General features: G+C 46.0%; 2 protein-coding genes across 2 annotated transcripts; one reads left to right on the top strand and one right to left on the bottom strand.

Moving 5' to 3' along the window:
- The first annotated feature begins 32,976 nt into the window (after positions 1-32,976).
- On the top strand, positions 32,977-107,245 carry KIAA0319 (KIAA0319 ortholog). Its single transcript, XM_047103064.1, is given in 29 exon segments — positions 32,977-33,031; positions 37,334-37,381; positions 37,384-37,416; positions 37,419-37,513; positions 37,515-37,750; positions 37,864-37,963; positions 53,900-54,036; positions 54,038-54,087; positions 56,906-56,998; positions 58,464-58,565; positions 59,673-59,753; positions 60,832-60,928; positions 62,386-62,471; positions 62,474-62,510; positions 82,144-82,178; positions 82,181-82,371; positions 85,090-85,213; positions 87,528-87,660; positions 88,318-88,466; positions 92,111-92,195; positions 92,197-92,246; positions 93,859-93,996; positions 94,566-94,704; positions 97,879-98,021; positions 99,689-99,811; positions 99,926-99,936; positions 102,187-102,272; positions 104,548-104,642; positions 107,017-107,245. Coding segments are annotated over 29 exon segments (2,928 nt in total). The 3' UTR covers positions 107,193-107,245.
- A 6,812-nt stretch (positions 107,246-114,057) lies between these two features.
- On the bottom strand, positions 114,058-140,975 carry ALDH5A1 (aldehyde dehydrogenase 5 family member A1). Its single transcript, XM_047102558.1, has 10 exons — positions 140,664-140,975; positions 137,206-137,289; positions 135,670-135,840; positions 133,938-134,054; positions 128,732-128,875; positions 126,699-126,842; positions 124,504-124,662; positions 119,965-120,134; positions 118,344-118,402; positions 114,058-117,374 (listed from the first exon to the last, which is right to left on the bottom strand). Exons 1-10 carry the CDS (start codon positions 140,973-140,975, stop codon positions 117,169-117,171), a joined length of 1,566 nt encoding a protein of 521 aa, XP_046958514.1. The 3' UTR covers positions 114,058-117,168.
- Between the last annotated feature and the right edge of the window lie 2,394 nt (positions 140,976-143,369).

The following is a 143,369-nucleotide window of genomic DNA, read 5'->3' as shown; positions in this document are numbered from 1 at the left end:
TGGCTCAGGTCATGATCTCAGGGTTCATGAGTTCGAGCCCCACATCAGGCTCTCTGCTGTCGGCGCAGAGATCCTTTGTCCCCCTCTCTCTCTGCCCCTCCTTCCCTCTCTCTCTCTCTCACTCTCTCTCAAAAATAAACATTAAAAAAAAAGTAATCTCTACACACAACATGGGGCTCAAACTTACAGCCTTGAGATCTGTCTCATCCTCCACCAACTGAGCTAGCCAGTCTCCCCCAGAAAGTTAAGTTCTAAAGGAAAACTTTTTGTCTAACTGATCATAGGCGTGCTGACAAGTAGAATTTAAAGGTTGGGCAATCTCAGAATTGATGAATGGTTTGCCAGATTCAGAAGTTCGGTAACGAAGGGAAGGAAAAGATTCTCTACCCTTCAAGGTCTTCCAGCTGGACTAAGAATTAAACTGACAAGAGTCAGATTAACAGGTGAAAAAAATCCAAGTTTTATTACATGTGTACATGGAGGCCCAATAATGAAATTGAGCCCTAAAGAAATGACCAAAGTAGACGGGTTTTATGCTTTTTAGACAACGAGACAATAAATCTTTGAGAAATTGATGGGACAAAGAAAATTGAACTCTGGGAGCTTTGATTATAAGGAATCCTAAACAGAATTTGGGCTGGGGTAATAAATGAGTAGAAAGTAACAAGGAGTGTTTATACAGGCTTCTGGGTTCTAAATTCCCCGTCTCTGATGATAAGGCTGTCTCTCTCCCTCCTGGTCCAGAGAGGGGACCTTTCACGTGGGACATTTATTTCCTGCTTTCGGGTGGATGGAGAAAGGTCTGAGGGTCTTGGTTGTGTAGGCTGTCTCTTGAGTAACTTACACTGAAAATAAATGGCCAGGTCACCTGGGTGGCTCAGTCAGCTGAACGTCTGACTCTTGGTACCGGCTCAGGTCATGATCTCCAGTGTGGAGCCTGCTTGAGATTCTCTCTTTCCCTCTGCCCCTTGCCCCTGCTCGTGCCCTCTCTCTCAATCTCTAGAATAGAATAGAGCAGAACAGAATAGAATTTTTTTAAAAATTCAAAAATAAAAAAATAAGTGGCACATTTTGGGGCAGCTTGCCCTCGGACGACAGTCATCACCAGCTGTGTTCAGAATTTGGCACGACGCAGATTCGCTTTCATCGACACGCCAAGCACTGAGCCGCTGGACCTGGCTGTCACCTAGCACTGATGAGGCTTCCCTGTACAGTCACTGGCCTGCCCTTGCCGGGTGTTCTAAAGGTGCTAATTTAATCGTTACAGCACAGGACAAAGCACTTAGGTAGCAGTGGTGACCCCGTTAGGAAGAAATTGAATTCAGAGAGAAATAGAATGCTGAGTCAATTGAGAACTAAGCTATTCCCATAATTAGGGAGATGATTTAAAGCCCCATGATACATACTCAAGGCTTTACCTGATGGAATTTTTCTTCTTAATGTAGAAAGAGTGTCTCCAGGAGGAGAAAACGGAGGTTATTTGCAGTGTAGAGGCTGTGAGGCAGTGTCTTAATTTTGCAGCAGTTTAGAAAAGATGGGAAAATATTTACTCTAGCATTTGGCCAGTAGGTACGTAAGTAAATATACCTTAAATATGCATAAATAAATATTACCTTTTCTTCCTCCCAGCTTATCCCCTGTCACTGAATGTTTCTACATGTCCTTGAATTGTTCATTTATCTGTTTCATCCAGTCACCCCCAGCGTGAGCAGGAAATCACCGTGTTCCTTGAATGCAGGTGGCTCAAGGCACACCCCTGGAACTGCAGTCCTCCCTGGGGTTGAAGGCAGGCCGCCTCGGCAGAGACGGGTTTTGTCACCGTGACTGACTGGAGGGTAAGGGAGAGGACCGAAACAAAGAAGCCACCGCCCCTGGCAGCCTCAGGCGAAACAGAAACTGCTGGGACTTGGCTTGAGCTCACCGGGGTGACAGGAGTTTGCCGACTCCATTTTGTTAGCCCGTAAACCACAGAAGGGCCGGCCTGTGGGTACCGCCTGTAGGAAAATGCTGCCCAGAAATGCATTTGACCCCTTTGGGCAGTTTTCTTTTCCCTCAGACGGAAACACTGCAACCGAGCCTGCAGAAGCGTCTCACTCCGGCCTTATTGATAGAAGTCAAAAATCAGAAACAGTCTTAATTGTTTAGCAATAAGGAAATGGTGAAGTAAATTATAATAAATCACCTGATGGAATATTGCAAAATAACGAGAATAATTACGCGGAGATCGAATGTTAAGTGAAAATAAGAACTATGTTAAGATTAATTTCACTCTGCTAAAGTAGGTGTATACACATTGAATACATTGAAGGAGAACCTGAAAGAAAAAATGGTCGTGCGTCACTGTGATTCGATTATAATTTTTTTAGTGTACATTTTTGTTACGATGTTTAAAGAATTATTTATTCCGCCCATTCAACCTCCATCCAGGCATTATGCTGGAACTCAGGGACACACATACAACCCATACAAGACAGTGTTTCTAGCGTATTCCTCCTCAGGGTTTTGCAATATCATTTTTAAAAGTCATACTTACTCCCTTGATCAAAAATGTTAGCTCAGATATGATGCAGCAGCCACAGGACAGCCAAGTTTCAATGCCAAGCGTGCCTTTCATAGCTTATCTCAGCTTTGTATTTCGGAACTGGTCGCAGCCATGCTAAAGCATCGCAGTTCAACACCTACGGCCTCTGGCGACAAAGGACCGTGTTCTGGAATGGATGTCTCACGTGCTCAGGTCCTTTGTTGTCGATCCACCTTGGTCTGACTTGGCCTGAGGAGATGAAAGAAAACCCCCAGTATTCTTTCTTCCCCCCGTTAGATATTTGGGTTTTTTCACCTTTACACTTAGAAAATGCTCTCTGCTGTAGGGACTCCAGGGGTTAGTAACGGGACAAGGTGGCAAGTTTTAGAAAGCCCATCTTTTGAAAAGTACAAAGCATGGTGTTACAGGTTGGACCGGTGTCTTCCCAGAAAGATGTGGTGGTTACCTGTCTACCAGTGGAATGTGACCTTATTTGGAAATAGGACCCTTGCAGATGGAATCAAGTTAAGATGCGGTCAGGAGGATGGGCCCTTAATCCAGTGTGACCGATGTCCTCATAAACGAGGGAAATTTGGACTCGGAGGCCCCCAGGCAGAATGCCATGTGACATCAGAGGCAGAGATGGGAGTGTCCTAGCTGTAAGTCTAGGGGTGGGAGGGACTTTGCCAGCCAGCACCGGGAGCTGGGAAGGGACAGGGGAGGGTTCTGCCCCATCTCCGAGGGAGCACGGCCCTGCTGTCACCTTGATTTTGGACTCCTGGTCTCCAGAACTCTGACAGGATGGATTTCTCCTGTCTTAAGACCCTCAGTTGGTTATACTTTGTTACAGCAGCCACAGGAAACAGGTGGTAAAATGCAAGGATTGTATTAAGTAAATAAGTACTTTGATGAGTACCTGATGGGGATGTAGAAATAGACATTCTGGACCTGGCCAGTCTTTCAAGAACCTGCAGAATGCTTTTGTTTGATTTTTTTTTTTTTTAATTTTTTTTTTCAACGTTTATTTATTTTTGGGACAGAGAGAGACAGAGCATGAACGGGCGAGGGGCAGAGAGAGAGGGAGACACAGACACAGAATCGGAAACAGGCTCCAGGCTCTGAGCCATCAGCCCAGAGCCCGTCGTGGGGCTCGAACTCACGGACCGCGAGATCGTGACCTAGCTGAAGTCGGACGCTTAACCGACTGCGCCACCCAGGCGCCCCTTTTGTTTCATATTTTTTATATGAATCAAATATGATGTATTAAAATGAAAGCATATTAAGGACGCCTGGGTGGCTCAGTCAGTTGAGCGTCTGACCTTTGATTTTGGTTCAGGTCATGATCCCCAGGTCATGGGGTCAGGCCCTGCGTCAGACACGGAGCCTGCTTGGGATTCTCTCCCTCCCTCCCTCTCTCTCTCTCTCTCTCTCTCCCTCTCTCTCTCTCCCTCTCTCTCTCTCCCTCTCTCTCTCTCCCTCTCCCTCCCCCCTCCCACCTGCCCCTCTGCCCATCTCCCCTGCTCATGCTCTGTCTCCAAACTAAAATTAAAAACAAAACAAAAAAAAATTAAAGCAATTTATTTATTTATTTACGTTTATTTATTATTGAGAGACAGAGAGAGACAGAGCATGAGCATGGGAGGGGCAGAGAGAGAGGGAGACACAGAATCGGAAGCAGGCTCCAGGCTCTGAGCCATCAGCACAGAGCTCGATATGGGGCTCGAACTCACAAACCGTGAGATGATGACCTGAGCTGGTCAGACGCCTAACCAACTGAGCCACCCAGGCACCCCTTAAATTAAAGCAATTTAAAGAAGAGAACTTTGAGGCTAGGAAACAGGAAAACAGGGTTACTTAGAAAAATTATTGCATTGAAAGCAAAAAAATAAAAAGTGAAAATTAAAATGCAGACATTTGCGACCAGTACTTACTCTAAAACAAGTTAGATTTCGTAAAAGCAAAAATTCACTAATTTATTTACATAGGAAGTTTAGATTTTTACAAATAATTGCTTTTTAGGAGGAAGCTGGATGCCACCGTGTGATGTTTTCATTGCTTATTTCTACAGTTGTTATTAATGCCTTCCAGCTACCTGTGCTAGAATTGGTACAAAACCTGGAAACAGTGGTGAACATCTCACTTTTAGATAAGACAATTACTCAGTTCATGTAGTATGAGCTGTATTTGGAACGCTCTTAGATAAGGGTTTTTTTTTTTTTTTCATTACTTCTGGTGAACTTTGATGCTGTTATCTGTGGTCTTTAATATTTTTGAATAGTCAATATACATGACCTACACAATTAAACGTTGCTCTTCCAGATCATCTATGGGAATTAACCAGTGGTTTGTCAGATAATTATATGTAGTTTTAAGACCATGATGTTTGTCCCTGAACTGGAACTAGCAGATAGATTGCTGGAGTCGTGGCCTCTTTTTCCAGTTACTGAGTCACCAGAATTACCATGGTCCTGGATGTAAACCCCAGTTTTTAGGCCATATATCCTGTTGATTACTTAATTCTGCCAGGGCCACACCTCATGACTTAGGTAGGCCCTTTGCTGTGGTTCCCTCACTGCATCATTTATTCCTTCATCCTGATCTGTTCTCAGACAGTGATCATGTCTCATGGAAGGAAGGAAGGAAGAAGGACAGACAGACGGAAGGACAGACGTAGCTTCACCCAGACCTAACCACCCTCCCTCCCAGTTTATTCTCACTGTGGTTCCCTCCGTGGCCAGGACTGAGCTCTAAGTCATCAGCAGAAAGTTTGGACAGGAAATCACCACCTCCAGTTGACAGCTGTCTCTCACTGTTACCTCACCCATGGTGCATTTCTCCATTGCGTACGTGGGGTATCTTGTTATAGCCTGTCATCCTATCATGCTTATAGCATTCTTTTGATCTAACAGCATCTTAACAATAGCCAAGTAAAAAGAAGATAAAGGGGGTGCCCGGGTGGCTCAGTCATTTTAAGCCCCTGACTCTTGATTTCAGCTCAGGTCATGTTCTCACAGTTGTGGGATCAATCTCCACGTGGGGCTCTGTGCTGACAGCGCAGAACTTGCTTGGGGTTCTCTCTCTCAAAATAAATAAATAAACATAAAAAAAAAGACCACACTTACGAGTTTGTCATTGCCTCCTTTTTGAAGTGATCATGAATTATTTGTTCAGTGTCTCACTGGACAGTGTTGCTAGAGTTTGGCATCTGGATCTCAATCTGCAATTTCCAGAAATTCCCTTCATTGCCTTCCTGAAAATCAGAAGTTTTATGTTAGAAGCCTCCAAGAACCTCCTGTTTTCCTCCTAGAAACTCTCTTTTTCTATATAATTCTGCATAATTTACCAAGATTGATTGCACAGTCAAACCTGTAAATTCTTTGTGTATCTTGGGACACACTTTATCTGGACCTTCCACTGGAATATAAGCTCCTCAAGGGATCTTTTTGTTCCTTGCTATAGCATATGGAGGTGCTCAATATACTTTCTTTTAAATAACAGCCATATTGAAATATAACTTACATACCACGAATTCAGTGGTTTTTGGTATATTCACAGATATACACACATCACCCTAATTTCAGAAATCTTCATCACCTCATTAAAGAAAACCTCATGCTCACTACCCACAAAGCAGTCCTTCCTGTCGGTTCCTGGCACCACTAATTTACTGTCTATTTTTATGGATTTGCCTATTCTGACACTTCGTATAAATGGGATCATACAATATGTATGAGGCCTTTTGTGATTGGCTTTTTTTTCACTTGACACAGTGTTGTTAAGATTCATCCATGTCTCATAGCAGGTAACATATTTCTTCTCTATTGCCGAGTAACATTCCATTATATGGATATACCACATGTTTATCTGTTCTTATGTTGTGTACATTTGGGTTATTTCTACTTTCTGGCTACTGGGAATGCTACTATGAGCATTTGTGAACAGGTATGTGTGTGGATACATATTTCCAGTTGTATATATCTAGGAATGGAATTAGTAACTATGCTTGACCATTTGAGAAATGGCCCAAACTGTCTTCCAAAGTGCCTGTACCATTTTACATCCTCACTAGCAATGTGCAAGGGTTCCAATCTTTTCTCATCTTACACACTTGTTATAGTGCCTTTTTTATTTTAGATGTCTGATGATAGCCATCTGGGCGGGTGTGAAATGGTATCTCATTGTAGCTGGGTTTACATTTTTCACCTGATCTTAGCCAAAAGGCCGAGAAGCGATGGGTTTGCATTTTTCTAATGACTAATAATGCTGAGCATCTTTTCATAGGCTCATTGGTCAGTTGTATATCTTTGGAGGAATGTTTCTTCAAATCCTGTGCCCATTTTTTTTAACTTAGCTTTTGTCTTTTTATTGTTGAGTTGTAATTCTGGGTAGAAGTCCTTTATCAGATATATGGTCTGTAAATATTTCCTCCCATTTGTCATTTGCGTTTTCATGTTCTCAATACTATGGTTTGAAACATGAGTATTTAACATTTTGGTGATGTCTATTTTATCTGGTTTTCCTTTTGTTACATTTGCTCTTGGTCCCATACCTGAGAAACCGTTGCTTAATTCAAGGTCACATACACACACACACACACACACACACACACACACACACACACACATATATATGTTTTCTTCCAAGAGTTTTATAGGTTTAGTTTTTCTATTTTGGTCTTTGACTCATTTCATGTTAATTTTTGTATATGGTGTGAGGTAGGGGTCCAACTTCATTCTTTTATGTGTGAATATCCAGAGTTCCCAGAACCCTTTCTTGAAAAAGCTGTTCTTTCCCTATTGAATTGTTCTGGCACCTTTGTTGAACATTAGTTGGTCATAAATCTAAGGGTTTATTTCTAGATTCTCAGTTCTATCCCGTTGATCTATCTGTCTGTCTTTATGACAGGGCCACACTGTCCTGATTACTATAGCTTTGTAGTAAGTTTTGAATTTGGGATGTGTGAATCCCTCAACTTTGTTCCTTTTTTTGCCAGATTTTTTTGGTCTTCTGGGTACCTTGCATTTCTGTATGAATGTTAGAATCAATTTCTGGGGGGGAAAAAAAAAGTCATGATTTTGACAGGAATTGTGTTGAATCTGTAGACCCATTTGGGGAATATTGCTATCTTAATCATATTCAGTACTCTGATTTATAAAATAGCATATCTTTCCATTCACTCAGATCTTCTTTAATTTCTTTCAAATATTTTGTAGTTTTCACTGTACAGATTTTATACCTTGCTAAATTTCTTACTAAGTATTCATTATAATGCTATTGGAAATAGAATTGTTTTCTTAATTTTATTTTTGCTTGTTCATTGCTATAGAAACATAATTGACTTTCATATATTGATCTTCTATCTTGCAACCTTGGTGAACTTTAATAGTAGTTCTCCAGTAGATGCCTTAGGATTTTCTATATACCAGATTGTGTTATCTGCAAGTAGAGACAGTGTTACTTCTTTCTTTCCAATCTGGGTGCTTTTATTTTACTTTCTCACTAATGTCCCACCTGGAACCTCCAGTACAGTGTTGAATAGAAGTAGGGAGAGCAGACATCCTTATCTTGTTTCTGACCTTCAGTCTTTCACCATTGAATATGGTGTTAGTGATGAGTCCTCACAGATTCTGTTTATCAAGTTGAGGAATCAATAAATATTTGAGGATGAATACATTTTTCTATAGTCATTTATATATTCTTTACACTTTTTACTTTTTGGGTCTTGTTAATAAAACTATTTGCAACTAGAAATTATAAAGATATTTCTGTTAGAATTTCTTTTAATAATCTTAAAACTTTGTGTTTCACAGTTAGGTCTTTAACTCATCTAAAATTTATTTTGCATATGGTATGAGGTTCATCATTTCTCTGGAAAGCCAATTTTCCTCAAAGGAACCTAGCATCCCCAGAAACAAGGCCATAAGGCTTAAACAGTAATCATATGGGGCGCCTGTGTGGCTCAGTCGGTTAAGCGTTTGACTTCGGCTCAGGTCATGATCTCACAGTCCATGAGTTCGAGCCCCGCGTCAGGCTCTGTGCTGACAGCTCGGAGCCTGGAGCCTGTTTCGGATTCTGTGTCTCCCTCTCTCTCTGCCCCTCCCCTGCTCATGCTCTGTCTCTCTTTGTCTCAAAAATAAATAAAAACATTAAAAAACAATTAAAACAACAACAGTAATCATAGCCAACACCTTTCCTAGAAGCTTGGATTTAGAGAAACCCAAAGGAATTGCTGGAGGGGCTGAGGAGGACCCTAGTGAGAGCCCCTGTGGGAGAGAGAAGCATAACTCTATTCTTCTCAAGATCATGTGTGAGATCTGGCGGGTGTCATATTGTGTCTGTCTCTTGCTGTGAGATAAAATACCAGAGAGAGGTGGCAGTGGGACGTGAGTCCTTTGCGTGGACAGGCGTAAGGCTGGGAGTTCCGCAGGGATAGGTTGAGGATAGGAAAAGCAAAACACCATTCTGCATTGTCAGCCTTTCCTTCAGGGTCAAACTGAACAGGCCGTCATATTTGGAATCTAAGTAGCTAAGATTCAAACCAAGCTCTGGAACACTGGAGCCCTGGTTGCACAAATGATTTGTTTTTTTTTTTTAGTCTCGTGTAGAATTGTGGATCTTTGCATGTCCGAATGTGGAGTTCAAGAAGTTCGACTCTGCTACTCCCCACCACAATGTGGAAAAAACAGACTGAAAATAAATTGCTACCCCCCCCCCCCCACACACAGTGGTATGTTATTAATCAGGGGAAACACAGAACAGGGTTTTAAACCACTTAATCTGGCAGTGTTTGAATCAGCAGCATTTGGGGGCACCTGGGTGGCTCAGTCGGTTGAGCATCTGACTCTTGACTTCAGCTCGGTGATGATCTCATGGTGCATGAGTTCAAACTCTGCATAGGGCTCTGAGCTGGCAACACAGAGCCTGCTTAGGATTCTCTCTCTCTCTCTCTCTCTCTCTCTCTCTCTCTCTCTCTCACTCGCTCTCTGCATCCCTCCCTCAAAATAAATAAATAAACTTAAAAAAAAAAAGTAGCAGTGACTGGAATCCACTTAATGGTCTTTTCAGTCAGTTGGTACTTTTACTCAGGCCGGAGCTATGTTGGGTTTGCCCGGCTGAAGCGGCTGCTGTGTGAACTGCACTGTGCTGACAGCACCGTGTGGCATTAGTTTAAGTCCCCCCCCCACCACTACCGCACATTAAGGTGTTCCCGCAGGTCCATCCGACAGTGTAGAAATGTTGTTTGTGGCATTGTTTGAGGCCCTGGCGTCCCTCTGCTCGCACACATCCCTTCTCTGGCGTTCAAGTTCATCGCTGGGGCAGTTCTCCCCTCTCTTTTCTTCCTGCTGCGGTTCCCACCCCACCCTTCGCAGTTGCACTGTCTGTGGTTTCAGTCCTCCTGTTCCAGAGGCAAGCGCCCCTCCTTGTGACCTCAGAAGGCCGGGAGTGGCCGAACGGCATGTCACAATGCCAGCGCCATTCACCAGGCCTCATCCCACCGTGTGGGCATGTTATCGTCTCACGCCATCACAAGGAGAAGGTGAAGGTGAGGACTGCACAGAAGATGTTTTGCGGGAGAGATCGCATTCACCCAACTTTCATTACAGTGTATTGTTATAATTGTCCTGTTTTACTAGTTAGTTGTCGTTAATCTCTTAATGTGCCCGATTTGTAAATTAAACTTTATAATGTGCATGCGTAGGAGAAAACAGTGTTTGTAGGGTTTGGCACTGTCTGAGGTTTCAGGCATCCAAGGAGGGGGGTCTTGGAATGTACCCACCGCGAATAACGGGGGGACTACTGTAGTGACATGCCCTCGGTGCTGTTAACGAGGCTTGTGGCTTTGAGCATCAGCTCTACGGTCGTGACCGTCCAGCTTCCTTGTCCTCTGAGCTCCGGATGGATCTGTCCCGTGCCCTGCTCCCTCCGGCAACCCCACTCGGATTGGATGTCTTGCATTATTTGGGGTCATGGCAACGTCATTCTCCCAGTTGCTCGGTCATCGTGGCCTCTGGCCTCCACCTCCTACCCTCCCCCCTATCCAGTAGCTAATGCTGTGGGCCCTGAGTCCTCAGGACCTGCACTGCCACCACCTTGCCTCAAGACCCCATCCACCTGGATCACCGCAGGCCCTCTCACCTTGTCCCTCTGCTTATGCCCTCGACCCTGTCACACTCTTCGACATGGCAGCTGCGGGAGCCGATCCTGCAGCACTTGCTGGCTCAGAGGAAAAGCCAGGGACCCCTTACATTGATCTACAAACTACAGTGTGGCCTCCCCTGCCTCCCTAACCTCTTGTTCCTGCTCTTCCCCTCCCTCCAGGCTGGCCTCCTTGCGGTCCCTGGAATGCAGGGGCGTTCCCTCCTCAAAGTGTTCCCATTCATTTCCTCTTCTTTCAGATGCCGCTCAAGATTCATTCTCTTGAAGTCTTTGCTGGAGCCTGACCTTCTAAGTTCCTTAATTCTTCAGCAATGTCTAATCTTCGAGTTAACCAGTCCATTGAGTTTTTTTGTAAACTCTACCTCCAGTGTGGGGCTGGAACTCATGACCCCAAGACCAAGAGTCACCTGCTGCTTTACCAACAGAGCCAGCCAGGCACCCCCCCACACCCCGTCTGTTGAATTGTTGATAGCAAAAGCGATGTTTTCTTATTTTTAGAATTTGTGCTTCGCTATTTTTCAAATTTGTCTGGGGCTTCTTGTTGTTGTACAAACCTTATACCTTATTATTGATTTAGTTTCCTTAAACACTTTATTTATTTTATTTTATTTTTTCAATTTTTTAAAATATGTATTTATTCTCGAGAGAGAGACAGAGACAGAGCATGAACAGGGGAGAGGCAGAGAGAGAGGGAGGCACAGAATCCGAAGCGGGCTCCAGGCTCTGAGCTGTCAGCACAGAGCCCGACGTGGGGCTCGAACTCACAAACTGTGAGGTCATGACCTGAGCCGAAGTTGGACGCTCAACCGCCTGAGCCCCCCAGGCGCCCCTCCTTAAACATTTTAAACATCTTATTTTACATTTTTTGTATCCCAGAATTCCGTTATCTGAAAATCTTAGGAACCTAATTCTCTGGTCTTTTCTGTTGCCTCTCTTGAGGGTGCCTGTGTGTTTTGTGATGAACTTGACTTCTAAGTTCAGGTTTGTGTGGCTTCTCTCTGGGAGTTAAGGAGAGCTCTTCCAGAAAAGATTTATAATTGCCTCTGCCAGTACCCATGGTCAGCACCAAGCCAGGACCACTTTAAGTTAATTTCTCCCCTTCAGGGACCCGACTTGGCAATGAAAAGTTGAGCCCAAACCTGCATTTGCTAATTCTTGGGGGAGAATTTTTTTCTTCGCAGAGCCCCTTGGCCAGATTTTTTTTTTCTTTCTCACTCACCTCTCCAACCCCCCCACGTCAGGGATCTCTCTCAAAGGTTCCTGGTTCCATGAGGCACTTTGTTTCCAACCCCCAGACTTGAACGGGCCCACGGCTCTGACCTGTGCCTTCTTTGCATTATTAAACTCAGGTCTCCCGCTGGGTTCTAGAAATCTGCGATATCTCTGACAGCTGCTGCAAAAGCATTGGCTTCCCACTCTGCTTTGCAGCTGCCTGTTTGGTTTAGGGCTCATTCTCTGTGAGTGCAGCTATGTATTCAAAAGGGTGTTGGGCCTGGGTGGGTCAGTTGGTTAAGCGTCCAGCTCTTGATCTCAGCTCAGGTCATGATCTCACAGTGCGTGAGATCCAGCCCCGTGGACGTGTGGAGTCTGCTTGGGATTCTCTCTCCGCCCCTCCCCTGCTCAGTCTTGTTCTCTCAAATTAGATCAATAAACTTAAAAATAAATAAAAATGTGTCATATTGTATTATATTTTCCCCAGCAACCTCAATAGTTTACTGTGCTGCCTTTTGGCTAGGCACAGAGATCCAGACTTTTTCCATACATATATTTTCTGTTCACAGTCTGCATCTTTCATGTAATATTGTGTCGTTAACTACATGGTAATACATGAATATTATAATAATAATCATACCTTAATATGGGACATTTGGGATTTCAATTGATTAATAATGTAGTTTTAACTAATAACAACACTAAATTTATTCACTTTGAAAGGTTGTTCTTTGTTATGAGATTATATCTCTCCTACTTTATGCTATTAAAATATCAATTTTTTAGATGAAATGATAGGAAACTTTTTTTTAATTTAACTTTTTATTTTTTTAAATTTACATCCAAATAAGTTAGCATTTAGTGAAACAATGATTTCAGGAGTAGATTCCTTAATGCCCCTTACCCATTTAGCCTATCCCCCCTCCCACAACCCCTCCAATAACCCTGTTTGTTCTCCATATTTATGAATCTCTTCTGTTTTGTTCCCTCCCTGTTTTTATATTATTTTTGTTTCCCTTCCCTTATGTTCATCTGTTTTGCCTCTAAAAGTCCTCATATGAGTGAAGTCATATGATATTTGTCTTTCTCTGACTCATTTCTCTTAGCATAATACCCTCCAGTTCCATCCACGTAGCTGCAAATGGCAAGATTTCATTCTTTTTGATTGCCGAGTAAGACTCCATTGTATACCACATCTTCTTTATCCATTCATCTATCGATGGACATTTGGGCTCTTTCCATACTTTGGCTATTGTCAGTAGTGCTGCTATAAACATGGGGGTGCATGTGTCCCTTCGAAACAGCACACCTGTAGCCCATGGATAAATACCTAGTAGTGCAATTGCTGGGTTGTAGGGTAGTTCTGTTTTTAGTTTTTTGAGGAACCTCCATACTGTTTTCCAGAGTGGCTGCACCAGCTTGCATTCCCACCAACAATTCAAAAGAGATCCTCTCTCTCTGCATCCTCGCCAACATCTGTTATTGCCTGAGTTGTTAATGTTAGTCATTCTGACAGGTGAAAGGTCGTATCTCATTGTGGTTTTTATTTGTATTTCCCTGATGATGGGTGATGTTGAGCATTTTTTCATGTGTCGGTTGGCTATCTGGATGTCTTCTTTGGAGAAGTGTCTATTCATGTCTTTTGCCCATTTCTTCACTGGATTATTTGTTTTTTGGGTGTTGAGTTTGATAAGTTCTTTATAGATTTTGGATACTAACCCTTTATCTGATATGTCGTTTGCAAATCTCTTCTCCCATTCTGTTGGTGGCCTTTTAGTTTTGCTGACATCTTAATATTTCTGAGCCTCAGTTTCATCATCTGTGAAATGGAGATGATAATAATGTAACGGGGGGTCAGAGCACTAAAAATAATGCAGGTACGATGTTGGGAACATCATGAAATAAATGGTACTTTCTACAGTGTTAACTGAATTTTTCATACAGTGTTATACTTGTGGTAATGTAGTTCTGGGACATCTCCCAATGACTTCAGCTTGGAGGCTGTGTTTGGGAAGCTGAGGAACGCATCTTACGACAGGCTTCTGAGGCAGATATTGGCAGGGTAGGGGAGGCAGCGTGGGGAGCTTGGTGGGTGTCAGAAAGAGGACAGGCAGGAGGAGGCCAAGGAGAATTTGCTGTCCTGTCCAGGGATGACTTGTTGTCACCTGAGCCAACCTGTGTGTCATGTACATGACCCATCCCAGTCCTGGGGGTCCTGCCGCTGGGCCAGTGGGGCTGCTCTTACTTGACCCGAGTTCTTCGGTGACGGCTAATGCGGTGACATTTCCCAGGATCGAAAGTGGACTACGGCAGGGAAGAGGAAGGAGAACTATATGAACAATAGATACCTCCTGTTCTTCACAGGGTATCTCTGGGCAAACCTTAAGCGAAACCCAACACACTCAAGAAATAGCCATCAGACATGCTGGGTTCTGGCTGTCACACACAGGATTTGACTTTTTTCAGACCTGCAGCTCCAGCTGAGATGAGAGCTGTCAGCTGCCTTTGAGAACCGTGGTCATTGTATCTCTTCGAAATTGGGATTGAGTTGAAAATTAAAATACAAAAACGTTCCCTTTTCTCACAGACTTGTTTCCTAAGTCTTTCCCTCCCTTTGGTTCTTTCATTCACTTGAATGATGAAGAATGATGGTAACTCCTCGTGTCCTTTCTTCATAAACGAAGTGATTTCACACATCGGTAGGGATTCAGCATAATGACTAGGTCAGGCTGTCACTTCCATGACCGAAGAATAAATGTCCACCCCTTTTCTCTAGCGTTGGTGTGTGTAGACCTCCTTCTGGGGAGAGACATACACTAGTTGTGTTGCTAATTAGCTTCCCAGGGCAGCCTGGGCATTTATTTCCTCCTAGTTAGGGTTGCCTGATAAAGTACAGTGTGAATATGTGCCAAATATCGTACAGTAAAAAAAATAGTGATTTGTCTGAAATTCACATTTAATCGGGAGTGTTGTTTGCGTCTTTGCTAAGTCTGGCTGCCTTGTTCATCCCTGTCCCTCTGTGTTACATGCATTTCCTGAATGTCTATCGCTGTTGTGATTTACTGAGGCTCTTGGTGCTGAGTGGATCTCAGCCTCCAGTGACCGAGCATCCCATTAAATTTATTTATTTATAAAATATTGAAGACGTTCACATGACTCAATAGGTACAAAAGGCTATTTGCTTAAAAAAAAAAAAAAAGATCTCTGTTCCTGCCCTCTCCCTAGTCATAAAAAATATTAATGACTTCTTGTATATTCTTCCAGAGGTAATTCATTCTCAAGCAAGTTCATATTTATATTCCTCCCCCACCCTATTCCATTTTTGAACAAATAGTAAATACCAAAATCACTATTTTGCGTTTTCTTTCTTCACCTAACAATAGGTCTTGCTATATAGCAGCGTGCAACGAGCTTTCTCTTTCTTCTTCACAAATGTGGGGTATTTCAAGATAGGGCAAGATTGGAATTTATTGAACCAGTTCCCTGCTCACAGAAGTTTGCTGATAACCAGTATTGTGCCCAGGAGCAACCTAGTGTGCTCATGATTTCGTAAGTGCCCAGGCATGTCTGCCAAGTAAATTCCCTGCAGTGGGGTCACTGGAAGTGGATAGTGCCACCTGCCCTCCACAGAGACCGTACCAACTTAGACTCATGGCATTAGAAGGACTGAGAATGCCCACGTAGCCATATTCTCAACACAGGAGAGTAGGACGTTTTTTCCGTATATGACCATCTCGTAGGTGAAAACATGCTATGTTAGTTTTAATTTGTGTTCCCCTTTTTATTACTGACTTTGAGCATCTTTTGGGGTCTTTAAAATGCATTTATATTTTCCGTGTTCTGTCTATTGATAGACTTTTTCTATTGGATGGCTATTGATTTGAAGGCATTCTTGTTTATTAGGGAAATTATTTCTTTGTGATGAGAGTTGTAACTATTTTTTCCACTTTGTTGTTGACACTTTGACTTTATGGTGATGCTTCTATGAAAATTTTTATTTATCCGTATCTTTTATTAATGAATACAGTTCCTATTTTTTTTTCTGTTGTGAGTTCTGAATTCACATGCCTAGGTCTTCCTCACTCAGAGATTATATTCTCCCATAGTTTCTTTTCTTTCAAAAATTTTTTTATGTTTGTTTATTTTTGAGAGAGAGAGACAGAGTGTGAGCGGGCGAGGGGCAGAGAGAGAGGGAGACACAGAATCCGAAGCAGGTTCCAGGCTCTGAGCTGTCAGCACAGAGCCCAACGCAGGGCTCAAACCCACGAACTGCGAGATCATGACCTGAGCTGAAGTCAGACGCTGAACCGACTGAGCCACCCAGGCGCCCCTGTTTCTTTTCTTTAAAAAAACAAAACAAAACAGATTTGGGGCACCTGGGTGGCTCAGTCGGTTCAGCATTCGACTTCTGGTCAGGTCATGATCTCACGGTTCATTCGTGAGTTCAAGCTCTGTGTCGGGCTCTCTGCTGTCAGCACAGAGCCTGCTTCAGATCCTCTGTTCCCTTCTCTCAAAGGCCCTCCCCCATTTGGGCTCTCTCTCTCTCAAAAATAAACAGCTTTATTGGGATATAGTTCATATAAGCATACAATTCGCCAATTTAGACTGTACAATTCAGTGACTGTGTAGTCACACAGGTGTGCAACCTTCAGCATAGTCTAATTTATTTATTTATTTAAATTTATTTTTAACATTTATTTAGTTTTGAGAGACAGAGACAGAGACAGAGCACGAGTGGGGAGGGGCAGAGAGAGAGGGAGACACAGAATCCAAAGCAGGCTCCAGGCTCCCAGCTGTCAGCACAGAGCCCGACACAGGGCTCGAACCCACGAACTGTGAGATCATGACCTGAGCTGAAGTTGGACGCTCAACCGACTGAGCCACCCAGGCGCCCCACAGCATAGTCTATTTTAGAACTTCTTCATTACCTCAGAGGAAATCCTGTGCACATCCAAATTCACTCACCATTTTATTCCACTCTTCCCCAGTCTAAGCCACCGGTGATTTGCTTTCTGTCTGTGTTCCATATAAATGGAATTGCATCATTTGTGGTCATTTCTGATTGGCTCTTTCATGTAGCATAATATTTTCATTTTTTAGCATAATGTTATCAAGATTCATCTACCTTATAGTATGGGTCAGTACTTCATTTCTTTTTATTGATGAATAATATTCCACTAACTGCTATGTCACATTATGTTATCCATTTTTCAGTTGGTGGTCATTTGGGTTGTTTCTACTTTTTGACTATTGTGAATAATGCTTCTGTGGACACGCATGTACAGATTTTTAAGTGGACATAGGTTTTCATTTCTCTTGGATATATACATAGGAGTAGAAATGCTGGCTTATATGCTAAGTGTGTTTAACTGTTTGAGGAACTGACCAACTGTTTTCTAGAGTGGCTGCGTCATTTTACATTTCTACCAGCAGTGTATGTAGGTTTCACTCTCTCCATATCCTCAGCAACATTTTTCATTGTTTGCCTTTTGGATATTAGCTGTGCTAGTGGGTGTGAAGTAGTATCTTCTTGTCCTTTGGATTTGCATTTCCCTGATAGCTAATGATGCTAAGCATGTTTCATGTGCTTATTGGCCGCTTGTATATTTTCTTTGGACAACTGTCTGTTCAGACCCTTGCCTATTTGAAAAATTATTTGTCTTTTTATTATTGAGCTGTAACAGTTCTTTATGTATTCTAGATATAGATATCTAATAATAAGATAATATATTATGTGATTTACAAAAATTTTCATTCCATAAAATGGGTTGTCTTTTCACTTTTTTGTTGGTGTCTTTTCAATCCCAGATTTTAAATTATGATGTCCATTTTATCTATTTTTTTCTTTTGTTGTTTTTATTTTGCTGTCATAATAAGAAACCTTTGTTTAACCCAAGGTCACAAAGATTTACCCCTGTGTTTCCTTCTAGTGAGTTTATAATTTTAGCTCTGACATTTCAGTTTTTGATCCATTTTGATTTAATTTTTGTATATGGTGTGAGGTAGAAGTCCAATTTCACTCTTTTGCATGTTGATACCTGGTCATTGTGGTACCATTTGTTGGAAAGACTGTTCTTTCCACAGTGGACTGTCCTGGTACCTTTGTCAAAAATCAATCCCATGGTTTGTTATAGTGCTTTTATGATTTTGGTCTTGTTTTTTTTTTTTAAGTTTCTTTATTTTGAGAGAGCATGTGTGTGTGTGGGGAGGGGGAGGGGCAGAAAGAGAGGGAGAGAGAGAGAATCTCAAGTAGGCTCCGCACCAGCAGCACAGAACACAGCGGCTTGAACTAACCAGCCATGAGCTCGTGACCTGAGCTGAAATCGAAAGTCATATGCTTAACTGTCTGAGCCACCCAGACACCCCAGTTTTGTTTTTTACATTAGGAACCTAGAGTAGGGTAAGGTATGAGGTAGGGATACAACTTTTTTTTCCCCCCTCCAAATGGCTACCCATTTTTCCAGTATCATTTATTTAATAATTAATTTCTCTTCGCACCTATACCATTCTCTTTTAATGACTGTCACTTCACAATATGTTTCACTGTCTGGTAGGACTAATTTCCCCTTAATTCTCTTCTCTTTCAGATGAGATTGGACATGGTCAGGGTTTATGGCCATAGAAGGCCTGACCCTGCTTAGCTTCTGAGATCAGAGTTCTCTTTCCAAAAAATTCTGGCCTCCCCTTCTTGTTATTTGTCCACGTGAATTTTATAATCAGTTTTGTCTAGTTTCCTATTCCCTCGATTGAAATTTCTGCCGGCATCATTTTTATTGGGAAGATAGAAATGTATAGATTAATTTAGGAAAAAGTGACCTATTTCTGATGTTGAGCCTATCTATCCATTCATGTTCATTCATGAATGGACATTCATTCATGTTTTTCTCCATTTATTTCTTGTGTTCCCCACAACTTCCCATTTTAAAGTTTTAAAAAGGGCAAATATCGTAGTGAATTCATTCCTACGTCTTCTGTTTTTTATTATTTTTGTTTGCTGTTGTTGCTATTTTATGGTATGTCATTTACGTTCTTTTCTTGTTGCCATATTCTCCCATTATTTCTTCTGATTAAGGTGAATGGTAAAAATTCTAAGAAAAAGTAGACACAACTTAATCTTATGTTTAGTTTTTAAAATTAATCGTTTGCTCCTTGAGGTTTAACAATAGACAGGTATCTTCTTTGTTTACCGTGAGGGATTGCAAAGTTATTTGTCATACATACCAGCAACCCTGTTTAATCCTATTTAATGTCACTTTAATGTTTTTAACTAAAATACCGTGTCTTTATTTAAAATGGATGCTTACAATAAACTTTAACTTTTTTAAAACCTTAACTCATTAATGTTAGTAGGTGAGAAATTTGTAGGCTAGAAGTCAAAATACATCAACTTATGTTTTAAGATTGATCTCTTTCCTCAAGGTTATTCATTTAGTTAGAGGGAAAATATGCATATACCTGAAAAAGTTCGTTGCCCCCATAAGAAAGCATATGCTAGCCGGCATGTAAGTGGTTTCAGAATTGATGGGCATATCAGCCACTTAAAACAATTACTAAGTTACCATAAAGTTTTGGTCTTATATAGCATTTGAAATCTCCTGATAAAGGTAATTCATATACTGGGACCCAGGAAATGGAGGCTGCCCCTGGACCAGCCCACATCACAAATCTAATTGTAAATTACAGGAAATATCTGTCCAGGAGTTCTCACACAAATCACAATCCTCCAACTCAGCCTTGGCTAACTTACCTTACCCTAGAAAACAAGACCTGCTAGCCTTAGAAGGGGATGCCCAGCCTCCCAGCTCACCTCCCACCCCCTCGTGCCCTTTTACACATTGCTGCTTCCGATGCTCAATAAAACTCACTCTCGCTCAAAGTCTCTCAGGAAGAATGCTCCATTGCTTGTGAGGCACTGTATTCCTCCAATCCGTGGATTGTTTTCTCTTGACCTAAGGACCTCAAACTTACTGCTAAATTGCATTATTATTATTTTTAAGTTTATTTATTTATTTTGAGAGAGAGTGGGGGAGGGGCAGAGAGAGAGGAAGACAGAGAATCCCAAGCACGCTCCGTACTGTCAGCTTAGAGCTGGACTTGGGCTCGATCTCATGAACCGTGAAATCGTGACCTGAGTTGAAATCAAGAGTCGAATGCCCAACCAACTGAGTCACCCATGTGCCCCCAAACTGCATTATTTTTGTCATTTGAAATTCCACTGTGTGACTCACTATGTCTCTGCTGTGAGCTTATCTGAACTTAAGCATTTTATAGCTTATAAGCTGAAAAACAAAAGTGACTGATGTCACTTATCAACTGAAAGGACATCTGGCTCCTTATGATGGAAAGTTCAAGATAGGAGGCAGCGGCTTAAATGAGATAAAAGTTTTATTTCCTCCTCAGAAAAACTCAAAAGGTTGGCAGCCCAGGGCGGCCCTCGTGCTCCGTGTCTATGCTTGTTAGCGCTGGTTTGCATTCTCAAAGCTTCTTCATAGCTACAGATGGCTGCTGGGGCGCCAACCCTCGTGCTCTTTCTAGGCAGCAGGAAGAGGGAAAGAGGAGGAAGGCAAAAAAGAGCTTTCCCTGGAAGTCCTATCCAATGGGACTTTATACCTGAGCCAGAAGAACTGAATCACATGACCTCATTAAGCTACAGGTTGGTGGGGGCCGGGGGGGGGGGTGGTTTGCAAATGGAGTCTTCTGGCTGGGTACCCTGGTGCTCCAAATAACAACCTGAGTCTCATTACTAAGGAATAAGGGAATCATTTTCACTGCGTACACATGAGCCGTCTTGACCATAGTCACATTCACCTTATCTTGAGCCTCTCTTTCTGCACCCTTGGCCCTCATCATCCCTTCCTTGTCCAGATCCTGGCACAAGAAGTGCTCCATTGGTGCTTATTGGATACATTTTTGTACTTGGCCCAGCTCTGGGCTCACCCCACTCCTGCATCTCATCCATTCTCCTATCTTGTCCCTGAGCCTTACTTATTCCATCTCTGAACTATCCAAAGAGAAAGATTGCGGGTGGGGTGAGGCTTCCAGGATGGTCTAGCGGTCACGGACAATAAGATACTCAGAGAAGGAATGAGGTTTAAGAACAAGATCAAGTCAGCAGTGTCGGGGTCAGAAATATCCATTCTAGGGGCACCTGGCTGGTTCAGTCAGTAGAGCATGGGACTCTTGATCTCAGGGCTGTGAGTTCAGGCCCCACATTGGGTGTAGAGATTACTTAGAAATAAAATCTTAAAAAAAAAAAAAAAAGCAAGAAATATCCATTCTATACACCTGTTTGTAATTTTTAAAAAAGCTTCTGTGTTAGAATGACCTTGTCAAGATACCGAAGTCTTCTTTAAAAATGAAGATTATAATTGTATCTTATTAATGCAAAGGTAAGATGTGTTCCGTTTAGAAAAAAGAAAATACAGGTAGGGCAGGAAGAGGAAAAAATCATGAAATATTATTTTTAAGAGAAGTTTGAACTTGTGAAGCCTTACTTTAAAAGTCCTATTTTATCATTCAAAAGCAACTCCACCTTTAATGGAAAAAGTTTTTGGAAGATAGACAGGCTTTGTATGTGAATTCTTAATCGTTTTCTTCCCCTTCCGTGAAGACCTAAAACAACGAGAAGGTGGGCATAAGGCAAACAGCAGGAGAGGGCCTGGCTCCAGCCAGGAACTGAGGGTTCAGAGACTGACTGGGGAAGGTCTTGTTAAGGAGCCCGGACTGGAATGTGCTTACTTCGTAGAGCCGTAGGGGTGGATCGGGGCTGCGACAGAGAGAGCTTGAGATCTGACTCTGAAACTTGGTTTCCTTTCATTAAAATAGGAATAAGAGGAACTATTTCAGAGAGAGTTGTTACGGGCATCAAATAGAAAAATGTGTCAAAACGTGAATTAACCCACAAAGTACTACTTATGTATTTAAAAAAGCAAAACTGGGGCGCCTGGGTGGCGCAGTCGGTTAAGCATCCGACTTCAGCCAGGTCACGATCTCGCGGTCCGTGAGTTCGAGCCCCGCGTCGGGCTCTGGGCTGATGGCTCAGAGCCTGGAGCCTGTTTCCGATTCTGTGTCTCCCTCTCTCTCTGCCCCTCCCCCGTTCATGCTCTGTCTCTCTCTGTCCCAAAAATAAATAAAAACGTTGAAAAAAATTAAAAAAAAAATAAATAAAAAAGCAAAACTTACAAACTGTTAGAGCCCAAACGACTTTTGATAACATCTGATCCACATGCCTGTTAATGTTGAAGAAGAGGAGATCCGTTGTTTGCTCATATAAATGTACTGAATAAAGAGAACCTTAAGAGGCACCTGGGGGGTGCAGTCACTTAGGTGTCTGACTCGTGATGTCGGCTCAGGTCATGATCTCTCGGTTCCTGAGTTGGAGCCCCACATCAGACCCCACACTGACAGCGTGGAACCTGCTTGGGAGTCTCTCTCTCCCCGTCTCTCTGCCCCTTTGCTGCTTGTGCACACACACCGTCTCTCAAAATAAATGAATAAACTTAAAAGAGAGAGAATCTTAACTATGATCTTAAGAATAGGAAACACTCTTGTTGCTGAGCACTGTAAGTTTGCACGGAGAAAATGACAATGAATTGCCGTCCAGCTACAGTATTGTTGTGGAAGCACGTTGTACAAGGGTAGCTGTCGCAGCGCCAAGGGGTTGGGACTTTGGTACACGGTCCATTTGCCAAGCTGTGTGCCTTTGGAGTGGTGTCTGCCCAGATAGGTGCCTTTTCTTAATTTGGCCAGAGGTACCCAGCATTATGGTAGGGGACTGGTCTTTATCCATGGGATTCTTGACCAACTGTCCCTGGCCGCCAGCAGCATTGCTGTTCTGGGGCAGCATCTTGGGCAGCTGACTGAATGCTATCACCGGAGACGCAGCTGTTCTCTTGCCTTTTGAGTAGAGAGTGGTCAGTTCCTGCAGATGGAAGATGGCCAGTCTACCCTTCTGTCCACTTGCCTCTCAAGTGGTGAGATGGCAAATTGTTTGTAGTACCAGGTGTTCTTCTGGGGTCTTAGGCAAGAAGCTTATGGGACTCTTAACTAAATGTTGACATTCTTTTTTTTTTTTTTTTTTTGTCCCTAATGTTTTATTTTTGAGGCAGAGAGAGACAGAGCATGAATGGGGGAGGGGCAGAGAGAGGAGGAGACACAGAATCTGAAGCAGGCTCCAGGCTCCGAGCTGTCAGCACAGAGCCTGATGTGGGGCTCGAACCCACATGCCATGGGATCATGACCTGAGCCAAAGTCGGACGCTGAACCAACTGAGCGAGCCAGGCACCCCTAAATGTTGACATTCTTCACTTTGTCTTAGGGAAGTTAGTGTTCTGATGACCTGTTATTGTGACATCCAGAAGTGTTATAGCCACCTCCTGACTTTACCTTAGGTCACCTTCACTCCTTTCCAGTCTCTTAGTCCACAACAGCTCAATAACACTAGTCCCTTTGAGGCCCCCTTCCACCACCTCCCCCCCCCCCCCCCGCGACTGGCCCGTGATGGTTGTAGGGTGGGCAGCAGCCTTGTTCCAAGTCGTCAAGGACAGCTGTCAGTGAAGTTGAACAGGAGGCCTTCTTGTGATTTGTTTCCTGACGAAAACTCAAAAGCAAGGTCTGGTAGTTCCAAAACTCCCCTTCCACAGAATGCTGTGTTCAATATTGTTTACAGGCTCCTTGTTCTTTCCAGTTGCCTCTGATAAAGTTAATTTGTTTATGAGGACCCACAAAATGGAGGCTGCCTCAGTGGCCCAGCCCATCACAAATCTAAACCTAAGTCACCCTGCACTTAGGGAAACATCTGTTCAAGAACACCTAATATACCAAGCACAATCTTCAAACAGCTTTAGCAAGCTTACCTTATGCTAGAAAATAGTTCCTGCTAGCCTTAGGAGGAGTCTTCCCATCTCTTAGCCAATCATGCCCTCTTCTCTTGTTGCCCATTCTAATGCCTATAGGGGCAGAGAAAGTTTATTTCTACCCTTCTAGTTTCTTTGGATGGTCTAATAATCAAATTGATATAAGGCAGATCAATAGGAGAAAACCTTATTTCATATGTGTGGGAGCCCCATAAAAATATGAGACTCCAAAAGCAAGCCAGGTAGTTAAAACTTATATAACATCCTGAGGTAAGGAAAGGGGTAGGGGTTTAGGGACACAATGGGGGAGAAAGGCCATTTACAGGAAAGGAGAAGGGGCTATCTGGAAAACAAAGGTTGCCCTCTCATACAGATACGTTTCTTAGGTAAAAAGCTATCTCTGGTAATAGCTCTCTTCCTCATAGAGGCTCCTTTTCCAAAGTAAATATAGGCGGCTGAGGAGGAAGTAAAGAGCTTTTCGTGAATCTGCTAGGTATTGATCACCTTTAGCTCAAAATAATCCGCATGCCAAAGTGGCATGCTTTGGGGTGACAGGTTCTGCTCCCCTTAATTCTCTTTTTTTTTCAATATATGAAATTTATTGTCAGATTGGTTTCCATACAACACCCAGTGCTCATCCCAAAAGGTGCCTCCTCAATACCCATCACCCACCCTCCCCTCCCTCTCACCCCCCATCAACCCTCAGTTCTCAGTTTTTAAGAGTCTCTTATGCTTTGGTTCTCTCCCACTCTAACCTCTTTTTTTTTTTTAACCTGTTTTTTTTTTTTTCCTTCCCCCATGGGTTTCTGTTAAGTTTCTCAGGATCCACATAAGAGTGAAACCATATGGTATCTGTCTTTCTCTGTATGGCTTATTTCACTTAGCATCACACTCTCCAGTTCCATCCACGTTGCTACATAGGGCCATATTTCATTCTTTCTCATTGCCACGTAGTATTCCATTGTGTATATATATACCACAATTTCTTTATCCATTCATCAGTTGATGGACATTTAGGCTCTTTCCATAATTTGGCTATTGTTGAGAGTGCTGCTATGAACATTGGGGTACAAGTGCCCCTATGCATCAGTACTCCTGTATCCCTTGGATAAATTCCTAGCAGTGCTATTGCTGGGTCATAGGGTAGGTCTATTTTTAATTTTTTGAGGAACCTCCACACTGTTTTCCAAAGTGGCTGCACCAATTTGCATTCCCACCAACCGTGCAAGAGGGTTCCCGTTTCTCCACATCCTCTCCAGCATCTATAGTCTCCTGATTTGTTCATTTTGGCTACTCTGACTGGCGTGAGGTGATATCTGAGTGTGGTTTTGATTTGTATTTCCCTGATGAGGAGCGACGTTGAGCATCTTTTCATGTGCCTGTTGGCCATCCGGATGTCTTCTTTAGAGAAGTGTCTATTCATGTTTTCTGCCCATTTCTTCACTGGGTTATTTGTTTTTCGGGTGTGGAGTTTGGTGAGCTCTTTATAGATTTTGGATACTAGCCCTTTGTCCGATATGTCATCTGCAAATATCTTTTCCCATTCCATTGGTTGCCTTTTAGTTTTGTTGGTTGTTTCCTTTGCTGTGCAGAAGCTTTTTATCTTCATAAGGTCTCAGTAGTTCATTTTTGCTTTTAATTCCCTTGCCTTTGGGGATGTGTCAAGTAAGAAATTGCTACAACTGAGGTCAGAGAGGTCTCTTCCTGCTTTCTCCTCTAGGGTTTTGATGGTTTCCTGTCTCACATTCAGGTCCTTTATCCATTTTGAGTTTATTTTTGTAAATGGTGTGAGAAAGTGGTCTAGTTTCAACTTTCTGCATGTTGCTGTCCAGTTCTCCCAGCACCATTTGTTAAAGAGGCTGTCTTTTTTCCATTGGATGTTCTTTCCTGCTCTGTCAAAGATGAGCTGGCCATACATTTGTGGGTCTAGTTGTGGGGGTTTCTATTCTATTCCATTGGTCTATGAGTCTGTTTTTGTGCCAATACCATGCTGTCTTGATGATTACAGCTTTGTAGTAGAGGCTAAAGTCTGGGATTGTGATGCCTCCTGCTTTGTCTTCTTCTTCAAAATTACTTTGGCTATTCAGGGCCTTTTTTGGTTCCATATGAATTTTAGGATTGCTTGTTCTAGCTTCGAAAAGAATGCTGGTGCAATTTTGATTGGGATTGCATTGAATGTGTAGATAGCTTTGGGTAGTATTGACATTTTGACAATATTTATTCTTCCAATCCATGAGCACAGAATGTTTTTCCATTTCTTTATATCTTCTTCAATTTCCTTCATAAGCTTTCTATAGTTTTCAGCATACAGATCTTTTACATCTTTGGTTAGATTTATTCCTAGGTATTTTATGCTTCTTGGTGCAACTGTGAATGTCAGTTTCTTTATTTGTCTTTCTGTTGCTTCATTATTAGTGTATAAGAATGCAACTGATTTCTGTACATTGATTTTGTATCCTGCGACTTTGCTGAATTCATGTATCAGTTCTAGCAGACTTTTGGTGGAGTCTGTCGGGTTTTCCATGTATAATATCATGTCATCTGCAAAAAGTGAAAGCTTAACTTCCTATTTGCCAATTTTGATGCCTTTGATTTCTTTTTGTTGTCTGATTGCTGATGCTAGCACTTCCAACACTGTGTTAAATAACAGCAGTGAGAGTGGACATCCCTGTCGTGTTCCTGATCTCAGGGAAAAAGCTCTCAGTTTTTCCCCATTGAGGATGATGTTAGCTGTGGGCTTTTCATAAATGGCTTTTATGATGTTTAAGTATGTTCCTTCTATCCCGACTTTTTCAAGGGTTTTTATTAAGAAACGTTGCTGAATTTTGTCAGATGCCTTTTCTGCATCGATTGACAGGATCATATGGTTCTTATATTTTCTTTTATTAATGTGATGTATCACATTGATTGATTTGCGAATGTTGAACCAGCCCTGCATCCCAGGAATGAATCCCACTCGATGATGGTGTATAATTCTTTTTATATGCTGTTGAATTCGATTTGCTAGTATCTTCTTGAGAATTTTTGCATCCATATTCATCAGGGATATTGGCCTGTAGTTCTCTTTTTTTACTGGGTCTCTGTCTGGTTTAGGAATCAAAGTAATACTGCCTTCATAGAATGAGTCTGGAAGTTTTCCTTCCCTTTCTATTTTTTGGAATAGCTTGAAGGATGGGTATTATGTCTGCTTTAAACATCTGGTAGAACTTCCCTGGGAAGCCATCTGGTCCTGGACTCTTATTTGCTGGGAGATTTTTGATAACTGATTCAATTTCTTTGCTGGTTATGGGTCTGTTCAAGCTTTCTATTTCCTCCTGATTGAGTTTTGGAAGCGTGTGTGTGTTTAGGAATTTGTCCATTTCTTCCAGGTTGTCCAGTTTGTTGGCATATAATTTTTCATAGTATTCCCTGATAATTGTTTGTATCTCTGAGGGATTGGTTGTAATAATTCCATTTTCACTTATGATTTTATCTATTTGGGTCATCTCCCTTTTCTTTTTGAGAAGCCTGGCTAGAGGTTTATCAATTGTGTTTATTTTTTCAAAAAACCAATTCTTGGTTTCGTTGATCTGCTCTACAGTTTTTTTTTAGATTCTATATTGTTTATTTCTGCTCTGATCTTTATTATTTCTCTTTTTCTGCTGGGTTTAGGCTGTCTTTGCTGTTCTGCTTCTATTTCTTTTAGGTGTGCTGTTAGATCTTGTATTTGGGATTTTTCTTGTTTCTGGAGGTAGGCCTGGATTGCAATGTATTTTCCTCTCAGGACTGCCTTCGCTGCATCGCAAAGCGTTTGGATTGTTGTATTTTCATTCTCGTTTGTTTCCATATATTTTTTAATTTCTTCTCTAATTGCCTGGTTGACCCACTCATTCGTTAGTAGGGTGTTCTTTAACCTCCATGCTCTTGGAGGTTTTCCAGACTTTTTCCTTTGGCTGATTTCAAGCTTCATCACATTGTGGTCTGAAAGTATGCATGGTATGATCTCAATTCTTGTATACTTATGAAGGGCTGTTTTGTGACCCAGTATGTGATCTATCTTGGAGAATGTTCCATGTGCACTCGAGAAGAAAGTATATTCTGTTGCTTTGGGATGCAGAGTTCTAAATATATCTGTCAAGTCCATCTGATCCAATGTATCATTCAGGTCCCTTGTTTCTTTATTGACCGTGTGTCTAGATGATCTATCCATTTCTGTAAGTGGAGTGTTAAAGTCCCCTGCAATTACCACATTCTTATCAATAAGGTTGCTTATGTTTATGAGTAATTGTTTTATATATTTGGGGGCTCCGGTATTCGGCGCATAGACATTTATAATTGTTAGCTCTTCCTGATGGATAGACCCTGTAATTATTATATAATGCCCTTCTTCATCTCTTGTTACAGCCTTTAATTTAAAGTCTAGTTTGTCTGATATAAGTATGGCTACTCCAGCTTTCTTTTGACTTCCAGTGGCATGATAAATAGTTCTCCATCCCCTCACTCTCAATCTGAAGGTGTCCTCAGGTCTAAAATGAGTCTCTTGTAGACAGAAAATAGATGGGTCTTGTTTTTTTATCCATTCTGATACCCTATGTCTTTTGGTTGGCGCATTTAGTCCATTTACATTCAGTGTTATTATAGAAAGATATGGGTTTAGAGTCATTGTGATGTCTGTAGTTTTCATGCTTGTAGTGATGTCTCTGGTACTTTGTCTCACAGGCCCCCCTTAGGATCTCTTGTAGGGCTGGTTTAGTGGTGACGAATTCCTTCAGTTTTTGTTTGTTTGGGAAGACCTTTATCTCTCCTTCTATTCTAAATGACAGACTTGCTGGATAAAGGATTCTCGGCTGCATATTTTTTCTGTTCATCACATGGAAGATCTCCTGCCATTCCTTTCTGGCCTGCCAAGTTTCAATAGAGAGATGGGTCACGAGTCTTATCGGTCTCCCTTTATATGTTAGAGCACGTTTATCCCTAGCTGCTTTCAGAATTTTCTCTTTATCCTTGTATTTTGCCAGTTTCACTGTGATATGTCGTGCAGAAGATCGATTCAAGTTACGTCTGAAGGGAGTTTTCTGTGCCTCTTGGATTTCAATGCCTTTTTCCTTCCCCAGATCAGGGAAGTTCTCAGCTATTATTTCTTCAAGTACACCTTCAGCACCTGTCCCTCTCTCTTCCTCCTCTGGGATACCAATTATGCGTAGATTATTTCTCTTTAGTGCATCACTTAGTTCTCTAATTTTCCCCTCATACTCCTGGATTTTTTTATCTCTCTTTTTCTCAGCTTCCTCTTTTTCCATAATTTTATCTTCTAGTTCACCTATTCTCTCCTCTGCCTCTTCAATCTGAGCCGTGGTCGTTTCCATTTTATTTTGCAGCTCGGTTATAGCATTTTTTAGCTCCTCCTGACTGTCCCTTAGTCCCTTGGTCTCTGTAGCAATAGATTCTCTGCTGTCCTCTATACTGTTTTCAAGCCCAGCGATTAATTTTATGACTATTATTCTAAATGGACTTTCTGTTATATTGTTTAAATCCTTTTTGATCAGTTCGTTAGCTGTCGTTATTTCCTGGAGATTCTTTTGAGGGGAATTCTTCCCGTTTCGTCATTTTGGATAGTCCCTGGAGTGGTGCCCAACTGAGGGGCACTTCCCCTGTGCTGTCTTGAATACCTTGCACTGCCAGCCTTGTGGTGCTGGGGATCTGGCGTATTAGCTGGGGTGGATCGGCAAGGTGCACGGGGGCGGGAGGGGCAGGTTCAGCTCGCTTCTCCTTCGGTGATCTGCTTCGGGAGGGAGTCAGCTTCGGGAGGGAGTCAGACCCGCCGCCGCAGGGAGGGATCCGCAGAAGCACAGCGTTCGTTGTTTGCATCATGCAAGCCAGTTCCCTGGCAGGAACCGGTTCCCTTTGGGATTTTGGCTGGGGGATGGGCGAGGGAGATGGCGCTGGCGAGCGCCTTTGTTCCCCGCCAAGCGGAGCTCTGTCGTCCAGGGCTCAACAACTCTCCCTCCCGTTGTCCTCCAGCTCTCCCGTTCTCCGAGCAAAGCTGTTAGCTTATAACCTTCCAGATGTCAAGTCCCGCTGGTTGTCGGAACACACTCCGTCCGGCCCCTCGGCTTTTGCCAGCCAGACTCGGGGGCTCTGCTTGTCCGGTGGGCCGCCCCTCCGCCCCGGCTCCCTCCCGCCAGTCCGTGGAGCGCGCACCGCCTCGCCGCCCTTCCTACCGTCTTCCGTGGGCCTCTCGTCTGCGCTTGGCTCCGGAGACTCCGTTCTGCTGGTCTTCTGGCGATTTTCTGGGTTATTTAGGCAGATGTGGGTGGAATCTAAGTGACCAGCAGGATGCGGCGAGCCCAGCGTCCTCCTACGCCGCCATCTTCCCGAAAGCCCCCCTTCATTCTCTGCTAAACTTGCTCTTGCCCCAAATCCCTCGGGAAGAGTGCTCCAGGGCCTGTGAGGCACTAAATGGCCCCCAGTCCATGGATTGTTTTCCCTTGAATAAAGGACATCAAGTTTATTTTGAAATTGTTGTAGTTTCGTCATTCGTATCTCTCACCTTCCTTAGATTACCACATCGTTGAATGACTGGCTGCAGAGGCCAGTGTCCAGGTGTGACCCATTCTTTGTTATCCCTCCTCCTACGCTCATGAATTTCTAAAGGTACTGAGTTGCTTCTAGAAAAAGTGGTGGGAGGAGGGAAGACGAAGAGTCTTGTGTTCTCACAAAAGGCTGAGTGTATTTGTGAATAGTGAGGAAAGGAAGGTGTGGGTGGGGAAAGAGTGGTGTAGACTGGAAGTCCAATGTAGTTCACAGGAACACAGCAACTTGCAACCCACAGCAGGGTTCTGACACTCTCATTAGGAAGCCCTTATCCACGTGTGCTTACCCGCGGGGGATTTGTTACGTACTTGAAATAACAAATACTTGGGAGTCTAGACCTCCTAGTCAGCTAGTCCTCTTGTTCAACCATAGACCCCAACAGTTAAAACCAGGAATAGACAAGACCCCTTAACTTGTGCTCTGCCTGAAACCCATTCTTATTTCTGAGGCATTGACGATGTTTTGCAATGACCAGAACGTTCCACCTGCCAGGCCAGAAAAGCCCTGGTAGTGGTGGGAGGATGCCTAGAAGACCATACCCCACAGGTCCCCTTCCCTGCCCATGGTCGTGTGCTGAGTATCTACTGACTCCCAGCCATGATCACGTGCTCTCTGCCTGCTCTCTTGCGTGTACCCCCTGAACCTCTCCCTATAAAACTCCTGGTGTCCATCTTGCCAGCAGAGAGGTCAGTTGTTAAGGCTTGAGCCTGCCACCTCCCCCAAAGTAAACCTCTCCCGTTCTCTTTTCCAGACCCTCCTCTCTTGGGTTATTGGCTCCTCTTACAACGAGTTTATCTGACTTTGTTCTGCAGTGGTGCTTTCCATTTGTCCAGCCCCCTCGGGATTCCCGGTGGGGGAACAGTTGGCTGACGCATCACACCAGGGCTCACCCGTTTGTTTCCTGAGTTACTGATAACCGGTAACACTAGAACTGGTTTTTCAGTCTTGGGCAAGTCAGTGAACTTTCCTGAGCTTCAATTTCATCATTTTTAAAGCAGAGATAATAATATTGCCTGGGTTGTTATGAAGATCACACTGAAGAAAGTGCCAGACAAAGATAAAGTTTCAATGTTCGTTGACTCTAAGACAGCAGTGATTATAAGATGCATCATTTTTTAAAATAACACTAAGGAAGAAGAAGCTCCTGTCTGTTACACACAGCACAGCAGTTTCTTGTCATTTAGAAAATTTCTGCACATTGAAATAGATTTATTTAGGCAGATTGTTTTGTATCATAAATCATTCTTGCGCATTTATAAAAAGGAACTGTAAGCGAGTAGAAATTAAGGCATTCTTAACTTTCCTCACCATCTTGACCCACTTCTGCGGTATCACTTGTCAAGCTAGTTAGTGCCAAATTTCCCCCATACAGTATTGCCTGTGTACCATCATGAGCGTTTGGGGATGCAATATTTCTTTTTTTGTTTTTAATTTTTTTTTAATGTTTATTTATTTTGGAGAGAGAGAGACAGAGTGCGAGTGGGAGAGGGACAGAGAGAGAGGGAGACACAGAATCCGAAGCAGGCTCCAGGCTCTGAGCTGTCAGCACAGAGCCTGACGGGGGCTTGAACTCCCGGACCTCAAGATCATGACTTGAGCCGAAGTTGGACGCTTAGCCGACTGAGCACCCAGGCACCCCAGGGATGCAATATTTCTTAAAAGAATGCTTCATATTATCTTTCTTCCAAGCCTTTGAGACCAGTTCTGCATTATCAATACACACACACAAGCAGTGGCATCTGTCTCCTGTCCAGTGCTTGGCTCTCTTAAGACATCTTGATTTCAGGGATGGTACACGTATGGAAATGCTTACCTGTTAGAACTGATGAAATATAGTAGTATGATTTCATATTATTTCATAGGTTTGGGCTTGTAAGGGGAGAAAGTGTTGTGGAGGAAGAATCCTCTGTCCTTTAAGGTCCTTCTAGCTAGACCAAGAATCAAATTGACATGAGACAGAGTAACAGGAAGAAGTCAAACTGAATAGTGTATGTACATGTGGGGAATCCACACAGAAGTGGAAATTCCAAAGACAGTCAGGCAATAATATTCAGCTTATATGAGCTGAGGGGAGGAGGGTGGGGGTCTGAGGATACCACGGGGAGCAAGACCATTAGCAGGAGGGTGAAGGAAGGTGTTTGGAAAACACAGGTGCCCTGTTACATAGAGAAGTTTCTTAGGCAAAGAGGAATCTTTGTTAATAGCTCTCGTCCTGGTACAAGCAGGCAGTTGAGGGGAGATAAAGAGCTTTTCCGGGATCTGCTGGGTTTGGATTGCTTTTAACTCAAAATAATGTTCATGACACAGTGGCCCATTTGGGGGCTGCCTGCCGTTGGCCCCTATCAGAGCATGAAACCCTCTGCCTCTTCTTAGGAACTGTTCTTGCTGTTTGAACAGAATTGGGGTGGATCGTTTGCCTGGGATAGGGCCCTATGGTGTTAACAGGGCAGGCTTCCCACTGACATGAATAAACGATAGAAGTAATTTTGTATGTTTCCTCATCTGCCTATTCTTTTTCTTCCTTCTTGTCTGCTTTCTGATTTTCCTTTGAGGTTCCTGAGGCCGAATCTGGTTCCTAGGAAACATCAAAGGGAGACTGCACCAGAGGCCTCTCAGGATGTGCCCGGAAGCCTGCGTCCATCCACTGTGTGGGACGGAATGACACCCCCCACGAGTGTGCTGTCTCCGTTGCTGTTTCTGGTGACCGTCGCAGGTAGGAAGCCATTCCCTTGGAGCCACTAGCATCACACAGGAGCTTCCTGTCTTTGGCTTAAACAGCTCAGATCAGCACGGAATGCAGGGGCTCTGTGTTTGCTTTGCAACAGAATCATTTGGCCAAAGGCAGGAAGGCAGCCCTCACGCACGCGTGGTTTTCTGGAAACAGGAATTTAAATAGTTTTTTATTGTCATGACTATTTTTGAAAAAATAAAGTTCCATTTCATGTACACTAGGAAAACTTTATATATTTATTTAAAATAATCACAATAGGTGATGTTTTTGGAGAGCAAATGACCACACTCTCTTTTATCCTAAATCTTTATTTTCATGTATTCTGCTTGCCTACTGTGGACTCACTCATGATATGAAGTCACTGTTGAGCAGCAATTCTGTTAACCCACATTCTGGCTAGGCCAGCTAGGGCCCCTTTGAATTTACCAAGGACTGAGGGCAGAGCTATGGCCAGGGAAACCGATTTTATGTCCGGAGTTTATCAAAGTGTGGTGAAGCCATAATAAGGCTTACCTGGGTTAAAAAAAAAGTAATTTTTTTTTTTCAATTGAGTAAATGTAAAGATCTAATTAGCCTTGTTCGAGGCTTCACGAATTGGGCAGAAGGCTTCTAGCAGACCGAAGGGAGCTCTAAGGGGCTGTACAGAATGGAAGGATTTTATAGGCAGAAGGAGGTGAGATCACCTTCCCTTGGGGGAAGTCAGGGAATCTTATCATGCAGATGACCTCACTAGTGGGATCAGGACGTTCCAGACCGATTGGTTTAAAATTACACTCAATGGAAGAGGCTGAATCTGCAGTTAAATTAGGTAGTTAGTCTCAGTGGGTCTTAACATAAGTGACTCCATTTGGGGCCTGTTTCTTTTCAACACCAAGAGTGACCCTTGTTAAAATACAGCTTTGGGGCACCTGTTAGGCTCAGTTGGTTAATGATTTTGGCCAAATCATTGATTTCGGCTCAGGTCACCATCTCATGGTTTGTGGGATTGAGCCCCGTGGGCTCTGTGCTGACAGGGCAGGGCCTGCTTGGGATGCTCTCTTTCCCTCTCTGTCTCTTTCCTTCCCCCTCTTGCGTGCACTCTCAAGATAAATAAACTTAAATAAAAAAAAAAATAAAATGTTTTATCTGCATCCAGACCTATTGAACTAGAATGCCTAGAGGGTGTGGCTCAAGGGTTTGAAGCAGCTTGCTTGCTTGCTTATTTAAAAGTTTATTTATTTTGAGAGAGAAAGAGCACAAGCAGGAGAGGGAGAGAGAGAGGGAGAGAGAGAGAGAGAGAGAGAGAGAGAGGGAGGGAGGGAGAGAGAGAGAGAGAGAGAGAGAGAGAGAGAGAGAATCCCAAGCAGGCTCTGCACTGTCAGCACAGAGCTTGACATGAGGCTCAAACTCACGAGCCGTGAGATCATGATCTGAGCTGAAGTTGGACGCTTACCAGACTGAGCCACCGAGGTGCCCCATGAAGCAGCTGACTTATTACGAGCACTGTTGTAGAGTATGTAGGGCCTACTGCAGGAAGTGCTACCACTGGAAGAGCCCTGTCATTCCTCATAGATTACTAATGTTTAGGCACTCTTTTTTTTTCTCACATATCCCCACTTTTGCATTCCTCTTTGTCTTTTTCTTGTGATTCTTCCATTAATTTAAAATTCCTGCGTTCCTGAGCCCCCATAATGTTATTTGCAGTTTGCCTGTCTTCCCTCTCTATCCTCTGTACCTTTGACAAAATGCTGATGATGATTTCATTGATTTGTCAACCATCATGGGGTTCCTACTTCCGTCACAGATCGGGCTGGGACTGTGGAGAACATAGGAACATGGGAGAGTGTTCTCTGGTCTCTTCGCGAGCTGTGTTGAGTGAGTCTTCTAGAGTCTGAAGTAATTATGGCAACTTGGCCTCACGGAAGAATGGTTAGTTGCTGGGAACCTTTTCAAACTTCTTTATTTAGCATTAAGATCTCTGCAGAAGGTATGTCTGTCTATACAGACCATTCAGGTGGTTTTTGCAGAGCAAACAGGTGATCTACCCGAGGAGTGTATGGAAGTCTGTACCTGATTGAAAACTGCTTCAAGCTTTGTCAAGGCTTCTGCCTTGGAAAGTTCTTCTCAGACACTTGCTCCAGGATTACAGCCTTCTTTCTGTACAGTGGTTTCCTTGACACAGTTTTACAAGTTGGCATTTGAGCTACCTGGTGGCCCACGCCAGAAAGGAAACATGGCAGCTTCTAGGGATCACTCTGTTCAAAAGATGACCTAACAGTTTTTCAAGGGAAATAAAGTCTATCCTACCATATGTGTCTGAAAGAAATTTCTAGGCTGGGTCTTCATTTAAAGGCCATTCAGGGACATAATGGTATCTTTACAAATAAAGGCAATATTTTTCAGAGTAGATGTGGGAGTCCAAGATTATCTGTCTGTTCTACACCCTTCATCATCTCTTGATTTTAATTAGAGATGCTAGTTTTTGTTTTATGTTCAACTGGAGGTTTTTTCCCTCTCTATATCTGAGGTGAAGCTTTTTTTTAGAAAATAAAAGGCTAAAACTATTAAGGTAATTTTTAAAAAGTAGATTTACATTGGAGAAAATGTCATTTCAGTTGAATTAGTTTGGTGCTAGCTTACTCATGGGGAAAGATGCATATCTATTATACCTAATTCCTATTAAATTGGACCAATTAGACTTTCCTCTAGAGTCACTGAACAACTTTTTTAATGTTTATTTACTTAGAGAGAGTGCATGCGTGCGAGTGCAGAGGAAAGGGGCACAGGGAGAGAGAGAGAATCCCAGGCAGGCTCCATGCTCTGCACAGAGCCCAACGTGAGGCTCCCATCTCACAACTGTGAGATCATGACCTGAGCTGAAATCAAGAGTTGGGTGCCTAACCGACTAAGCCACCCAGGTGCCCCGGCATTGAATGATTCATTCATTCATTCATTCATTCATTTTTTAATGTTTATCTTGAGAGAGAGAGCATGAGCAGGGGAGGAGCAGAGAGAGAGGGAGACACAGAATCCGAAGCAGGCTCCAGGCTGAGCTGTCAGCATAGAGCCCGACATGGGGCTCAAACCCACCAACCGCCAAGTCGGGACCTGAGCCGAAGTCAGACATGTAACCAACAGAGCCGCCCTAGGCGCCCCGAACAATTGTCAAAAACTTGATGATGTGTGTACAGGTAAAAGTAGAGATGACTCTTACACTGTATTTAACCATTTCTCTTACCTCCAGTTAGAAGTACTATCACCAGGAGGAAAGTAACAGTTTCCCGACAGAGCCCTCACTAGGAAAGAGATCTCTAGCAATACATAAAAAGAATAAAAAAGTGACTTTGCCCTTGGATTTCAGGGAATGACAAACTGCTGCCGAAGGTTCTGAAAGTGTCAGTTTCTGTCATTCTGTCGTGGACGGGTCACCACACTTGTGGCCCTGCACGACCGTGTCTGCAGGCCACACGGGGGGGTGGCACGGCCCTGATACCGGTCGTCTTTGCCGACTGAAAGCATTTGTAGCTCATTATTTAGAGTCTGATTGAAGCTCGTTGTTACATACCCAATGTATTGAGGACAAGTTTTTCTCTCCTTTGAGATTTCCCTGTCAATTGATCAATCATCAGAATCACCCGTGAGACAAAAAATAAAATCAGTTTAGGGACAGCTGGGTGGGTCAGTCCATTGAGGGTCCGACTCTTGATTTCGGCTCAGGTCATGATCTCACGGTTTATGAGTCCAAGCCCCGCATCAGGCTGTGTGCTGACTGCATGGAGCCTGCTTGGGATTCTGGCTGCCTCTTTCTGCCCCTCCCCTGCTTCTCTCACGTGTGCATGCTCTCCCTCCCTCTCTCTCTCTTTCTCAAAAATAAATAAAATAAACTTTAAATAAATTAAAAAAAAAAAAGAGCTAGTTGTTACAGACCTAGACTGAGGACAGGTTTTTCTCTCCTTTGAGACTTCCCTGGCAAGTGATCTATCATCAGAATCACCTGTGAGACTAAAAAAATCAATTTAACAACAGGAATATGGTGCTGGTCCTTAGGTAAACCTTTAATACGTGAATTTTGGGTGAGGAGCACGGCGCCACAAATAGTGTAAAAGCCATACACAGCTGGGAAAGAATGCTTAGTAATTTCACGTAGTGAAATGACACGAGGAGGGCCTGGAAGGTACGATGGGCGAGGGGGGAGAATCCGGGGCGGGGCGGCCGGCGGTGGCGCGGCTGGGCTGTCGAAGGGGGTGCTTTCTGTAGGGGATGCTGGCTGCCGCCATATTCCTCACTGGAGACCTCTGTTTGCAGGTGGGGCCCGCGGCCAGTGCGCTGACGGGAGGAAGCACGCCAAGGCTGTCCTTCGCCCGACGTGGAAACTACTAGAATCCTGCGGGGGACCGCACGGGCGTTTGCTGTCGCCGGCCCGCCTGTGACCTGGCCTGGTGGGCGGCGGGGGGGGGGTGCCGCTGCTACCTGGTGAGCTGCCCACCCTCGCTCGGAGAGCTGTGAGCCCCGCAGGGAGGGCCCTGTCGGGTCCCCGCTCACCTTTGTCCGGAGGCCCGGGTGGCGGCTGCACGGCAGGGAGACACTGCTGACGCGGCGTCGGGACTCTGGGGGGAGGGACCCCCCCCGAAGATCTCGGAAAGGACCCCCCTTCCTGGGCAGAGAGCGGGACACGATGACTACGGGGAGCCCGGGCCTGACCCCCTTCGTGTCCCCCAGGAGGCAGGAGCCCCTGGGGGGGGTCGCCCAGGCGGGCCTCGACTCCTCTCGGCTGGGGGCCCGCCGCTGAGGGAGCCCACAGGGACCCCGGCCCCCAGACACTCTTCCCGGAGCAGGCTGTTTCCCGCCTTCGTGAGGACTCCACCTGCAGGAGAGGAGTTGGGAAAGGAGACTTCTCCCACCCAGGAACCACCGAGCAAGAGCTCTGGAGACCAGGTGGGTGGGGGTGCTTGGGGGGGGGGCGGGTCGTTGAGGGACGGGGTGCTGAGGTCGCCAGGCGCCACTACAGGCTGTACCGTCACAAGTAGGTGCCTCCTGGGGCGCCTGGGTGGCTCAGTGGATTAAGCATCCGACTTGGACTCAGGTCATGATCTCACGGTTTGTGATCTCACTCTTTGCGGGCAGCCTGGAGCCTGCTTCTGATTCAGTGTCTCTTCCCCGCCCCCAGTCACACGCTGTCTCTCTCTCTCAAAAAATAGAAAAAAAAAGAAAAGACAAAAAGGTGCCTCCTAAGGGCACCCGCCTCCAGCAGCAGCAAGGGAGGTGGCTCCCAGCGCCTTCCCGGTTAACAAAACATCCCCTTCCTCTGCTGTCCTGTCAGGACCAGACACCTATAAGAATAGATGGTGTTTCTGCCTTCACCAGTCAGCCACCTAATGATGACTTTAGTGCTTCTCCCTCTGGGTGCCTCTGCCAGTGTCTAAGGGGAACGATGATTTAGCAGACGTCCCTGGAGCCGGCCCACAAGCACAGCCCGTGGTTACCACAGATGGAGTCACCTGGGCTAGGCCCACTTTGCCAAACTGGGACCTAGTGTCTAACCCAGTTGCAGTTCACCCTTCCCCAGGACTGATCTTAAGAGGTCATTCTGGAATTCCCCCGTCTGCACCAGTGAGGTCATCCATTTGAGACCCTTTTGTTCCCCAAAGGGAGGCCATCTTGCCTGAAATAGTCCTGTTTTTGTTCTTTATAATTTCTTTGTCCTGCATTTAAAACCTTTTTCTTTCTGTAGCCCTTTGGAGCTCCTTTCTATTGCCGGATAGGGTGCTGCCCGATTCATGAATCGTTCGATAAGGTCAGTTAGATCTCAGAAACTTCCTCAGTTGAATTGTTGTAATTTAGCAGATTTGGCCCAGGAACGGAGGGCTCTGAACTGCACTTCTGAAGGCGTTCAGGGACGACGAGAAACACAGGCGTGGCACCCGTGAACCCCTTTCTGAGTTGTCTTTCTTGCCTTTCCCGAGGGCCCTGCCTAAGTTCCTCCCGGTTCTGGGCTCTGCCCTCCTCGCCCTGAGCTCCCGATCTCACTTGCTTTCCAAAGTTCCCCGTTTGTCTGAAATCACTCGCTCCACATGGGGGAACTGCCAGCAGTGTGGACACAATCCCCCAGGTGACTGGAAACCCCGGTCCTCGGCTCTGTCCCCACAGTCCACGTCGGGCGCTGCCGCTGGCAGCTGGAGCCCCCGTTTGTTGGGGTCCTGCTGAGTCAACCCCTTCCCCGGCCCAGACTCCACGCTGGGAAACGTTGGAGGTGCGCACAGGACTTCTCTCGGCCAGGACACGGTAACAGCACTCGGTGACTGCACGTTATTCGGGGGCACAGGCTTGCTTGTCGTGTCAGATGAAGGCTGGCGGAAAGACAAGGGCTCTCTGCATTCTGAAGAGTTAGGCACGTGCCCTCTGGCGCACCTGCTTATTTTGCGTCTAAAGGATGGCAGTCCCGGGAGCTAAAGCCGTCTCTACAAACGGCAACATCTTACTGAAACCACCTAGAATCGCAGTGGCTGTTACGAGGAACGTTCCAGTTAGAGAAGATCGCTTAAGAAGTGCACTTGGCAGCAAGGATTCCCAAATGCAGCAAACAGGCTGGGATACGTTTTTTAATCGGCAGGCAGAAGCCTCCACAAAGCTTCAAAGTTCCCAAATAGCTTCATTCAAAGATTCACTGTGAAAGCTTATTACAAAATTAAGTAAGTAATTGTTACTGCTTCCCTCTACCCTCCTTTAAATCCTCTTGCTAGTAGTCTTATGTCTGCATTGCCTTTACAGGATTGTAAACAAAAGTCAGCCAAGTTAATGACCTTACAGACACCTTGATCGGCCAAACTGCCAAAGGTGAATACAAAAATCAGGGACATAAAAGGTACCTACAACAAAGACTGTAAGACTGACGGATGTGACCGCCCACAGCTCCCCTCCACCCTCCTTGGTCCGATACCCATTCCGGGGACCCTCTGTCCGGACTGCCTTTCCATTTGAAGAGACAGTCAACTTTCAAACTAACACCACCAATGTCACAGCATCCTCTCCCGGTATCTTCCTCTCCTAGTTCAAAGGCTGATCTAGACATCATAGTTAAGGAATTTCCTAAATCCAAGGAAGATCCTCAGAAGTTTTTAATACACAGATAACCTCCTGAGATTAACGGATTAATAAAAAGGCAGAAAACAGGATAGGAGGCCACCATTCATGATCATAGCTGAGGACTCGGAAAAGACTTAGAACCAAGCCTGTAAATGGTCGGCCAACTTGATGGCCTTACAGACACCCCCATATTTACCTCCCAAGGAAGGCCTCTGCTTGGGTCCTTCCCAGTGTTGACAAGACTATGAAGGATTTTCGGGTGAACTGCTATGAGTCCCTTAAAACAGCCAAAGGGAAACTAAAATTAAAATTAATTTTTAAAAAACCTTGCCAAATTTTGGTAAATCCCCCAGCTACACTCTCCACTTTAAACTCCACTCAGGACCTACAGGTGGGATCCTAGAAAAACAAGGACCCGGCTAACGGTAAGATTTGTACCACAGTCAGCTCCCCCAGATCTCTGCCTGTGGTGCCCCATAGAAAAATCAAAATAAACTATCTTTTGCACTGTCTCTGGGAATGCCTCTTCAGTCCAAGGGGTCATCCAATACTCCCAGAAATATTTGTTTGTCCTGACCAAAAACTTCCTGGAGGAACTAACATTCCTTCCCTGTCCCTCTGAGAATCAAATGTTCTATAAACTTCAGTGAGGGAATTATAGAAAAACAAAAAGGGTAATGAAAAATCAAATATTGGTAGAAAAAGTTTTAGCTGTCTGAGCAGATAAACTTAACTTATTCCAACAGATTTTTCATTGGCCTAAATTTTAAATAGCCTTTCCCCCTTCTGATCTTTTACGGTAAATGAGTTTACATTATGATATGTCTCAGGACTATTTTTAATTTACTTATTTACTTATTTACATACTTACTGATTTATTTATAGGCTCCCTACCCAGTGTGGGGCTTGAACTCACTACCCTGAGATCAGGAGTCATCTGCTCTATTGACTGAGCCAGCAGGTGCCCCATCATGGCTAAAGTTTTAAAACAAACATATGAAGTCTCTGTTTGCATCTGTCTCAGTGTTCATGTAGTGTCATAGATGTGTGTTATTTTCTACCTCTGGATGGCAATATCAAAATTTATTTGTAATAGAGTTCTATTTAATTGGCTTAAACATATAAACAGTTATATAAACTAAATTCTCAAAATGTAATAGAAAATAACCCAAATGCTTTTCAGGTTCATGTGATCTAAGTATTATATGATATAAAAGCTAGTTTACGTTTGCCGGTTGATTGAAAATAGGCATGTCTCCAGAGTTAACAGCATTGTAATTCCTTCTGGGTTTAGTAATCAGCTAAGTCTGTGATGTCTTTGTTACAAACTCTGTCACCTAGAAAAATAACCCAGGATGATGACCGAAGTTGCCTAACATCTAATGAAGTGTTTGTAGTTAATCTAAACATAGTTGTTAACAATAAGTAAATTAAATGGATGTAAGTAAGATACAAAGGTTTTAGGTACATTTCTGAAACAGTGTCTCCAAATTTTTTTGTAACCTAAAACCTTAAAGTTTCACTAAGTTAAATTTGACTATACAGATCATTTCCTAATAAGATAAAAACACTGAAACATTAATTATTACATACAGGTTTATGCACTTTTTCTTCCTTTGGTGGAGGATTAAAGCTATTTTAGTCTAGTACTAAACACGTTTTATCCCACACTGAGAAATTTTCCGTGAAAAACCACGTTTCTAGAAATTATAAAGCAAAGATGCTAATGTAAAAGATAGTTCATTATTGCATATTTCTTAATTTTCATGAAAAATTAAAAGAGGTTAAGGGTTAAAAATCTAATATATGTGATTAAAACTACCGGAAATAATAGGGAAAGGAGTTTTAGGTGTGATCAGGACTAAGATTGGAATGAATTTAATTAATGAGTTTTACTTTCATAACTAAAATTAGTACAAAACTAGAATTCGGTTTTCTCTTTGTTAAAAGGACCAAGTTTTCGTGGACAACTGGCCTGCTCTTGTTAAGAGATTATGGAAGGTTTTTCTTTACCTTTTTCAGTCATCTGCCCAGAAGAAAGAAAGATTTTGTGTCTTGTCAAAGCAATTTCCTGTGGTTCATGATCAGGTCTTTTGTTACCTAAGAAAGCTATATCTTCTCTATTAAAAGAGCTAAGTTTAGGGGCTCCTGGGTGGGTCAGTCCGTTAAGCGCCAACTTCGGCTCAGGTCCTATCTCACAATTCCGTGGGTCCGAGCCCTGCATCCGGCTCTGTGCTGACAGCTTGGAGCCTGGAGCCTGAAGCCTGCTTTGGATTCTGTGTCTCCCGCTGTCTCTGCCCCTCCCCCGCTCACACTCTGTGTGTGTCTCTTTCAAAAACAAATAAACCTTAAAATAATTTTTTTTTAAAGGCTAAGTTTTTTTTTTAAGTTTCTATATTTGCCTATGAAACCTTTAGTTGTTACTATGGTAATTGGATAACTAAGTATTACTTCATTTAGTATTTGACTAAGTGTTCTAAAACCTTTTGATATTTTTTGACAACCTTCCAAAAATCAAATTCTAAATGAAGTCCTTTTGACCTCAAATTAACATTGGGATTTTTCCTGAGCATCCTTGGAAAAATCACCCCAAAAAGTATTCTCCCTCCTTATACAAGAGAGCTGTTAAACTAATTAGGCTTATTTGATATATTAAATTACAAGTAGTGTCAAATAGTAAGTAATACTAAGCTTTCTTTATTATATTTATACAAGTGTTCTGGAAATTTTATGAAATCCCAAAGTCTGATATATTTTTTTTTGGTTTTGCTGTTTTAGAGAAAGAGAGAGTGAGCAGAGTACAGGGGCAGAGGGAGAGAAAGAGAGAGATCCTAAGCAGACTCCACACTCAGTGCAGAGTCCAACTCGGGGCTCGATCCCACAACCCTGGGATCAAGAATCAGACGCTCATCCAACTGAGCCACCCAGGTACCCCCAGTCTGATGTATCTTGGTATAATGTTACCAGTCATAAATTAGCTATTACCTTAAAATGTATGTCACAGAAGAAAACAAATTTCCTTGTCAATTCCATTATAAGGAACTCAATCAGATCTCTTAACAATTACTATTTAAAAAGCCTTTTCTAAGTTATTTATGACAACTATCGTTCTATTCTGATACTTTTGTTTTTCTAGTTAGACAATGATTTTATTGCTTGAGTACAAAGACAGATTTATACAACCAGGGCAGAGGCTGAGGCTAACTCGTATTTCTAACTAGGGGACGTTGAGCCATGAGGTGTCTCAGTCTGTTTGTGAATAGTCAGGGGCAACGGGAGATATCCTAAGGGGTGTTGTTTGCCAACCAACCAAGCATTCATGGGCCTAAGGAGAGTGAAAACCACTCCAACAAAGACAAACTGTGAGGGCACAGACCATTCCTGCTGAGGCAGTTCTGTGAACAGACTCATTCACCGGGATTGTTACCTTTCCCTGTTCAAGCCAGCGGTCAGCCTGGGTTTCAGTGCCTTCAGCCTGAAAGAAAACGTTCTAAGGGTGAGGTTACCCCCGTTAGCAGTGGCCGGGGACACACACATGATGGCGTTATTTTCTGGACCAGGGTCAGAGTACGGGACAGAAAGACAGGAAGAGAGGGTTTCGTTTTGAAGTATGAAATATCGATCTGGCCTCTTGGGAGGAAGCAGTCTACCTCGCGTCCACCGCTTCTCTTCCTCGTCAAGTCGGTTCAGAGGCTTCAGAGTCTGTACAAAACCAGATGTCAGGCGCGGCCTTCTTCAGCTGTGACACACGTATCCAAAGCGCAAGACCCTGAACTTCAGTGAGGACGACCTGGTACAGGACCTTTACAGGAGATTCAAGGGTGGTCTTTGTTCTCAGTGGTCCCAAATCAAGGTGGGAGAAAACTGGAAATGGCAGTTTGGTGAGTCCTAGCCAGATATTTGAGGAAACTAGAAGAATTCAGGATCAAATCAGATTTACAGGTACATAACAAAACCTCAGAGACAATTAACAGGACTACAGTCTAATGTCTACACAAGTGCAAACATAATTTTTCTCTCTACAATCACCCCCATTTCTTTATCAAAGATAATAGAAAAACTAATTTGTTTGCATTAAACATGACCTAATTATCTACCTAAGTGCAGCACGAGCAGTAACTGGACATAAAAGTTCTTTTAAAAATTGTTTTGTTGAGGGGCTCCTACGTGGCTCAGTCGGTTAAGCGTCCGACTTCAGCTAAAGTTATGATGTCACGGTTCGTGAGTTCAAGCCCTGCGTCGGGCTCTGTGCTGACAGCTCGGAGCCTGGAGCCTGCTTCGGATTCTGTGCCCCCTCTCTCTCTGTGCCCCTCCCCCATTCACACTGTGTGTGTGTGTGTGTGTGTGTGTGTGTGTGTGTGTGCGCGCGCGCGCCTCAAAAATAAACGTTAAAAAAAATTTTTTTTAAGTATTGTTTTGTTGATACCTTTGAAACAAGGTGCCAGATGGATGTTCTTTTCACCAAGGGGCTTTACTGGATCCATAAAGTCAATTCTAGTTCTCTAAACCTATCTCGTCCTGAGTCTGTGCACATCTCTTTCAAATATGATAATGCAGTCAAAGCCTTGGGAACATAACCAGTGTTGTCAATTGTGTCCTGTTACAAGGAGAACAGACCTTATGCAAATTTCGTCCTTTTAACAGAGAGAAAACCAAATTCTAAGTTTGCACCAAGTTAGTTTTGATATTAAAATTTATTTAACTTGTTTAAACGTATTCCAATCTTAACCAGCCAGCCCTGTTCATGCATAAAATCCCTCTCAGAAATTCCTTTTCTACAAACCTTCGACAACTTTTTTCTCAACAAAAATGCATCTCCATTTCTCATACTGTCTTTTACTGAAAAGATACATCCTACTTTCTTTTCACACAGAGATGTTTCCTTTATTATTTCTAGTAGGTTTAAAAATATAGTAGCATGTTTAACCATAAGTACCCTAGTTTTTAGTAAAAATAAAGAATTAAACAATTATGAACTATTATGTTAACATTCTGTGGCTTAGCAAAATTTTTTAAATACTTTTTATTATTTCTAGAAATACATGCTTTCTCGTAGTAAAGTTTTCAGTGTGACAAAGGACGTTTACTAAGGGACCCATTTATCCTCCGCTCTTTTGCAGAAGGAAGCCTGGGTTTAGTAAATAGTGTGTTAGTATTTTATCTTATTTGGAAATGATCTGGATAATTAATGACTACCCATTACGTAATTTAACACAGCAAAACTTTAAAGTTTCAGGTTACCAAAAAGATCTGGGGAAACTTTCTAAAAATTTCACCTGCACACTTTTGTATCCTATTTACATCTATTTACTTGTTCTTAATTATGTTTAGACCACCAGCAGAAACTTCCTGAGACATTAGACAAAGTCAGACATTGGGGCGCCTGGGTGGCGCAGTCGGTTAAGCGTCCGACTTCAGCCAGGTCACGATCTCGCGGTCCGGGAGTTCGAGCCCCGCGTCAGGCTCTGGGCTGATGGCTCGGAGCCTGGAGCCTGTTTCCGATTCTGTGTCTCCCTCTCTCTCTGCCCCTCCCCCGTTCATGCTCTGTCTCTCTCTGTCCCAAAAATAAATAAAAAACGTTGAAAAAAAAAATTTAAAAAAAAACAAAACAAAACAAAAAAAAAAAAGACAAAGTCAGACATCATCCCAAGCTATGTGTCTTTTTTCCTTTTTTGAGAGAGAAAGGAAGCGTGCAAGTGGCAGAGAGGGGCAGAGGGAGGTGGGGGGGGGGAGACAGGGAGAGGGAGAAAGGGAGAGAGAGAAGGAGAGAGGGAGAGACAGAAGGAGAGAGGGAGAGACAGAAGGAGAGAGGGAGAGAGAGAAAGAGGTGGAGAGAGAGGGAGAGAGAGAAAAAGAGGGAGAGAGAGAGAGGGAGGGAGGGGGAGGAGAGAGAGAGAGGGAGGGAGAGAGAATCTTAAGCAGGCTCCATGCTCAGCACAGAGCCTGATGAGGGCTTTGATCTCACAACCCTGAGATCATGAGTAGAGCTGAAATCAAGAGTTAGATGCTTAACCAACTGAGCCACCCAGGTGCCCTCCCCAACTATGTTTCTTGATGACAAATTCTATAAGCAATAACAAGGACTTATTTGATAATAAAACCAGGTAGAGTAAAAGTTGCATGTATCATATTCAATGCTGTTGGTAACTCCAAAGACACGACCATTTTAATTAAGCCAACAAACTTCAAATGGCTTTAATACTGAATATTAAATTTATATGAACACTTACTTGTTTAAGCCAATTAAGTGGAGTTCTTTCACGAATTAGTTTTGGCAACAGCATCGGGAGATAGAAAAATCCCACACATCTGTAACGTATACGTACGGATACGTGTAAACGTACAGAGAGGGGCATCTGGGTGGCTCAGCAGGTGGAGCGTCCAGCTCTTGATTTTGGCTCGGGTCACGATCTACCGGTTTGTGGGACTGGGCCCCTCATCGGCCTCTGTGATGAGCCTGCTTAGCATTCTCTCTCTCTCTCTCTCTCTCTCTCTCTCTCTCTCTGCCCCTCTGCTTGCACATGCACTCGCGCACTCTCTCTCTCAAAATAAATATACATTTAAAAAACACAAAAAGCAACAAACGACAAAACCACACAGGCAGACATAAACAAAGACTTTATAGCTTCATTTTGAATTTACTTCCATGAATCAGGTACAACAATACAAAACTTACCAGTTATGAAAGAACAGTTAGAATAAATTACAGTTACCCTGCTCTAATGGTTAAACCTTTTTCGACTAATATTTGTGGAGAAGACACTTAAGATTTGTATTTTTCTTTGACAAGTAACCTATGGAAGCCATGGAGAAGTCTTTTTTTTTAAAGTCTCTCCCTCCCCTCTTTTGCTTCCTTCAGGTAAAAAATACCTCTCTGAAGTTTGATTTCATGATCCCAGGGTCGTGGGATCAAGCCCTGAGCCGGGCTCCACACTGACACGGAGCCTGCTTGATATTCTCTGTCTCTCTCTCTGTCTGCCCCTCCCCTGCTCGCACAAACACACTCTCTCTTTCTAAAATAAAATTTAGAAGGGAGAGAGAGAGATGATTAAGAGTTCACCTTTATATCTCACAGGCACAGGGAAAGAATCTAAGTTCCTCCAAGAGGAACGTGGGTTCCTAAGGACAATACTTACAAGCCTTTTGAGATAAATACGGGAGGATTTGGGATTGGTAAAAAGGACAGGTTGCCTATGAATTGTGTCTGGGCTGTGTGTCTGGATTTGCAAAGATCTGTGAGATAAGGCGAATGGTTCGCTCTTCCTCAAAGACTTGGGTCTCCTCGAAGCCTAAATGAAAGCCATTGCAGCTTGAACCACCCATCCAACCACGTTATCCTTAGTTTGCTTTTTGTATCAGGGAGATTTCCAACAGGGAATCAAAAGATTTCTATGTTCTAGAGTTTTTTTTTTAATTTTTTTTTCTTAACATTTATTTTTGAAAGAGAGAGACAGAGAGAGACAGAGTGCGAGCATGGGCAGGGGAGAGAGAGAGAGAGAGGGAGACACAGAATCCAAAGCAGGTTCTAGGCTCTGAGCTGAAAGCACAGAGCTCGGGATGTGGGGCTTGAACTCATGAACCATGAGATCATGACCTGAGCCAAAGTTGGAAGCTTAATCGACTGAGCCACCCAGGTGTCCCTATGTTCTAGATTTAAGAGTTGTCTGCCTTTGGAATGTTTCTAGTCAATTTTCCACAAAGGCTTCAGAATGTTTTCTTTCCCTTTGCCTACATTTAGCTTAAGGAAAAGACCTAAAAAAAATATCTATCAGGCTCTGAATATCAGTTTCCAATATGGCCCCCCCCAATTTTTTTTTAACGCTTATTTATTTTGAGACAGCAAGAGAGAGCTCCTGCTCTCAAACAGGTGGGGAAGGGGCACAGAGAGAGGGAGACAGAGAGAATCCAGCGCAGGCTCCAAGCTCAGCATGGAGCCCAACAAAGGGCTTGATCCTAGGACCTCGAGATCATGACCTGAGCTGAAATTAGGAGTTGGATACTTAACCAACTGAGCCACCCAGATGCCCCTCCAATCTGGCCAACTTTCTAATCACAGAGTCATTAAATCCTTTCAAATATCTTGTCAGGTTTCAGACAGGACAAACGGTAAATATTTCTGGCAATACTAAACAACCCCATGGGCCTCAGAGGGTGTAAAAAAAAATACTATCTTCAAAAACTCTAGAGTCACTCCCAAAGATCAATGCCCAATGGCCTGGATTTAGAAAGAAAGGGACACTGTGAAGTTTATTCTCTTTCTCCACCAGGCACTACACTCAGAGATCCAGGAGAGCTGACTCTGGGAAGGATCGTCACCCTTAGCCGGTTTGTCCAGTTTTCCGGGGTCCCATCTGTAGATGTGGTACTTAGCACAATTTGGCAAGATTTGTCACTAATTTTTAATTTCCCTTGGTCATTTAAGGGAATAAGTTAGCACTTTACCAGAATGTAAGAGTTTTGTCAACTCTGGGAGAGTGTCCCCTATGGGGCCCTCCTTTAACAGGTGATATCAAGGTGTCTGTAAGGTCATTAACTTGGCTGACTTTTGTTTACAATCCTGTAAAGGCAATGCAGACATAAGACTACTAGCAAGAGGATTTAAAGGAGGGTAGAGGGAAGCAGTAACAATTACTTACTTAATTTTGTAATAAGCTTTCACAGTGAATCTTTGAATGAAGCTATTTGGGAACTTTGAAGCTTTGTGGAGGCTTCTGCCTGCCGATTAAAAAACGTATCCCAGCCTGTTTGCTGCATTTGGGAATCCTTGCTGCCAAGTGCACTTCTTAAGCGATCTTCTCTAACTGGAACGTTCCTCGTAACAGCCACTGCGATTCTAGGTGGTTTCAGTAAGATGTTGCCGTTTGTAGAGACGGCTTTAGCTCCCGGGACTGCCATCCTTTAGACGCAAAATAAGCAGGTGCGCCAGAGGGCACGTGCCTAACTCTTCAGAATGCAGAGAGCCCTTGTCTTTCCGCCAGCCTTCATCTGACACGACAAGCAAGCCTGTGCCCCCGAATAACGTGCAGTCACCGAGTGCTGTTACCGTGTCCTGGCCGAGAGAAGTCCTGTGCGCACCTCCAACGTTTCCCAGCGTGGAGTCTGGGCCGGGGAAGGGGTTGACTCAGCAGGACCCCAACAAACGGGGGCTCCAGCTGCCAGCGGCAGCGCCCGACGTGGACTGTGGGGACAGAGCCGAGGACCGGGGTTTCCAGTCACCTGGGGGATTGTGTCCACACTGCTGGCAGTTCCCCCATGTGGAGCGAGTGATTTCAGACAAACGGGGAACTTTGGAAAGCAAGTGAGATCGGGAGCTCAGGGCGAGGAGGGCAGAGCCCAGAACCGGGAGGAACTTAGGCAGGGCCCTCGGGAAAGGCAAGAAAGACAACTCAGAAAGGGGTTCACGGGTGCCACGCCTGTGTTTCTCGTCGTCCCTGAACGCCTTCAGAAGTGCAGTTCAGAGCCCTCCGTTCCTGGGCCAAATCTGCTAAATTACAACAATTCAACTGAGGAAGTTTCTGAGATCTAACTGACCTTATCGAACGATTCATGAATCGGGCAGCACCCTATCCGGCAATAGAAAGGAGCTCTGAGGAGCTGTACAAGAAGGAAGGCTTTGGGGCGCCTGGGTGGCGCAGTAGGTTAAGCGTCTGATTTCAGCCAGGTCATGATCTCGCGGTCCGTGAGTTCGAGCCCCACGTTGGGCTCTGGGCTGATGGCTCAGAGCTTGGAGCCTGTTTCCGATTCTGTGTCTCCCTCTCTCTCTGCCCCTCCCCCGTTCATGCTCTGTCTCTCTCTGTCCCAAAAATAAATAAACGTTCAAAAAAAAAAAAAAAAAAAGAAGGAAGGCTTTTGGAGGTAGAAGGGGGAAAAGAATGGGTTGTTACACGCTAAGGTAACTTACCAGTGGTGGACAGGCAGCTTACCTATTGGTGTTGACCAGAACATTCCAGACTGATGGGTTAAGACTACATTCCTGGGAGGGTTGTAACTGCAGTTAGGTTAGGTATTAAGTCTTGTTTTGCTGATGTGGGGCTTAGTGCAAGTGACTGCATTGCCTGCTATTACTTTTCAAAGTTTCTAGATTTTTCTAAACTTGTAATTGTCTTAAAATGTTAAAAGCTTCCAATTGAAAAATAATCTGAAATTACCAAAGATTAACCATGTTCTTCTATCACTAAATATTAACACAGTTTACTTTCTTTTATGTTGCTAAGTCTTTGATTTTATAGCTTCTATGGATGGAAGTGTGTATTAAACGTGGCTCATTAGTTCTTTGAAGTTGGTTATGTTAAAAGATAATTATGAAAGAAAGGTACAGTCATGAATTATACAGATATAAAATGAACATGCATTAGCTTTTATCCTAGTCATTAATCAATGTTGTATTGTTTTACAAGAGAATCTGAAGAACACACGTGAAGAACATTGAAATAAATGTGCAGGAGGCCAGAGTGGTTCCTATAGGGGAACATCTGTCTATAAATAAGTTATTTTGCATTGTTATAAGTCACCTCCAACTGATAGAGTTGTCAAATAGCTGAAATACAAGAAAGACTAGAATTAGATAACCAAGAGATCCTTTAGACAGTGTTTTATTTTCCACTGAAATACAGATTTTGCCCTACTGTCACATTATGTGTTTTTGAACTGAACTGAGTCATAGATAATCCTTGAATTAGTGTTGATAAACATTATTTCTGCAGCATAAGACATAAATAATTTTATTCTGCCGAAGTACAAAGTTTGGAATTAATGACAAAACCAAAGATTTCTTCCCTCACCAAGAATGTATTATAAATAGTACAATTGTATTTAATACAGGCGCCAAGAAAAGAATTCTTTTTCCATGGGGAAAAGAATAGTCTTGTCAACAAATGGTACTGGGACAACAGGATACTCCCATATGAAAACGAAATTTAGACCCCTACCTTAAGCTACATAAATTAACTCAAAATAGATTGAAGGGTATCAGACTATGTGACCCCAAATATGTCTCTTTGGTATAAGGATTATTTGAACTGATTATTTTTGAGAGAAAGCACTAAGGAGAGAAGCTCTAAAAACAGTAGAATTTATCTGTAGTCCCTTTTGTAAGGGAAATTTACATTTATAAGGGAAATCTCCATTTGTTAAGTGTCTCTTCCTCTGAACCAGGAAGAGAATGATTCCAAGTCAGTAGAAACTCTTACCCTTGGAGAAGGAGGGGACTGAAATCTGTGTAACAACCTTACCTTTGTTTTCGGTGTTTTTCAAGGTAACCTGTCATAACTGGCCCCCCACCTCCAACATCTCTATCTTCAGTCAAAAGGTCTCCTCGTTTAAATAATTTAGGACCATTGATCTTTAGGGAAATGCAAATGAAAGCCACACTGGGATACCACTTACCCAGTGTGGCTAGAATAAGACAAAAAGGGAACAAGTGTCAGTGAGGACACACAGAGATGAGAACCCTCAGGCATTGCTGGTAGGAACGTAAAATGGCACAGGCACTCTAAAACATTCCAGCAGTTCCTCAGAAAGATAAACAGAGCCTTACAAACCTTAGGACCCAAACCCCCTTTGAACTGCTAAGTAATTACCCAAGAGAAGCAAAACACTTGTACATGCAAAGACTTGTGCACAAATGTATATAGAAGCATTATTCACCAAGTAGTGCGACCGAATAGGACAAATTCAAGAAATTCGAAACAAGTCAAGATTAAATTCGTAGAGGATAAATGACATTTTCTGCAGTTTTGTTTTCAAGTGGGCAAGACCAGACAGATGCACCTAAAAGAAGTTGTTTCAAAGTAGTTAAGGGTAGAAAAAAAGAAACAAGAGCCATTCAAGGGTCCCGTTGTCCAGGCTAGGCTGTGATGGGGGCGTGGGGGTGTCCGTTGTTTCCCTGGAGGATCCATTTTCTTTGGGTGGGGTGTGTCAGAGAGAACCTGAGTACCAGTAACTTAGCCAGGAGTTCTCTGTGAAGGTCATGGAGAGGGAGCCAGGGAGTGAAAGCAAAAAACCGGCTTGCTCCAACAGCCCAGAGAGGCAGCATGGAGGGAAAGCTGATTGTGTAGACAGGAGGGAGGGGAGGAGTTGTAATCCCCCTCAGCCAGCCCCTGGTTACTGGGAAGCCTTTGACAGGTGCCTTAATGTTTCCAACCACTGTCTGTAGACTCCATTCTTTATTTCAACTTGGTAGTGACTTTGTAGGAGGCCCCACTGCCATGTGCTGGCGCTCTGGTCGCAGGGATTCTGAACTTCGTACTACTGTCAGCACAGATGTGAGGACCAGCCTCCTCTATCAGCACTCCCTTCCACACCTCAATGCCTGAAACTTCAAGCTGAGCATCTCAGAATTAGACCCTGTAGGGATTCAGAGTATCCAACATGGCACTTTGGCATATTGATTATTTTGAATTGATGGTCCCTGGGAAAGTGCCGTGCAAGAAGAACACCGCCCCCACTGTGGTCCCCTGAAAGCAGGCCGGAAGTCTGCCATGGGCAAGGTAGCCTCCCCGTGCCAGGAGGGGAGAGGGCACCCTTAGCCCCAAAGACGGGGATTTAGAGAGAGAAGACTGTGCTGGAGAAGCCTGTACAAACATACCTTGTTATTACTTCTTCACCATTAACTACCCCAAGTTCAAATCCCTTTGTCCTTTCAGTTCACAAATCTATTGTTTCTTTGCCTAAAATGTATTAAACCTCCTGTTTTGTTCCCTTCTTTGCACCTCCTTTCTTTCTTGGGCACCTGGGCGTACGTCTGGCACACAGACTTCAATTTGTTTTTCCTCCGTTAATCAGCCTTTTTGTTATGGGGAGTGGAGGTATCAGGCAGAAAGGTTGGAGAGTAGGAGGGAGAACTTTTTCCTTCCCTGTAACCCACTACCTAGTTTTTAAATGTTGGTCAGTTGATTTTGTCTTGGTCTGATCAATATGTTTAAAATTTTACGCTTCATCTTCTTTCAGCCTTGGTTCCTGAAATTTGTTGTTGAAGGGGTTTACCAGTTGCCTCATAATATCTGAACTGATTGAACTAAAGTATCTAGTAGTTAGTTAATATCAGCAGTGAAGTCAGTTATCTGGTGCCCGGTCACAAAATGTCTCTGTCCTTACTTTCCTCAACTGCAGAATAGACACCAGTTTGTGATTTCAGTAAATACCTGAGGCCCCCTCCCTGGTTTATATTGGTCTTACAGCTTTTCTTTCTGTGGATTTCTCCCTGCACCTACCCCCTTGGGTCTCCTGTGTTCTTAGCCTGACTTTTACTTACCTGGACCCTATAGTCACTGGCAGTTTAAGCTCAGAAGATAATTTTGATATCATTTTATGAGACTTTCCCCTGTGGCACATAATGTTTAATTTAAAAACTTTAGGTTGGCTAACTTTAACTGTAACTTTAAGTTACAGTTTATGCACATAGATGGTATGACTAGAGATCATTTACTCTAGAAGCCTGGTCTTTGAATGTTCTGATTGTCTTCATTTACTGCCTTGTTGAATAGTTCGGGGGCTGTGGAGGGTTTTTTTGTAGTTTTTTCTCTTTTCATCTTGAGTGATTTTGGATGTGCATGTTCACTTACAATAATTGTCCAACCCACAGTTTTCTTTTTTATTTCATTTTTAATAGATATCAGAGCATATTTGAAAGAGATGGTGTAGAATTCTGTTGTGTGATATCAGACATGGTTTTTCCAATGCCACTGAATCCAATTTATGAGAAAGGTCAGTGATGTTGTATTGCTTGACGAGGGCAGCCATTTTTGTTTTTTCTTTCATAGCAATTTGTCTTTGTAATTGATCTCCTAGGTTCTAATGCCTTCCCGTGATCCTCCTCCAGCCAGACCGGAGTTGAGCCCAGCCTCCACAGAGAAGAGGCCGGTTCTGGCCCCCCCATGGAGCGCAGAGCATAGCAGCCCGAGCCTTCCCACTAGCGTCGTCCCCGGCGTCCACCCCATCTGAGCCCCCTGTGTCTCCCACCGCTGCTCCCAGGACAGGTAACAGTACTGCTCCTAGTACAGCCGGAAGAAAAGTACAAAAACGTGCTGTAGGAGTGTCGTGACAGCTTTCAAGTTTACTCGTTCCCCCCCAGGCGCATCGTTGAGTGTGTCCTAGAAACGGTGCTTACACACCAGGTGTGAAAAGACGAACACACGCTGTCTTTTGCCTCTGTGATCTACAGTGCAGGAAGTGAGACTGACAGACAGGGAGGTGGACGGTTTTCCTATCACCTGGTAAGTGCTGTGACAGGCAGCTGAGGGAGCAGGGGAGGCACCCGGCCTGCCCTCTCAGAAGGGCCGGGAAGCCTCTCCAGAGGTGGTAGCGCCAGGGTACAGCCAGCCGGCTAAAATGGGGTCGCTGCGTTGTTCGGGTCAAGGTGGCGACATGTGTAATAATAGCGATGACTGTTCAGTGAGCACTTAACCGAGCGCTGGGAACCATGCTTGGCATTTCCTGCCCATCACCTCATTCGTTGCCTGTGGAAGAGAGCAGAAGTTCAGGGGGGCTCAGGCGACACTTTGGGAGAGCTGTAAGGAGACCGTTCTGGCGGGAACTGATTTATGTGAATGAGAGGGAACCAAGGCGTGAGTCTACAGTGGTGAGCAGGGCAAGATTTTGAAAGATCTGTAATCTGTGCCGAGGAATTTATGCTTCATTGGGTAAGTAGGGAGAATCTCTGAATGACTTTAGGCAGGAAAATGAAATGATCGGGTTTGTTTCAAGAAAGTAGTTGACTGGAGGCAAGAAGATCCCTGAGGACCGGAGGGAGTGATTGCAGGGCTGAAGAGAAGAAACCAGATTCGAGCGCTATCAGCTGGAGTCAGTGGGATTTGATGAGTGGTTGACCGGCAGGATGAAAGAAGCAGGACCCTGAGACCGATGGGCGGCTGAAGACGAGGCACCAGCAGCCATTGGCATAGAGGTGACTACTGCAGGCTTAGGGCCCAGATCTGACCTTCCAGGGCGGCTGGTGGGTGAGCTAGGGAGAGGCCTGCGAGGAACTTGGGAGACCTCCCTTCTTTAGGAGTTGGAAGAACAGAAGGAGCCTACAGAGAAGCAGGACGTCAAGAGAAGGGCATGGACATCAGGAAGGAAAGAGAGACTACCAAGTAGGAAGAGGTCATGAAAGAGCCAGAGGCCGCAGGGATCAGGGCGAGTGCTGAAAAGCTCCCATGAGATTCCCTAATAAGGAAGGTGTTAGAGACCTTGTTTCCTAGGCCATTCAGTGGGCACTGTACCCTGGGGTGACCCTCTCTGCCTGTTCACTTACTTTGATCCTCAGCATCAGTAGACAGAAAAGTAATGGCAGAAGAGAAGCTGTGTGGTATATTGGAAAGGACACCAGCTGGGAATTAGGATCCGTGGGTTCTTTTTTTCTTTTCTTTTTTTTTTTTTAATGTTTATTTATTTTTGAAAGAGAGAGAGACAGAGCACAAGCCGGGGGGGAGGGGCAGAGAGAGAGGGAGACACAGAATCTGAAGCAGGCTTCAGGCTCTGAGCTGTCAGCACAGAGCCCTACGCAGGCTCAAACTCACGAAATGTGAGATCATGACCTGAGCTGAAGTCGGGTGCTTAACTGACTGAGCCACCCAGGCGCCCCGGATCTGTGGGTTCTAATAGCACTATTGCATGGAACTGCTGGAAGGTTAGACGAATTGATCATTTTAAAGCCCTTGGGACCGTGCCTGGTACAGTGTGATCTGCTTTGTGTGTTTGTTGAAATAAATACATTTAAAATAATTAAGTTTTGGTGGCTCTATTTTTACTAATTATTCGTACAACCTTGAGCAGTGTAATTACTTTGCCTTTCTAGGGCTCAGTTCCCGCTTCTGTAACATGATAGGTTTAGACCAGTGTCCCCTCTGGGTCCACAGTTGCTTGACTTTCAGGGCAAAGAATCAGTAGAAATGATGGGTAAGAGGAGATCCGCAGAGAAGCTCGGGAGGCACCTGCAGCTGGTGTAGGAAGGTACTGGAAGGACTGGGTACTGACAGACAGAAGAGGAGCAGATTTAGTGAGCCACCCATCCGACGCCTCCACGTACCTAAGATCTCTAAAGAGCACTCAGCTTTAAAAAAAAAAAAAAATCTTCGCTTTTTTCCCTGTGACATCCTGACATCTCTCAGTTGTATTTTACAGGTGAGACTAACGTCCAGTGGCGTCTCACCAATTGAATACATCAGTGTTTTGCTGGTTATGGAGACGGTAAATGAACAGTGTTCTGAGTGCTGATCTAGTGGGTAAGTGCTTTTGATGAGAGTGAATGTTCCTGCTGCCTGAGTTAAAATAGCTCTTTCATATGGAGGTTGACCGGGTTTACTCTTAGAAAGGTTCCAAGAGCAAGGCCATTAGCGACAATTCATGAGGCTGCTATCAGAAGAACTGAGCAGTGTGTGACTAATGATACAGAAACACTCATGATTACACTCCATTTTTTAATAAAAACAGCAAATACCAGGGAGGTAAGAGGAGCTTGATGGTGGGAAGGAAAATAGATTCCACCCACAGTACCCGACCTGTTCCGTACGACCTTGTTATCCAACACTGCTCACTCAATCCAAATCATTATTTTCTTCACCTTGTCAACTCACATAGATGGCTTAAAATGTATGAAGTCTGTTCTGCAACAGAATGTGAGTCATGGCTCAGTTCCTAGCCAGAGGAAAAAAGTGTCTTCGATAAATCACAGGAGGAACTATTAGAAAAATATATGTTATTTTATCTTGTGGCTACTAAGAAATAATCTGTTGCAGGGAAGTAATATAACATCACTATCATATATAAAGGAATGTACTATTTCTAACCAACTTTTAGTGAAACAACTGGTGTCCACTGGAGATAATCTAATAACTTTACCCGAAAACGAAGCTGAACTGAAGGCTTTTGTTATGCCGGCGCCTCCTGCAGGTGAGAGTTTGACTTTCCTGTGTGACCCCAGGGGCCCCTTAGCTGGGTTGCTCTTAACTGGTCTTTACAGGTACTTTACAGCAGGGATTCATTTTCACAACACTGTGTGAGGTCACAACTGAAGGTTTGGGAGTCATGGCGAGGCTTTGGTGGTCATAAGCACTGAATCTTAACTGAAGTAGTTTAGGGGCGCCTGGGTAGCTCAGTCGGTCAAGCGTCTGACTTCAGCTCGGTTCATGATCTTGTGGTCCATGAGTTCAGTCCCCGCGTCGGGCCCTGTGCTGACAGCTCAGAGCCTAGAGCCTGCTTCTGATTCTGTGTCTCCCACTCTCTCTGCCCCCCTGCCGCTTATGCTCTGTCTCTCTCTCTCTCTCTTTCTCTCTCAAAAATGAATAAATGTTAAAAAAATAAAAAACACCATACTGAAGTAGTTTAAAATGGAGAAAGAGTATGGGAAACTCATATAGGACACGCCCCTTAATTGGTCCAGACGGAAAGCCATGCATTACTGAAGAGGCAAAGCAAGAGACGTGTTAGAGCAGGAGAGGTTTCCACATCCCAGAGTCCGACCTGTGGTAACCCCCTGCGGAGAGCGGGCAGGAGGGGGCACAAAGCTGTTTTCAGCTACTACGGTGTGGGCAATGGGGCTCTGAGGTACTCAGGATGCCTCACACCAGCTCTTCCAAAAATGTTTCTCAAAATGCCCTTTCTTCTGCTTGTCCTATGCCCTACTATTCAGCAAACATGGGAGCCATCCCTCTGACCTGTCAAAGGCATTCTTTCTTAAGGTATATTCGTTCGTAGGGTGTTGGATGTTCTCATTCAGGTTAGTCCCTTCATCTGTCCCCTGCCCCCGTCACATATGGGTCAAAATTTAAACAGAGATGATAATATTTGGCATTTCCTTTAATCCTGTTACTGAGATACTTCGTACTTGAACTAGCATCTCACTGTGGGAGACAACTTCATCTTTATACAGAAGAGTTTAATCTGTTTCTACGTCCTTCAGTACACCCCCGTGACGGATGAAACAAATGGAAATCTCCTTGCCTTTTATTAAAAGGAGAAAAAGTACAGTGGTTTATAATACTGTGTTGAAATCTATCTCTCTATGTATCTATTTATCTTTCTATATATCTGCAGTCACCCTGAAAGGAAAGTCATCAAATGCTAACTGTGGGATCAGGGAGATTTTTTTTTCCTTTTTCTTTTTTTCGACTATCTACATTTCATGAATTTTCCGTAAGCTGTGTGTTTCCCTACTAAAACAGAAATTTTCCATTAGAAAGATAGAGAAACTTGCTATTTCTTACTTGCTATTTCTTAGTTGAAACCTGATTTCAGGATATGTTTGGCATCTCTTCTGCTGGAATTAGGGCCGTCCTCTCCTTTCCTCTGCCCAGATTGTATATAGTAACTTTTCAGAATTTATGACTACTCACTCGTATTCCTTTTTTGCTCTCAGAGACCACGTACAGCTATGAATGGAGCTTGCTAAGTCACCCGGTAGACTACCGAGATGAAATAAACGAAAGACACATGCAAATGCTTAGTCTCTCTCAAATAAGTAACTGGAGACTGGCCGGATATGACAGCACGCCACAGAATTCAGTTCACACTTGAGCTGCTGAACCCTGAAGTGTGTTTTACGATTGAGATCAGAAGGAGGATACAAATGAGTCAAGTCACAACCATGTAGATGGGCAGTTGGTGAAATGTCAGAATCTCTGTTGAGGTTAAAAAGCCTGTGTTCTAAGTCTCCCTCTCTTGGTAGAGGTAGAGGCATTCTGGTCATCTCTGCTCCGCGAGCAGCCACGTTTCTAGAACTGCCAGCGGTTTGATTCCCGCACACGGATGCTTTGGCCATCACGTACTGCTCCAAGATGTCAGCACCTCACGAGAGGAAACGCGCCCCGTTCCTGGCCCGGAAGGATGAATGAACTGCCTCAGCTGCTAGAGGATCTGGCTTCCCACCTGTGATTATCTCGTCCTTGTTCGTGAGACCACACGGCCGTGGGTGCTATGCAAGCTCACGTCGGCCTCGAGTCACTGGGCATGGTTCCTCCGAGTGTGGCCCCCAGGCTGCTGATGGCCGACTCCCCAGAGCGAGTAAAAAGGCGTGATTCCCTTGCACACGAGTTTAAGAACTGCCCCCCTCGGCCAGCCCCCCTCACTTACACCCCTCACTTACAGCCCGGGAACACCTGTAGCTCAGCTGCAGGCCTTTCTGGGGGGCAGATGGCCTCTTCAGTGTGACGGGGCACAGGCTTCACACCTGTGGCCATGTCTGCAGGGCTCCGATGAGGCTGTGTCCTGAGCCCCTGTGCTGTGCTCACTTCAGGAGGAATGGCTTCTCGGATAGTTTGGGATTTTTTTTTTTAAGTATATTTATTTTGACGGAGAGAGAGAGAGAGAGAGAAGACATGAGTGGGGGGAGGGGCAGAGAGAGAAGGAGAGAGAATCTCATGCAGTGTCTGAGCTGTCAGCATGGGGCACACCGTGAGGCTTGAACTCACGAACCATGAGATCATGACTTGAGCCGAAGTCAAGAGCCGGACATTTAACCGACTGAGCCACCCATGCGCTCCAGTATCTTAGGACTTTTGAGGCAACGGTCCCATTATGTCTTTTGAGCGTTTACCCGTGTAGCTTTTATTTCTGTTGCAGTTGTCAGCAGGACTTGACGCGTTCAAAGTAGCAGTTTCCGGTGAAAATGCCTTTGGAGAAGGATACGTCAGTGTCACTGTTCGGCCAGGTAGGCCCTGTAGGAGAATGGCCTCGTGTCGTACAGGTGTATCTCTGTTTTTGGTGCCCGAATAAAACGGTAATGGATTTTTTATTTTTACATTTGGCTCTACTATAGAGAAAATAAGCGACAACGATGTGGTGTGTTTTTTGGTTTCCTTTCTCCATTCTGTGTGATTCTCAGTACTTGCTCAACTCTGCTATTTAAGGCCACCCTTAGGTTTCTCTGTCCGGCATTTGCTCCTGTCACCCCTCCACCCCCTTCCTTGTGACTCCGCCTTACCTGCCGCGGAAGGCTTTTTCAGATAGAGTCGGCTGAGCCCCTGAGGGGCCAGGGGAGGCACGCAGTGGGCTTTCGGGCTGCCACCAGCCCCCGGGTCAGTGCATCTGTGTGAATTAGAGACAGGTGTACCCTCGTCCGGGTGGGCCACCTGTGTGCCGTCTCTGCCTCCCAGCCGTTCCCCCAGGGGCTCAAAACTCCCCTCTGTCGGAGGAGCTGGAACCGTACTCCGTTGCTCCCTTTCGGCACCTACTGTCCACGTTCCGCGATGAAGCCTGGGGTTGTTATTACCCAGGTTATTATTACCTGGTTCTCACCATGTCCCCTGAGCCGGGACTCAGCCTGCAAAAATGTAAACCTGCAGACAAGCTCCTAAATTGACCGGAAGATTGCAAAACTTGAGGAAGTACTCTCCACAGCTGAGGCCTGTGGGATAGACACCTTCTTGACAGGACATTTTATAACCAACTTTTAAAAAAAACTTTTTTTTTTTTAATGTTTATTGACTTTTGAGAGAGAGACAGAGTGTGAGTGGGGGAGGAGCAGAGAGAGAGAGAGAGAGAGAGAGAGAGAGAGAGAGAGACAGAATCGGAAGCAGGCTCCAGGCTCCAAGCTGCCAGCACACAGCCCGACACGGGGCTCGAACTCACGAACCCTGAGATCATGACCTGAGCTGAAGTCGGACGCTTAACCGACAGAGCCACCCTGGTGCCCCTATAACCAACTTTTAAAAAGCAGATGCTATACTGGGGTTATGATATACACACACATAGCAGGCTCAGCCAGTGTCCCTTTCTGTGTCATACAGCCAGAAGAGTCAACCTGCCCCCCACGGCAGTGATTTCTCCCCAGATGCAAGCGCTCACCCTGCCTTTGACGTCAGCCTTCATCGACGGCAGCCATGGGTATCTGGGACAAGTCAGGGTCTCTCCGCCCCGTGGGCCGCGAGGTTTATCGGTGCTCCTTGTGGAGGCCGGGAGACCTCGCACGCCAGTGTGGATGCGTGAGCGTCTTCCTCACGGGGCATGTAGCTCCCAGCCCTTCAGGTGCCTCGTCACGGCCTTTGTCTCATGTGTGTCTCACTTGTCTGTGGAAACTTCTTCGGGGCCCAGCCATTGGATTTGGAATTAAAGCCATTGTTAGCACATCTCCTTTTGACGTAGCGAATGAGATGAGCAACAGGAAAATCACTTTAATGCACACAAGAGGGGTTGCCTTCGTCCAGGGTGGGTTGTGTTGTGTTAATTCAGTCAGAGTTCGTTCCTTCTCTTACACGTGGAAGGGGCCCCTGTGTGACTACAGGCATTCGTGCAAATGACAGTGGATGGAAAACATCCCCTACGTTTGACAGTACGTTCGTATAGATAGATCGAGATATAGGACAGTGTATGACAAAGTATGATCAGTCTCAGCGTGACCGGTATTTGCATATGTGTGCAGTTAATCACAAAGCTAATACCAGATCCTGTAAAGAATAGATCCTTGGTTGTTGGAAGGAGAGTACTTGTCAACCGCTAATGCTGTTCCATTTTGCAAATATGCAGAATTCCCACTGACGTGATCATTTGTGTCTATTCAGATATCACTATCCACATTTCCCTCTTCACAACCTGAAAAAAAAGCATATTTCAGATGAAACTATTTACATGAGGACATGTACTGCATTTTGATTTCTCTAATTCAGGACGACTCAGGTGCAGGAAACTGTTTGGGATTATTCATGTGTCGCACCAACTAGTTCTTTCTTTAACTGAATTAAATGCAGCTGACTCCCTTCCGGGTCTAAACGTCTGTGATTCTGTGTGGCCCGTTTTGTTTTGTTCTCTTTCGAAGCAGAAATGGGCAGTTTTCGTATAAGGTACTACCTTTCTTTGGATTTACACCTCAATGATCAGGGTTGTAAAAGGTGTCGCATAAAATACGTGTAAGTGTCTCTTAGTTCTTTATGAATCTGTCAGTTCAGATACCTATGTCAGATCATCAGAAGGGTATCACGTTCTAGGGTGGGGTGAGTAGAAAAAGCATTTCAGTGTGCTGCATCTGTTTGACTCCTGTTTTGTTGTTGTTGTTGTTGTTGTTGTTTTAAAAAGCAAAGCACCTGTCAGTGTGTTTCTTTTAAGATTCACAACCGAGCGCAAACAGCCGTCTCAAATCTGGTGGAAATTCGGGAGAACAACAGTGATGATAGTCTAGGGAGAAGAAGAAATCCCCCTGGTAGCACATGATACGCGGCCATTGATATCTGTGTAATTATGCGATTTCATACACAAACAAATTGAAGCATGAGGACTGTAAACTACAAAACTGTACGGTTCTTGCATTTCGTTCTAGGTTTCACTTACTTTTAAATCTTTCTAGAAAGTACAGACGACATGAGAATAGTGAGTTATCGCTGGGAAGGAATTAACGGCCCCTTCCGAGAGGAGACCCCCGCCAAGTCCCCCGTCTTAGTCTGTCTAACCTTGTTCCCGGAAACTATACTTTCAGGCAAGTGGTTCCCCCACCTTTACTGTGCTTCCTCGTACTTATGTGTTGACTAGTTCCTGGATCGATGCCTATAAAACATACTGTGCTGCTTCTCATTTCAGTCGGGAGACGGGGTGGATTTGGTTTCCTTGGGGGTTTTGGGTGGCAGCGACTTGAGACTGAAGTCCTCACTGATGGATGTGTATTATAAGTGCTGGCTTGTTGGAGACGTTTGGTTTTGGTTGTCAGGAATGGTATGTTGCTGGCATATTTAAAAAATTTTTTTTGTAATGTTCATTTATTTTTGGGAGGGAGATAGAGTGTGAGTGGGAGAGGGGCAGAGAGAGAGAGGGAGACACAGAATCCGAAGCAGGCTCCAGGCTCTGAGTTGTCGGCACAGAGCCCGACACGGGACTTGAACCCATGAACCACGAGATCATGACCTGAGCTGAAGTCGGATGCTTAACCCACTGAGCCATCCAGGGGCCCCTCACATCTTTTTGCTGTGTCGAGTTCTGTAAGAGAAAGTTTGTGTCTTCAGAGTCAAAGTGAGGCAGCGTATGATTTATCTGTTTTCTCTGTTTCTTTTCATAACTCATTTTTTATTTTTTTAAGTGTACTTATTTTGAGAGAGAGCGTGCACGCATGTGCAGGGGAGGGGCAGAGAGAGGGAAAGCAGGCTCCAGCGCCGTAAGCACAGAGCCCAAAGTGGGGCTTGAAGTCACAAACTGTGAGATCATGACCTGAGTCGAAATCAAGAGTCAGACACTTAACCAACTGAGCCACCCAGGCGCCCCTGTGATTTGTTCCTTTTTATTCCTGAGTACTATTCCAACATATGGATGTACCACAATGTATTTATCCTTCCATCTAGTATGGATAGTATGAACATCTGTACTGTTTACAGCCTTAAAAACATTTTTTTAATTTTTTTTTTATGTTTATTTTTGAAGGAGAGGGAGAGACCAAGCGTGAGCTGGGGAGGGGCACACAGAGAGACACACACACACACACACACACACGCACACGGAGACACAGAATCCAAAGCAGGCTCCAGTCTCCAAGCTGTCAGCACAGAGCCTGACGTGAAGCTTGAACCCATGAATCGTGAAATCATGACCTGAGCCCGAGTTGGATGCTTAACTGACTACGCCACCCAGGCACCCCAGGCTGTTTACAGCTTTGAGCTATTACAAATAAAGCTGCCATTAATATTTGTTATAAGTCTTTGTGTGGACAGATATTTTTATTTCGGGGGGGTAAGTTATCCAAGAGTGGAAAGGTCAGGTTCTGTGGTGAGTTTAAGTTTAATATTTTAAGAAATGGCCAAATTCTTTCCTGAGGTGGGTGTAGTATTTTACAATCCCACCTTCTGTGTATGAGAGTTCCAGTCTCCACATCCTCACCAGTACTTGGTATACTTACTCTTTTTAATTTCATCTAATTTGATGGGTGGTAGTGTCTCATTATGGTTTTAATTTGCATTTTCCTGATGGCTAATGATATTAAGCATATTTTCAGGTGCTTATTGACCATTCATATAACTTTTTAAGTTTTTTTTTTTTATTACATTTATTTGTTTTTGAGAGAGAGAGTGAGACAGAGTGTGAGCAGGGGAGGGGCAGAGAGAGAAGGAGACAGAATCTGAAGCAGCCTCCAGGTTCTGAGCTGTCGGCACAGAGCCTGACGCAGGGCTTGAGCTCACGAACCATGAGATCATGACTTGAGCCAAAGTCGGACGCTCAACCGAGGCGCCCCCATTCATATAACTTCTTTTGGGAAGTATCCTTTTCCTATTTTATTTTTTAAATACCCTTTTATTTTTTTTAAGTAAACTAACCCCAATGTGGGACCTAAACTCATGACCCCAAGACCAAGAGTTTCAATGCTCTATTGACTGAGCCAGTCAGGTGCCCCTCCTTTTCTTATTGTGAAAATTGTATTGGGGTGTGTGAGTGGCTCAGTTGGTTGAGGGTCCAACTCTTGATTTTGGCTCAGGTCATGATCCCAGGGTCATGGGATCAAGCCCCACATGGGGCTCTGCGCTTAGTGTAGAGCCTGCTTGAGAGTCTCCCTCTGCCCCCTCCTCTGTTCACACTCACGCACACGTGCTCTCTCATAAATAAAAAAATAAAAAAATAAATAAATACATAAATAAAATTGTAATTTTGTTCCTATTTAGTTGTAAGAGTCTATACATTCTGAAGTAGTACGTTCATTATTTTGTTTTGTTTTATTTTATTTTATTATGTTCATTTATTTTGAGAGAGTGAGTGAACAGAGGAGGGGCGGAGACAGAGAATCCCAAGCAGGCTTTGCACTGTCAGCGCAGAGCCCAATGCAGGGCTCAATCCCATGAACCATGAGATCATGACCTGAGCCAAAATCGAGTTGGTTGCTTAACTGACTGAGCCACCCAGGTGCCCTGAAACAAGTTTATTATTTTATATATGTGTTGTGGATATTTCCTGCCAGTATATGACTTTTTATTAATCTTTCAAAGAGGAAAAGTTTTGAATTTCTATTAGGTGTGATTCATCAATTTTTTTTTCTTTTTTTTCATGCTTTTTGTGTTCTGTTTTAAGTAACCATTGCCTATCCCAAGACTGCAAAGATTTCCTATGGTTTTTTCCTAGAACTTTTGTAGTTCTAGGTTTTATATTCAGATCTGGGATCTATTTTGAGTTATTTTTATGTATTGTGTGATATTTTTGAATGTTAAATCAACCTTGTGTTCATGGGTTAAATGCTATATGGTCATTATATCCTTTTCATTTAGCCTTAGATTAAACTTACTACTATTTTGCTAAGGGTTTTTTGTCTTCATGAAAGGTATTGGTCTATGCCTTTCTCTTCTTGCAATGTCTTTCTCAACTTAGGGTCTGAGGATCACACTGGCCTATTAAAACAAGCTGGCTAGTGATCCATTCCTTCTTCTCTTTCTGAAATATTTGTGAACAACTGGTGGTATTTCTTCTTGAATATTTTATAGAATTCACTGGTAAAATCACCTGGGCCTGGAATTTTCTTTTTGGGAAAGTTTTTCTGGTTTTGTTTTAAATGGATGCTATTTATTATTTTTTTACATGTTTATTTATTTTTTGAGAGTGAGAGAGTGTGAGCAGGGTAGCGGCAGAGAGAGAGGGGGAGAGAGAATCCCAAGTAGGCTCTGTGTTGTCAGCACAGAGCTCCACGTGGGGCTCAATCTCATGGACTGAGAAATCGTGACCTGAGCCAAAACCAAGAGTCAGATGCCTAATGGACAGAGCTACCCAGATGCCCTTCTTTTTGGAAAAGTTTTGGGTAACAAATGCAGTTTTTAAAATAGTTGTAAGGCTGTTTAGGTTTTCTGTTTTTGTTTTTTTTCTTGTGGTTTGTGGTAAGTTGCATTTTTCAAGAATTCTGCCTGTTCCATCTAAATTGTCAGATTTGTTGGTTCAAAGGATTTCATAAGTATTTTCATATTATCCTTTCATGTCTGTAGGGTCTGTGGTGATAACCCCATCTTCATTTCCACCATTGGTGATTTGTGTTCTCTTTTCTTCTTGATCAGTGTGATTAAGGTTTTTGTTAATTTTGTTTATATTTTCAAACTAATTATTAACATAACTAGAGCTTTGCTTATTTTGTCTGTTTTTTAATTTGTTGATTTCTGGTCTTTACTATTTCTTTACTTCTGTTTACTTTGGTTTACTTTGCTCTTCTTATAAATTCTTAGACCAGAATCTTGGATCATTCATATTAGATCTTCCTTGAATGTCTATAAAGCTTTTAAAACTATAATTTTCCTCCACTATTTGCCTGTATCATAAACATTTTGGTTTACTACATTTTTAAGATCTCATATACCACTTTAAGAATCCAATGATTTCAAAGAAAGAGCATATATTCATACTTCTGTGAAATCCATCCATGGGTCTATCAGTGCATCCATATATTTATAAATCTTCTGAAGTCTGACTAGGATGTTTTAAAAAATATTTTTTTTTAATGTTTATTTACTTTTGAGAGAGACAGAGACAGAGTGTTAGTGGTGGAGGGGCAGAGAGAGGGAGACACAGAATCTGAAGCAGGCTCCAGGCTCTGAACTGTCAGCACAGAGCTTGACCTGGGGCTTGAACTCACGGACTGCGAGATCATGACCTGAGCTGAAGTCAGATGCCCAAACGACTGAGCCACCCAGTCGCACCAGAGTCTGACTAGGTTAAGAAGCTCCCAAGCATCTGACTGGATTCATCTCTGGAGCATTTTAAATTGTATGTATGTTGTGAAAACTCCTGTTTTGGTTTATTTGTAATATCAGTTTAAGAAGCACTCTACTGCATTAGTATAGCTATCATTTAAAAACTGGAAAACAGCACGTGTTGGTGAGGCTATGACGAAATGGGAGCCCTTGTGCATTGCTGGTAGGAATGTAAAGTTATGCAGCTGCTTGGAAGACAGTTTGGCAGTTCCCCAAAAGAGTAAACCTAGAATGACCGTATCTGCAGTCTCACTTGTAGGTATGTATACCCAGAAGAATTGACAGCAGGATTCGTACTTGTATACCATCTTAGTCTGTTTGGACGATTACAGCAAAAGTACTATAGTCTGGGTGGCTTATAAATGACAGAAATTTGTTCCTCATAGTTCTGGAGGCTAGGCAGTCCAAGATTAGGGTGCCGGCAGCTTGGGTGTCTGGTGAGGGTCCGTTTCCTCGTTCATAGACAGCCACTTTCTCGCTGTGTCCTCACATGGCAGAAGGATTGAGGAAGGGGTAAGGGAGCTCTCTGAGGTCTCTTTTACAAGGGCACCGATCCCATTCTCTGCCCTAATGATCTAATCACCTCTTGAAGGCCCCACTTTGAAGTACCAATCACATCAGGGATTAGGTTTCATCATACGAATTTGGGGCGGGAGACACAAATATTCAGTCTGTAACATGCACCAATGTTCATAGCAGCATTCCTCATAATAGCCAAAAGGTGGGACAGCCAAAATGTCCATCCACAGATGAAGGGGTCAGCAAAATGTGGGACACGCATATAATGGAATATTATTCAGCCTCAGAAAACGAAATTCTGACATATACTATAACATGGATGAACCTCGAAGACATTAGGTGAAGTGAATGAAGCCATTCACAAGGAACAGACGATCCCACTTACATGAGGTAGAGTAGACGAATTCATAGAGATAGAAAGCAGAATAGTGGTCGCCCTGGGCGGGGGGATGGGAGAGGGGAAATGCGGAGTTAGTGCTTAATGGGTACAGAGTTTCAGTTTGGGATGATGACAAAGTTCTGGAAATGGATGGCCATAGGGATTACACAATAGTGTAAATGTACTTAATACCACTGAATTACATAGTTAAAAATAGTTAAAATGGTACTTTTTATTTTATATATTCTTCACCATACTAAAAGAGAGAGAGACAAAGAAAGACAGACAGACAGAAAGACAGACTTAGCTAGTTCTGCAAGCTTATTTTATTATTAAGAGTGGATCTCGAGGAATCTGTAGGCTCTGTGAAGGCTGGGTGAGCAGCCACATGGGGCATCCCATGTTCATGTGTGGCTGGTTTTTTTTTTTTAACTTTATTTTTTTTTTTAGAGCAGTTTTAGGTTTTACAGTAAAATTGACGGGAAGGTGCAGAGATTTCCCACATGCCTTCTGCTCCGACCTATGCATAGCTGCCCCCATCATGAACATCATTCGCAAGCATTGTATGTATTTTACCCAGGATGAGTCAACACTAATGCATCCTCATCAGTTGAAGCCTATAGTTCAAGCCTACAGCCTTAGGGTTCCTTCTTGCTGTTGTACATTCTATGGGTTTGGACAAATGTGTAATGGCAGATGGCTATCATAATCTCATACATCGATATCGCGCAGGTATCTGTCGTGTTCTCTCCCCAAAAATCCTCTGTGCTCCACTAATTCATCTGTCTCCCCTGCCCCCTCTCTGGTAAACACTGATCTTTTTACTGTCTTCATAGTTTTGCCTCTTCCAGAATGTCATATACTCAGAATTGTGCAGTAAGTAGCCTTCTCAGATTGGCTTCTTTTACTTCGTAAAGTGCATTTATGGCTCTTCTTTGCCCTTTCATGGCTTGATAGCTCATTTCTTTTTAGCACTGAGTCACATTCCATTGTCTGGATGGACCACCGTTTATTTCTCCATTGACCCAATGCAGATAAAGCTGCCGTAAATATCCACGTACAGATTTTCGTGTGGACTTAAGCCTTCAGCTCCTTTGGGCAAATCCCAAGGAGTGTGAGTGCTGGATCATACGGTAAGAATATGTTCAGGTTTTGAAAGAAACCAGCAAGCTGTCTTGCAAAGTGGCTGGACCTTTGGCTTTCCCACCTGCAGTGAAGGAGAGCTTTTCTACACCCTCACCGGCACTGCGTGCCATCAGAGTTTCGACTTTGGCCATTCAAACAGGTGTGTGGTGCTCTCTCATTGTTGTTTTAATTTGCATTTGCCCCGATGACGTGAGGTGGGGCCTCTTTTCCTGTGCCTGTTTGCCATTGGCCTGTCTGGGGCGTGGTCTGTGTGTTTATTTTTAGTTTACCCCCTTGGCAAGGCAGTCACAGCTAGATCCAGAAGAGATACAGGGTTTCAAGAGACAAGTAATAGTTGGGGAGTTAATAATATACTTTTCTTCTTATGGTAAGAATAAAGCAGGGGCGCCTGGGTGTCTCAGTTGGTTAGCATCCGACTTCGGCTCAGGTCACGAACTCATGGTTTGTGGGTTCAAGCCCCGCATTGGGCTCTGTACTGACAGTGTGGAGCCTGCTTGGGATTCATTCTCTCCATTCTCTCTCTCTCTCTCTCTCCCTCCCTCCCTCCCTCCCCCCTCCCTCCCCCTATCCCTGCCCCACTCTCTCTCCCTCTCTCCAAATAAATAAACTTAAGAAAAAAAAAACCTTTAAAAGAGAATAATGCACATTTGCCATAAAAATTTTTAAAAACTCATCGTGTATCTGTAATTAGAAAGAAAAAAATATCCCTCATAAGTCTGTCTGGAAATAAACACCCTTAACTGTATGGCATTTATGTTTATGGTCTTTTTTCTGTACCTACATGAACTTAAAACATTTTTTTTCTTATTAGATCAAAATGTATAGGATGTTTAGAAGCTATCTTCTAGATTTTTTTTTTTTTTTTGATGTGTGGATTACATGCACATGGAGCAAATCTTCCAGGATTTTCTGGACTTGTTTAAATTTTTTTTTTTAACGTTTATTCATTTTTGAGAGAGAAAGACAGAGCATGAGCAGGGAAGGGGCAGAGAGAGGGAGACACAGAATCCGAAGCAGGCTCCAGGCTCCCAGCCGTCAGCACAGAGCCCGACGCGGGGCTCGAACTCACAAACCGTGAGATCGTGACCTGGGCCGAAGTTGGACGCTCAACCGACTGAGCCACCCGGGCGCCCCTAGATTTAATGAAAATTTAAAAGTTTTACCTTTCACATCTGAGTTTTTATACTGTTGTGAGAGCCAGTCTAATTTTCCCCATATGGATAATCAGCCAGTTGTCCCAGTACCGTTTATTGGCCGGTCGGGCATATCTTTTCCCAGTCTGCAGGTCACAACTCTGTCAATTTCTCACACGTGTGTGGGTCTGCATTTGGATTCCATGTATCATGATTATCCACATCAGTAAATATTCTGTCACAGCATGTTTGGTGCTGTGCTGATACATTGTATTTTATTAATTGGGCCCCATTACCTTTTGGGATGAGCACTGGGTGTTGTATGGAAACCAATTTGACAATAAATTTCATATATTGAAAAAATAAATAAATACGCAAAAAATAAAGAGAAAGAAATAAAAAAAAGGAAAGAAAAAAAATTGGGCCCCATTATTCAGTGTTTGGGCTAACATCCTTATAGTTAAATTTAGGAGTACAAGTAAAATCTCCGGTCAGAGTCCTCTATGTTTTTTTTTGTTTTTTTTTTTAAAGGAAGGAGCAATCTCCAACGTTTATTTATTTTTTTGGGACACAGAGAGACAGAGCATGAACGGGGGAGGGGCAGAGAGAGAGGGAGACACAGAATCGGAAACAGGCTCCAGGCTCTGAGCCGTCAGCCCAGAGCCTGACGCGGGGCTCGAACTCACGGACCGCGAGATCGTGACCTGGCTGAAGTCGGACGCTTAACCGACTGCACCACCCAGGCACCCCAGAGTCCTGTATGTTTTTAAGGAGTTTGTCATATGTTGCCAAATCATTGCTTACTTTTATCTGAGGGTTTTACTAAGGTAGACTTGTGGGAGAGCTTCATCATATAAAACCTTGTGGGAACTTCAGAAAAATATTATTAAAAGCCTTTCTCTAGCACTTATTTGTTGCGATAAAATTTATGTATAGTGAAATGTCACTTTACAAGGTACTTTTGATTCATTTTTTTTTCAAGTTTTTATTTAAATTGTACTTAGTTAACATAGAGCACAATATTGGTTTCAGGAGTAGAATTCAGTGATTCAACACTTACATACAACACGCAGTGCTTATCACAAGTGTCCTTTTTAATACCCATCCCCCACCTAGCCCATTCCCTCCTCCCCCTCCATCAACCCTTAGTTTGTTCTGTATCGTTAAGAGTCTCTTATGGCTTGTTTCCCTTTCTTTTTTCCTCTTCCTTCCCTTATCTTCATCTGTTTTGTTTCTTAAATTTCACATATGAATGAAACACATGATACTTGTTTTTCTCTGACTGACTTAAATGGCTTAGCATAAAACACTGTAGTTCCATCCACGTTGAAAATGGCGAGATTTCATTCTTTTTCATGGTTGAGTAGTATTCCATTGTGTATATATACCACCTTTTCTTCATTCATCAGTTGGTGGACTTTTGGGCTCTCTCCATAGTTTGCTGTTGTTGATAATGCTGCTACAAAGATTAGAGTTCAATTGAATCTGTATTTTTTGTATCCTTGAGTAAATGCCTAGTAGCGCAGTGGCTGGGTCATAGGGTAGTTCTATGTTTTACTCTTTGAGGAAACTACTTGCTGTTTTCCATAGTGGCTGCACCAGTTTGCATTCCCACGAACAGTATGAGAGGGTTCCCCTTTGTCCACATCCTCACCAACATGTGTGGTTTCTTGTGTTGTTAATCTTAGCCATTCTTATGGGTGTTAGGTGATAACTCATTGTACTTTTGATTTGCATTTCCCTGATGATGAATGATGTTGAACATCTTTTCATGTGTCTGTTGGCCATCTGTATGTCTTTAATGAATGTCTTTTCACATCTTCTGCCCATTCCTTAACTGGATTATTTATTTTTGGGGTGTTGAGTTGATAAGTTCTTTATAAATTTTGATACTAACCCTTTACCAGATATGTCATATGCAAATATCTTCTCCCATTCCGTCAGTTGCCTTTTAGTTTTGCTGATTGTTTCCTTCACTGTGCAGAAGGTTTTTATTTTGATGAGGTCCCGATAGTTCATTTTTGCTCTTCTTTCCCAGAGATGTGTTGAGTAAGAAATTGCTGCGGCCGAAGTCAGAGAGGTTTTTGCCTGCTTTCTCCTCTAGTATTTTGATGGCTTCCTGTCTTACGTTTAGGTCTTTCATCCATTTTGAGTTTATTTTTGTGTCTGGTGTAAGAAAGTGGTCCAGGTTCATTCTTCTGCATGTCGCTGTCCAGTGTTCCCAGCACCACTTGCTGAAGAGACTGTCTTTATTCCATTGGATATTCTGTCCTGCTTTGTCAAAGATTAGTTGGCCATATGTCTGTGGGTCCATTTCTGGGTTCTCTGTTCTGTTCCATTGATCTCAGTGTCTGTTTTTGTGCCAGTACCATACTGTCTTTTTTTTTTTTTTCAATGTTTATTTATTTTTGGGACAGAGAGAGACAGAGCATGAACGGGGGAGGGGCAGAGAGAGAGAGGGAGACACAGAATCGGAAACAGGCTCCAGGCTCTGAGCCATCAGCCCAGAGCCCGACGCGGGGCTCGAACTCCTGGACCGCGAGATCGTGACCTGGCTGAAGTCGGACGCTCAACCGACTGCGCCACCCAGGCGCCCCAGTACCATACTGTCTTGATGATTACAGCTTTGTAATACAGCCTGAAGTCTGGGATTGTGATGCCTCCAGCTTTGGTTTTCTTCTTCAAAATTACTTTGGCTATTCAGGGCCTTTTGTGGTTCCATATGAATTTTAGGATTGCTTGCTCTAGCTCTGTATAGAATGCTGGTGTTATTTTGATAGGGATTGCATTGAATATGTAGATTGCTTTGGGTAGTATTGACATTTTAACAATATTTGTTCTTCCTATCCAGGAGCATGAAATCTTTTCCCATTTTTTTGTGTCCTCTTCAATTTCTTTCATAAGCTTCTATAGTTTTCAGTGTACAGATTTTTCACCTGTTTGGTTAGATTTATTCCTAGGTATTGTATTATGGTTTTTGGTGCAGTTGTAAATGGGATCGATTCCTTGATTTCTCTTTCTATTGCTTCATTATTGGTGTATAGGAATGCAACTGATTTCTGTGCGTTGATTTTTATATCCTTCAACTTTGCTGCATTCATGGATCAGTTCTAGCAAGTTTTTGGTGGAATCTTGGGTTTTCCATACAGAGTGTCATGTCACCTGCAAAGAGTGAAAGTTTGGCCTCCTCCTGGCCAATTTGGGTGCCGTTGATGTCTTTGTGTTGTCTGTTTGCTGAAGCTAAGACTGACAATACTATGTTGAATAACAGTGGTAAGAGTGGACATCCCTGTCTTGTTCCTGACCTTAGGGAGGAAGCTCTCAGTTTTTCCCCATTGAGGATGATGTTAGCGTTGGGTGTTTCATATATGGCGTTTATGGTCTTGAGGTGATCCTTCTATCCCTACTTTCTTGAGGGTTTTTTCCAAGAAAGGATTCTGTATTTTGTCAAATGCTTTCTCTGCATCTATTGAGAGGATCATGTGGTTCTTGTCCTTTCTTTTATTGAAGTGATGTATCACATTGATTGTTTTGTGGATATTGAACCAGCCCTGCATCCCAGGTATAAATCCCACTTGGTCATGGTGAATAATTTTTTTAATGAATTGTTGGATCTGGTTGGCTAGTATTTTGTTGAGGAGTTTTGCCTCCATGTTTATCAGGGAAATTGGTCTATAGTTCTCCTTTTTAGTGGGGTCTTTGTCTGGTTTTGGAATGAAGGTAATGCTGGCTTCATAGAATGAGTTTGGAAGTTTTCCTTCCATTTCTATTTTTTGGAACAGCTTCAAGAGAATAGGTGTTAACTCTTCTTTAAATGTTTGGTAGAATTCCCCTGGAAAGCCATCCAGCCCTGGACTCTTGTTATTTGGGAGATTTTTGATTACTAATTCGATTTCTTTACTTGTAATGGGTCTGTTCAAATTTTCTATTTCTTCCTGTTTCAGTTTTGGTATATATATTTCTAGGAATTTGTCCATTTCTTCCAGATTGCCCATTTTTTGGGCATATAAGTGCTCATAATATTCTCTTACTATTATTTGTATTTCTGCCGTGTTTGTTGTGATCTGTCCTCTTTCATTCTTGATTTTATTTATTTGAGTCCTTTCCTTTTTCTTCTTGATCAAACCGGCTAGGAATTTATCGGTTTTGTGAGTTTTTTCAAAGAACTAGCTTCTGGTTTCATTGATCTGTTCCACTGTTTTATTGCTTTCAGTAGCAATGATTTCTGCTCTAATCTTTATTATTTCCTGTCTTCTGTTTTGGGGTTTTATTTGCTCTTCTTTTTCCAGCTCTTTAAGGTGTAAGGTTAGGTTGTGTATCTGTGACCTTTCTTCCTTCTTTAGGAAGGCCTGGATTGCTATATACTTTCCTCTTATGACAGCCTTTGCTGTGTCCCAGAGGTTTTGGGCTGTGGTGTTACCATTTTCATTGGCTTCTATGTACTTTTTAATTTCCTCTCTAACTTTTTGGTCAGCCCATTCATTCCTTAGTAGGATGTTCTTTAGTCTCCAAGTATTTGTTATCTTTCTACATTTTTTTCTTGTTTTTGATTTCGAGTTGCACAGCACTGTGGTCTGAAAATATGCACGGTATGATCTGGATCTTTTTGTACTTGTTGAGCGCTGATTTGTGTCCTAGTATGTGATCTATTCTGGAGAACATCCCATGTACACTGGAGAAGAATGTGTATTCTGCTGCTTTAGTGTCATAGACTCTTAGTCTAACATTCTTTCTTGTCCAGCAAGAGAGTGGATGCGAGATTGAAACCGGGAGATGGCTAATGTCCGGGAAAAGACAAGAGCCCTGAATAAGGGTCCTTGCTCCATATTTATTAAGATCAGAATGCTTACAAACGTGATGGGCCTGCACAAACAGACAATGAATCTTTGAACACTAACTCAGCGGTATGAGGGAAAAGGGGTTTTGAGGATATACAGTGTTTGGGGTTTGGGTCAATATAAAAAAAAATCCTGGTGCTGGGCAGATGGGCAGATGGTTGTTAATGACAGACAAGAGGTGCCATGTCTGTTTGTCTTAGGTAGCTTAGGGGATGAGAAGGACAGAGCAAGTAACCTCAGGGTTAACAAGGTACCTTTTCTTTTACTAATCAGCTCCCATCTGGGCAGCTTCACCTGCAGTGGTTTATAGCCCTATTTACCTGATTTGGTCCTTCCTTCCTATGAAAGCAGCTTTCTGCTATAGCACTAAATTAGGGGGCGCTTTTGCCCTGAATACCTAATCTTGCTTATACATTTATAAGCATTTATAAAGTTATTTATAAATAAATATATAAATTTACAATTCATATACATTTGTATGGGGGTGTTTTCCCCCCTCTCTATTCTGGGGGCCTTGCCCCCCCATCCTTGGGGCTTTGGCCCCCCCTACCCTATTCTGGGGGCCTTTGCCCCCCCTCCGCTCTATCCTCTGGGCCTAATCTTATTTATGCAAGCTTGGGTGTGAGCATGCTATGGCTTTGTAATTCTTTATGCCTTGTTAACCCATCAGTGCAGGCTCAGGGAATTCCTAAGCTTATTCCCCCTACTTTAAGATGAAATGTTCTGAATATATCTGTTAAGTTCATCTGGTCCAGTGTGTCATTCAGAGCCATTGTTTCCTTGTTGATTTTGTGTTTAGATGATCTGTCCATTGCTGTTAGTGGGGTGTTGAAGTCCCCTACTATTATGGTATTATCAATGAGTTTCTTTATGTTTGTGATTCATTGATTTATACATTTGGATGCTCTCACATTTGGAGCATAAATGTTTACAATTGTTAGATCTTCTTGGTGGATAGACCCCTTAATTATGATATAATGCCCTTCTTCATCTCTTTATTTTAAAGTCTAGATTGTCTGATATCAAGTATGGCTACTCCGGCTTTCTTTTAGTGACTGTTAGCATGATAGATGGTTCTCCATCCCCTTTCTTTCAATCTGAAGGTGTATTTAGGTCTAAAGTGGGTCTCTTGTAAACAGTATATAGATGGATCTTGTTTTCTTACCCATTCTGTTACCCTATGTATTTTGATTGGGACATTTAGTCCTTTGACATTTAGAGTGAGTACTGAAAGATATGAATTTATTGCCATTGTTTTGCCTATAGAGTTGGAGTTTCTGGTGGCATTCTCTGTTCCTTTCTAGTCTTTGTTGCTTTTGGTCCTTTTTTTCTCCCCCCCCCCCCCCATCTTTTCTCCTCTCAGAGTGTCCCCCTTAAAATTTCTTGCAGGGCTGGTTTAGTGATCAAGAACTCCTTTAATTTTTGTTTGTCTGTGAAACTTTTTATCTCTCCTTCTATTTTGAATGACAGCCTTGCTGGATAAAGAATTCTTGGCTGCATATTTTTCCAATTCAGCACATTGAATATATCTTGCCACTCCTATCCAAGTTTCTGTGGATAGGTCTGTTGCAAACCTGATCTGTTTTCCCTTGTAGGGTAAGGAATTTTTTCCCTTGTTGCTTTCATGATTCTTTCCTTGCTTGAGGATTTTGTGAATTTGACTATGATATGCCCTGTTGATGGTTGGTTTTTGTTGAATCTAATGGGAGTCCTCTGTGCTTCCTGGATTTTGATGTCTGTTTCTTTCCCCAGGTTAGGAAAGTTTTCTGCTGTGATTTGTTCACATAACCTATCTACCATTTCTTCTCTCTCTTCATCTTCGGGGTCGCCTCTGATTCTGATGCTATTGCTTTTTAATGAGTCACTAATTTCTCTCTTTCTTAAATTGTGCTCTTTTGCCTTAGTCTCCCTTGTTTTTTCTACTTCATTGTTTTCCCTAAGTTTGTCATCTATATTGCTGATTCTCTGCTCTGACTCATCCATCCTTGCTGCTGTGGCATCTGTTCAAGATTGCAGCTCAGTTATAACATTTTTTATTTCATCCTGACTAGCTTTTACCTCCATAGAAAGGGATTCTAAACTGTTTTCAACCCCAGCTAGTATTCTTAATATCATGATTCTAAATTCTGATTCAGACATCTTGCTTGTATCTGTGTTAAGTCCTTGGCTGTCATTTCTTCCTGTTCTTTCTTTTGGGGTGAATGCCTTCATTTCATCATTTTGAAGGAAGAAAAGGAATTAATAAGGTAAAAAAAATTAAAATTAAAAAATTAAAAACACAAAAAGAATAAAGGATGCTAGATCTTAGGTGTGTTCTGGTGTGATTGTTGAAAGGAGCTTGATAGATTAGAGTAAAAAGCGAAAGATAAGAAAAAAAAAGGAAAATGTTTGAAACTTTGAAAAAAATACAATGAGAACAAAATGAAATGATGGAAGTAAAAAATAGAAATTGAAAAACTTATAAAACAGTAAAAAAATACAGTAAAAAAACTAAAGAAAAATATTTTTAATAGAAATGGAAAATAAAAATAAATTTTTTCTGTTTCTGTATCCAATTATAAGAAAAAAAGGAAAAAAAATTGAATAGATGGACCAGTAAACAGACTGAGGTATGATTGAAATTACATCGGTTTCCCCTAAAAGTGGTGGTAGGAAGCACTTTATAGTCCGTAAACTAAGCAGTCAGAGAGACTTGTGGTGTTCCTGAAGAGCAAGGTTGTCCCAGTTGGGCAGGGCTTAGTGTTACGGCTCCGTTTCTCACTAGATGGTGCTGCTTAGCTTACTGGGGTGGATTGTTGTGGCACCTGTAGGTGTGTATGCACACATGCAGGAAGGGTGAAAATGGTGTCACCCAGCTACCCAGTCTCTAGTATCAGAACTCTGTGCTCTCCCCGATCAGCAATTGCGCACCCCTCCTTTGTCCCTGGATTCTGTCCACACCCTGCTTTTACACTGTCCATGATCAAGCTGTCATGCTGCCAGGCAGTACCTCCCTCTTTTGTTCAGTCCCTTGCATACTCTTCTTATCTCTCGAGCTGCTTTCAGGCGTGAGGGATGCTTTCCGTACTCTGCCCCTGGCTCTGTCCTCTCTCTGCAGGCAAAAACAGCTCCCTGCCCTCTGCGGCTTTCTCCCCTAGTCACCTCTCTGTGCCATGTACCTGCTGGTTCAGGTTGTGCAGAGTGTTGTGTTATACCTCAAATCAGTATTCTAGGTGTGCGGAATGGTTTAGTGTTGATCTGGCTGTATTGCAGGGATGAGAGATGCAAAAAAAAACTTCCATGGTGTTCTGCCATCTTGGCCCCTCCCCCACTTCCATGTATTTTTTTATTCTTTAATTTCCTCATTAACCCATTCATTCTTAAGTAGGATGTTCTTTAACCTCCATGTATTTGTTGTCTTTCCAAATTTTTTCTTGTGTTTGACTTCATGTTTCATAGTGTTGTAGTTGGAAAATATGCATGGTATGTTCTCCATCTTGTTTTATTTGTTGAGGGCTGATTTGTGACCCAGTATGTGATCCATTCTGTAGAATGTGCCAGGTACATTTGGAAAGAATGTGTGTTCTACTGCTTTAGGATGAAATGTTCTGAATATACCTATTAAGCCCATCTGGTCCAATGTGTCATTGAAAGTCATTGTTTCCTTGTTGTTTTTTTGCTTAGATGATCTGTCCATTGTTGTAAGTTAGGTATTAAAGTCTCCTACTATTACTATAGTATTAACAATGAGCTTCTTTATGTTTGTTATTAATTGATTTATATATATGGGGCCTTCACGTTGGACACATAAATATTTACAATTGTAAGATCTTGTTGGACAAATCCTTTTATTATGATATAGTGCCCTTCTCCTCTCTTGTTACAGCCTTTGATTTAAAATATAGTTTGTCTGATATAAGCACAACTACTCTGGCTTTCTTTTGACATCCATTAGCATAAATGTTTCTCCATCCCACACTTTCAATCTGTAGGTGACTTTAGGTCTAAAATGAGTCTCTTGTTGGCATCATACAGATGAGTCTTGTTTTTTATACGTTCTGATACCCTATGTCTTTTGATTGGAGCATATAGTCCATTTACATTCAGAGTGATTATTGACAGATACGAATTTAGTGCCAGCATATTGCCTGTAAAGTCATTTCTGAGGATTTTCTCTGTTATTTTTGGTTTTTCTTTCCTGCTCAGAGAGTCCTCAATTATATTTCATCAGGACTGGGTTAGTGGTCATGAACTCCTTTAGTTTTTGTTTGTCCAGGAAACTCTCTCTCTTCTATTCTGAATGGCAGCCTTGGTGGATAGAGCGTTCTTGGCTACATACTTTTCCCCTTTAGCACTTTGGATATATCATGCCACTCCCTTCTGCCTGCCAAGTTTCTTTGGAGAGATCTGCTGCTAACTGCATTTTTCTTCCCTTGTAGATTAGGAATTTCTTTTCCCTTGCTGCTTTTAGGATTCTTTCCTTATCTCTGTGTTTTGCAAGTGTTGGCCTGCTTTTGTTGATTTTGATGGGAGTCCTCCGTGCCTCCTGGATTTGGATATCTGTTTCCTCCCCCAGATTAGGAAGTTTTCAGCCCTTATTTGCTCAAATAAACCTTCTGCATCTTTTACCCTCTCTTCTTCTTCTGGGAATCCAATGATAATGAATGTTATTATGGAGTCACTGAGTTCTGTAAGTCTACTTTTGTGATTTAAGATTTTTCTTTCTCTTTTCAGCTTCATTATTTTCCATAATTTTATCTTCTGTATCACTTATTTGTTCCTCTGATTCTGCCCTCTTTGTGGTCATTGCATCCAGTTGGTTTTGCATCTCAGTTACTGCATTTTTTATTTCAGTCTGACTAGTTTTTACATCTTTTATCTGTAGTAAGGGGGTCCCTGGTGTTTTCTTTGCTTGTCTCAAGCCCAGCTAGTATCCTTATGATTATTGTTTTAAATTCTGAATCAGGCATATTACTTATATATGTTTCAATTAGGTCCCTGGCGGTGACCTTTTCTTGTTCTTTCTTTTAGGATGAATTCCTCCATCTTGGCACTTTGTCTGAGTCTCTGTCTTCTGTGTGTTAGGAAAGCCTGTTATGTTTTCTCCTCTTGGGAGTAATGGCTATAAGAAGAGGTCATATACTGTCCAGAGCTTGGCGCTTCAGGAGTTGTCTCTGGTGGATGCTGTGTGCACTCTGCTGTTGTGTTTTGGCTGCTCCTTCCCTCAGGTCAGTCCTCTGCAGAGTTTCTCTTTGCCTGCCATGGGCAATGTTTTGCCCTTGGCCAGAGTGTGGTGAGTTTTACGTAGGTGTACTTTGGTCTGCTTACTTAAAGAAGCTAGACCCAATTTCCACTAGAGCTGAATCTTTGCAGCGCTGTGTGGTCAGTAGCCTCGGTGCGTGCAGGTGGGGGTGTTTGTGCTGGTCTTCTGGGGGAGGGGCCCATAGCCCTAGGTCAGAAGCAGCTGCAGAGTGCAGCGGGGCAGGGCTTGGTGTCAGTGGCTCACGCCTGCACTGTGGGCGCTCTGCTGCTCCCTGGTCTGCCAGTGCTGATGGGTGCAGGAGAAAAAGGGCACCTGCCCTCTCCCTTGTCGCTAGAGATGGGAGTTTGCACCTGCCACTGTCCAGGAAGCCTCCACAGAAGAGTGAACAATCTCCCTTCATGTGTCCCAGGCATCCCTCAGATCCTTGCCTTCACCCTGTCTGTGTCCGGGCCCCTTGCCTGCCCAGCAGGCGTGTGTTTTATCTCAAGTGCACCAGCTGAGTTCCAGAGTTCTAGGGACCCACGCTGACCCTCTGGGTGAGGGTGTCTGCTCTGGGGCTGGTGCTGGTTTGTCCCAGAAGGTCAGTCACATAAAGGCACAGGCACTTAGAGTTCAGGGTAAAGCTCGGCAAGAAGCTGGCCTCCAGGTTAGCTGCCCTCAGCAGGTGTCTCTGCACCTGTGCTAATGAACTGGGCGGCCCAGTGGAGCCCAAGGGCTCTTTGGCCCCGGAGAGGCATTGCTGCCTCTCCCAGATGCACTCCAAGAAGGGGACCTGTCTCTCCCAGCACGACCCTCAGACTGCACTGTCTGCTCCCGGGCCTCCACTCCCCCCCAGAAGCGCCGCTGTGCCCCCTGGGCTCCACACCAGCCACGACCCGGACTTCTACTGAAACTCCAGTCTTTGAGCTCTGCTGCTTGTACAGACTCCCAGCAATCAGCCCCTCTCATTTTCCCAGTCAGTGGTTTTGGGGGAGTGCTTTTCTTGTGTGATCCCCTGTGTGCCACGCGCGCTCTCTCTCTCTCTCTCTCTCTCTCTCTGTCCCTCTCCATGATCAGGGCTTCTTCCCCTCCGCAGCACCCATGATTGTTTCTCTCCCAAATCATGTCTCCGCACCTTTTGCCTTCCACGATGTGGCCTCTTCTCTCCCTCTAGTTGTGTGGTCTGTTCCGTCAGTCCTCAGATCGATTTCATGGGTGTTGAGGATGATTTGATACTTCTTAAATTCATCGTCTGCTTGAGGCAGGTTGCTGCTGCTGTCCCCATTTTACTAGGGTGAAATTCCCTCAGGGGCCCAGCACACATCCTGACAGCCTGGCTGAGGAGGGAGGACTTCAGGATACTTGATTGACTGTCAGAGCCAGAACCGGCATCCGGCTCTTGGTTGTATGGAGTCTGCGGGATAGTGAGAAAGGGTGCACAGAGTACACGGCCCTGTACACACGGACCCCGCACACACCCTTACTACAAGCAAGGCTTGTGTTCTTCCCGTGGCTTCAGGGTCAGATTCCTGTGAACACCTAAATCGCACTCATTGCTGTTCAGAACTGACATCTTTACCCCGAAAGGATGAAGTAACCGTATTTCCCAATCCATTACCGCATCAGGAGCGAGTTTACCGCGTGAGGGTCAGTACGCTTCTCTCTGTTGTTGGCTTGTGTAGGTCTAGCATCCATTTTTACTTAAAAGTGCTTGATCCTTAAATTGCCTGAAAGGAGTGTCCTGAAAACATAATTATATTAAGTCCTCTGTAAAAGAAGAAAAAAATCCAAAAGCTTTGTAGATGAAAATTGATGAGCGGTCTACTGTCTCTACACGGCCAGACCTGAAGGTGGGACCTAAACCCGACACATTCTCAGTCTCAGGTATGAGAGAGAGGCTCCTGTGTTGGCTGAGGAAGATTTCTTCACCTAGCATCTCAAAACCCATATAAGATAAAACTCCATCATGTGACTAGATTACTAGCTAAAAATAAAGTGAATGGACAGCAACAAATAAAAAGAAATCCTCAAGTCTCTGTTCTTAGCTTCATCCTCAAATTCCTGTTTATACCCGTTCTGAGTTCTGAGAAAAGTGCCATAAGCCGACTAAATTGGCCATTTGCTCTCAGACTTGGCATCTTCCTGCAGCATGATGGCCGCCTCTTCTTTTTGTAGATTGACTGTCACAGACTCGGAGGGAGCCACTGACTCCAAACTGCAGTCCTCATGGTCAGCGGTGCTGTGGACCATCCGCCGGTTGCCAACGCAGGACCAAATCAGACCATAACTTTGCCCCAAAACTCCATCTCTTTGAATGGAAACTGGAGCAGTGATGATCACCATATTGTCCTCTGTGAGTGGTCCCCGGGTCCTGGGAGTGAGAGCAGAGAGGTGGCCCTGCAGGCAAGTTCCCTAGCCTGCCTTCAGACTTTTACTTGTCTATCCGTCCACCTACCTGCCCTCCCAACCGTGTACCCGTCCGTCCATCAATCCACCCATCCACCCGCCCATGCAGCTATCCATCTGCCTGCTCATCCATCCATCCATCCATCCATCCATCCATCCATCCATCCATCGGTACATCTGTCCATCTGTTTATCTCTTCACACATTTACCTACCTACCTACCTAAAGTATTGCTATGTGTGTGGGGGGCAGTTATATCTAGACAATATGTTTTACAAGATTATCTGATAGATTACAACTATTGGAAGAGCCCCGGAATTCACAAATCTTCAAAATTTACGTCCTTTCCCCTCATGCATTCTCTATAAGCCCGGAATAGCAACTAAGTGGGTCCCGTGTTGACAGCTTGATCTTGAGGCTAGTTTGGAGAAAGTCTGACCCAGCATTTGCTACGGAAATACTATTTTATTTTAGTATTGGGAGAAACTTTAGAAATAATCCAGTATAAACTTTATTATCAGGAATTTTTTCCTTATCTGCAGTAACAAGGTTATTGTCTCGTGGTTGACAGATTAAGATGTTAAAAGGGGTGAACCTTTTATTAACTGGAAAATCACAAAGACGACTGTAAACCAGACTCTTACATTCGTGGAAACGTCATGCAAGGCAGCCTGCCGCAGCTTTGCTCCGGATGGGGAAGCCCACGGAGCCCTCCGATGGGGTGGTTCTGTGGGCACCGGGTGACACGTGTTGGTCTGCCCAGTTCCCGTCTGCCACAACATTCCCTGTACTGGGTACATAAGCCTTCATGTAACTAGTAATTTTGAAGTAAGGACTAGGAAATTATACTTCAAAAAAGCTTGACTTTATTTAGTCAAAAATAGGGAGGGGAGCCTGGGTGGCTCAGTCGGTTAAGCTTCTGACTTCGGCTCAGGTCATGATCTCACAGTTTGTGGGTTCGAGCCCCACCTTGGGCTCTATGCTGACAGCTCAGAGCCTGGAGCCTACTTCGTATTCTGTGTCTCCCTCTCTCTCTGCCCCTCCCCCTGCTCACACTCTGTCTTTCTCTTTCAAAAATAAACATTAAAATTTTTTTTTTTTTTAAAGTAGGGAAAAGCTGTAACAAAAACTGGAAACAGTCTCAGTGTTCATCAGTGGGGAGTGGCCAGACCCACCATGATACATTATACAATGCTAGTTTAAAAGAGATAACTTAGGGGCACCTGGGTGGCTCAGTTGGTGAAGTGTTTGACTTCAGCTCAGGTCATGATCTCGCGGTTCGTGGGTTTGAGCCCCATGTCGGGCTCTGTGCTGACAACTCGCATTGTGTCTCCCTGTCTCTCTGCCCCTCCTCCCTATTCACTCTCTCTCAAAAATAAACATTAAAAAAGAAAAGCTGATAACAAAAACTGGAAAAAAACCTCAGTGTTTTTTTTAAGTTCTTAAAAGTATATATTTCAAGTTTCACAAGTTCCCCTTGTGCCAACACAGTTGGTTTTCTATCATCTTTTTTCAATTTTCCATTAAAACCTTTAACAAATACATGCAGATATATTTATCTTTAGACAATCTCGGGATCTATAAAAGTAAGTGAAGTATAAGAGGATTTAAGATTAAAAATCCTTTCTTTGTTGCCATGAACTTCAGACCTAAGCAATAATTGGAAATGTTCCCAACAACAACAAAACAGCAGCAAAATGAAAGGTTATTAACTTGGAGACAAGTGTAGCTATGATATACTCAATGGAAAAAAAATATCGAAAAGTTTTGTTTTAGAATTTTAAAAAATTATTTTTAGTTATAAGAGTAATACATGAATTGCTTCTTATGGTTAAAAAAAAGTGAACTTCTGATAAAGTGCAAATACAACCTATATCCCGCCCCAGTCCCCTTATTGGAGATAAATTACTTTGGTCAGTTTAATATGCGTCCTTCCAGAATCCTTGCGTGTGTATGTATACGGACACGTAACAGTATCTGGCACACTATATGCCTTGTTCCACAACTTTCTCTCTTTGCTTGATGATGTATGTCTTTGACATCTTTCCATTTCATTATAAATCTACCTTAATGTTTGTTCATTTTTGAGAGAGAGAGAGAGAGACAGAGCGTGAGTGGGGGAGGGGCAGAGAGAGAGGAAGACACAGAATCCAAAGCAGGCTCCAGGCTCTGAGCTGTCAGCACAGAACCCAACATGGGGCTCGAACCCACGAACCGTGAGATCATGCCCTGAGCTGAAGTCGAACGCTTACCAGCTGGGCCACCCAGGTGCCCCTAAATTAATCTCTTTTAAACGAGCATTGTATCATGTATCATGGCGGGTCTGGCCACTCCCCACTGATGAACGTTGAGAGCGTTTCCAGTTTTTGTTATCAGAGCCCATGCTTCGTCAGGGTCCGGTGTGAGCCTCCTTGTGCATGTGGGCTCTCTCTGGTGGAGGCAGAGAGAAGTGGGATTGCTGGTTAAAGAGCATGCTCGTTTGCCATGCGAACGGCTGTTGCCAGATTGGCTTCCAAAAAGGCTATATTAATTTATACTTCTTCAAGAAGCACATGAGGATACACAGTGAACTTTACATTGCATTTTCTTGGGACACACACATTTCTTTTTCAAGCAGGATCTCCATATTTAACAACATTACTCATTTTTCATTATGTCATACTACTTCTTAAAATTACTTTTTTTCTTTCCTTTTTTCTTGTCTCTTCGGTATCAGGGCATCGAGACACCATACCTTCATTTGTCTGAAATGCAGGAAGGAAACTATACGCTCCAGCTGATGGTGAGAGATTCTTCAAGACAGCAGTCCACTGCTGTGGTCACTGTGACTGTCCAGCCTGGTAGGTGGGATGGGAAAGGGATTTGGCCCCAGAGATTAAGGCAGAAATGACACCTGGGCCTCTGTGCTTCAGACAAGCCAAATTTGGTGGCAAATTCTCTAAATCTTTTAATTGTGAAGAAGTAGGGGCTGGAAGAGCTAAATCTTAATATAAAGCCAGTTTTCCATTGTGGTTCTGAATCTTGTGTTGAATGTGCGTCTACACCATGGTGTGGAGGACCAGATGGACATCCTCAGGGCCATTCGAGGGCTCCACCTGCCAGGTGGACACGCCCACACGTGTTCCACTCTGCTGCAGAGGCTGATTGTGACGTGTGGCCTGATACTCACATGGCTTGTATCCGGATGTTGGAGAATTGACCCCAGGTCACCTCACAATCCTGTAATGGTCTCATGGAAATCCAGGATTCTGCCTTCCTACACATTTAAATAACCTAAGGGTAGTTGGGTTTTCGCTTGCCAATGGTCTTGGCTTTTGAACTTTTCTAGAAGATGCTGCTGGTCCCTGTAAACCGTCCAGTGTCCTGGCAACTGAAAATATACTCAATTTGTAGACAATGCATTTTATTGTTTTATTTTATTTTATTATTTTTATTTTATTTTATTTTATTTTTTCAGTTAATACGTAGTAGGTGCTATGGGTTAGATGCTGGGGATATGGCATTAAACAAGATAGATTTGGGCTCTGTCCTCCCGCAGCTTATGGGTGAAAACCTCATGATCAGTGCATTTCTAGCAGATGGACACGGTGCTTCTGGAGCCCAGGGAAAGGACACACCTATCTGGGCTTGAGGCATCTGCAGAGTCTTACGTGAGCTCCAGGTTATATCTGGCTAGGTGAATTTGGGGAGAGAAGGGCAAGAGGAAGAGTTTTTTAGGCAGAGGAAACAGTGTGGAGAAAGTCCATGGGATGAAAGAGAGTCTGGTAGTCCAAAGAATTAAGAAGAATGTAGCGGAACAAGAGAAAGCAGTGAGGATGTGGGCGTGTGAGGGGCAGGGGTTAGGATGCCTGCGGGTGATCTGGAGGGGGGAGGCAGGGGCCCACCGTCAAGGGCTTTGCAAATGGATGTTCATGTACGTGTTTTATCCTAAGGGCAAGAGAGGCCCCTGGACCACTGAACTTTACTGAGTAGGACAGTGAGGGTGGGACATGGTCCAGATATTGGGTAACTGCTACTAAAGTTTTTGACTACTTGACTTTTTTTTTTTTTTAATTTTTTTTTTTTTCAACGTTTATTTATTTTTGGGACAGAGAGAGACAGAGCATGAACGGGGGAGGGGCAGAGAGAGAGGGAGACACAGAATCGGAAACAGGCTCCAGGCTCCGAGCCATCAGCCCAGAGCCCGACGCGGGGCTCGAACTCACAGACCGCGAGATCATGACCTGGCTGAAGTCGGACACTTAACCGACTGCGCCACCCAGGCGCCCCGACTTTTTTTTTTTTTAACAGAAAATCTATTTATTTCAATATCAGTATCAGTGGTACTTTATACCTTTTTTTTTTAATCTTTTTTTTTTTTTTTAAGATTTTTGTTTTTAAGTAATCTCTACATCCATTGTGGGGCTTGAACTTACAATCCTGAGCTCAAGAGTTGTGTGCTGTACAGACTGAGCCAGCCAGGTGCCCCTTATGTCTTTTCCTTTTGTTCAATGTGTAACCAAAATGTTCTGAGCATTTATCACTTAGCCGGCACTGTGATAGGCCCGGGGCTACAAAGACAAAGGGGCGGGGGGTCAGTCCTGCCTGACAAAGCAGGTGTGTTCACATAGATGTCAGCTAACTTCCGTCCAGTTCCTTCCTGCCTGCCTCCCCCACTCTGTCCCCAGTCCTTCTTCCCTCCAGCTTCCCATCCTCGTTCTTTTTCCTTCTCTCTTGTCTCCATGACTGTTGAGGTCTTTTAAAGAACCAAACCTGCTGTCTGGACCCCTGGTCTCCCCCTCAGAACGGTGTAGTGCTGGCTCAGCCACAGGCCTGCAGTGGTCCCCCCCAGGGTTCCCTTAGGACACTCTCTGATCCAGACATGAGTAATTGGCTTAAATCAAGAAATCAGGGGTGCCTGGGTGGCTCAGTCGGTTACGTGTCCGACTCGATTTCGGCTCAGGTCATGGTCTCCTGGTGAGATCGAACCCTGTCGTAAGGCTCTGTGCTGAGCGTGGAGCCTGCTTGGGACTCCCTCTCTCTCTGCCCCTCACCCACTCATGCGCGCACGCTCTCTCTTTCCCTCTCTCAAAATAAATAAACATTAAAAAAATCAGGGGACTGCAGATTAATGCAAAGAGATCACCGTTTTTCATAGCATTTCTCTAATTCTAGAAATCAACAGGCCCCCAGTGGCCATGGCCGGCCCGGACAAGGAGCTGGTCTTCCCGGTGGGGAGCACCACTCTGGACGGCAGCAGGAGCAGAGACGACCAGGGCATCGCCCTTTACCACCGGGAGCCCGTCAGGTAGTCCCTCTGTCACTGAGCTGCAGGCGGGGTTCACACCCTGGCGCTGGGCTAGCATCGCCCTGTCTCCACATTAAACAGTCAGCTTGAGTGTGCCGGGGACTTGGGATTTCAGCCCCTTTCTGGAAGTGTCCGAGCACGGCTGCCGAAGAGTAGACACGATAGCGTGGACGGACGCAATAGATGCTGGTTGGCTTTGGGGGGGAAGTGGAGCCATGCCAGGCAGAAGGGCCATCTTGCCGTGGGTGAGCTTCAGGACGGGAGAGGTGTGGGGAGGACCTGTGCGAGGCCCTCACGAGGCCCCCCGTCTACACTCGTTTAAACCATCTGTAGACCAAAGAGATAAAGAGCTTAAGGGGATCCTGTGTCATGTGACAGTCTTTGTGGGTTGCATGCTCAAACTCCTGGGATCCTGAATCTGCTCTTAAGAAGTAAATAATAACTATTCCCAAAGGAATCCCAGGCTTAGTCTAAAATCGGCATTGCCTCACGACCCATATGCTGAACTAGAGAATTTAGGTGGATAAAAAGTTACTGTAGACTTCCATAGATGGCATATGTTTTAGCTGTAAAGGGGGACTTGTGTTAGGACACGGATGTCCCGCCTGCCGCAGTCAGAATACCTCTGCTTTTGTTGTTCCCGCCCCTGCTTTACAGAGGTCAAGCGGCGGTGAAGATGGGGAATAGTGACAAGGCTGTCGCCACCGTGAGCGGGCTTCCGGTGGGCATGCACCGCTTCCGCCTGATGGTGACAGGCCGGTGGGGGCTGAGCAGTGCCAGCATACTCACTGTGGCCGTGAGGAAGGGTGAGTCCCAGCTCAGCGGTAGGGCAGGGGGACTGTTGCTGCTTTTCAGTCTCACGAGACCCTAACCAGGCCGTGATTACTTGGAAATGGTGGTGCTTCTTTGTTCCCAGTGGATACTGAGTTCATTCTTCTTCCATCCATCCGTGTTAGCTGTTTCCTCGTCTCCCTCTGCAGAGAAACAGAGTCCCCTTTTGTTTGTCGAGTGTCTCTTCTCCAGGGGCCAGTCTCCTGTCATTACTGGTGGTGAACGACTGTGTCCACGTGGCAGCATTCTGCTTTCTCTCTCTGCCCGGGAACCTACCAGCAGAGGTGCTTTCACATTCCGTGTGGTTTCTAGATCTGTGGTCCAGTCCTGTGCTGTTCTGCTTCAGGGACTCGTCTGTTTGTCCTGTCCTGTCCTGTGGCTGTGAACTGCTCGAGGACCTTTGTCGAGACACTTCTGTGTCCTCTGTGGCTCAGGGAAAATTGCAAGTGCTGGGTACTGGGATGGATGGATGGATGGATGGACGAATGGATGGATACGTGGATGGATGGATGGATGGATGGATGGATGGATGGATGGATGGACAAATGGATGGCTAGATGGATGGACGGATGGATGGATGGATGGTTGGATGGATGCATGAGTGGATAGATGGATGGACGAATGGATGGATGGTTGGATGAGTGGATAGATGGATGAATGGATGGATGGATGAGTGGATAGACGGATGGATGAATGTATCAATGGATTGATGAATGGATAGATGGATGGATGAATTGATGGACAGGTGGATGGATGGATGAATGGATGGATGCATGGATGAGTAGATAGATGGATCAATGAATGTATCAATGGATTGATAAATGGGTGGATGGATGGATGGATGGATGGTTGGATGGATGCATGAGTGGATACATGGATGGATGAATGGATGGATAGATGGATGAGTGGATAGATGGATGGATGAATGTATCAATGGATTGATGAATGGATAGATGGGTGGATGGATGGATGAATGGATGATAGGACAGACAATTATGCTGTGTGGAAGTACAGAGATGTAAAAGAGCGTGGTGCGTAGGAAACGTCCAGGACTGTAGACCAGCCAGGCCTGGGTGCCCTGGGGAGTGGCTGAGCATCTGCCTCAACCCGTGAAGGTTGGTGTGCGTCACGCGTCCTGAGGAAGCTGGGACGTATCTGCCGCCGGCGGGGAAGATGCTGAAGCAGTTTTATCAGCAAAGTGATGTAGATTTCGATTTTTTCAAATGTTTTATTGTGGACATTTTCAACCATATATGTAAGTAGAGAAAATAGCCTCAGTGGATGATTATGTCCCATCACCCAGCTTCAACAGCCATCATCAGTTTGCTCATCTTATGTCATCTATCAGTTCATACTTTCTTTTACTTTGGTTGCAGTATTTTATTTTTTTATTTGAACTCAAGTTAGTTAACATACAGTGTAGTCTTGGTTTCAGGAGTAGAACCCAGTGATTCATCTCTTACAATGACACCCAGTGCTCATCCTAGGAAGTGCCCTCCTTAATGCCCATCAGCCATTTAACCCATCCCCTCAACACCCCCCAGCCCTCCAGCAACCCCCAGTTTGTTCTCCGTAGTTAAGAGTCTCTTATGGTTTGCCCCTCTTTCTGTTTTTATTTTATTTTTCCTTCCCTTCCCCTATGTTTAACTGTTGTGTTTCTTAGATTCCACATATGAGTGAAATCCTGTGATATTTATCTTTCTCTGGCTGACTTATTTCACATAACATAATACCCTGTAGTTCCTGGATGGAACTTGTTGTTGCAAATGGCAGGGTTTCGTTTTTGATCGCGGAGTAGTATTCCATTGTGCATATATTTAGTTGGAGTTTTTAAAGCAAACCCTAGCGTCATGTCGTTTTACCTGAGAGAGTTGGCTTTTTCCTAAAGGAAACCCCAGTCTGATGGGGCCAAAATCAGGGAGAGCAGAGAAAAAATGATAGACTGGCAAGACCTCTTAGAGCCCGAGTTCTCAGGACTTGATGCCTTGACGGTTCCAGAGGGAAAAAAGAGGGTGTCTAAGTGATGGAGGAACCGTGACTCCAGCACATGGACGGGTGGGGGCACCAGTCCTGGGAGAGCCGCAGCGGGTCTGCGGCGACCGAGTGTCCGGAGAGGTGCCGGGGCAGCCCCCTGAGTGGAGATCAGGATCGCGGGGACATAAGCATGGAAGGAAGAGGCCGCCTTAAGGTCCAGTCTTGAAGCCAGAGAGGGTCTAGTCATCGTTCTTCACAGAAGCGTTTTCGGGCTTACTCTGTCGGCTGCCGGTCTGTTTCTGGGGTTTCCAGCCTCCCCTTCTGTCCACAGTAGAATTCAGCCTCCTGCACACAGGTTCTCGCCAGCACGGGTTTTCCCCAAAAGGCAGCGTGGTGAACAGTGTGGAAACGCTGACAGTGGTACCGTCACCTCTGCTCTGACCTCTGGGGTCTTAGGGGGAAAGTGGTAGCGGATTGACGGGATGCTCATTACTCCCTTGGATCAACATGTGGCTATTCTCATACCATGTCTGTAGCTGGACTTGTTTTGAGGGGTGTTTTCCAGGGGCCGGTAGGGCCCCAGAGCCCCACCTGAGCAAGCAGGATCTCCCCCATGGCAGCCTCACCCCCCAAAGCGGGGCTGGGTCATACTATGTTCTCCCTCCCGCACCCCAGGCTGCCAACTCTCCCTGGCCCCTCTATCCTGAGGTGATAATACCAGAAATGGCTCTTACGTTGTTCATGTACATCTAACACCCAGTCGGAGGAGTGAAGACCTAATTGTTCTGTTTTGTTTTTTTTTAACGTTTATTTTTGAGAGAGAGAGACAGAGCATGAGGGGGAGAGGGACAGACACAGAATTGGAAGCAGGCTCCAGGCTCTGAGCTGTCAGCACAGAGCCCAATGTGGGGCTCGAACTCATGAACCGTGAGATCATGACCTGAGCTGAAGTCGGACGCTCAACCGACGGAGCCACCCAGGCACCCCAAGACCTAATTAATAGTTTTTGACTCGAGTTTTAACTTACTTAAGCAAGATTTGGCAGTAGTAGGAGTAGATGTTTCTATGGCCACACAGTGTGGACCAGTGCATAATGATTCAGAATATATTTTAAATTAAAATATTTTCATTTTCTGGACCCTGATAACTAAAGTCATTATTTCTCTTTTTTTAAAAAGAAAAGAACCATAACAGTAGTAGAAACATTCCCATTACAGAGACTGCCAAATTACAACTAACCGAGCATAAACAGAGCTCTAAGAAAGTCTGTTATCCTGGGGCGCCTTGGTGGCCCAGTTAAGTGTCTGACTTCGGCTCAGGTCATGATCTCATGGTCCGTGAGTTCGAGCACTGCATCAGGTTCTGTGCTCACAGCATGTGGAGCCTGGAGCCCGCGTCGGATTCCGTGCCTCCCTCTCTCTCTGCCCCTCCCCTGCTCACTCTCTGTCTCTCTCAAAAGTAAATAAATGTAAAAAATAAAATAAAATAAAAAGTCTATTATCTAATGGGTAGAAAAATAATGCCTCCTGGATATTTTAAATCTACACAGCTGCGAGGTGGAACAGTTGTGTATTTTATGGCATGTTTCTACCACCAGTGTTTTAAATCGATCTCTTTGCTTTCATTTGTATTGTATTTGACTTAGAAAATAATAGCCCTCCCAGAGCCCAGGCTGGTGGCCGGCATGTGCTTGTGCTTCCCAATAACCGCATTACTTTGGACGGTTCGAGGGATTGTGTCCCACCTGTGGATCCGGGACGGCCAGAGCCCAGCTGGGGTGAGCGCTCAGCGGGTTGTCCCAGGCCCATGTGTCATTTCGTGCATTTAGTCCGCTTGGCCTGCTGTAAGGAAATACCACGAATGGGTGAATTAAGTGGCTTCCACATGAGACAGACATTTCTCCCGGTTCTGGAGCCCATCAAGTCCAAGGTTAAGGTGCTGAGCGATTCGGTACGTGGGGAGAGCTCTCCATTTGGCTCACAGGTGACCGCCTTTTCCCCGTGTCCCCACATGGCAGAGAGGGAGAGAGGGCTGTGTCGTGGTGTCTCTTCTTATAAGGACTTTAACGCGTGGATTCAGGGCCCCACCCTCGGGAGCTCGTTTAACCTTAACCATGTCCTCGCAGGCCCCGTTTCAAATACGGTCACACTGGGGGGCTCGGGCTTCAGCATCGGCATCTGGAGGCAACACACGTCATTCTGCAGCGGCGTTTCTGTTATGACCTCGTCTCCCTTCCTGTGTTCCCCACTAAGCTGTCCATGTTTCTAGGTTTCCTCTGGGGGCTGGAGGCAGCGGGCTGCTTTCAGATTCAAATGAAAGCTGTCCTTTCTGAGTTTTCCCTGAGCAGACTGCAGACTTTGGACGGGGAAGGGCATCGTCGCCTGGGGGTGCTTCGAAGCCGAGTCCTCCCGTGGCAGTCATTCTACTCCTCGGCGTCCCCGCTGTTCTTATTTGGGTCCAAGTGGATTCTTCCCTTTTCCTCACTTCCCGCTGGATAGGTCAGCAGGTCAAAGGGCGCTGTCCCCGTTTCACACAGATGGCAGAGGACTTGGCCAAGGTCAGCGAACTCGTCCTTAACCAAACCAGACCCAAGTTTTCAGCTCCTTGCCGACGTTTCTCCCTGTCAGATTCCTCCACCTCTTAGGGTATAAATGTAGGCACATCTTCATTCCTGCCATTGTTGGGACTTGAGAGACACAGGTTTGCTCTTGGAAACGTACCAAACAAGTGGTCGCAGGGGAGGAACCGAACGAGTCCCTCTGGACCCGACACTCGTCAGCCAGACGGTGGATCTTCTGCCTGTAACGGCTCTCGTCCCCTTTGGTTACCGCCCTCTTCTGTGAGCCAGTGCAGAGCAGGGGGGGCTGGCATTCTTCTCTGGCTCTTTGGAGCCTCGAGCCTCCAGAGCAGAAATGATCTACTCCGGCTCTTGGGTCATTTGAGAAGGAGAATGTGATATCCTGGGGGGAGGCCCAAGAGGAGATGCTTGTAGAGCTCTGTTTGGAGAGAAGGCCCAGAAAACTCCTCAGGGTGCTTCCCCCTGATTTCAACGGGTTTCCCTCTGTTGCACAAAACGAATGATTTAGTAGTGACTGGACAGCCGTTGGTTAAGCTCAGGAAGCACCGAGCGAGCGCTCCGTGTCCCCCGTCTTTTCTGCGGGAGAGCGCAGGGCCACCCCCATCTGCAGCTATCCCGTCACCCCTCTTCCCTCCAGCCTGCCCCTTCACATCATGCACATGCCTGGGCGCCTGGGTGGCTCAGTCGGTTGAGCGTCTGACTTGACGTATCAGCTCAGGGCATGATCTTGCGGTCGTGGGTGATCCCTCCTGGGACCGACAGAAGACCGGTCATTGGGAACTGACCATGGGCTCACGAAGCGTGTGATTTTGCAGGATGCATTGGTGCCTCTGACCGCACCGCAGCCGTGCGGCTCACCAATCTGGTGGAGGGCGTCTACACATTCCACTTGCAAGTGGCTGACAGCCAGGGGACCGCGGACACGGACACTGCCACCGGGGAAGTGCGGCCGGGTGTGCTCACGGGCTTCTGCCCCTGGGTTCACTGAGCTGGGCCGTCCCCTGTCGGGTAGCCAGGGCGGGACGCCCCTGCGGCCTCAGCTCCCGGCCAGAGCCACCTAGTGGCTGTCTCTGCGCTTCATTGACCCGGATGGTCTCAGCCTCCAGACTCACCGAGGGGGCTTGGATGTGGCAGCAAATCTCACTTCACTTTTGTTTTCCTGCTGGACACAGGGCCTCGGTGCTGGGAAGCGCGGAGGGAGGCAGCCCCGGTGAGGGGACGCGAGGCCCGACCTGCCTCGTGCCCTGGGCAGCGTTCCCCATCCAGGCCTGGGGCAGGGCGTGCGGTGTTATTAGCCCCAGAGGCTGTGTAGGTACTCTGATTGTCTTCCCGGAAGAAAACTGTCAACAGGGAAGACGTGCTCTCAGACAGCAACCCCTGCCCTGTCTGCAAAGATATGTCTGGGTCCTGAAACGCAAGTGAGGAAATCACCAGGGATCCTTTTAAGCTCTTCAAGCTCTCGTACAGCCCTTGCTCCCTCGATCGTCTTCCCGGCGGAGACCCTGTATGCTGTCTTTCCCAGACCCCAGGAAGAGTGGCCTGGTGAAGCTGGTCCTGCAGGTGTGCGTGGGGCAGCTGACGGGGCAGCAGAAGGACATGCTCGTGAGGCAGCTGGCGGCGGACGTTCAGGTCCAGAAGATCCAGGCCCACTCGGGTCTCAGGTGCGAGCCGCACACCAGCCCGGTGTCGTGCCGTTCATTTCCTTTGCTGCTTCTCTGTTGTTTGCACGCGCTTGTACCACATTCATACGCTCTTTTCCTCCAAGGGCAGCAGTGAGGACGACATCACTGCGGGTCCTTCCTACAAGTCTCAGTGAATGTTTGTTGACCAAGAACATTCTGAATGAAGGAGGTAGCAAACACCAGCAGGGACTGGTTGTTAGCTCTGCTATCTTCAGAGGGCATGCAAATGGCCTGGGGCTCTCACAGAGGATGTCTCATGGCCAGACTTCAGTCCTGCCCCATAGTCACAGGACTGATGAGGCTTCTCTCGGTGCGAGAGGACCACCTATTACAATACTTTTCTGTCTTCTGGGAGCCCGGGAGGCTAAACTTTGGTCCTTTGTCTCTTATAAGATTTATGTATTTAATTGAGCTTTTATTTTTGAACTTTTATCCAATCTATGAATAATAGAATAGGGAAGGAGGAGAGAGAATATGGGAATGAAAACCTACCATTCACAGTAAATCTATTTGCCAGTTATTGTCAGTCACTCTGTTTGGGTTTGTTCTCCAGATAACTAAAGTTTACTTAGAAAAATACCAAGTTAAAAAAAAAACACTTTATTTTTATTATAGAATTCTTTCAGAACAGCTCACAGATTTCCCTTACTTACAAACTATCAACCACTGAACCAAACAAATCTGGAAATCAACAAAACCAAACACTATTTCTCTGAAAGATCAACAAAATGGATAAACCTTTAGCTAGATTGGTTAAGAAAAAAGAGAGAGGACTCAGACTACTAAAATCAGGAATAAAAGGCGATATTCCTACAATCACGTAGAAATAAAAAAAGATGATACCATGAACAGTTGTGTGTCAATAGATTAGTTAACCTGGATGAAATGGACAAAATCCTAGAAAGACACGACTATAACGAAGGACTCAAGAAGAAATTAGAATTTTTAATAGACCTATAGCAAGTGAAGAGAGTAAATCAGTAATCAGTAACTTCCTATAAAGCCCAGAGTGATGGCTTCCCTGGTGAATTCTACAAACCAGTCCACGAACTCTTCCAGAAAGTAGAAGAGGAGAGAACACTTTCCAACTCATTCTATCAGACCAGTGTTTACTCTGATATCAAAACCAGATGAAGATACTACAAGAAAACTACAGATCATTGTCCCTTATGAATATAGAAGCAGAAATCCTCCACAAAGTGCTTTGAAACTACATCCAGCAATATATTAAAAGAAGTAGACACCATGGCCAAACAGGATTTATCCCAGGCATGCAGGGTGGGTCAATCAACAAATGTAATAAACCGTATTAATAAAGGACAAAAACCACATGATCATCTTAGTAGGCACAGAAAAAAGCAGTTGACGAAATCCAACAGCCTTTCATGATAAAAACTTGTAGGTTGATTTTGGGTCCCCTCAAAAGACACATTTATGTCCTATCCTCTAGGGACCTGTGAATGTGACCGTATTTGGAAATAGGGTTGTGGCAGATGGGATTAGTTGAGATGTCATATTGCTGTAGGGTGCCCTTAATCCAGTGTGACTGAGTCCTTATAAGAAGAGAGACAGAGACAGACACATGGGAAGGTCAGCATGTGATAACAGAGGCGGAGATTGGATTGATGCATCTATGAGCACGGAAAGCTGACTGCCAGCGGCACCGGGAGTGAGACAAAGGCCTGGAACATACTCTCCCCTGGAACCTTCAGAGAGAGGATGGCCCTGACTATACCTTGATTTTGAGCTTCTGGCCTCCAGAACTGCAAGAGAATAGATTTCTGTTGTTATAAGTCACCCAGTTTGTGGTACTTTTTACAGCAACCTTGAAAACTAATACAGATTTGAAGAGAAATTTCTCCAAGGAAGACATACAAATGGCTGATAAGCACATGAAATGCTCAACATCATGAACTTATCGGGAAATGTGAATGAACACCCCTTTGAGACATCACTTCACACCCACTAGGATAGCTGTAATCCAAAAGACCGACCATAACAAAGCGTTGGTGATTACGTGGAAAGAGCGGAACCCTCCGCATTGCTGATGGGAATAGAAAATGGTGCAGCCACCGTGGAAGACAGTGTAGCGGTACCTCAAAATGCTGGATGTAGTTACCATATGACCTGGCAATTCCGCTCCTGTGTGCCCAAGAGATGAGGTAAACGTATGTCCACGCAGAAACTTGCACGTGAACACGGACGGTGGCATTATTCATACAGCCAGAGCGGGTGCAACCTGAACGTCAGCAGTTGATGGATGCGTGAATTAAATGAGGTTTATCCATACGGTAGACTATCATTCGGCAGTAGGAAAGAAGTGCCGATCGATGCTACAACCTGGGTAAACATTGAACACATCCTGCAAAGTGGAAGAAGCCAGACACAAAATGCCTCGCGTGTATTTCATTTATAGCGAATGAATAGTCAAATCCAGAGAGACAGAAAGTAGATTAGTGGTTGTCAGGGGCTGGAGAGAGGAGGGAATGAAGAATGACTTCTTAGATTTTTTTTTAATGTTTATTTTTGAAAGAGAGAAAGAGTCAGAGCCCAAGCAGGGGAAGGGCAGAGAGGGAGGGAGACAAAGAATCTGAAGCAGGATCCAGGCTCCGAGCTGTCAGCACAGAGCCCGATGCAGGGCTCGAACTCACGGAGTGTGAGATCATGACCTGAGCTGAAGTCCAAAGCTCAACCGACGGAGCCACCCAGGCGCCCCAACAGTGGCTTCTTAATGGGCGCAGCCTTTCTTCTTGAGGTGACGACAGTGTTCTGGAGTCAGATGGTAGCAGGGGATAGACCAGAAGCCACGAGTGATACGCGTTAGAAGGTGACTTTCAAGGTAAGTAAATTCTACCTCCGTGAAAAGATAACGATGCCACCCTGTGCGTGGGTGAGTCTGTTTGCACCCATATGCCTGTCACATTCCTTATATAAAGGTCTGTCATCAGGTGACCCCGTGGCTGTGCCATTGAAGAGCCTTCATTTGTAAATGCAAACAGGTCAGTTCCTCAGCCCACAAGACGCGCCCCCACGCCCCTGCCAGACGACGCAGCCGTGACAGTGCCCCTTCTCACAGGTCACGTGGCCGGCGTGGACATATCCCGTCGGTCTGCCTGACCGCATGGCTGTCCTCTCTCCTTGTCTCCTCGGCAGCACTGCAACTGTGTTTTCTGTACAGACCGGGCCGCCGTCCGTGGTTCTCGAGGCTGCCGACGTGGTGCGGGGTCTGCATAGACAGCTCCCCGAGGAGAAGGAGGATTTCTTGCTTTTCACAGTCTTGAGGGTTGACACAGCAGGTGCATTTTCCAGAGTCCCCGTGATGCAAATACTTGTCCGTTCAGAACTGTGCGGTGCTGGGCGAGACATGCGGTCAGATAAATGCAGCGAGAATCTCCCAGAAACATGAACAACTGCCCGTTGAGGTTAAAGCAACAGATTTCTTGGAGGAGAAGCAAGATCTGTTTCCGGCGTGACAGGACAGCGGTAAGGTCCCATAGTCTCTTTGGGCTGTGTGGGAACAAAGTCCAAAACTTATCTTCCTAATTAGAAATTAAATATTAAACCTAATTCCTCCAAGAATATCCCTACAGGATGACGACTCTGGGGAGTATTCTAAAAGAATGACACTGGCCAGGCGTGGCTAAGTTTTGCTGGCACCGAAAGCGGTGTGGCGTGCGAGCATTTGCTCGTGGGCGTCCGGAGACTTGTTTTGCACGTATCTCTCCAGGGCGTTTCCTCCAGCACATCTGCCAACTGCCCTCTGTCTCTGAGGAGCAAGGGCTCACGGGTCAGTCGTTAAAACTATACTCTAGACAATGGTCTTTGTCAGAAATGTCGTACTTAAGCCGTCAGAACAGTGTTAAGGACAGAGAAGCATTATGGGCCGGAAAAGCTGCGTTCACATGGTTTTTTACCTTGGACATCGGGGTGGGGTGACGATGGTGTCCCATACGCCCCTGGAAGTGGGGGCACACGCTACGTGCCTTCCATTGTACCTCCTTGTCACAGTCCCTGGCTTCTGCCCCGTCCCAGCACCAGCCTGAATCACGGGTGTGGGTGCAAACGTGCTCTCTGCTCACGTTCTCTGTTACCTTAGGAGGAACATGACTCCCTCACGATGTGGGACGTGACCCGTCCTCTAGCAGGTGCCGAGGACTGTGAGCATTCCAAGGGACATAATGATGTCGCGTCATAACACTTAGCTTGTGTCAGAGACGTGTCTGTGCGCGGTTGATGTCCTCAGTGCTGACATGCACTGACTTAATTTTTTTAATAATCCCTTTTTTCTAACTATGAAAGGAATATCTATCTGTTGTAGGAAATTTAGAATATCCAGAAAGGCACACACAAAAAAAATTAAAACAATCCTCTAGATTCTAGAGCCTAGAATCCCCTCTCTCCAAACTTAACTTTTGTTAATATTTCCGTCCAGTTCTTCCATCTCCAGAAACCTGTGACACAATGAGGATAATTGGATAGATATTTTTAATCTGCTTTTAAACCTCAAACCCTACAATGACCATTTTCTCAGATTTTTTATGATTCTCCCTCAGTAGGATATTTATGGCTGCATGGTCCTTGATCCTGGATGTGGTCAACCTGTCCTGTGCTCATGGACTTTAAGGTTGACTTTAAATAATGCTGTAATCATAGGTAAATTGTTGTGCACATCTCAGTTGTCTTCACTGGATGGATTCTTAGAATTTATCTTGCTTAGGCCAGAGGGTACTACGTCCCTGCTACATTTTTAAGGCTTTTGTTTCCTGGTACAGATTGGTGTTTTCTTTCCTTTCGTTTGCTTCCTGATGGGAGAGACTCCCTGGCACCCCCACGGTACTGTAAGAGGCTCTCAAGTCAGCAAGATGCGTCCCTGCAGGGCCTGTGCTAGTGAAAGTCCACAGGAGGCGGGAGCCGGGACCCCCTGCCCACCCTGGTAGCCTCAGCCAACAACCCCTCTTTGCAGACTGCCTTCTGGAGCCCTCCGGCCACGGCCACTGCGACCCCGTCACAAAGCTCTGTGTGTGCTCTCCACTGTGGGTGGAGAACCTGATGGAATGTTACCTCCAGGACAGGGAGAGCAACTGTGGTGAGTTCTGTGGGCGCAGCTGCGGGTGAAGGGCACCGGGTCAGGCCGTTCGAGAATACCAGAAATGTGTGCCCCGCTTTGCGGCTGTAGAATTCACCCTTTTCTCACCTGAAGGCCGAGGAGTAGTGAGTTAAGATCCTCCCCATCTCCCACCAGAGCAGGTGTGCTTAGGCGTTTCCGGAAGACTTCCGATGGGGAAAGTCACTTTGGCAGAGCTGATTTCACAAACGACCCCAGCTCGGCTGAGACACTTGCTTTGGGCCACACGGGCCATTTTCAGGTCACGCCCGCCATGGCTTGGGCTCCGCTGGCGTTCTGGTGAAGTATCTCCGAAGGACAGAATCTGGCCTTCTCTTCCTGGATGTCTGGCTGGGCAGGCACCCAAAATTGGAGCCACCTTCTTAGCTGGCCAGCCTGGTGCCCTCAGGTCTCCTCTGGGGAGGAAACTATGTTAATGGCAGTCGATTTCTCAGGGTAGTTCCGTTGCCTTGGAGATCCAGATGAACATATTTGGCAGAAAAATTTGAAAATAGTCAGCCCTTGGATCATTATTCCAAGGAGCAGGTATAACACTTAGTGGAATTAAGCCTGTGTCTTTGGCCCCTTGGTTTCTCTGCTCCTGAATTGCCATGGCCGAGCTTTTTACACTGGCATTTGCAAGGATGTGGAAGGAATAGAGATCAGGTAGTTTCTGAGTTGCTGCCTGGCTCTCTGAAAAGTGTCTGCGTGTCACAGGCAGCCCCACAGATATGTTATTTGCTTTATGAAAACCAAGTCAGACCTACTTTGGGGGGAGGGTTGTGTTTCTTGTGCCTATGGCGTGACTATTTTGACATGCCGTGCCTAGGTGTCTGTGGCACTACTTTTTTTTTTTTAATTTTTTTAATGTTTATTTTTGAGAGGGAGAGAGAGACAGAACACGAGCAGGAGAGGGGCAGAGAGGGAGACACAGAATCTGAGCAGGCTCCAGGCTCTGAGCTGTCAGCACAGAGCCTGACGCGGGGCTTGAACTCACGAACCATGAGATCATGACCTGGGCTGAAGTCGGACGCTTAACCGACTGAGCCACCCAGACGCCCCATGCGGCATTACTTGCCGGGGTCCAGCCCCAGCAGGTCCAGGGGTTCCCGAAGGATGAACGGCGTCACAGAAAATAACAAATGGACACAGACAACAGCAGTGGGTTAGACTGGCCGCTTTATTGTGCCAAACGTGGCATTATGTTTGCTAGCAATTTCCTTGTAGCTGCGTCATCTATGTTTCTCGGCATTACCTAATTCTAAAAACATTCCTTTGTGTAATCACCCATTAAGGAACAATATCTGTATTTTCTTGTAACGTTCCCTTGTGCCCTTTTGCTTATTGATTAATTTCTTCATATTATTTTCATTATGTATCTACATTTGTCTATAAAGCATTTGCTTTGCTATTTTCATGAAAGGTCATCTCTCAACACTGCAAGTGGAACGTTTACAGGGATATGACTTCTTAATTGTTCCTTTGAACCATTTGCACTACAAGGAACAAAGGTATTCGCTTTGGTCTGGGGTGCCGGGAGGGAGCCAAGAGGGCCCTGGGAACCCACGCCTCATGTGCTCATGAGGGACAATGTATGCCTAGGAACTAATGAACCATTCTGTACCTTAACCCACCAGGTCCAGTTATCATCTGGAACGCCTCCTGGGGGCCAAGCGGGCCTAGGGGTTGGAGTAACTTGTATCCATAGATACGTTCCTTTGTTGCCAGAGTGGGGATTTTGAACCCATTTGTCCCCTCCTTGGCTGGGAAATATATGGGCCCATCCTTCCTTTAGGTAGAGAAGTCTTTATAGGGGGTGGCCAGGGCTGGATGTGGGGCCGCTCAATTTCCCCGCGGACAGTTTTTTTCCCCAATGGTTCTTTTCCTGGGGGGCCTGGTGTGGGCAATTCCCCAACTGACAATTACCCAGGTACTTTCATTGGTAGGGGGGCTGCCCTGACCAACGCTAAGGTCAAATCACATAAAAGCGGGAGCACGAGAAGCTTCACTTATCCGTCCACTGCCCGGGCCCTGCCATCAGGCTGGTTGGATAGCTTGGCTTCCGGCAATTACTTCTTAATTCATTTGTTTTTTCAGATAATTCTGACCTTAAGTCAGCATGAAATATGCTCCATGAGGTCCCCGAAGTGATTGGACAAAAGTAGGGTGCTTTCATGTTATTCTTGATTTGTATTTGACCTTGCTCATGCTCTGCGACTGGCTCCATGAGGCGTGATCACAGGCCACAGATGGCCCGTGCCTGTAAGAACTCAGAAACGTTCTTTGTGAATCACTGAGAGAACGTTGTTCTGAGAGTCGTACGTAACCACGGCCACTCTGGGTTTCTTGTTTTTCAGAGTGTAGTCTCCGTAACCTCCGTGGTTCTCACCCTTCTGACACTAACAGGGGGCTTGTCCTGGCTTTGTATCTTCTGCTGCAAGAGGTACCTGGGCTGCTTGTCTGTGTATTTCCCTGAAATCAAGACACCTCATCAAACGGGACTTGATAGCTGGAGTCGCTTTTGCTGGGCTTTGTTAAGCTGCTGAACCATACGATAGCCGCATTTTTTATGGGACAAACTAGACTTTAAAAGGCCTTTATAGGAGTGCCCGACCGGCTCAGTTGGTGGAATGTGCAACTCTTGAGCTCAGGGTCGTGAGTTCAAGCCCCACATTGGGTGTGGAGACTACTTAGAAAAAATCCTTTATGAGGCGCTGCCCGGCACAAGGCGTATGTGCCCAGATAAATGGAATAATGGCAGAGGCAGCTTCTCATTTCCTAGAAGGCTCAGCAATTCTGTATCCAATCTCATGTTGCTTGGTGTCGTCTCACATTGTGTGCATTCTAACACTCCCGGAGCAGCCTGACTGATCAGCCAGCCCTCAGGAGAGTTAGGAGTTCTAGAACACTCAAGCAAATTTAGATTTTGATTCTTTTGTGTGAAGCGACAGTAGAATCTATCTGAGTTCTATTTAATGAATGCCAAACTTTCATCAAGGCGATGTGATCACTAAAGAGAAGCTTTACTTCAGGTTTTTCTTTCTTTTTCCACGGAGCTGAGCACTGAGAAGGCGGTGAGCTGCCTCATTGACTGAATCTTCCAGAACTCTGTGCCCAGCCCTGTGTGAGGGGATCTGTAGAGACAGTGATTAACCAAGTCCTTAGAAGACAGTGTGGGATGACCCAACTTCCTATACGAAACACTAAATGCTCTCCAAGGGAGATATGATTTAAAAAAATGTGTATCATAAATGATAGTTACTTTTTGAAACCACTTCCATTATCTTGGTTTTATTTGTGATTACTTTCCCAAAGGTGAGGCTGGTGAAGGGGGGTGGGGTGGGTACAGATATTCAGAGGCCTCAATCCCATAGTAAAACTTCTCTGAAAGTTTTAAAAAATACAAATTCTGCAGTTTTGTGACATATCAAGCAGATACGGTCATGATAAAGTGGTTGACTGTGACCATTTATTAAGTATCTGCCATTGTGATGAGTGGCTCTGAGTGCTTTACATACATTTCCCAATCCTCCCACCAACCGTATAAAAAGGGACTGTTTTTACTCCCATTTTACAGGTGGGAACATGGAGTCAGGACGCAATCAAATAATTATCTCAGAGTTGCCCAGCTAGCAAGCACTAAATCAAGGATTAGAGGCCCAAGGTCTTGGTCACCAACCAATCAGAAAGCTGATTCAGTGCCATGAAACTGTTCTCAGCACACCTTCCCATGGCTTTGAAGTGTACTTTCAAAGAACCCCTGCAGCTTAGGATGACGCACACCCAGTGGTTTTCATGCCGTGTGAAAAAATGAAAAACCGGGTTATTGCTAATTAGTTTTGGGGGATCTGTTATATTTCTGGGTTTTTTGTTTGTTTGCTTTTCGTTTTGTTTTCTGGTTGCTAGTTTATGTTGCCTTTTCGTTCTACATTTTGGACATTCCAGGCTAGTATAGGTTCAGGGGGAAACATGTGCACCTAGGCTTTTCTTTCTTTCTTTTGCTTGCTTGCTTTCTTTCTTTCTTTCTTTCTTTCTTCTTCCTTCCTTCCTTCCTTCTTTCCTTTCTTTCTTTTTCTCTTTCTTTTTCTCTTTCTTTTCTTTTTTCTTTCTTTTTCTCTTTCTTTCTCTCTTTCTCTTTTTCTTTCTTTCTTTCTTTTCTTTCTTCTTTTTCTCTTTCTTTCTTTTCTTTCTTTTTTCTTTCTTTCTCTTTCTTTCCTTTCTTTTTTTTTTTTTAAGTTTATTTATTCTGAGAGAGAGTAGGGAGGGCAGAGAGAGAGGGAAAGGGAGAGTCTCAAGTAGGCTCCGAACTGTCAGCCTAATCTTGGAGGCTTGAACTCAGGAACCCCTTGAGATCATGACCTGAACCCAGATCAAGAGTCGGACGCTTAATTGACTGAGCCACCCAGACGCCCCTCCAGGTTTTTCTGAGTAAAGAATTACGAAGAAAAGCTTGTTGTGCAAACACACAGGTGCTGAGGATTCCTACCAGGGGCCTGGCCTGAGGCTCAGCCGGGAGCCTGCAGTCACGCGGGTGCTGGTGGCTGTCCTGCTCCTACGTTTCCCCAACATGCACGGCGCACTTGAGTCTGCTGAACCCAGACCTGGCCACGTGTGCACATCGTTCGTGCAAGTGTGGACTCTTCATTCCTCCACGTGTTTGAGTTCCTGGTTCCCAGTTCCCTGAGAATCTGACCTGAGCTTTTCCCTCTTCCTTGCAGACGAGAGAGGACCGAAATAAGGAAGAACACCAGGTGTGCCACCCTGGATAACATGGATGACCAGGACAGAACGGAGCTGAGGCCCAAATACGGTAAGGCGGGCTCCAGGAGGCTTACCTGGCACCGTGAAATCATCGGATCCGGACGTTTGCCTGAGAGTTACCTTGGGGAAGGGGGGAGCAGCAGGCTGGGGCCTTCCCTACTTGGGAAGCAAGGCTGAGTCGGGGCTTCGCCCACGCCAATCCCGAGGGTCTGTGACCGGGAGGCGTATTGTGTTCTGAGTTGCACGAAAGTGTGGTGAAGCGCTCTGAGGCCTTAACCGGTGAGGGACGTGAAGTGCCTGGTACCAGCTGGGCTCCCGCCCGGGGACCGCAGGCAGAGACCGCTCCTGAAACACACGTCCCGACAGGTTTTTCCTCCTCGTGCTGGGGGCGTGGGGCACGGCATTGCCCGCCAACTCGTCTCCCACACGCTGTGCCTGCCCGTCTGCTCCCCGAGAAACACAGCAGAATAACACGTGGGCTTCAGCGTCAGGCATTTCTGTTAGCGGTTAGCCAGATACGGACGAACACGAAGCTTTCCCAGAAAGTGGACTTTCTTCACAAAGTGAACAGACCCCTGTGCTTAGAACTGCCTCACCCCAGTTAGCTTTCTGATTCCCCTGCATTAACTCCTAGAGACTCAGTAACCCTTCTCTGGCCCCCCGAGGCTGCTTAGCACGGATTTTGTCATAACTACATTCCTACAGAGGGACATAATCACTTTCAAAGTCGCGAGGTGCAAAACACCCATGATGAATTTTGAGTGTTTACCCTGCGGCCCAGCAGGTGGGGGAACAAAGCCCGGTGCCTGTCTTTACAGGCGCTGACAGCCCAGAGAGGGTGACCGTGTTGGAACAAGACCTACCGAAGCACGGACGATGCCCCGGAAAGACTGATGGCCTACAGATTGTGGTTAGCGACTTCGGCGGGGCAGGCTTCACCGGCAGTGTAGACGATCGCACACGCCGTACGTGTGTGTGCTCACCATTCACATCACGTCATTTATTAGAAGGCAGATTTGTACCTAAGAGCACAGAGTGCTTTCCACTTGGATTATCTCAACCACCCTGCTTCTGACGTGCACCTGTCCTTCTGACATCCCCATTTCTATTCAGAGAACCCCCATGCTTGTTATTACCAGGCTCTGAGCCCCAGTTGCTGGTGCTTGGTCAGGAGTGCCTTGTTCCCGTGCCACCCACCCTCTTGCCTAGTCTCTCGTCCCTCCGCCCACAGCGTCGTTACCGCCCTGCAGACCCTTCTAGCCTCCCCTCTGGACTAAGAGCACGAACGGTAATCATGAATTTCCTCTGTACTGCACCCTGTTCAGGCACATCACCCATTTAATTTCTCCCATTTAATATCACAATAGCTCTGTGGTGGATGTACTATGATTATCCCCACTTCACAGAAGACGAAACTGAGACACAGAAAAATTTAGCCACCTGCCCGAGTAACAGAGCTGGCAAGTGCCCATGGTGGGTTGGGCCAGGCCGTCTGCTTCTCCCAGTATTTCTGGGGCCTGTCTGCACACCCCATGCCTCCCTTGTCCTCCTGTCCGAAGCCCCTATTCCCCTCATTGCATCCTCTGTGAAATATCACCAAAGCAACACCAGTGCATGCTTACCTCTTACTGCTTCGTGTAAGATGTATTTTTAAAACTTCCTTACCTGTTTTGAACCATCTTCTCATGAGTCTTTGTCTTAAACCCTTATCTAGACACTGTAAACTCTCTGAGAGCAGGGATCAGATCTTATAGCAGTTCTGTTTCTTATTTTGATCCCAGCAGTCACATATTCTACCAAAAATATTCGATTGAACCAAAGAGCAACATCATGAGAGTTTTCATTGAGTGCTTACCAAATACTAAATACTGGGCAGCAACTTTACCCGCACTGTTTCATTAATCCTCACTATAAACCTGTGGAGCAGGGGTGCCTGGGTGGCTCAGTCGGTTGAGCATCCGACTTCGGCTCAGGTCATGATCTCGAGGTTCGTGAGTTTGAGCCCCACGTCGGGTTCTCTGCTGCCAGCCCAGAGCCTGGAGCCTGTTTCGGATTATGTGTCTCCCTCTCTCTCTCTGCCCCTCCCTCGCTCATGCCCTGTCTCTCTCTGTCTCAAAAGTAAATAAACATTAAAAAAAAAAAAACCCGTGGAGTAGATGCTTTGTGGTCTCCCAGTTTTTAATGGAGAAGGAGACTGAAAGCCCAGAGAGGTTAGGCATCTTGTCCAGCATCACGAAGCTGTAAGTGTCACAGCTTGGGCTCAAGCTCAGGTGTGACACAGCCCACGTCGATGCTCACTAGGAACCCCAACTCGTGCTGTGTTGTGAGTGACGCTCTGAAGGTGCAGAGAGCACAGCTGGGTACGTGGGACCTACAGCCGGAATGACAGCTGAGAATGGAAAGGCCGTTTCCCCCAAGATGCGTCTTCAAACACCGAAGCACAGAGCACAACTCCAGCCTGATGGTGTCCGAGTCTGAGTTTGACAGTGATCGGGACACAGTCTTCAGCTGAGAACGGATGGAGAGAGGGGATCCAAAAGGTTCTATGAATGGTTCCGTCAGAAACGGGGCTTCCTTCAGCTATGGCTCCGAGGACAGATGACGGAGCGGTTGTAAACCCGAAGGCCCCGCACAGGAACACTGTAATCCAGGACCAGTCAGTGGGAGTTCAAACACAGAACTAACTCTTGTTACAATTGTGCATCAGTGTCCTTTCACACTGGGCTGGATGTGTGCCCCTAAATTTAAAAGATTGGTTTTCTTGGGGTGTTTGAGACATGAAACAAAACAGAAACATTGCTCTTTTAACAAAGATGCTTGTTAATAGGGATAAAGGTTGGGTAAGATACTAGGTATATACTTAAAAGAGTTTGTGTTTTGTAGCTGGCACAGTATTTATATTACCCATGTTAAAGATTAACACCTGTTTCTATCTGCAGACCCTTAGGTAAAGTTAAACACGGATTAAAGAGGGCTGATTTCTCTTAGGAGCTGCGATGGCCTTTCAGGACAACGTTCGGAATATGCTTTCTCTGGTAGGACCCATACAGTCAGATGGCTGTCTATATTAAAGTGGTTCCTCTGAGATGTGGGTTGTCTTCTATGTAGCCATCTTTCTGTGTTCTCTGTGGACAGCAGGTCCTAGAAATCTGTGAGCTAAGTAAGAATCGTTATTATGAGGTCCAGAGGAGATAGAGGGGAGTGGGGAGAAATGACCAGTAGGTTGAAAGTTGAAGGTAGCATGTTAACATTCCTGGCCTTTTCTTTCTCTTAGAAAAACAACACTGAAGCCTCTCTTAGCCCCAGTTTCCATTAAACATGATAAAAGTGTTGATTAACTCATGGAACATTTGTTGAGTGTGTACATAGCCCATGCATTTGGAGGGCCATAGATAGTGATAATGACTCAGCAACTTTGTATATATTCCCAAACTCTGAAATACAGTCAGTCTTAAACAGGATGGTATGGCTATGATAACTGGCCCCTACAGATACTTTCCATAATAACGGATTGATACAGACATTCGCTTCATATGTTTAAAAAATGTATTTATGTCTACAAAGTATATTTAGAAAAAGTGGTTTACTTTTTCTACCAAATAAATCTTTTAAAATATATGGGGAAAAAAAAAAACCTCAAGCCATCCCCAACTGCAGAGCACCCCAGGGCAGTGAACTAGAGTGAACTGTAGCCTGAGAAGCTGGTTGGCTCGTGCTTGTTCTTCATCCATAGTCTTGGGGCTGGTGCCCTTGGCATTCGTTGGGAAGATTAGAAGAGAGGTGAGATCCATCACAGCACAGAGCACCAATGTCATGGCCTTGGGTGTGAATGCACGCACCTAAATAATATCCTGATGTACAAGTTTCTGTAAAACTACGATTAAACCACCAGGTTTAAACCATCAGGGTGGCAACAAGTGAGAAAAGGCCCCATGGGTCTTTGAAAGAAATTTAAGCTTTGAAGATGCTTTTGTTTTCTCTTGTAATAGTCATCCTCATGAGATCATCTTGTTTTTAATTACTGTATTTTATGGGGAATGGCACAACTAAAAAGTTTAAGACTATAATTTTATTTGAAAAAATAATTTCTTTGCCTTATGCTTCCACTCTCTGTGTTACTAGCCACACCCTGTGATGTCGGAAGGGAGCTGTGATGTTTTTTACACCGACCTTTATCTTCGTTAATGTGTGCCATAACCTCGTGAACAGAGTTGCATAATTTTGTGCACGACCAGAAATTTCTGGCACTGGGGAATGAAGCAGGGGTGAAAAAGGAAGCGCACATGTGCTAAACGCACACATTTGTGTGCATAATGCGTGTGTTGTGTACTCCCAACCGGTCCTGACTGGTAGTCCACCTTGGAAGGACCACAGCCCCAAAGTGGTAGATCCGGGAACTGAATGCGAAAATTTTAAGCTGTAAAGCCCATCTTTCCTCCCACCTCCCTCACTACCCAAAGACCTCCCACCCTCAACTGTTAGGAGGGCAACTTTTCGGTGGCCTTTTCGGACCATCTGTTCCTGGGATGCAAAGGAATTCCTTCGGGTGGTGAGGACACAAGACAGAAGCCTCCTTCGTCTCTCGCCTTGGGTCGGTCACACCTGCCCCACGGCTCTGGGTTTCAAAGTTGCTTCCGCCGCCCCTGGTCTGTGCCTGACCTCCTCTGCCTCCCTTCCACCACGGGGGACCCTGACGGCAGGTGCATCGGAGGCCCGGCAGGGCGGCGTTCGGGGCGCGGGAGCCCTGCGCGTCCTCAGTGGAGGGAACGCTCCCCGGCAGCCGCGATGGAGAAGCCGGCCAGCGAGACCCTCGCCGCTGGCTTCCAGTCCGTGGAGGAGGACGTGAGCTCCGCGTTACGGGGCCAGTGGTGTCTGTGACCGAAGAAGGCGGAGAGCGGTGTCCGGAGCCCGCCCCAACTTCACACACCCACTTCCAAGCCCTTCGCGGAACAATGCGCGCAGCCGCAGACACCGCCCGCGGGAGGAACTGCGCAAGCTCAGCTCTGCCCCCGCCCCCGCTGTGAGTTTCCCCGGGGCACCCTGAGGGGGGGGGGCTGGTCCCTCGTGAGCCTGCAGAGAGCTCCCTGCCGGTTCTCGGGGCGCTGGAGGGCCCGTCCCGCAGGGGGCCCTCTCCTCCTGCGCGAGGCCCCCGCCTCTGCCCCGACGTTAACGGCCGAGCGCTCCCTGCCGGAGGAGGCCTGCAGCTGGCGAAGGTGTGCGGACCGAAGCCTTAGTCCCCAACCCGGTTTCTCCCCACCGCGGAACCCGCGTGTTTTCTGTGTACCTCGACTGTGTACCTCCCGCGTGGTCGCGTTCCCAGCCGTGAACTCTGGAACGGTGGCGTGTCACCTGTCGGTTCCCTAAAGCCTCACAGCCGTGCCTGCCTGTTACATGGGCTGCTTATGAGCGAAGCCAGCCACTGGGTTGGGGTAGAAGTCTTGGCATCAAAGCTTCGTTGACTTAAATGGTACGTGAGGTATAGCGGACTCATAATAACTGCAAACACGTAGTACAACTTGGTAAGTGTTGGTGTGTGTACAACCGGGAAGACGTCACCACGGTTGAGATGAAATTTTCTCTGACTCTTGGTAACGTCTCCCTCCCCAGGCAAGCCGATCCACTGTCACTACAGATTAGCTGGAATATCCGAGAGTTTCATATAAATGGGATCGTATAATATACATCCACTTTTGGAGCTTTTTATCCGTCACGTTTCCTCCTTTCCAAGCCATTTAAATGAATCCATTAGCAACTTGGACCAGGAAAATACTTGCTGAAGTAAAGAGCCCTGTAACGGGGATGGGACTACTGTGGTTACCTAAACTAGGTTCAGGGCTCCAAGGTTGCCCTCGGTCCTGCGAGAGCTCTGTATTCATTCACTGAGAGACCCAAACTGCCCTTTGCGTCAAATCTTTATAATCTCAACAGTGATGACTTTCCACTATTGCAAATACATTGAAAACAAAATAAAAAAACCTCTAAGTCTGAGCTCACCTGAAACTTAGCATAAACTCTTACTTTCAAGCTTCCCCAAAGCAGAAGTGTTTTCCTTTTGATCTTGGGGGAAAGTGAAACGTTTCCTGGCATCTAGAGAGAGAGCTGTAGTCCAGAGACTTCCCTGAAAAACTGGTCATTCCAAAGGGTCGCAGGCAGGGCCTAGCAGTGCTCCATTTCTTTCTCTGGTGCCCAGTCACAAGGTGTCCCCAGTTTGTGAAGATTCAGCGAGTTCACTTACATACGCTTTTCTTTGCATGCACGTTACACTTGAATGAAAATTTAACAAGAAACCTGGCCAAGTGACTGTACTTTCAAAGCCAGCTAAGTATAAAGAGATAGTAGGAGGGATTTCCTTGGTGGGGGTGAAACAGCTCCGTATCTTGATCGTGGCAGTGACTGCACAAACCTACCTGCTGATGTGCTTAAGTTGGATCACACACATCTAAACATACATGAAAACTGGGCAAACTGGCAGAAGGACTGACTTAATAGTATACTAATTTTTTTTTTTTGGGACAGAGAGAGACAGAGCATGAACGGGGGAGGGGCAGAGAGAGAGGGAGACACAGAATCGGAAACAGGCTCCAGGCTCTGAGCCATCAGCCCAGAGCCTGACGCGGGGCTCGAACTCATGGACCGCGAGATCGCGACCTGGCTGAAGTCGGACGCTTAACCGACTGCGCCACCCAGGCGCCCCTAGTATGATACTAATTAATGTCAGTTTCCTGCTATTGGTTCTGTAAGCAGTAGCCTCTGGGGGAAAATGGGTGCAAGTTACAGAGGAATCTGTTCTTTTTGCAGCCTCTTGTGAATTTGTAATTATTTCAGAATAAAGGGTGGAAAGATGTTGAGAGGAAACAGATTCATGATTAACAGGGAAATGCTAAAAGCTTTTCCGTTAATGTCAGGAACAGGTTAAACAAAAATGCAAAGCCAGCTTGTCTCCAGCTAAACAGAGTCTCCCTTTTTGATACGAGTTTAGTAAATGGACAAATTTCCTGTATTTGAAGCCTACTTAGTATTATCACCTCTGTCCTGAAGGTGATGAGCCCAGAGTTGAAGTCCTGAGTCTTTAGCACAACAGAGAGAAAGGTCAGTCTTCCCTAATCTGACCAAGTACCTGCAAAAACATCCGTGTCCTCGGACACTGGGACAGAGGACTGTCTGTGGCCTAACCTGTGGCGATACCATTCTCGTTAGCTGATAAAAATAGATAAGTAAACTTGCAGACTGCTGATTTCCAAACCCATTTCCATTCATTTATAAATAACATGTGCAAATAGAATATGTTGGTTAGCTTTTCCATGCTCTCAGAATAAGTAGGACCTGCTGTTTTTCCAGAGAGTTTCCCAGACCTCATAAATGAAGACCACACTAATTTGCTGTTTAATTTGTTGCAGGCTAAATTAGAAACAAAGCTGTAGCAGGTGAACATTTACTGAGAGAATGGAAGAAAAGGTAGGAAGATGGAAAATAATGCTTCTAAGTACTGGCCTAGGCCGAGCACGTAAAAACCCCACAAATTAAGAGGTAAGTGGAGAGTTTTCTGCTGGTAATGAAGTAATTTTAAAAATCAAAATGAAGAACAGCTTCAGTGGAAAACTATGCATTGTCTATACACAGCGAAGGGTTATTTCCTGGGTTATCTGGTTCTCACACTCATTGTCCTGGAGGCATTTTCTGACTTTAACATCGTAGAGAAGAAAGATGCCAAATGCAAATGCAAATTCTGTCGGTCCTAGAATTTGACTGATTTCCCTCCTACACAGTGTGTTTCCACTTTCTCATCCATTCCAGTGTTGTGCATCCATTCAAGTTTGGGGAGCTTTTGGCTTCTCCTTTCCACTGGTTATAATACCCTTACCAGGTTCCTCATTAATGAGTTAAATACAATACTATAATATGTTCATTTTTTTTAAGTTTATTTACTTATTTTGAGAGAGAGCAGAGGAGGGCAAAGAGAGAGAGAATCCCCAGCAGGCTCCGTGCTGTCAGCACAGAGCCCAGTGTGGGGCCCTAACCCACAAACTGAGCCAAAATCAGGAGTCCAACGCTTAACCGACTGAGCCACCCAGGCGCCCTGCCCCCCATGTTCATTTTCTTTAAAAATCAAAGAAGGTGATGGGGCGCCTGGGTGGCTCAGTTGGTTAAGCATCCGACTTCGGCTCAGGTCATGATCTCATGGTCTGTGAGATCAAGCCCCGCGTCAGGTTCTGCGCTGACAGCTCAGAGCCTGGAGCCTGCTTTGGGTCCTGTGTCTCCCTCTCTCTTTGTTCCTCCCCTGCTCATGCTCTGTCTCTCTCTCAAAAATAAATAAGCATTAAAAAAATCAAATCAGGTGAAAAGAAATGCATGAGATCAATGGAATGACAAAGAGAGGTATCCAGTGGCACTGCTCTTTCTTCTAATGAAAAATCTACCTTTGTTCAATGTCACATTCGGCAAGGTCACATGAAATTTCTTAAAATATAAGCGAACAGTGGGTGAAAATATACATTGTTAAAATAATTAACAGTGATTATATCTGAAGAGCAGAGTTTCAGGGAATTTCTTCCCCATACCTTTCAGTATCGGAAAAACCCAAACTTGGGAAAAAGTACATAATGGATTAACAGGAAGAGCAGAAGAGTGAGGCTGGCAAATGTGGAAAGCTGGAGAATATGCTGTTACGTGGCCACACTTACAAACCAGGTATGTTTTCCGTTCAGTTTGGCAAACATCTAATGAGGCCAGATCACAGGACAGAGGCTGGGATACAAAATGTCACCTGCAGGCTCCTGGCCCGAGGCATTCACAGACTACAGGTCTCCAGGGAGGGAGCTCTATTTACCCATGCAGGAGGGGAAAAATAACTTTCCATCTACACTTCTGTGTTCTTGGCTGAGCCCCCTGCCCTGAAATCTACAGGAACAAGGGAGAAGCACACAGAAGTTGATGAACAGGCATGCCTCATGCAAACATGGGAGACACGGGGGAGAGTGAGGAACAGAGAGGTGGCTCAACCCTTTGGCTTACAGAGCACCTTCAACAAAGAACGATCAGTGTGCAGAGAATTGGCAGGACAGAGGGAAGCAGTCGTAGGCTTTCAAGGCCAGTTGGGAGATAAAGGCCAGTTGGGGAAATCTGTTATATAGATTCCTTTGGTGCCCTCTCCAGGCTGACCGGGTCTTGAGTCGTCTCCAGAGACCAACCTCAGTCCTTCCTAGAGGATGGGGCACCTTTGAAAACTTAGGTCCGGCTTTTAAGAAAATAGGGGGAAGACAGAGAGCTTTTCTGGCATCTGCTTCTCCAGGGCATCTTCAGCTCACAATAATCTTTATGCCAAAGCATTAGGCTTGGGATGGTGTAGTCTGCTAAGCGTCTTCATACATATCTGAACTGGTCTAATAATATCCAATGTAAACTGAAAACGAACCGGCAAGGAAAAAAAAAACCACCACCACCAGAGACCCTAACGCAGAAACAGGAAATTCTGTTAATGCAACATTTATTAATTAAACATACACACGTATGGCACACACACACACAAATCACCACATAACTCTTATTCAAGTAAAATGCTGTCTCACATAGCTGCACATGAATAATTAAAATCCCGGGCTCCAGCCTTCTGAGAAGGCAGTCACATGCCACAATCGAAAGTTAGTAAGTTACCAACAAAATAGATTTCTTTGCATTGTGCTTCTGATCTCTTTTCACGGAGTCTTTCCATGAGAATAAGGGAAAAAAAGACACAACACGTGGCCTAAAATCGTGTTTGAAAGCCACTCAAAGGGGTAAATACAACAGATGAAGATAGGCCGTTGCAATGAGAATCCTTGCCTAGCTGGGGAAAGAAATTGAGGAGTTTTCTCTAGGCCGCCAGACTTGTGTTATCTGGATAATTTCACCTGAGTCACGCGATAATTGCTGGCAAATTCTTGGTGCGAACTCGTTGGAGCGATGCCCAGAAAAGTGCTTCTTACACACGCGTTCAATAAAATAAGAGAATGCCTGGTAAACGCAGGAAGATCAGTATCTCCCTCGGGCTCAGCATCTCTAGATCAGGACGGCCAACGTGTTCTGTAAAGAGTCGGAGTAAATGACGTAGGCTTTGCAGGCCACGCTGGCTGTGGCGCCAGTATTCAGCTCTGCTCACAAAGTGGCCGTGGATCCAATGTGAAATGAATGCGCGTGGCTGTGTTTCAATAGAGTTTTATGGATGGAATCGAAAACCTGAATCTCCACATGATTTTGTGTCGTGAAATACTATCCTTTTGATTCCCCTCCCCGCCCAGTCATTTGGAAATACAAACACCAGCCTCAGCTCCGGGTTGTACAGAAACAGGTGGCAGGCCACATTTGGCTTGTGAGCTGTAGTTGGCCAACTCCTGGCCACACAGGCTCATGTTATTGAGAAACAAACCCTGAAAGACACTTTTCTTTCTTCCCACAACCCGGAACAGTTTTACTAAACAGCAACCTATTTCCTTCCAAATTATTTTAATTACAAAATTAATCAAAGATATCGCAGTGAGTCTCTGAACCTGAATTTATGTACCTGGTGAGCCAAATATACAAGAAAACTCCGATCTGCCACCCAGCCAAGGGATCCACTGGTTTTGCAAAGTGACGCATGTAACTTTGAGCGTATTCTCTCAACACCTCCAAGCATCCGTGTTCCTGACTTCTAACAAATAACATTATAGGAATTTTATTAACAGAAAACAGATGGACGTGCCCAAATCCTAATTAGAATGTTATATAAAACAAGCCCCAAATTATAAAAACAAAAGGTAGAAATAAGCTGTCAATATGCTGCGTATGTGACTCTTGACAGGGCCTGGGGGAGGCATGTCACCAGGAGGCAGATTTCTGGTCCTTCCTCCTGTGGGTATCGGGATGTGGCTGGAGTGAGGCAGGCTCAGTCAAGGGAGCTCCAGCACCGGCTCTAAGTTCCTCCGTCCCCATGAGCATTCTGGACCGCTAGTGACTTACCCAAGGCTCCCCCGTGGCGGAGGGACAAATGCTAAGTCACAGGGTGGAAATGGGGGGAGGGGTAGGAACTACTTTTTCCTTCCACTACCCAGAATACCCACAGAGTGTCAGTGGATTCTGCACACAGAGAGTAGGAAGGGAAAGAGCTTCTTCTCTGCCTGGACAGCCAGAAACAGCCTTTATTCCTTTTCCTCAGTGTATCCATATGCATGGGAGACATGTCCAGAAAGACCTAGAATTTTCTTAATCAGAGCTCCTCTTTCCAAGTGAAAGGAGACACAGCATCATTTTTGTTACAAATGATGAGCTGTAAAAACTTACTGGAGAAGACGTGCCTGAATTTCAAGGCCTCGCACCTCTTCCATTAGGCGGACTGGCAATTATGGAAATTCATTTTCCTCTCGGGATCACTGTGGGGAGGCTGCTTGCTCTTGGGGGTGAGGACGGGAAGGGCAGGCTGCGGGCGACAGCTGCTCAGTCTTGGGTAGGAGTGCAGGCGGGCCCCAGCCTTCCTCACCTTGCAAAGCCACAGCTGGATTGGGGGGCAGGGAGGGGTTCTGCCGCTACTAAGAATAATGGCCCCTTTACTGGCACCGAATTTTTTTCTTTCTTTTTTTGCAAACATTTCGGTTTCTGTTGGCCTTGCAATCTCCCATCGAACTAAGCAAGCCACATACAGCATCTCTCCTCTGCATGAGGGACGGACTGCCGAATGGCGCATCTACGGGAACTAAGCTCCCCCCGACCCCCCAAGGGCTGCCGGGCCACGCCTTTGTGCCTTCCCTTCTCCCAGCTGCCTCTGCTGCTCTCTGCTTTCTGCCTAGGCTGACTTCCTCAAGGAGACAAAATGAAATGGAAAGCAGGATGGAGATGAGAGCATGATCTTTAAGTAGTAAATTTAGGATGATGAAGCTTTAACTGAAACGGTCCCGGGGCGCCCGGCCGGCTCAGTCAGTGGAGCACGTGACTCTTGATCTTGGGGTCGTGAGTTTGAGCCCCATGCTGGGTGTAGAGATTACTGAAAAATAAGCTTAAGAAAAAAGGTCCAGAAAAAGAGAGGCGTGTTCCTTCTTTCCTCACAGAAACACAGGAGATTCTGTGCTACTTCAAAGTCTTACAAATGATCAATTCAGTCTCTGTGGCAACATTTAGGAATACACGGCACGGGCGTGTAGAGCTGAGCCAGGAGATTGACACGGACGGTGGGCCCACCTCTGCCCGGCCTGTCCTCATGCTCAGGGGTCCTCCGGGCAGCCCTCTCTGGTGTGAGCTCAGAGCCACAGGGGAGATGGCGGGGTCACGGCCCAGGCAGTGATGAGCCTCTGGGACGGGACACCCAGCTCTTGGTGGAGTCCCAGGGCTTCGCTCTATACGCGCAGTGCTGGTTCTTGGGGAGTCTGCGCCCCAGACGTATGGCATCTGCTGGTCCCTCGTTAGGTAAGGGGAGGGGTGGGGCTCACCTGTGCTTAAGATCATGAGTATTGGAGGAGTTTGAAAAATCCCTAATTCCACTAACCTAGAAGTTCACCTAGAATAATGGATGGCATGTCCCCGTATGTGCACGTCAGCTTCCTTTTTTTTATTTTTTAAAGCACTGACGAGTCCTACAAGCCCCCGAAGCACACGTATTTGAGCTCTAGGTACTCGTCGATGCCGTACTTGGACCCCTCTCTCCCGAGGCCAGACTGCTTCACCCCGCCGAAAGGACACTCCACAGAGGAGATCAGTCCCTCGTTCACGCCCACCATGCCCACTTCCAGCCGCTCCGCCACTCTCCAGATCTGGGCTGGGTCTTGAGAGTAAAAATAACCTGTCAGGGGAAGAAAGGGCACACGCGGCTTATACAGTCGTTACAGACGTCGCGTCTAAAGCAGAGGATGCCACAGGCGACCTCTGTCTAGTCCTTTTCAGCGTTTCCTTTCATCACGCCCATCACCACCACCCTTTCCGAACTGAACCCCCGTGGCCCCTGGGGCCCAGAATCTCTCTCCTCCCATCTCTGCCTAACACGGATGGCCTAGTGCAGGCTGCGGCCTCCTCTCCCCGCATCCTGTTGGGAAGGGACGAGAGGCGCGCCGGGCGCAGTGTCACCGAGGCACTCGGGCACACGTCCTACTGCAGCCTCGTGACAGGTCTGCACAGACAGCTGGGGGAAGGGCCTCCCCAGTGTGTGTGGCCTTCCTCCGGTTCCACGTACTTCGCTCACCCCCGGAGGGGAAGCTGCTACCGAGCAACCGTGTATCTGTGTCTTTGTATCTTCCTCAGCGCGCTCCCCTCACTGCGGATGCTAAATGCAGATTTGCCAGTGCATTTATGTGCATACGCTGGTGTCCCGGCAGTGGGATACGTCCCGTGGCCACCCTGACCATCTCCGAACTAAAAGGACGGTGGCCACTCAGGCTCCGTCTGCACGCACGGTCATTGCTACTTCCAGGGTCCCTGCGGCTCCCCTCGGTCTGGCTCAGGCCGCCAGGAGTCAGGCGGAATGGAAGAAAAAGACATGAACTTCCAGGCATCAAGCCTCCGAGAACGTGGGAATTTTGGGGTGTGCGCTTCTCCACCCACAAGCTGCCCCCCAGCTCTCACCGGGAGCTCCAAAATGTGGGAAGGACCAGACAGGAGGCCGTGACCTTGCACAGACCCGCTCGTGCCCCAAAAAGCAGCAGAACACACGCTACAATGGCATTTCTGACTCAAAACCCAGGGGGATGTTTAAAAGGCAAACGCCAGCATCGGTTCCAGGAGTGGTTCTGATTCCCACGGAGCCAGGAGCGCCTACCTGCCAGCCCGACGTCAGCTGCGTTAGCGATCGCCACAGCCTCCTCCTCTGTGTCGAACCTGCCAGAGTTAAAGGGGTTGTCAGCAAAATTTGTAGGGGAGAGGGCAAAGAAAACCGGCTCTCTGGTCTCCTGACTTGTTTCCCGAATAATGGCACGGGGTAAGTCGGGAGATCTGCAGAGACCCCAGGGCCGAGCACAGAAGCAAAGAGCCCCGCTGCTCAACACACACGGTTCCTCTCTGGCGAGAACGAGAGGCAAGCAGGCTGGCCATAGGGAACAGCGGCGACTTGGAATGTCAAACCAAATGCCTTCAAAAAGGATCAAAGCCTACCGAGACTTTGTAACAATCAGCAACCACTTTAGAAGCAAGCTGTCCCCAGGAAGCCGGGGGGCCAGGGCTCTGCGTGCGTGCGCTCCTCCCTCCCTGAGACGAACAGCAGAGAAACCAAAGCCCCTTGCGGCCCCTTCCAGCTTTATCCCTTTCTTTCCAGACCAAGATTTGAGAAGCATTCTTCCGGGGCAAAGGGCTCTGAGCACCCCAGTTCTTAAATTCAGAGGTCTGCCAGCAGCAGGAGCCAGCCATCTCTCTGGAGGAGACGGAGAAGGGTAACAAACAGAACGATCTACAAGCCGGGAGGCAGCAACAGTGGGACAGAAAAAGATGTAAGAAACGGATAAGCATCCACAGCAAAACAAGGGAGAATGAGGAAGTGGGGAGACTCCATTATGGGGAAGAACAAAGAAGTGGAGATAGCATGGATGACAGTAACTGAAGGAACACGGTGGGCGGGCTGGGTGGCACAGTGTATATATCTCAGGAATGGATGGCTCAGCGGGCAGGTGGCAGGGAGGGGATGTCCCAGAAGGTGTCGGGAACAGATGAGGAGGTACGATGAATAGAGCGAAGAGGAGCGGGGTGACGCGGACGTGTCTCTATCACAGACCTCCTAGAGGCTGTTACGGAACGAATGGAGGGGAGAGAAAAACCTGCTGGAGAAACAGTGACCAGCAATTTCCCGGGACCAGACACACACCTTAGATATTCAAGGAAGACATTAGGACCGCAGCGTGAAGACGCTCACGACGTGCCTCACCAGTAGAACTTAACGTCAGAGACCATGAGAAATCTTCATAGTCTCCAAAAAAAAACTAGATCCTTTTCAAAGAAACAAGAACCAGACACCGACTTTCTCAGTAACGACTCCAGAAATAAGGAGACAGAGAAATGATACAGCGTTGAACCTAGAAGTTTATCCAGGTTGATTATTACTGACTTTTGAACGTGAAACAAAACATCACCTAAGAGCGCAGCAAGTGCATTTCCCTAACTCCCTCGAAAGAGCTCTTTGAGGATGTGCTCCGAGGAGAAGAAAAATGATTTCAGCAGAAAACACAAAAGTCAGGAGGCAAAGTAAAGAAGCTGCTGAATTCTGTGCTCTGCATAGGCAATGATAAAAACAAATTATTTTAGAACCATGAATGGGAGTTGTTCTTCTGCTGACACTACACAGCCCTGCCTCTGCAGCCCCCCGTCCCAGCCCCAGGGCCTTGAAACGGCACTCGAACCGCGTTCCTTTCTTGGTGTCCTCCTTCCCCAATCCACCCGCTGGGTGGTCTTACTTGATAACTGGTGCCAGAGGCCCAAACGTCTCTTCGTGAGAGCAGAGCATGTCCCTGGTGACGTTGCTGAGCAGTGTGGGCTCAAAGAAGTTTTTTCCGAGTTGGTGTCGCTTCCCGCCTGTCACAACAGTGGCGCCTTTGGACACTGCGTCATTCACGTGCTTCTCTACCTGCGTGAAGAGAAGAGGAGGAGCCCGGGACAGCGGGCTTGAAGATATGCTGGAGAGGATACAATCTCTTAGAATGTTAAATCTGCAGAAAACTGCTTTTCTTCATTTCTTTTTCTTAAAAAAACAGGTTGAGAACGAGGTGCCCTCATGCCTTCTAGGTAGAAAGAACCAAATACATGGAGACGCAGAGGCAGGAGGAGGGCATGTGGCAGGTGCAATGCCGCCTTCCCCTGCTCTTTGTTTTTCGCTGTTCCATTCGACCATTTGTTGAAGGGTCTGGTATGACCTGATGTCCTTCTGGGCCCGGCACCCTGAAGTTGCCCTGACATTTGTTCTTTGCACTCTTTTTTGTTTTTTGTTTTTAACTTTCTTTTGGGAGAAAGAGAGCGAGGGATGGCAGAGAGAGAGAGTGAGAGAGAGTGACTGACTCCCAAGCAGGGTCTGCACTGTCAGCACAGAGCCCAACGTAAGGCTCGTGAGGTTATACCTGAGCCAAAACCAAGGTGCGGATGCTTAACTGACTGAGCCCCCCAGGCGCCTCTGTTCTCACACTCTTGAGTTGGCTCCAGGTTCTTGGGTGCCATGCTGTCCTCTTCACTTTCACTTTGTTCTAATATATTCTTCTCAAGTGGTCATTTTGAAAAAGGTGCACTGAAAATGGTGTGCTTCCTGAGTTTCCTGACACTGCGTGTCTCATGGTTTTGTTTTTGTTTCGTTTTTTTTTAGGGGGGTGCAAAAAAGGTAGTTTTTGAAAGCACGGGGACAGGACCCATGGGCAGGAAGAGCTGCCTGTCATGTCTGATGTTTTTACCTTGTGTTGGGTGGTGGTGGAACTGTCATCCAATTTTCCTTCAGAACGCTAAGTACATGTCTCTATTTCTAGTGTTGTTGAAAAGCGCTTCAAAAATAGTTCTTGCTCCTTGGCAGGTAGCTTTTCCCCCATCTCTGGAAGCTTTTAGGATCTTCTACGTTCCTGACACTCCACTGTTGTAGCAGAATGGATCTGGGCTTTCCGCTTTCCTTCCACTTGGCAGTTGGTAAAGTCTTTCCATCTGAAGAATCATTTTCCCCTGGCTCTGAGTTTTCATTTCTCATGTTTTTGATAATGCTCCTTCTTCCATGTCTGTTCTAGAGTTCCTGTAGCTAAAATGGATATGCCTCTCACCTCAGATTCTGATTTCTTTTCAAATTTGTCATATTTTTCATTTGTCTTTTAAAAAAAAAACAACTTGTATTAAGTAATCTCTACACCCAACATGGGGCTCAAACTCATGACCCCAAGATCAAGTCACATGCTGTACAGACTGAACCAGCCAGGTGCCCCTCATCTCTTTATCTTTTGCTTTAAATTCTCCTTGGTTCTGCCTTCCGTCTTCATCTACTGATGTTTTAAAAAAATTTGACCATCATGTGTTTAATTTCTGAAAACTCTCTTGTTCTCACTGCCTCAATTTTCACAGGACCTGCTTTTGTTTTGTAGATGCGCTATCTTCTCAGAAGCACACGGATGACGCTATGAGATCCTCAGAAAATTCCTTTCTGTTCCCAGACTCATCGGCTTCCTTGAGGGTCAGGTGTTCCTCTCATTGCTGAGGGTTTGCTCCAAACCCTGGCTGTTCACCTTCCTCGTGAAGGACTGGCTGGGTGACGTGGGTGGCCTTTACAGTTTCCGGTCTCTCCCCTGAACAAGGGGACAACGGCAAGCTCAGGTTTATTCTGACTTGGCAGGCTTCACGCTAGGGACACCCCTGTCCCCAGAGGGCAAAGGCATACCAACTGAGGTTGGAGCCGTAGCTCACCTCCTGCCCAGAGCAAATGCCTACACTCTCCTGGTGGTGGCTGCGAGGTGCAATGGTGTAGGGACGGCCCAGAAAACTGTACAAAATATAATTAGTTGGCACCATGTTTCCCCTGCTCCCATTCCTACCCTACCCACTTCTAGAAAGTTCCATCCTAAAAAATGGCACCCACTTCCCCTACAGGCTTCCCCTGGGAATGCTTTGTCTGCTTTGACTTTTGTATTAGCACCATCCATTCCTCCTTCCAGAAGTTCTCCACAACCTTTGGTCCCCGGAGACCTCCCAGGGGAGGACTCTTATTCTTGGCAGAATATGCCACGGGATTTCTGGAAAGGTAAATACTGGCTGGGGCACACTCCACCCTCCAGAAGCGCCCTTTTTAATCCCTCGCCCCCTACCATGCTCTCAGAATCCACTGTCTGCAACAAACCCCATTAGCCGTCATGGCTTACCTTCCACGATTTATAGCTCGAAAACTAATTATATTTAACAAGGGCCATCTCTTTGCCCCCAGAGAGAATATGGTCTGCCCTTTTCTGGTCATGTTAGATGTCATGTGCAGTGTCCCCCCCACCCAAATTTACCCTGTGACTGTGGGTATACTAAAGCAGGCACAATGGATTTTTGCAGACGAGAGGTTTTCTACTAAACTCTGAAAAACATCCTTCACCTTCCTTGTTCGAAGTCCTGGGACACAGCGCCCTCTAGAGGCCAATGGTTGCACCTTCACTTTGGCAGGAACACCAAAATCTCTAGAACAGTGGTCTCCCAGGCTGGCAAATTAAAAACAGCGGGGGCACTTGAAAAACTCTCAGTGCTGAGGCCCTACTCACACCCCGTCTCCTCGGGAAGGACTCTGGCATCTGCAGTTGTGAAAGGCACAGGGCGGGTTAAGAACCAGCACTCTGTCCCTCGAGCCACAGCTAGTTCAGACCCAAATTGTCTCCACTGGCAATCAAGGCACAGGGTCCAAAGTCACATCAAAAATGCAGGTAGTACCAACATACACTTTAATGCATGTTCTCTACTAGGGCAATGCCAAGGCAATCACTAGACAGTTATCAGAGCTCTGTCAAACCTCAGTGCTTCCCTTGGCTCCCGCTGGGTGAGGCAACAGACGTGGGTCTTTGGGCCACCTCCTTTCTTCCCTGCACATCAATCTCCAGCCTCCATTCTCTGTCCGACTTAAATTATTCCATTGAAATCCTTTCTATTAATAGAGACTTATCTAAAGAGCATACTGGATGTTCATATCACAAGAAAGTTCCTTGTAAGTAACTCTAAAAAGGATAAGGTTTTTGCCCCCTTATTTATTTAATTCCAGGGTCATTAACATACCACGTTCTAGTAGTTTCTGGTATATAATACAGTGATTCAACAGTTCCAGACATCACCCAGTGTTTATCATGATCGGTGTACTCCTAAATCCCCATCACCTATTTCACCCACCTCTTTCCCCCTCTGGTGACCACCAGTGTGTTCTCTGTGGTTAAAAGTCTGATTTTTCTTGAGTCATTTCTTCTTTGTTTTTTTTTTCTTAAATTCTTATGGTATTTGTCTTTCTCCGACTGACTTATTTCACTTCACGTTATACCCTCTAGATCCATCCATGTTGTTGCAAATGGCAAGATTTCATTCTTTTTTTTTTTTTTATGGCTGAGTAATGTGCCACTGTATATATGTAGTACATCTTCTTTATTTAAAAGGATTATGTTTTAAAACAGGAGATTATGTTTTAAAACACCAAGGGCAGAACTCTCGCCCAGCTAGTGATCTATCTAGACCGTGACTTTCTTTGAACAAACAGATCCTTCCTAAAAGCAGTCTCTCTCTCCTGGCATTTGTAAATACTGGGTGTGGCTTCTGTTCCTCTGCATCTCCCTACCAGATGCTTTTGTCAAGGATTCTTCTGAAGGGCATTTTGTTGTCAATGGAAGCCAGCATTTCAGCTGAAACACCCATGATTTCAAAAATAAAACCAGTCTTCCTTTCCTTTTAGCTGTTTAAAAATTTAAAGAACTTTGTCTTTCAAGATCCTAATTCCTGAGGCAGCCAGGGATAGAATGATCACCACTATCAGAGAAAATTTAGGGAGGGCAGTAGGAGATCTAAAGTAACAGAGCTCGGGGCGCCTGGGTGGCGCAGTCGGTTAAGCGTCCGCCATCAGATCAGGTCATAATCTCGTGGTTCGAGTCTGAGCCCCGCGTTGGGTTCTGTGCTGACAACTTGGATCCTGGAGCCTGCTTCGGATTCTGTGTCCCCCTCTCTCTCTGCCTGTCCCCAACATGTGCGTGCGTGTGTGCTCTCTCTCTCTCTCTCTCTCTCAAAAATAAACATTAAAAATAAAGTGACATCTCATGAGCGCTCAGTGTAATGACAGAGCCAGAAAAGCTTATAAGCCAGATGATATCATTTATTTAATTCATGCAAATGGGCAGAAATTCACTTTTTTCTGATTTCTCCATTGTTTCCAAAACAGCCTTGCTGGGCACCTTACTAAAGTGTTTTTTGCTACTTAAAGCTCTTGACACTGAAACCATGAAATTTAACAGAAAAGCAAATGAACTTACCTTTTCTACTGCCTTTTCATCAATTAATGGGCCTTGAGTAGTTCTCTCCTCAAATCCATTACCCACACGCAGGTTCGTTTTAATTGCCTCGGCAAATTTCTTCACAAAAGAATCGTGGATACCCCTTTGCACCAAGAAACGGTTTGAGCAAACGCAAGTCTGGACGGAAAAAAAACCCAAACCAAATTCACAAGACCATTTGTCAGAAGCTACTGACCCAACCAATAAATGTGTCACTGTTGCTATCAGATACTCAATGTGAAAACACTTCCCCAAGTGGCTCTTGTCCTGTGTCCAACCTGCCATATTCCTCCCCATGTGGTTGGGGCCCTGAAGACGAATGCACAAAGTGCTCATTCTTCTCCAACCTCGTCCATAGCTGCCTCACCTCGAGGTTAAACAAGTAAGCAAGTACAAACATCTGCACAAAAAAGAGAAAGCCACCTGACTCAAGTTTTTTCCAAAGGGTTAAGTAAGCCATTATGAAACAAACAGGAAGAAAAAAGGAGCATAAAAAAACTAACTCCACGAGAGACAGTGATGCTGCAGTGACAGAGCAGGAGCAGGAAGGAAGGCAAAGACGGACTTCTGTCTACTAGCTTATTAAACTATTTAAGGGTTTGGCTGAATTTGACATTTTGAAAATGGCCGTTCTTCCACATCAACCTAAATTATTGAAAAGACCTTTGTTTATTTTTTCCTAATTAGACCTAATATTTTAAAATTATAAAATACAACCACATTATAGGAATTGCAGTTATCACTGATAGATTTTCTTCCTGTATGTTTTTCTTAATCATGTGTTTTTCTAGTAGAAACTATCTACTTATATATAGATAGATAATTTTGCATCCTGTGCATTTTTACTGGCTTAAATCAACATACCTCAAAGTTGTAGCTTTATAACTCTGAAGGTTACACATATTGGCATTTTATGTTTCTAAAAGAAAACACAGGTATTTCGGAAACAACCAAGCTATTTAAGGTTATATGAAAGGGGAAAAATTAATTACCAAAGGTCAACACAAGGATGAAAACTATTTGATACAGAGTATTATACAAGATTTCACCTTTTTTCCCCCACAATATAATCTTTCAGGGAGTTTTTATTCTGTCTCTGGAATGCATTTAAAACCACTTATTGGGGCACCTGGGTGGCTCAGTCCATTGAGCATCTAACTCTTGATTTCAGCTCAGGTCATGATCTCATGGATCATGGTATCGAGCCCCAAGTCGGGCTCCATGTTGCCAACATGGAGTCTGCTTGGGATTCTCCCTCTTTCTCTCTGCCCCTCCCCTACTCACATGAGCTCTTGCGAAATAAATAAATAAACTTAAAAAAAACCCACTTATTGATGGTACTCTGAGACAAAGTGCTTAAGGATATTTTGTAAGAAGCCAGGTTTCTGGCAACAGCCTGGAGAGAAACCAGGAGACAGGCCCCTTGGTCCACAGTCCCAGCTCCTTAGCAGTACTGGCTGGCACTACGACCCAGGGACGTAGGACTTCAAGTCAAACAGTCTCTCCAGAGTTTCGTTGCCTTATCTATAAAATGCAGGGTTTGTATCAGGTCACTTTGAAGGTCCGTACCAGATGTGTTATTCCGAGATTTCCTTGGAGGTGTGAACTCCGGCCGCCACTCCGATGGCAACCTGGACACCCCCTGGGCACCTGTACCGTGTGCCTGTCAGGCCACCTCCACCTCAGGGACAGTGAGACCCAGGCAGCAGGGTTTTGAGTTTTTCCAGAACCATCTCAACATTTTCCTACTTTCTTTTCCTTAAGACTGTGGGCCTCAGACCCCAGCTATTCAGGCTGTTTTGTGTCTGAGGAGAGGACTTTACCTATGCAGCAGAGAAAAGCCCGGTGAGGGAAAACTGAAGATAATAACTGAGGTCAGGGAATAACTGACGAGTAGGAAGAGAACAGTTTGATTAAAAAAAAAAAATCTGCTCATGAAATTCCTCATTACACCTTATTTCCGTTTGGACCCTCTGAGCCCAGAACAGTCACTGGCAAAAAGAGGGCCTTAAGAAATATGTGCTCAAAGAGTAAAGAAAGAATTACGGAAGGAACCTACAAGTTTCCTTCCAGGAGGTGAGTCAGGTGGTAAGATCTTTGTGAAACGTGCACACGCACACACACACACACACACACACACACACACACACCCTGAAAATCGCTGCAGGACTCACCTGTCCAGAGTTCCTAAATTTGGATGCCATGGCTCCCGCGACAGCCTGGTCCACATTGGCACTGTCGAAGACGATGAACGGGGCGTGGCCGCCCAGCTCCATGGAGACCCTCTTCACAGAGCCAGCTGCATGGTGCAGCAGTATCTGCAACAGAGCACACACTCCGTGAGCACCAGGCAGGAGCAGCTACCCAGCCACCCGCACCGGTAAGCCTCTGTTTCCCACAACTCCCCAGCAATGGAAAAGCCAGGCGCACAGTAGTGTACGTGGGATGACTGTCTGTATAAGAAAAGGAGGAAATGAGAACGTCTATTTCTAGGGGCACCTGGGCGGCTCAATCGGTTAAGTGACTCTTGGTTTCGGCGCAGGTCTTGCAGTTCATGGGATGGAGCCCTGCATCAGGCTCTGCACTGACAGCGCAGAACCTGCTTGGGATTCTCTCTCTCTTGGGATTCTCTCCCTCTCTCTCTCTGCCCTTCTCCCACTGGTGCTCACACATTCTTTCTCTCTCTCAAAAATAAGAGAGAACACATATCTCTATTTGATAAACAGTAGGAAGGTAACAAGAAACAAAGAGTATTTACTTATAGAAGGGAGGGAGTCAGGAGCAGGAGAGAGCCTTCTGAATGTGAGCGTGTTTACATCGTCTGGCTTCTTGAACCATCTAAGTGTATTACCTATTAAAAAATTATGTGGTGGGGCACCTGGGTGGCTCAGTAGGTTAAGTGTCCCACCTCGGGTCAGGTCATGATCTCACTGCTCATGAGTTCGAGCCCCACATCGGGCTCTGTAATGACAGCTCAGAGCCTGGAGCCTGTTTCAGATTCTGTGTCTCCCTCTCTCTGCCCCTCCCCCACTCACACTCTGTCTCTCGCTCTCTCTCAAAAATAAATAAATGTTAAAAGAAATTAAAAAAAAATTAAAAAACTTTACGGGACAATTGGCTTAATCATATTAGTGGGAAGATAATAAAATCTCCCAGAATCCCATAGCCCATAGCTTAGCACTGATAAAATTTTGAGGTATACTGGTTCAGAATATGGTCACACACACAAGTTCATATATATGTACTTCCTCTTTTTTTTTTTAATAAAGAAAACAGAATGGTAGATTTATACAGTTTTGTAACCTTTATCTTCCCAATTAACCACGTATCTGGAACATCTTAACACTTTCATAGCACTTTATACCATATTCCTTTAGTGTAACACTATAATGTGAAGATTCTCTTATGTTAGTACATGTTTCTAGAACATTCTTTTTTTTAATATTTATTTTTGGGAGAGCGCAAGCAGGGGAGGGGCAGAGAGAGAGGGGGACAGAGGATCTGAAGCAGGCTCTGGGCTGACAGCAGCGAGCCCGATGTGAGGCTCAAACTCACAAACTGTGATAACATGATCTGAGCTGAAGTCAGAAGCTCAACTAAGCCACCCAGGCACCCCTAGAACATTCCTTTATTCCATCGTATGGCTATTTCATAAATTTATTTAGCCCCCATCTGTTGGAAATTTAGCTTCCTAATTTCTTGTTAAAAATAACACTGCAATTATTCTCTCAGTATAAATTTGTAGAACGACGCACAACTGTAAAGCTTTTTAAGGAAACGAACAAAAAGGCCTTTCTATTTCTGTAAGGACCTTTCTACTACATACAATTTTTGTTCAATTCCAAGACCTCCATTCCAACATCAGTTGTATGTTTCTGGAAACTTTATTCCAGATCATGAAAGAAATGTGCATCTCACAACGGAGGAAACACAACGGATAGATTTCAGCCACTTCCCGAGCAACAAATCCTGAGAGCTCCAGCTGTGCCGACCCCTCGGTATGGTCAGAAGCCCAGGTCAGGTTCACAGTAAAGGACACTATCCAAAATGTCTCCAGAGGATGATCAGACATTACTTTATGCAACAAACCTTTCAACACTCTGCTGAGAATGTTCCTTAAGAGGTTGATAACGATGAACTAGTATTTTCAGTCTCCAAGGAAAATATGAGAACGACAGCTGTTTTCTCTGACACTTAAGTCACGTACCTTTCCGGTAGCTGTTGAGCCAGTAAAGGAGATTTTGGACACCAGAGGGTCAGTACAAAGTGCTTCTCCTACTTCCTTGGCCTTCGCTCTGGAGCAGGGAATGACGTTGTACACGCCGGGAGGAATGGCAGCCTGGTCCGCGAGCTACAGAAACGGCAGGCGGGGGGCAGCACGTGATCAAACCGGAACCGGGAAGAGAGAAACAGCTGTTTAAATCCAGAACGAACTGGGGGAAATACTAAATTGACCTTGGGGACAGAATAAGAATATATTTGGGCCTGAAATGAGATCCTTATTCATGCCAAGGTGATATTAAATGTGTTGTCACACACTGAGCTATTTTACGGCATGAGTTTTCATGCCACTTTCTGTTTTCAAAAATAAAGAGAAAAAACAAAAACGAAAAAAGCCCCTTGGATTTCTTCCCTGAAAAATGGGAGGAGAGTTCAAGAAGCTTGGGGTTCACCTGTAGAAGGCGCGCAGGGGGCAGAGCCGCCCACAGGTGACCTCGCAGGGCAGCGGCGAGGAAAGAGAGGCGACGCCCGGGCCGCACACCAGGGCCGAAGGGAGCCAGCACGCCGACCCGCCAGCGCCCGGGCCCGGACCCCGCGCTCCTTCCACGCTGACCCTCCTTGGGTCAGCCGTTGCTGGAATCACCGTCACGTCCGAACCTCCTGAACAGTCAACACCGCAGGAACCCGACTGGGGATTCTGGGAAGACGGTGGGAACAGCAGAGTGTTGCACCCTCTCTGGGTCCCCTCGTAAACCCAGCGAGGGCAACGGCCAAACCGAAGTATTGGGGACGAGATGGGCAGCGGCGTGCGCAGGACGGTCGGCGTGTTTCCCGCGCCGCTGCGCTCACCCGTCCGACGTCCGACTGCCCGGGCGTCCGCCGCGAAGACGGCAGTCGGGACAACCGCGTGGCCACCCCCCCCCCCCCCCCCCCCCGCTGCGCGGGCACCGGGCACCCGCCCCGCAGCCTTGTGGGAGAACCGACAGCCTGGCGGCTTGCTCCGGCCCGACCGGTGGGTGCGGACGGAAGCCGTGCGACGGGCGGGCCACGGAGGAGCCCAAGCGGCCCCCAGGTGCTCGCGGAACGCAGGGCAGGCGCCCCCAGAGCGGCCGCTGTGACCGCCCAGCGCAGCAGCAGGTGCCGGCCAGAGACTCCGCACAGAGGACCTGGGGGGGGGGGGGGGGACCAACGGGCGCGGGGGAAGACCAAAGGGCCCCGGGGGGGGGGGGGGTGCTGGGCACGGCCCCGGGAGCGTGTGATAAGGGGGAGAAGGCCCAGTTTACAGCGGGAAGGAGTGCAGCCAGGGAATCTCCGAGAGAAAACAAAAGGTGCTCTATGGAGTTAGAGAGTCAGGCCTCCTTTTAAAAGTTTAGGAAAACCAGGGGCGCCTGGAAGGCTCAGTTGGTTAAGTGTCCAACTTCGGCTCAGGTCATGATCTCATGGTCCGTGGGTTCAAGCCCCGAGTTGGGCTCTGTGCTGACAGTGCAGAGTCAGCTTGGGATCCTCTCTTTCCCTCTCTCTCTCTCTCTCTCTCTCTGCCCCTCCCACCCCCCCCCCAATAAATAAACTTTAAAAAAAGAATAAAAGTTTAGGAAAACTAACTTCATATCAAAATAGAGTGAATGCTCACCAAAATACCCAAATCCCATACAACGCTATTAAAAGGAAAAAAAAAAAAAAAGCATGAGGCGCAGAAAGCATCCTTTTTGACAAGAGCATTCCAGAAAGACGTGCCCACAAGCAGATTAAAACTGTGATTTACTACTGGTGCACCTGGGTGGCTCAGTCGCTGAAGTGTCTGACTTCAGCTCAGGTCATGATCTCATGGTTCGTGGGTTTGAGCCCCACATCTGGCTGTGTGCTGACAGTTCAGAGCCTGGAGCCTGCTTGGGATTCTGGGTCTCCCTCTCTCTCTGCCCCTCCCCTGCTCACACTGTCTCTGTCTCTCAAAAATCAATAAACATTGAAAAAAAATTTTTAAAAAACCTGTAATTTACTATGAAATAAAAAGTTTTTAAATTGTAACAAGATACAAAACAGCAACATAAATTAAAATTAGAGAAATTTTGGAAATGAGGTAAGGGAACGCAGGAAAGAATTAGACGTACAAGGAAAAACTAATTTCAGAAATGAAAAGCAAACCAGAAGGAACTCAAGAACAACCTAACGGATAATCCCTTTATGGAAAACAGAAGGTGAAGAAGATATTCTTTAAAAAAAAATTTCTTTTAGTGTTTATTTTTGCAAGAGAGGGAGAGAGAGAGAGAGAGAGAGAGAGAATGAGGAGAAGGGCAGAGAGAGGGGGAGACAGAATCCAAAGCAGGCTCCAGGCTCTGAACTGTCAGCACAGAGCCCAACATGGGGCTTGAACCCATGAACCGTGAGATTCTGACCTGAGCTGAAGCCGAGTGCTTAACCAACTGAACCACCCAGGTGCCCCAAGAAGAAGATACTCTTAAAGATTAGGGAAACGATGTCTCTCTCTCCCTCTCTGCCCTCCCCTACTTGTGCTCTCTCTCTCTCTCAAAATAAATGAGTAAACTTAAAAAAAAAAAAAAAAGTTTACGGAGACGATGAAAAAGGGTACAAGAGAGTGACAAAAAAGACTGACCACGTGGATGACAGGAGTTTCTGGAGAAGTAAACCGACCACGGGTGAAGGACAAACTCTGAAAACCGCCCAGGACGGAAGCTCTCAGAGACGACAAGAGTTCAGTGCAAACGCCCAGGAGCCGACTCCAGGAGGCCGCCATCGACCAAAAATGTGACAACCTGAGCTTCATTAAGGACAATACTTGCAAGGGATCGAAACTCATCAAATACATTAAAATCCACGATACTTAAAAAAACAGATGACTTGGTGACCTTCAGCAGATGGTAGGAATGAATAGGTTATTAATTTGAGACACTGGTAAACAGAAAGAAGGAAATCAGGCATGTATGCGGTCTTTTTCTACGTGAATTTACCGCTGGGTGACCAAGCAGGAGATAACGAGAGGATGCGTTACAGAAATGCTCTAGTGAATAAATGAAATGGAAAAATTCAGGGGCACCCAGCTGGCTCAGTCCAGGGGGTGTGTGACTCTTGATCTCCAGGTTGTGAGTTTGAGCCCCATGATGGGTGTGATTACTTAAAAAAAAAAAAAGAACAAATGAAAGAATTCAAAGATCACCATTTCTGTAACTCGTAACCAGTTAACACACCGGGCGGCACTGACCAGCACCCCACCCCCCGCCCGCCGCCAACCTCACAAGACCAGAGACGACTGCGCATCCTAACAGGACACCAGGAGACCCAACCCAAGTCCGACGAGGTGTCTGGACGAAGTTTATAGAGGTTTTTAGAAACGTGGTCCTGAGGCTTTCCAATCGACACAGATGTGTGTTTCTGAATAAGTTTCGTAAGCAGGACGGATCTACTGGCTGTTTAGGAACTGGCCCCGAACACCATAATTTGTAGGAACCATGCCATTACCTATACCTTCGCCCGAGGAACCTAATGAGAAGGTTCACGTTCACACATCGTACAGATTTAAGGATTATTTCAAGGAAAACTATAACAGCTCATCTAGAAAAAAAGACTCCCGTTCAGTTAATGTTTCCTGTTGGTCTCTGAGATAAGGTGCCCTTGGCGGGGGGACGCCCTTAAAGAATGGGAGCTTCTGGCCACTGGGTCTGGAGCCACAGCGGGTCCCAGGGGCCTCGAATGGCAAACGCAGTAATGTGGTAACAGCCACTGCCTTTGGGAAGCTCCTCCCTCTGACCGCAGGGCAAGAGACAGCAGCACAGGGACCCCGGGGGAGGTGGTCCCGGCCCAGGAGGGATGGGCGTGACGAGGCCACATCCTGACAGCCATGCTCACGAGTGGCTCTCCCTGCACGGGAGCCCTGCCTCCCACAAGCACGTCCCCGGTGCCTCCTGGATCCAGGCACCGTCCCAGGCTCTGGCAGGTGCCCATCTCTACATCTTCACTTCCGTTCCGGGGTGAGTGAAATGCCGGCTGTGGCAGGAGGACAGCGTCTCAGGGAACAAGAATAAAGCAGAGAAGGGGATCAGGAGCGCAACGCTGTGATTCTCCAACAGGGTGGCCAGCGGAGCCTCCCTGAGAAGGTGGCATTTGAGCAACATCTCAAGAAGCAAGTCCTGGGCGTGCCTGGGGAAGAACCTGCTGGAAGGAGGAAAAGCAGGTGCAGAGAGAGAGCTGAGTCGGGGTGATCGGGGTGGCGTGGTCTCAGGCACAGCAGGGGCCACGGTAGCTAGAGCAGAGGGGGACGGGGCTCCAGAGTGACAGGTAAGGTCTGGGAGGGGAAGGGGACTAGGGCTAGGGGCTGGCATCTTATAGGGCCTCGGAGGCCACTGCAGAAGTTGGGGCTTCACTCCAAGTGACAGGAGAAGCCACTGGAGGGTTTTAAACAGAAGAATGCCGAGATCTGATGGGATGCTGATTGAACTGGAGAAGGGAGAGGTAATAAGAGGTTCCCTGGATGTGAGAAATGCCCACATTTTAGTCGTATGCCTGCTGACTTAATACAAGTGATGGACAGATACCATTTTTTAATCTTTTCTTTAACGTCTGTTTATTTTTGAGAAAGAGGGAGACAGGAGGCAGAATCCCAAGCAGGCTCCAAGCTGCCAGGGCACAGCCTGATGTGGGGCCCGAACTCGCAAACCGAGAGATCATGACCTGAGCCAAAATCAGCAGTTGGATGCTTAACCAACTGAGCCACCCAGGAGCCCCACACCTTTTTAAAGTTTATTTAAGAGACAGCACAAGTGGAGGAGGAGCAGAGACAGAGGGGGAGAGGGGAAGAGGGGCAGAGGGGGAGAAGGAGAGGGGGAGGGAAAGGGAGAGAGAATCCCAAGCAGGCTCTGCACTGTCAGCCTGGAGCCCGATGCGGAGCTCAAACCCATGAACCATAAGGTCATGACCTGAGCCAAAACCAAGAGTTGGATGCTTAACCAACTGAGCCACCCAGGCGCCCCGGACAGAGAGCATCTTTAGGGCAGCCTAAAACATGTGTACAGATGTCAGAAAGTCCCCCATCGTTGCTTTTTCTCAAACGTCAGACTTAAAATCACTGCTAGTCAGTTAAAACCCAACACCATCCAGCATGAGACGCAGCTAAAGGGGCAGGTTTTCAATCTGCTGCTTGGGCTTGGTCAGCTCCGTACCACCGCGGGGGAGAGGCTCACCTCGGCCAGGGCCAGGGCGGAGAAGGGCGTGTGCTCGGCGGGTTTCACCACCACGGTGCAGCCGGCGGCCAGGGCGGCCCCCACTTTCCTGGTGATCATGGCGCTGGGGAAATTCCACTGGGGTGAGAAGAGCAGAGAGGAGATGAGAGACGCTGGACCGCCCGGTCGTTCAAAGGCAGGCAGGTCGGGAAGTCAGTCAACAGATGCCATTGCACACACCGACTCCCAAAGCAGTGCTCCCGCTCCTCCTGCACAGGTGAGCTCTCAGAACACCTGACACCCGTCCTCCCGGGCAACTCTGGGGACAAAGGCTCGCCAACACAGGGAACATTTTCAGAATTTGAAACAGTACAAGAGTATCCACACCAGGAGTTGGCAAACTTTTTCTGTAAAGGCCCAGATCGTAAAAATTTAGGCTCTGGGGGATGTACAGTTTCTGTCTCAAGTACTCCGTGGTTCTCTTTTTTTTTTTTTTTTTTAACGTTTTTTTATTTATTTTTGAGACAGAGAGAGACAGAGCATGAACGGGGGAGGGGCAGAGAGAGAGGGAGACACAGAATCAGAAGCAGGCTCCAGGCTCTGAGCCATCAGCCCAGAGCCCGACGCGGGGCTCGAACCCACGGACCGCGAGATCGTGACCTGAGCTGAAGTCGGACGCTTAACCGACTGAGCCACCCAGGCGCCCCAAGTACTCCGTGGTTCTAATGTGAAGGCAGCCACAGACAGTGCGTGCAGGGATGGGTGTGGCTGTGTCCCAATAAAACTTTATTCACAAATACAGGCAGCAGGGCTGGGTTAGGCCTGAAAGCTGTACTTGCCTGACCCTCTAGGAGAAAACATTAGCAAAGGTAATTTTCCAAATGGCAGGTGATTTATTACTTCCTTCTATTTATAGATCTATATTTGTAGACCTCTCCCTATTTTATTTTGACAAATACTTGCATAGTGCCGATTCTGTGCCAGGCACTATTCTAAGCACTTTTAAATTATAATTAAATCCTCATCAACACCCACTGAGGTCAGTATTATTATCCTGGAGGACAATGAGGACATCCGTTGGGGAAAATTGAGACAGAGCAGTTAAGTAACTTGCCCAAGGTCACACAGCTTGTGAACGTCTAGTTCCGGGTCACACGGAGTCAGTCTAGGCAGTAAGGGGGGCGTCAGCCTGTGACTCTGCTGAGCCAGGGAAGAAAGCGGTCTCGGGACCAGCGGGCACTGTAGGTGAACTGACACGAGAGGCCTGGCAGGCGGCAGGCCCTCTGGTGGCCCAGACTGGGCTGGGTGCCCTACCAGCGTATTGTGGCTCTGTGCAGGCAGACACAATGTTGTATTTCTTAGCCTTTTCACCTCCAGAACCTGGCCCACTGCACGCAAACACTTGGCTGTTGATGATAACCATAAACTCAGCATAAAAATGTCCCCAAACCACAGCACGTTCAATGTGTCACATCCTGCCTCTAGGAAAAAAGACCTTTGCAGATGTGCTAGAGCCGCTGCCATGAAGCAGCCTTTAAGCCGTGTCAGAAAAGCCACTGGGTCCTGCCGTGGGTCCCTCCACCTCTGCAGGCGTTAGAAACAGGCCTCCCCGGCTGCCACCCCACACTGGGAATCAGGGAGCAAGGGCAGGTGACAGCCCCCGGCAGGAGCACACGTCTCCCCGAGGAAGAGCGAGGTGTCCCTCGCTGCGTCTCCTACCCCAGGCCCCTGCCCATCCCGTTGGTCCACTTACTGGCGTGATGACCGCGGCCACCCCGAGGGGCTGCTTCAGGACCAGCGCCCGCTTCTCCTTGGCGGGGGTGTAGATGACATCTCCGTAGACGCGGCGGGCCTCCTCTGAAAACCACTCTAGGAAAAGGGCGGAATATGCAACTTCCCCCTGCGCCTCCTTCAGCGGCTTCCCCTGGACCGGATCGGAAAAGGACACGTTCAGAGGCGCCTGGGTGGCAAGGTCCGTTAAAAGTCCAACTCCCGATCTCAGCTCAGGTCATGATCTCAGGGGATCGCGGGTTCGAGCCCCGCATTGGGCTTTGTGCTGTGTTGACAGCACGGAGCCTGCTTGGATTCGGTCTCTCCTCTCTGCCCCTCCCCTACTTGTGCTCTCTCTTTCGAAGTAAGTAAACAGACTTAAAAAAATTAAAAAAAGAAAAGGACACATTCACTGCCTTCTAACCACAAAAGCCTGACTCCGCGCCTGGAAATTCTTCCAGGCCGCATGCACGGCAGACGAGTCTCCTGCCCCTCACAAAACCCATGTGGTTGTTGAGAAATTCGGTGACCCCAGCAGAAGTCTTGGAAAGCAGAGTTACAAACGGTGACAGAAAGCAACGAGCCCCACCCAAGCCACAATCCTGTTCGCATCCAAGATAGTGGCAAGTGCGTCTCCTCCTTTGTTCTCCTCCTAACATCTTCCCGAGGGTGGGACCCTGGTGTCACATGACTGTTACAGCTACCAGAAGCTACAGGCTCGTTTTCAACGTACAAAAACAACATGAAAAAAAATCAACCGTACCAATCACATGGAAACAACTGGGAACGGTGAAAAAGCATTATTCACATAGTTTCACTCAAAATCTATTTCTCACGTGTTATGGTTATCACTATAACCTCTCCTCCCACCTTCAGTACAGTTTGTTCTCTGTATTTAAGAACCTCTTTTTGTCCTTTTTACTCTTCCTTTGTTCCGTTTCTTAAATTCCACATAGAAGGAAATCATAAAATGTACCAGTCGTTCTTGGACTGATTTATCTCACTTGGTGTAATACTCCCTAGCTCCATCCATGTTTCTCTATGTCACTCAAGCGTGCAACATACAAATGGTTCTAGCAACGATGAGGGCCTGGCTTCATTAGCAACAGTTGGTGCCGGGCACAAGAATTAGTTGGTATCTATGGGGGTGCCTGGGTGGCTGGTTAGGCATCTGACTTTGGCTCATGATCTCACGGCTCATGAGTTCGAGCCCCACATCGGGCTCTGTGCTGACAGCTCAGAGCCTGGAGCCTGCTTCGGATTCTGTGTCTCCCTCTCTGTCTGTACTCCCCACCTCCACCACAGCCCCTCTCACCCCCCGCCATCTCAAAAATAAACATCAAAAAAAATTTTTTTAATAAACATTTAAAAAAAGGATTAGTTGGTATTTGACCATTAGGTGAAGAATTCCCATTTTCTTTAGCTGCAGAACAGCCCTGAAGTTAGAGGCTTTCCCAAGCTTTTGCCTGATAATTCCAGGGCATTTTCTTAGGGTAACAAGTTAGGACCTTGAACTTACACTTTCAGCTGTAATGATCTTGGCAAGGTCATCCTTATTTTGCATCATTAAGTCGTACCATTTCCGAAGTAATGAACTCCTCTCCTGGCCGAGGAAATAAAAACAACAGTCATACAAAATAACCTTCCGTGTCCCCTCACTCTCGGGGAGACACAACTTGACCTTTCTTTTTGGAGGCATAATCCACATATAACGTTATGTTAGTCTCAGGTGTGCAGGCCCCTCTTTGATAAGTAATGAGATTCCATTTCAAGTTGCACATAAAGGCGTATGCGGAGTCATAAATCATGAAAGAGAAAAGCAGCTTCTGTGGAACAGTGCAAATATGAACAATTTCACTGCACACAGGTAAAGTTTCCTGCTGGCCCTGTGCTCTGCCAGGTAGGAATCTGGTGACTACAGGCCAGCACTTCCTCTGGGTGAGAGAGGAAAGACTGTGTTCTAGGGGGCCTAGCTCGGAGAAAGCAATCAAATATCTGAGTACACGGTCTGCTCGATGTAAAGCACACGCTCTGCCTGAGAGAGAACGAGAGAAGACGGGAAACGGCGTAAGAACTGCAGGAATACAAAGTGGCTTCTGCTGGTGGCAGAAAACACAATGTCCAGGCCGAACCCTGGGGGCCAGGGGAGGCGACGAACCATCCTCAGTATGCACAGCCTGGGTTACGGGCTAATGGGGTCCGCCCAAAACAGACATGTTGCAGGGGCGCCTGGGTGACTCAGTCAGTTAAGCATCCAACTTCAGCTCAGGTCATGATTTCATGGTTCGTGAGTTCGAGCCCCGTGCCGGGCTCTGTGCTGACAGCTCAGAGCCTGGAGCCTGCTTCGGATTCTCGGTCTTCCTCTCCCTCTGTCCCTCCCTCACTCTCACTCTGTCTCTCAAAATAAACAAACATTAAAAAGTTAAAAAAAAAAAAAAAAAGAAGGAAGCAGCCTTGACTTTGGATTTCTAGCCCGCAGAACTGAGCCAATCTGTTTCTGTTGTTTGAACCATCAGGCTTGTGGGGCAGCTCCCAGAAACTTCCACAGCCTTTGTGAGGAGCTGTGTGAGCATGCAGGGCTCCAGCAGGGAGGCTCACGGTGCACGGAGTCACGTGGGGCTCAAGTCCCAGAACGCCCACCTGAGCAGGGGTGAGTGGTGGATGGTGAACTCTGAGCCTCTCGCAGCCAGGTCCCTCATCCAAAACAAGGATTGAGTATCTACCTCATAGAGCCATCAAAAGGACTAGAGGAAGCACCTGTTAAGCACCAAGAACAGTACTCAGATGTGGCAGGCACCGAAACGGCCCTCAGAGACGGCCTCACCCTAATCACTGCAACCTGTCAACCTGTTACCTTACGTGGCAAAAGAGATTTTGCAGGTGTGATTACGTTAAGGACCTCGAGGTGAGGAGGGTAGCCTGCATTTCCCAGGTGGGCCCAATGTAATCACAAGGTCGCTATAAGAGAGAGGCAGGAGGGTCAAAGGCCAAGTAGTAGCAGAAAAAGAGGCTGGAGCGTGGGGCTGCCTCAAGAAGCCGGGAAAGGTGGGGAAACCCCTAGAGCTTCCAGAAGGAACACAGCCCTGTCCACACATTTTGGGCTTCTGACCTCCAGAATAGTAAGGGCATTTGTGTTGTGTGAAGTCACGAAGTTTGTGGTAATTTGTTACAGCGGCCACGGGAAACCAACGCGCCGGCTTATGAGGCGCCTGTAAGTACCCAGCTCCCTTCTCCCCCGAGCTCCTCCAGGAGGTCCCAAGGTGGGAAACGGGAGGTCCTAAAACACGTGAAAAGAAAGCTGTGAGGCAAGAAAAAATGTCAACAGGAAATGCAAGACCTGTGCTACTGAGAGAAGGGAGAATAGTGAGGCTGTGAGCTCGCTGGGATGGGCCCAACGGCAGAATCAACAGGTGAACTCGACCTCCGCAACGGGTGGGCGGGCGGGACGTGAAGGCCTAGGAAAGCGGGCAGAAAGCGGCTGAGGGCGGGGGTGGACGGCACAGGCCTGGGGACAAGAAGGGAGGGTCACGGTGTCCACACAAGCCGTATCGGAGCCCACGTCTCATAGCTGCAGAGGTGGGCCTGTCTTCCTAGGCAAGGCGGAGCCCCTTACTTCCTCAGGAAACTGCTCCGAGATCCTTCCAAGAAGGAAGGAGAGAAGGCCCGAGATCCTTCCAAGAAGGAAGGAGAGAAGGCCCGAGCTCCTGGAGGACAAGCTGATGCCACGTGTTCACGTTCAAGGGCACTGATGTCAGGTAGGTGATGTGAACACCCGGGACTGTGTCAGTGAGCGGTCCCGGCACCAGCCCTGGGCTCAAACAACCACCGGAGCAGAGATGGGGGCAGAAGAGCTGCGGACGCCTGCAACACCGCCAGCTCCTGCCCACCCCCTTCCCCGTCTCGGCTGGTGGTCACTCCTTCCTGCCCCGCTGTTCTGGCCAGAGACCCTGGGGTCCCGGCTGACCCCTCTTTCTCTCACACCCTGTCACCGCCAGGGACTCCAGTTACCTGCACGGTCACAACAGACCCTTCCGCGGACCGCCCTGCTTCAGGCCTCAGTCACTGCCACCAGCCCCCTAAGGGACCTCCACCGCCCCTCCCTCTCCGTGCTGTGCCCCCAGTACCCTTCCCAAATGCAAACCCGATCACCGCTCAGCTTGAAACCCTGGGACGGTGCCCCACCTCCCTCGAGGTAAAACCTAGTCCACGCTCCCCTCTGGATCCAGCAGGCCATCCCCTGTCTCTCCCGCCTGCAGAGCCTCTCCACCCCCTTGCTGCTCTACACATGGGTCAGGCACGCTCCTGACTCGGGAATCTTGGTCCAGCTGAATTCCCTTCCCCTGCCTTTATCGTTGCAGCTCGTGTCCTCTGGGAAGCTACCCTGATGCTCAGGCTGAATTGTCTCCCCCTGCTGTGCCCCCGGTATCTCAGAACAGGGTCTTGAAAGAGGTTATCAAGGTTCAACGAGGTCATACAGGTGGGTCTTCACCCAACACGACTAGCGTCTTCACAGGAAGAAGGTAAGGACACGGACAGGTAGAGAGGGAAGGTCGTGTGAAGACGACCACCTGCAGGCCCAGGAGATGCCCGCTAGCGCGGCGCCCTTCCACGCAGGCCGAAACCTGGAGCACGGTCCTGCACCACGCCCGACGACCCAGGCTGAGCCACCTGAGCTCACCTCCCGGCCCCCCGCCCACGGTCAGGCCCCTCGACCTGCTCACCCCACCCTCGGCTCGCTGCTCATTTCATGTTCCTCCTCCGGCTTCTGCCTGCCAGGCTGGACGCTTCCAGAGGCTGGAGGGCGGCGCCTGGCCCCAGCCCCCCCGCACCGCGGTCGGGACCACGCCGACGCTCCAAACTTCCCCGTGGCTCGCCTCTGCTCTCCCTTCTACGACTTCGTGCCCGGCGCATCGGGGAGGGGGGAGCGACGCGGCCGGTTTCCCTATGGGGCAAGCCCGGGCCCCCGAGCGCGCTCACCTTGGCCGGGACGCCCCTCCAGCTGCAGAAAGCCTCGTAGGCGGCGCGCACCGCGGCGCGGGTCTCGGGCACCCCGCAGTCGGCCACCAAGCCCAGCTGGGCGCCGCTGGCCGGGTCGTGCACGGGGAAGGCGGCGGCGGCCGGGAGCCAGCGGCCGCCCACGAAGCTCTCGGTGCGCAGCAGCGCCGCGGACAGGCCGGCCGGGCCCCCGGCAGAGCGGCGGGGCTGCGCGGGGCAGCCGGGGCGCAGGCCGCGGCCCGCGGGCGGGAGGCGCGGGGCCCGGCAGCTCCGCAGCCGCAGGCAGGTCGCCATGGCCCCGGAGGCGGCGGCAGGAAGCAGGCAAGCGAGCGCGCGCCCCAGTGCGAGGGTCGGGGCGGCGGGAGGAGCGACGCGGCGGCGGCGGGGACGCGCCCGGGACGCGGGGACGCGGGGACGCGGAGCAGCGCCCTCTCCTGCGCCCTCGGCGCTGCACCGGGTCCTCCGCGAAGAGCGGCTCCGCGCCCCGCCGGACCCGGGAGGCCTCCCCGGGGTACGCACCTGCCGGCCGCACCTTACCCGCCCCGAGTGCTCTTCTGTAATTCTTCCTTAGCCCCCCCAACTACTGCAGGGCACCTGCTCCCTCTTCCGCGAGCCCCCCCCCCCCCAACCTGCCTCCCCTGCCACCGGAATTTGTACGCGGTGGATGCGCCGGCGGTGCTGCCCCAACCGCTGAGGGCGCGATCTCGGCTCTTCGTCGCCTCAGCCCAGCCCGCTCGGGCTCTGGGCCGAGGGCCCTGTGTGCGGGGCGAGTGTGGCTCCGTGTTGTGCCTGGACGTTTTTCTGGGTGTGTGTTTACATATTCTCTCCATTAATTGGGGTCACCACCCCCCCCCCCCCCCGCCGTGATCTGTAGCCGTGCCTCTGAAGACCGTCTTGGCCCCAAGCCGAGTCTGTTGTCCACAGGCAGTATGACCTTAGACAAATTACTTAACCTCAGGTTTTTTTGGGTTTGTTTTTTTGGTAGAAAGTTCTTTCGTTGTGAGATAACGTAATTGCTTAGGAGAGTTACTGCAATAAATCGGGCACAACGTTCAAAGTCCTGCTAGCTGCCCTTGGACAAGCCACTGCTACGATCAAAGTTAGGCCTCCCCGACTCGTCAGTGGGACCATTTGTCAGAATCGAATCAACCGAGGTAGAGTCACAAGTAGACAAGAGCATACAACTCCAGAAGCAGCAAGGGAGCCTCTGCATTCATGAGGATGCAAATAGAAATAGGGCTATCTTCGGAATTTGTGGGTTCAAGGGAAGCCCCATTCTATGCATTGATTTAGGACCCCTAGTCTTGGCATCTCTCTGCTTCTCCCCACCTACCGAGTGGAGTCTATTGGTGGCCTCTCCGGAGCCTGTGGGCCCTTCACCTTTCTCTAGGACGTTGGGTTCTTATTTGTAAAATGCCCAGGCATTTAGATTTTGACTTCGGTTTTTCCTGAGTCGGCGTCACTCAGTCTTGAGTCCGTCACATCTAGCAGAAGTGGGAACGGCGGAGTTTAATCTTTTGTGTGTGTGGGTTCGCTATTTCCTTCTGTATTCTGAAGGAACGGGAGAGAGGGGCCCTGGAAGGGAGTGCTGGCCGGTGGGTGTCATGGGGGACTGGGGACGTGGTGTATTTCCACCTGCAGCCTGCAGAGGGAGCCCTACTGACAGCTTGCTGTCTTGGGTTTGGGGCAACGCGTTTTGTTAGGGCAACCATGACTACCTCTCTCCACCCCAAGTCAGTCTGGTTATCTTTTTAAAAAATTCTTTTAATTTAAACTCAAGCTAACATACAGTATAGTCTTAGTTTCAGGAGTAGAATCCAGTGTTTCATCTCTTACATATGACACCCAGTGCTCATCCCAAAAAGTGCCCTGCTTAATGCCCATCACCCATTTAGCCCATCCCCACCCACCCAGCTCCCCTCCAACAACCCTCAGTTCTCTTACAGAGTCTCTTGCGGTTTGTCTTCTTATCTTTAAGAAAAATTTTTTTAGGGGCGCCTGGGTGGCGCAGTCGGTTAAGCGTCCGACTTCAGCCAGGTCACGATCTCGCGGTCCGGGAGTTTGAGCCCCGCATCAGGCTCTGGGCTGATGGCTCAGAGCCTGGAGCCTGTTTCCGATTCTGTGTCTCCCTCTCTCTCTGCCCCTCCCCCGTTCATGCTCTGTCTCTCTCTGTCCCAAAAATAAATAAACGTTGAAAAAAATTAAAAAGAAAATTTTTTTTAACATTTATTTTTGAGAGACACAGCGTGAGCAGGGGAGGGGCAGAGAGAGGGAGACACAGAATCTGAAGCAGGCTCCAGGCTCCAAGCTGTCAGCACAGAGCCCAGTGTAGGGCCCAAACTCACCAACTGCGAGATCATGACCTGAGCCGAAGTCGGACACTTAACCAACTGAGCCACCCACGCGCCCCTGTCTGCTTATCTTTGTAAGGTTCTGTTTTCAACAGTGTCCACTCACTTCTCCAAAAGGCACACTGCCTAGAGCCCATGGTACTTTTGGGGGCACACAAAACTGTTATTTCTTATAAAAATCAGGAAAAAAGTGAACTTTAATATGGTTAATATTAACCATTAATAGCTAACTATTAATAAGTATTAATACTTAGGCCAATGCCAGTGTAAAATCTAATTTTTCTATCCTTATGAAGGAAGGGGCCCATAAAGGCCTCAGGCCGAGGAAATTCATGCC

The sequence above is a fragment of the Lynx rufus genome, unplaced genomic scaffold (genome assembly GCF_022079265.1).
Source record: "Lynx rufus isolate CCGP_SWC_20201006 ecotype Redwood Valley unplaced genomic scaffold, mLynRuf1.p SCAF_6, whole genome shotgun sequence".
In the NCBI taxonomy this organism is placed as follows: domain Eukaryota; kingdom Metazoa; phylum Chordata; class Mammalia; order Carnivora; family Felidae; genus Lynx; species Lynx rufus.
The sequence above is the reverse complement of the archived record's forward strand: the minus strand, read 5'-3'. Positions and strand labels throughout refer to the sequence as shown.

Excerpts from the sequence above, each read along its gene's own strand:
- ALDH5A1 (XM_047102558.1), bottom strand. The coding sequence starts at position 140,975 with ATGGCGACCTGCCTGCGGCTGCGGAGCTGCCGGGCCCCGCGCCTCCCG. Across the intron at positions 128,876-133,937 it reads CCGCCCTGGCCCTGGCCGAG|CTCGCGGACCAGGCTGCCAT; the intron begins GTGAGCCTCTCC and ends CCGTTTCTGTAG. Across the intron at positions 118,403-119,964 it reads CCTCTGGCACCAGTTATCAA|GTTCGACACAGAGGAGGAGG; the intron begins GTAAGACCACCC and ends TAACTCTGGCAG.